Below are 144,179 nucleotides of genomic sequence, written 5' to 3'. Positions count from 1 at the left end.
CTGCTGCGGCTTCTTTTTCTCCGGCAGGTGAGTCTATTTTCCGATTGCACAACAACAAGCAGGGGAGGGAAGGAGAGAGGGAGGCTGCACGGAGAGGCACAGGCCGCGGCCTCTGCTCTGGGCGCTAAGCTGGGCCCGAGCCTCGTAGTAGTGGGCGGATAGCGAGCAAGTGCTAATCCCACTGTGCCACTGGTCGGAGCGGTGCTGTCATCTGGCCAGTACCAGCCCGGGACATGCCAAGCGGATCACCTCCTCCTCCTTTGCTGCCGCTTGCCTTCATTTCTGCGCCCCCTCCTGTCACATTCCCTCTGTACTAGGGAATTGCATAGCTAGCAATCCCTGACATGAGCGACTCCATTGTGACACCTGACAACAAGTACCGACCTCTTTAGTGACCTGTGCAGAGTATAGGCCTCCAGGGGTCACAGGGTACAGGCTGCCACCATTCAAAGGTGAAGATGTCCTCATTCCTCACATTCCTATGATTCCAACTAATATGCTATTTCAATTTAAGAGATTGCAATTCCCAATTCGATTGGCGTTTGCAATCACCATCAACAAAGCTCAGGGCCGATCTTTAGAATTGTGCAGTTTAAATCTAGACATGGATTGCTTCTCACATGGACAATTATATGCTGCGTGTTCTAGAGTCGGCAAACCAGACAATCTCTATATCTACACAGATAATGGAACAACAAAAAATATTGTATACCCACAAGCATTGTGAAATTAAATATTTTAGAAATGTGCGCTTTCTCTTTTCTTTCTAGTTAATTTAATATTTTGATAGATCAGACTTTTACGGATGCAGAGATACCAAATATATTTATTTTTTTTCCCTTTATTTTCAAAGAGGGAGAATGGGTGTGATTTGAACTTTTATACTTGTTTTAGATATTTTTTAAAAACCTTTTTATATTTTTATTTAGAATTTCTTTAAAAAAAATGTACATAATTTTTTAGTCCCGTTGTGATTGTTTGATTGGTTGTACTATATACAGCAATAACACGGTATTGCAGCGTCTAGTAAAAATCATAGTCTAAGGCCACGGCCCCACTCCCACTGACCAAATACTGATAGTGGGGCCGTGGTCTAAGGCTAAGTTCTCACGAGGAGTTTTTAGTGAGTTTTTGATGTTGCAGATTCTCTTTATCATTTCTGCACCCATTAAGTAAAATAGGTTACTTGCATCTTTTTGAAAATACGCAGCATAAAAAACTCACCAAAAACTCATTGTGGGAAGATAGCCTAATCGTGGTTGGCTTCACAGGTGTACCAAGATGGCAACTATGGGCTTCATGGGAGTTCCATCATGACAGCCATAGAGGCCGTCAGTAGGCCCCCGACTGCCATGGTAATCCATCTGGCTCTCTGTGATAGGTTCGCAAGGGGTTGATGGGGGTTGATGGGAGCCAATGCGTGCAAGCAACGGCCAATGCTCCATTTAAATGCTGCTGTCAGAGATTGGTTAACATCTGTAAGACACAAATGTAACATAGCCGGAATCTACTACATGTGGAGGAAGCTTAGCTCCTGAGCCCCCTCCTCAGTTGCAGACCCCTTCCCAGGACTTTTAAATAATCACCTAGGCAGGTTAACGATATAACAATATTTTATTCCTTATATCAAGGTTTTACAACAACTCCAGGTAAATGGTCAAAATACAATTGTCTCAGTCCTCAAGATCCCCTCCCCGGGACAGTAGTTCCTCTCTCTTTGTGCCACTGTCTCCCAACTTTTGGTTGACCCACATGTTTCGTATCTCCAGCCAGTATAGTCTGTATTTCCACGATCCTCCAGATGACAGATAAAACGATAGAAGCACAGGCAACTGATCTCCAAAACTCCATAGGCCATACATCAATCTATGGCTCCAGGACCTTAGCCTAGATCCTTTACCTTCGATGTCATTCCACCAACCAACTGACTAAACATGTGGCTTGTCTTTCTCCCTCCCTGGGATCAGCCCCTTGAATGGTCAGAAGTGTTTAAGGAGCTCTTCACCTGTGACAGCATGTGAGACGCTCTGCTGGGTCTACTATCCCCATCCACAGAAATGGGACTGAAGGCTGATAGAACAATGGCTTGAGGCTCCTGAGATACTAACGAGATTAATGTAATTTACATTTACCTTTAGCAACCTCTTGTCAGGCCTTATGTATACATAAATTCCAAACAGCATGTCTTCCTCTGCTTACTGTTACTGAATGGAAACATTAATTCCTGAAGCTGAACACTTTATAAGTAAAATTAGTGAACATAAACTGACGAACAAGAAGAACATTAATAAAACACATCAAGCAAATCTCTAAAAAAACACAATGATAAGATCGACAAAACTGGTGCTCCGTACTGAAAAACGTTTGTATCCTTTAGAGCCGTGGGCTCCGCTCTAAGTGCATTAGTTCAATAGTCTTAGAACCATGCCAGCTCTTCACACTATAAATCAAAAATAATCCTCCAAGTTTCAGATTGGTCTCTCAGCCTAATTCTAGTCTCTTAGTTCCCGTTGGGGACATGGATATTGTGGAATCTCATCCATAATTCTATTATTGTAGTACGCAGAAGCATAGCCTCCCTGTTAGGCTAGGTCACACTATCAGTATTTGTTTAGTATTTTACATCAGTATTTGTAAGCCAAATCCAGGTGAGGAATAATCAGTAGTGTTGAGCGAGCACTAAAATGCTCGGGTGCTCGAAGCTCGGGCCGAGCTCGCCGTGATACTCGGGTGCTCGACCCGAGCAACGAGCCCAATGTTAGTCTATGGGAGACTCGAGCATTTTTGCGGTGGCACCCCCGGCAGTCTTTTAAAAGCCTAACAAGTGCCCAAAACGATAGTTACAGTGCTCAAATGACATGGGGACAGCATGGGGATCGCCCCAGGAAGCATTTCTGACCCCCAGGTCACTGCTGTCAACAACGTGGTCAGAGGTATTAAGCCACTTTTACAGGCTCACAATAAAACGTTCAAAAACGAAAGTGAAACTTTTTTCCTGTGAAATATGTTAAGGAACATCCTTTCCAGGGTAAAGACTTGTGTATAAGTTAAAATAAATGACCAAAAACAAAAATACTCCTCCACACCTTCGGCTATGTTCACAAGTAGCATTTTTTATGCGTTTTTGCACTTTTGTATTGCTTTCAACTATGACAAATGCATTCACCGTGAAATGTCATTTTAACATTTTACAACCTTATCTGGCCATGTGCTGTGTGACACATGCATAAAGTGCTGAAAAGACAAGGGAACAGCATGGGGAAGACCCCTGGAAGCATCTCTGACTCCCAGGTCACTGTCTAAAAGTGTGCCCATCATAAGTGATCCTTACCGCATCAGAAGATGCAGACTTGCAACTATCCCCATGCAAGTTCTAGTCCCAGGGCAGTGTTCAATTGTACCTCCCCGATTCCTTGCAATACAAGCTCAAGTATGCAGCCTGCCACCCACCCACCCCCAGGCTGCAATACCATACTGCTTGCTTGCTTGAACTTGAAATTGGGCCTTTTAGGCATGTGGAGGCGGAATCTGGCCACCACATCATGGCTGTGTTGGTGTTAGAACCTTGCTCTTAGGTTTTTTTTCCTTTGCTGGTCACATGACCTTGTTGGCCTATTTAATCCTGCTCCGCCCTTCTGGCTTTGCTGGACTTCATTGTATATCTACTTTCTAGCTAGCCTGTGCTCTGTGTCTTGCTCTGTTAGTTTGCTTGGTCTACTGACCTCTATGTTCTATATATTTTGTTTGTTCGTCTGTCTGCTACTATTTCTGTTAGGAGGTGTCCCATATTCCTCCCAGTCCTTAGTACTTGTAGGGATTCCTTCCCCACATCTATAGGTCTCCGTACAGACTAGCTTAGGACTTTAGCAGGTCTGATCGCAGGATCAGGTCCCCTGTTACATCGTAGGGATTAAGCTGAGTTCTATCGTAGGGACAGATCTCCTCTCTTTCCTTAGCTCTGGTAGCAGAACATAACAGTAAGTCCAGCCAGCAAATTTTCTAAGGAAAGATTTTTCTGTTCCATCATGGTGTCGGTTCAGGATTTGGTTCATCGCCTGCAGGGACTCTCTCTGGAGGTGGCCGAGCTCCGTCAGCACGTGAGTAACTGTCCTGGAGCACATTTCTTGGAGCCTAAGGTATGTTTGCCGGATTTATTTTTTGGTGAACACTGAGAATTTTTTTCATTCAAAAATGCTTGCTTATTGTATTTTCGTTTGAGACCTAAGTCCTCTGGGGATGAATCCCAGCGCGTAGGGTTCATAATGTCACTTTTGCGCAAAGAGCCTCAGGAGTGGGCCTTTTCTTTGCAACCTAGTGATACATGCTTCAGATCAGTGGATAGTTTTTTTTCTGCTTTGGGACTATTATATGATGATCCTGACCATGTCGCATCAGCTGAGACTGAGTTGAGACGTTTAAAACAGGGATCAGGTAATGTTGAAAAATATTGTACTCATTTCCGTCGTTGGTCTACTCAAACAGGGTGGAACGATTCTGCTCTGAAAAGTCTATTTCTTGCTGGGCTCAGTGAAAGGGTTAAAGACCTGTTAATTGCTTATCCTACACCTGAAGATTTGCAACAGGCTATGCAATTAGCTATACGGGTGGATAGGAGACTGCGTGCTAGGGTTAATGAGAGCAAATCCTCTGCTATGTCAGTTTCTGGTTACGAGAATGTGTGTACTAACAGTGGTGAACCGATGGAGATTGGATCGGTGGCACCTCGCTCTCAAGAAAAAGACCGTCGATTTTCTGAAGGCTTGTGTTTCTATTGCGGAAAATCTGGTCATTTGATTAAAGGCTGTGAGCTTCGTATGAAGAAAGAAAAAAAAAATGGTCAGTCACGCCCGTATTGCCTGTTTAAATTCCAAGGGTATATTTTTAGCTGCTTCCACGATTGCTCAGAAAAAATTAATGGAATTTCGGGTGTTTGTTGATTGCGGGTCTACTCTGAATGTAATTGATGGGGGATTCGTGGAAAGACTCAATTTAGAACCTGAACCTTTATCATCCCCCATTGCTGTGGTTTCTGTGGATGGTTCCCCTTTGAAGAATATTACTCTCAAGGTCTGTGAATTTCCTCTCACTATTAATGGTGTTCACCATGAGAAATTGGATTTGGTAGTGTTGAATAACTTGCCTTCTCCAGTAATATTGGGATTGCCCTGGTTAAAATTTCACAATCCTGTACTGGATTGGTCTACCAGTGAAATTAAATCCTGGAGCCATAAATGTTATGACAAGTGTTGTAACGGGCGTATTGCAGCTTTGGATAGGGGAGAATTGCCTGTTCCTATTCAGGATTTTTGGAGAGTTTTTTCTGAGAAGGAATTGCAGGTTTTGCCTCCCCATAGAGACTATGATTGTTCTATTGAATTTGTCCCTGGAGCGACTCTTCCTAAAAGTCGTTTATTTAACCTTACTATTCCTGAGAGGAAGGCTTTGGAGGAATACATACAGACAAGTTTGGCCGCCGGTCACATTAGGCCCTCTAAGTCTCCTGTGGCGGTTGGATTTTTTTTTGTAAAAAAAAAGGACGGCGGTTTACGTCCTTGTCTGGATTTTCGTGAGATTAACAAAATTACTGTACGCAATCCTTACCCACTGCCATTGATTCCTGATCTGTTTAACCAGTTAATGGGGGCCAAGTGGTTCTCTAAAATTGACCTTAAGGGGGCATACAATCTGTTGCGCATGAAGGAGGGTGACGAATGGAAGACTGCTTTTAACACTCCTGTGGGTCATTTTGAGAATCTGGTTATGCCTTTTGGTCTTACTAATGCTCCTGCATTTTTTCAGAATCTGATTAATGACATCCTTAGACCTTTGATCGGCAAAAATGTGGTTGTGTATTTGGATGACATTTTGATTTATTCGCCGGATCTGGAGTCTCATTGGCGGAGCGTGCGTGAGGTATTACAGTTATTAATGGACAATTCGCTTTTTGCTAAGCTGGAGAAATGTGAGTTCGCTGTACAGAGAATTAGTTTTTTGGGCTACATTATCTCCAGCAAAGGTTTTGAGATGGATCCGGTTAAGGTTCAGGCTGTGCAGGAATGGCCTAGGCCTATTGGTTTGAAATCGATACAGAGGTTTTTGGGTTTCGCCAATTACTACAGAAAATTCATAAAAAAAATTTCTAGTATTGTCAAACCTCTGACTGATCTCACCAGGAAAGGTGCTGATGCGGTTCAGTGGTCTTCTGAGGCCATTGAAGCTTTTGTGTATCTCAAGGAGAGGTTCACCTCTGCTCCCATCCTTATGCAGCCTGATGTGACTAGGCCATTTTTGGTTGAGGTTGATGCTTCCTCTGTGGGGGTTGGCGCAGTATTGTCTCAGGATAACGGGGATGGATTACATCCCTGTGCCTTTTTTTCAAAAAATTTTTCGGAGACTGAACTGAATTACGATATTGGTAATCGGGAATTATTGGCTATTAAACTCGCATTTGAACACTGGCGCCACTTCTTGGAAGGTGCGGAATTTCCCGTTCAGGTTCTTACGGATCATAAAAATCTGATATATCTTGATGCTGCCAAGCGCCTGAATGCCCGTCAGGCTAGGTGGGCACTGTTTTTCTCGCGGTTTAATTTCTCCGTTACTTACATCCCCGGTACTAAGAATGTTAAGGCGGATGCCTTGTCTCGCAGTTTTTCTCCCATAGTCGGTGCTGAGAAAGAGGAGAACATTTTACAAGAAGGTGTTGTGATAGCTGCTTTGGACTCCGTTTTGGAAAATGAGATTCTTAAAGCACAGGAGAATGCCCCTTCTAACACTCCTCATGGGAGGTTGTTTGTGCCTGGGACCTTTAGGAGAGATTTGTTTGCTGAGTGTCACGAATCTCGGTTGGCAGGTCATCCCGGAATCTCTGAGACCAAGAGACTGGTGGGTCGCAGTTTTTGGTGGCCTGGATGGCAGAAGGAAGTCATTAAGTGGGTGCGTCAATGTACTATATGTGCTAGATCTAAGTCCTCACATACTCCTGCTGCGGGGTTGCTTTGTCCTTTGGAGGTTCCCAGTGCTCCTTGGACACATTTGGTTATGGACTTTATAACTGACCTTCCCCCCTCTGAGGGTTTTACTGTCATCTGGGTGGTCGTGGACCGTTTTAGCAAGATGTGTCACTTGGTTCCTTTCGTCAAACTGCCCTGCGCTAAAACTCTCGCTAAGGCCTTTGTCAAGGAAATTGTCAGACTTCATGGCGTTCCTACTGACATTGTTTCTGATAGGGGTCCTCAGTTCGTGGCTCGTTTTTGGCGTGCCTTTTGTGATAGGTTGGGAGTTCATTTGTCGTTCTCGTCCGGATATCATCCTGAATCTAATGGCCAGACAGAAAGGAAAAACCAGGATGTTGAGCAGTTCTTGCGTTGTTTTGTGGCAGACAATCAAGAGGGGTGGTCTGAGTTTCTGCCACTTGCTGAATTTGCTCTGAACAATCATACATCTTCTTCTGCTGGTTGTTCGCCTTTTTTTTGTTGTTCTGGGAGACATCCGTCGTTTGGGTCGTTCTCCAAGTTGGGATCTGCCGTGCCTGAGGAGGAGAATTTTTCCGGTGATTTGGAGAGAGTTTGGACGGATGTGCGTGGTAATCTTCAGGAGGCCAACAGAAAATCTAAAGACTACTTTGATAGGAAACGACAGGAGGTTATGTTCGCTGTTGGTGACATGGTTTGGTTGTCCTCTAGGAATCTGCGGTTGAGGATTCCTTCTAAGAAATTGGGTCCCAAGTTTGTAGGGCCCTTTAAGGTGCTTCAGGTTGTCAACCAATCGGCTGTTAGGTTGGAAGTTCCTACCTCCTGGAAAATTAATCCGGTATTTCATGTCTCTCTGTTGAAAAAAGCTGTTGTATCGGATTGTGACGCCTCTGCCTCTGTTCCTCCGGTGGTGGAGGACGGGGAATATGAAATTTCTCGCATCCTTAACTCTAGACGGTATAGAGGTAGTTTGCAGTATCTTGTGGCCTGGAAAGGTTTCGGTCCCGAGGATAACTCTTGGGTGAGGTCGGATGATGTTTCCGCGTCCAGACTTATCAGAGCGTTTCACAGGAGATTTCCTGATAAGCCTGGTCCTAGGGGATCCGGAGGATCCTCTTAGAAGGGGGGGTACTGTTAGAACCTTGCTCTTAGTTTTTTTTTCCTTTGCTGGTCACATGACCTTGTTGGCCTATTTAATCCTGCTCCGCCCTTCTGGCTTTGCTGGACTTCATTGTATATCTACTTTCTAGCTAGCCTGTGCTCTGTGTCTTGCTCTGTTAGTTTGCTTGGTCTACTGACCTCTATGTTCTATATATTTTGTTTGTTCGTCTGTCTGCTACAATTTCTGTTAGGAGGTGTCCCATATTCCTCCCAGTCCTTAGTACTTGTAGGGATTCCTTCCCCACATCTATAGGTCTCCGTACAGACTAGCTTAGGACTTTAGCAGGTCTGATCGCAGGATCAGGTCCCCTGTTACATCGTAGGGATTAAGCTGAGTTCTATCGTAGGGACAGATCTCCTCTCTTTCCTTAGCTCTGGTAGCAGAACATAACAGTTGGAGGCCTGGAATCCATACTCAGTCCCCAGCCGCCCAACGGCCGGGTGTCCATACTCGGTCCCCAGCCGCCCCGCGGCCGGGTGTCCACACACGGTCCCCAGCCGCCTGGGGGCAGCCGGGTGTCCATAAACGGTCCCCAGCCGCCCCTATTTCTCCTTGGAACATCCCCCCACACACTTTTCTTAGCCCGGCCTGCTTTAGGCAGCATTGGACGAGCCCACCAGAGAACCAGACTCCTCCGGTGGGCCCTGACTTCTCCATCGGTGGAGTTGAGAGTGCCAAGGTGAGGAGCATGATGATGATGACAGAAGTTAGCATCTGCTATGTTTTCTTTTAATGCAAGTGTAAGTGTGCAGCCTGCCACCCACCCACCCCCAGACTGCAATTCCATACTGCTAGCTTGCACTTGAAATGGGGCCTTTTAGTTTGGAGGAGGCCGAAGCTGGCCACTACCTCATGGCTGCTTCAGCAACGAGGTATCCATACTCAGTCCCCAGCCGCTCAAATTTGTCCTGGTGTGCCTTATACATAAGATTAAGCGCGTATACCAAAACATTACCTGTGCCCTCCCCAGTGCATTTAGTGGGAAGGAGAGCCTATTCCGCTGTAGTGTGTGCATGCCAAACCCCTGTTCATGGTACATGCGAAGATGCCTCCCACCTTGCACCTGTCGTTGCAGACTTGCAACTATCTCCATTCAAGTCCTTGTCCCAGGGCAGTGTTCAATTGTACCTCTCCCATTCCTTGCAATGCAAGCGCAAGTATGCAGCCTGCCACCCACCCACCCCCAGGCTGCAATACCATACTGCTTGCTTGCTTGCACTTTAAATTGGGCCTTTTAGGCATGTGGAGGCGGAATCTGGCCACCACGCCATGGCTGTGTCGGCGGCCTGGTATCCATACTCAGTCCCCAGCCGCCTGGTGGCCGGGTGTCCCCGCTTGCTCCCCAGCCTCCAGGGGGTGGCCGGGTGTCCATACTCGGTCCCCGGCCACCCCTATTTGTCCCGGTAACCTTTCCCACACTTTTCTTAGCTTGGCCTGCTTTAGGGCAGCATTGGCCGAGCCCACCGGACTATCAGACTCCTCCGGTTGGCCCTGGCTTCTCCATCAGGGGAGTTGAGAGTGCCAAGGTGAGGAGCATGATGAGGATGATAGAAGTTAGCATCTGTTTTGTTGTAATGCAAGCGCATGTATGTAGTAGCGGCTAGGCCTGAGGTGGTCAGCGTTTTGGCGCATATCCTACCTCCTCCGAGGATTGCTGGATGTTTTCCTGCTACTATCCAAGTTCTATGACTCCCGTTAAAACAAAGCTTCAGGTGATAAATGATGGATGAGGTAGTGGCAAAGGAGAAAGAGCAGGAGGAACAGGGACCATTCACATCAATATCAGGCCAGTCAACCAGATATGTCTTGTAGGATATGTTTCTGTAACAAAAGGAGCGGTTTGGCTACACAGTTATAGGGCATACAGTGAGTTCAATGCCTACCAAAAATTTCGAGCCACTCCAATGCCCCTTGGAAATGACATGGAGGTCAGAGGGCGTTAACTAAACCTTTTTTTCCATTTATAGCAACTGGGTCGTCTGTGCACTGTTGGCCTAAGCAGTGAATGGAATGCTTTCCAAAAATTATGAGGAACTGCAATGCCCCTTACAAGAGCCATGTGTGGCACCCCAGGGGTCTGGTCACCACAGTAATAGAGATATTACGTCGGAGAGCAAGTGGGAGGTTTCCTGGTCAGGATCCCTTAAACATGCAACATCCTCCTGCCCCAATCCTGGGAGGGGAGAATTCTGCCCTTATAAACTGGATCTGGGGCGGGGTTGAGTGAGTCAGAGAACAGTCAGAGTCAGAGTGAGAGCAAGGGAAAGTAACAGCAAGGAGCTCTGTAGGAGCTAGGAGCTAAAGACCAGGGGCTGGAAGCTGAGCAGAGCTCGCCCTGGCAGAAGACAATAGGAACCGGACACAGGAGTCCGAAGCTGTGAGGACTTATATATCCAGCAGCAGAAACCAGCCGGCAGGGGATTTCAGGTCCTCTGGCCATAGAAGCCCGGAGGCTCAGTCACAAGCAAGGGACCAGCACCGCCGTCGTGGAGCGGAGGCTAACAGAAGGCCCCAAGTCACCAGCCATACGGGTGAGCACTACACGGTACACTCAGGGACGTGGGCTACTTCTACCCGCTTACAGCAAGGTAGCCAGGAAGAGTGCAGACAGACGGGGAGGCCTACAACTCCACCTGGCCAGGGGAACTCCTGCTTGCTCACAGACTGACAAGGCCTCTTATACTAGCCAGTACTCCCGGGAGGGTCTACCTTATAATCATCAGTAAAGACCCTGAACTGCACTGCAAAGACTCTGAGTCATTCCTGCTGCGCTCGTGTACCATCACCCCCATCATCCACACTCACTGCCCTGAGGCTATACTCCTCCCGAGGGGAGTTATCCCATTCTATGCTGCGCACACAACACCAGCCTCAGCGGTCTGCCTCGCAGCGGTGGTACTCCCTGACCGCAATCCACGGGTGGCGCAGTCGGACAATTAACCTCAAAACCTAATAAAGACTGCCACTGGTTTGACCAGCCTGAGGGACCGGGTCACCGCCACGGAGACTACAGACCCCAGAGACCCGGCACCGGGTATCCCACACACGTGTACACACGGCCCAGGGGGCGCGTCACATGCAGTACAGCATATTACAAACATAAGTCCCATTATTGGGGAGTGGGTGTCTCATGGTATTTGCTTATGCTTTCCAAGCAAAAGCTGCCAAAAATTAGGACGGAGCAACTTGCAATGCCCCTTACAAGAGCCATACAGTACAGCATATTACAAACATAAGTCCCATTATTGGGGAGTGGGTGTCCCATAGTATTTGCTTATGCTTTCCCAGCAAAAGCTGCCAAAAATTAGGACGGAGCAACTTGCAATGCCCCTTACAAGAGCCATGCAGTACAGCATATTACAAACATAAGTCCCATTATTGGGGAGTGGGTGTCCTATAGTATTTGCTTATGCTTTCCCAGCAAAAGCTGCCAAAAATTAGGACGGAGCAACTTGCAATGCCCCTTACAAGAGCCATGCAGTACAGCAAATTACAAACATAAGTCCCATTATTGGGGAGTGGGTGTCCCATAGTATTTGCTTATGCTTACCCAGCAAAAGCTGCCAAAAATTAGGACGGAGCAACTTGCAATGCCCCTTACAAGAGCCATGCAGTACAGCATATTACAAACATAAATCCCATTATTGGGGAGTGGGTGTCTCATAGTATTTGCTTATGCTTTCCCAGCAAAAGCTGCCAAAAATTAGGACGGAGCAACTTGCAATGCCCCTTACAAGAGCCATGCAGTACAGCATATTACAAACATAAGTCCCATTATTGGGGAGTGGGTGTCCCATAGTATTTGCTTATGCTTTCCCAGCAAAAGCTGCCAAAAATTAGGACGGAGCAACTTGCAATGCCCCTTACAAGAGCCATGCAGTACAGCATATTACAAACATAAGTCCCATTATTGGGGAGTGGGTGTCCCATAGTATTTGCTTATGCCTTGCAAGCAAAAGCTGCCAAAAATAAGGACGGAGGAACTTGCAATGCTGGCACCCTGGTGGTATAGTGGTGGTGGAGGCTGAGGATAAGGAGAACAAGATTAAACAGCCGAAACGAGGAAGCGTATACCCATGTGTGGGTGTGAAGCGGTGCATGTGAATACACCTCCCGAAATAACACAGTGGATTTGACTTTATGTTACTCTGCTGTCATTTGGTGGTGATGAGAAGTCTGGCCCAATCCAGCCCTTGTTCATTTTGATAAGGGTCAGCTTGTCAGCATTGTCAGTTGACAGGCGAGTGCGCTTATCAGTTATAATTCCCCCAGCGGCACTAAAAACACGCTCCGATAACACGCTAGCGGCAGGGCAGGCCAGGACCTCCAAGGCGTACAGAGCGAGTTCATTCCAAGTGTCCAGCTTGGATACCCAATAATTAAAAGGCACAGAGGAATCACGGAGGACGCTGGTACGATCGGCAAGGTACTCCCTCACCATCTTTTGAAACTTTCCACTCCTTGTGAGAGTACCCCGCGCCTCAGGGCCTGTAAGCTGGGCGGGTGTCAGAAAACTGTCCCAGAACGTTGACAGTGTTCCCCTGCCTCTGCTGGATTGGAGTTGCATCTCTCTCGCCTGTACGCCTTGGTTGGGCAACGAACTGTGACCTCTGCCGCTAGCGTGTTCAGATGGGAATTTTTTTAAGAGTTCTGCAGCAAGGGCCTTCTGGTATTGCCCCAATTTTGTAGACCAGTCCACCTCAGGAATAAGAGAGTGAAAGTTCTCCTTGTAGCGGGGGTCTACAAGTGTCACCAACCAGTAATGACTGTCACCCAACATTTTGACAACGCGAGGGTCACGGTTAAGGCAGCGTAACATAAAGTCAGCCATGCGTGCCAGACTGGTAACGGGCAAGATTTCCGTGTCCTCACCAAGATGACGACTGACCATGCTCTCTTCCTCCTCCTCCTCTTCCTCCTCCCCCCTGTCCTCAGGCCACCCACGCTGAACCGACGGTATGACACTTGTACAGGTACTACCGTCTACAACGCATGATAGCAGCTCCTGTTCTTCCTCCTCCTCCTCCTCTCCCTCATTGTCCCCCAATGCACGTTGGGATGAGATGAGGCTGGGCTGTGTGTAATCGCCCGCTACGGCTTCTTGATCCATCTCATCATACTCTGGCTGCAATGCCTCCTCTTTAATTCTCTGCAGAGAGCGTTGCAAAAGACAGACAAGTGGGATGCTGACACTAATGATGGCGTCATCGCCACTCACCATCTTGGTGGCCTCCTCAAAGTTTGTCAGGATGGTACACATGTCAGACATCCAGGTCCACTCCTGAGGTCTTATGTGTGGAGTCTGACCTGAATATCGACGGCCTTGTTGCAGCTGGTACTCCACAACTGCTCTCTTCTGCTCTCAAATCCTTTGCAACGTGTGGAGGGTAGAGTTCCAACGTGTGGGGACATCACACACCAGTCGGTGTGCCGGAAGCTGCAAATGCTGCTGCAACACAGCAAGGGCGGCGGAAGCTGTAGCCGACTTGCGAAAATGAGCTGACAGGCGGCGTACTTTCACGAGCAGATCTGGCAACTCGGGGTACGATTTAAGAAACCGCTGAACCACGAGGTTAAGCACATGAGCCAGGCATGGTACGTGTGTGATCTCACCTCGCCTCAGAGCCGCCACCAGGTTACGGCCATTGTCACACACGACCATGCCGGGATGTAGGTTCAGCGGTCTCAGCCACAGATCTGCCTGCTCTTTCACAGCTGTCCACAACTCACAAGCAGTGTGAGGTTTATCACCTAAGCTTATGAGTTTCAGCACAGCCTGTTGCCGCTTGGCGGAGGCAGTACTGCAATGCTTCCAGCTTGTAACTGATGTGGTGATATCTGAGATGGAGGCTGAACATGAGGAGGAGGAGGAGGAGGAGGATGCGCAGGAGCTGTACACTGTGGGGGCAACTCTGACTGACATAGGGCCCGCAATCCTCGGTGTGGGGAGGATGTGTTCCGTCCCAAGGTCCGACTGGGTCCCGGCTTCCACTATGTTTACCCAGTGTGCTGTCAGATAGATGTACCGTCCCTGGCCACAAGCACTAGTCCACGTGTCTGTTGTCAGGTGGACTCTCCCAGTAACTGCGTTGTTGAGGGCACGGCAGATGCCTTGGGACACGTGCTTGTGTAGTGCGGGGATGGCACACCGGGCAAAATAGTGTCGGCTGGGGACCGAGTACCGAGGGACGGCCACCGCCATAAGATTGCGGAAGGATTCCGTCTCCACCAGCCTAAAAGGAAGCATTTCCAATGCAAGCAGTCGTGAAATGTGCGAATTTAGGACTGTGGCCTGTGGGGCGTTAGCTGCGAATTTCCACTTTCGTTCAAAGGTCTGGGATATGGACAATTGAACGCTGCGGTGGGACGTGGACGTTGATGCTGTTTCTTGAGAAACTGCCATAACAAGTGAAGACTGAGAGGAGGGGGCATCTTTACATGCAGTATGGACAGGGGATTACCTTGCACACACAACAGGGGGTTCTATTGCACGCACAACAGTGGAAGAAGCAGTGGTGACACCCGCTGACACTGGTCGTGGACCCTGGGTTTAGCCCCACAAAGTCGGGTGCTTTGCTGCCATGTGCCTGATCATGCTGGTGGTGGTCAGGCTGGTAGTTTTGTCACCCCTGCTGATGCTGGCATGGCAGGTGGAACATATGGCCTTTTTGGGGTTATCAGCAGAGTCTTTAAAAAAATTCCAGACTCTGGAAGACCTACCGCTTGTACTGGCAACGTCCCTCGTGTTGGTGTTACGGGGAACGGTTGCCTGCCTTCTGTCTGCGGCCACCACACTGCTTCTTCCTGCCTGTTGGGGTACTCTGCCTCCCTCCCCCTGTGTGCTGCTGGCCTCACTCTGCATGTCCTCCTTCCACGTTGGGTCAGTTACTAGATTATCCACCACCTCCTCCTCTTCCACTTGCACACCACGATCCTCCTCCTCACTTCCTGGCAATTGTGTCTCGTTATCGTCCACCTCTTGTGACAGATTGCCAACGTCGACTTCCTGTGGCCGTGGCTGTTCAAATATTTGGGCATCGCAACATGGGATCTCCTCTTCCACCACTTCAAGCGTATCAGGCGAGGGGCCCAAATATGGAAATGGACCAGTGAACAGCTCTTCAGAGTGTCCAAGTATGGGATCACTTGCTGTCTGACGACAATCGGCATGGTGGGAGGAAGGAGCATCAGGGTGAGGAGGAGTATGCGGTCGAGACTCACGGCTACTAAGAGTTGACCGTGTGGAAGACAGACCGGAGGTGGTGGTGCCCAGGTAACTGGAAGTATTATCTGCTATCCAATTAATAACCTGTTCACACTGATCAGTTCTCAATACTGGTGTTGTTCTGTGCTTCCCTAGTAATTCGGTCAAGAAGTGGGAGCGAGAAGATGTGGCTGTTGGTTGTGGCACACTTTCACCTTGGCCACAGCCCCGTCCTCTGCACGAACCATCACCAGAACGTCCACTTCCACGTCCCTTGCCACGCGCCTTGCCCATTGTAAATGAAGTAAAATAGCTTACACTTGCACTATCAATGGAAAAAGGGTAGTAAAGAGTAGATTAGAACCGTGGAAGAGGAAAACCACAGTTATTGTTTACTGGGGTATACCACACTTTTTTAAATAGAGATATTTGCGGCTGAACAGTGAGCGACACACTCAAACTGCTTTTTTTTTAGATACCAAAGGCCCAAAACTGGATAGTACAGCGATTTGACCCGTGGAACTGCGAAACCACACTGGGATGTCGGGCCTACACAAGACTATTTTCAACAGATATATTTTTGTGTCACAACAGTCAGGAGACACTACTGTTTTTCTTTACGGAAAAAACTACCAAAACCTGAATAATAGAGATTTTTTACCGTGGGATGGCAAAACCACAGTTATTGTTTACTGGGGTATACCACACTTTTTTAAATAGAGATATTTGCGGCTGAACAGTGAGCGACACACTCAAACTGCTTTTTTTTTAGATACCAAAGGCCCAAAACTGGATAGTACAGCGATTTGACCCGTGGAACTGCGAAACCACACTGGGATGTCGGGCCTACACAAGACTATTTTCAACAGATATATTTTTGTGTCACAACAGTCAGGAGACACTACTGTTTTTCTTTACGGAAAAAACTACCAAAACCTGAATAATAGAGATTTTTTACCGTGGGATGGCAAAACCACAGTTATTGTTTGCTGGGGTATACCACACTTTTTTAAATAGAGATATTTGCGGCTGAAAAGTGAGCGACACACTCAAACTGTTTTTTTTTAGATACCAAAGGCCCAAAACTGGATAGTACAGCGATTTGAACCGTGGAACTGCGAAACCACACTGGGATGTCGGGCCTACACAAGACTATTTTCGACAGATATATTTTTGTGTCACAACAGTCAGGAGACACTACTGTTTTTCTTTACGGAAAAAACTACCAAAACCTGAATAATAGAGATTTTTTACCGTGGGATGGCAAAACCACAGTTATTGTTTACTGGGGTATACCACACTTTTTTAAATAGAGATATTTGTGGCTGAACAGTGAGCGACACACTCAAACTGCTTTTTTTTTAGATACCAAAGGCCCAAAACTGGATAGTACAGCGATTTGACCCGTGGAACTGCAAAACCACACTGGGATGTCGGGCCTACACAAGACTATTTTCAACAGATATATTTTTGTGTCACAACAGTCAGGAGACACTACTGTTTTTCTTTACGGAAAAAACTACCAAAACCTGAATAATAGAGATTTTTTACCGTGGGATGGCAAAACCACAGTTATTGCTTACTGGGGTATACCACACTTTTTTAAATAGAGATATTTGCGGCTGAACAGTGAGCGACACACTCAAACTGCTTTTTTTTTAGATACCAAAGGCCCAAAACTGGATAGTACAGCGATTTGACCCGTGGAACTGCGAAACCACACTGGGATGTCGGGCCTACACAAGACTATTTTCAACAGATATATTTTTGTGTCACAACAGTCAGGAGACACTACTGTTTTTCTTTACGGAAAAAACTACCAAAACCTGAATAATAGAGATTTTTTACCGTGGGATGGCAAAACCACAGTTATTGCTTACTGGGGTATACCACACTTTTTTAAATAGAGATATTTGCGGCTGAACAGTGAGCGACACACTCAAACTGCTTTTTTTTTAGATACCAAAGGCCCAAAACTGGATAGTACAACGATTTGACCCGTGGAACTGCGAAACCACACTGGGATGTCGGGCCTACACAAGACTATTTTCAACAGATATATTTTTGTGTCACAACAGTCAGGAGACACTACTGTTTTTCTTTACGAAAAAACTACCAAAACCTGAATAATAGAGATTTTTTACCGTGGGATGGCAAAACCACAGTTATTGTTTACTGGGGTATACCACACTTTTTTAAATAGAGATATTTGTGGCTGAACAGTGAGCGACACACTCAAACTGCTTTTTTTTTAGATACCAAAGGCCCAAAACTGGATAGTACAGCGATTTGACCCGTGGAACTGCGAAACCACACTGGGATGTCGGGCCTACACAAGACTATTTTCAACAGATATATTTTTGTGTCACAACAGTCAGGAGACACTACTGTTTTTCTTTACGGAAAAAACTACCAAAAGCTGAATAATAGAGATTTTTTACCGTGGGATGGCAAAACCACAGTTATTGTTTACTGGGGTATACCACACTTTTTTAAATAGAGATATTTGCGGCTGAACAGTGAGCGACACACTCAAACTGCTTTTTTTTTAGATACCAAAGGCCCAAAACTGGATAGTACAGCGATTTGACCCGTGGAATTGCGAAACCACACTGGGATGTCGGGCCTACACAAGACTATTTTCAACAGATATATTTTTGTGTCACAACAGTCAGGAGACACTACTGTTTTTCTTTACGGAAAAAACTACCAAAACCTGAATAATAGAGATTTTTTACCGTGGGATGGCAAAACCACAGTTATTGTTTACTGGGGTATACCACACTTTTTTAAATAGAGATATTTGCGGCTGAACAGTGAGCAACACACTCAAACTGCTTTTTTTTTAGATACCAAAGGCCCAAAACTGGATAGTACAGCGATTTGACCCGTGGAACTGCGAAACCACATTGGGATGTCGGGCCTACACAAGACTATTTTCAACAGATATATTTTTGTGTCACAACCGTCAGGAGACACTACTGTTTTTCTTTACGGAGAAAACTACCATAAGCTGAATAATAGAGATTTTTTACCGTGGGATGGCAAAACCACAGTTATTGTTTACTGGGGTATACCACACTTTTTTAAATAGAGATATTTGCGGCTGAACAGTGAGCGACACACTCAAACTGCTTTTTTTTTAGATACCAAAGGCCCAAAACTGGATAGTACAGCAATTTGACCCGTGGAACTGCAAAACCACACTGGGATGTCGGGCCTACACAAGACTATTTTCAACAGATATATTTTTGTGTCACAACAGTCAGGAGACACTACTGTTTTTCTTTACGGAAAAAACTACCAAAACCTGAATAATAGAGATTTTTTACCGTGGGATGGCAAAACCACAGTTATTGTTTACTGGGGTATACCACACTTTTTTAAATAGAGATATTTGTGGCTGAACAGTGAGCGACACACTCAAACTGCTTTTTTTTTAGATACCAAAGGCCCAAAACTGGATAGTACAGCGATTTGACCCGTGGAACTGCAAAACCACACTGGGATGTCGGGCCTACACAAGACTATTTTCAACAGATATATTTTTGTGTCACAACAGTCAGGAGACACTACTGTTTTTCTTTACGGAAAAAACTACCAAAACCTGAATAATAGAGATTTTTTACCGTGGGATGGCAAAACCACAGTTATTGCTTACTGGGGTATACCACACTTTTTTAAATAGAGATATTTGCGGCTGAACAGTGAGCGACACACTCAAACTGCTTTTTTTTTAGATACCAAAGGCCCAAAACTGGATAGTACAGCGATTTGACCCGTGGAACTGCGAAACCACACTGGGATGTCGGGCCTACACAAGACTATTTTCAACAGATATATTTTTGTGTCACAACAGTCAGGAGACACTACTGTTTTTCTTTACGGAAAAAACTACCAAAACCTGAATAATAGAGATTTTTTACCGTGGGATGGCAAAACCACAGTTATTGTTTACTGGGGTATACCACACTTTTTTAAATAGAGATATTTGTGGCTGAACAGTGAGCGACACACTCAAACTGCTTTTTTTTTAGATACCAAAGGCCCAAAACTGGATAGTACAGCGATTTGACCCGTGGAACTGCGAAACCACACTGGGATGTCGGGCCTACACAAGACTATTTTCAACAGATATATTTTTGTGTCACAACAGTCAGGAGACACTACTGTTTTTCTTTACGGAAAAAACTACCAAAACCTGAATAATAGAGATTTTTTACCGTGGGATGGCAAAACCACAGTTATTGTTTACTGGGGTATACCACACTTTTTTAAATAGAGATATTTGCGGCTGAACAGTGAGCGACACACTCAAACTGCTTTTTTTTTAGATACCAAAGGCCCAAAACTGGATAGTACAGCGATTTGACCCGTGGAATTGCGAAACCACACTGGGATGTCGGGCCTACACAAGACTATTTTCAACAGATATATTTTTGTGTCACAACAGTCAGGAGACACTACTGTTTTTCTTTACGGAAAAAACTACCAAAACCTGAATAATAGAGATTTTTTACCGTGGGATGGCAAAACCACAGTTATTGTTTACTAGGGTATACCACACTTTTTTAAATAGAGATATTTGCGGCTGAACAGTGAGCAACACACTCAAACTGCTTTTTTTTTAGATACCAAAGGCCCAAAACTGGATAGTACAGCGATTTGACCCGTGGAACTGCGAAACCACATTGGGATGTCGGGCCTACACAAGACTATTTTCAACAGATATATTTTTGTGTCACAACCGTCAGGAGACACTACTGTTTTTCTTTACGGAGAAAACTACCATAAGCTGAATAATAGAGATTTTTTACCGTGGGATGGCAAAACCACAGTTATTGTTTACTGGGGTATACCACACTTTTTTAAATAGAGATATTTGCGGCTGAACAGTGAGCGACACACTCAAACTGCTTTTTTTTTAGATACCAAAGGCCCAAAACTGGATAGTACAGCAATTTGACCCGTGGAACTGCAAAACCACACTGGGATGTCGGGCCTACACAAGACTATTTTCAACAGATATATTTTTGTGTCACAACAGTCAGGAGACACTACTGTTTTTCTTTACGGAAAAAACTACCAAAACCTGAATAATAGAGATTTTTTACCGTGGGATGGCAAAACCACAGTTATTGTTTACTGGGGTATACCACACTTTTTTAAATAGAGATATTTGTGGCTGAACAGTGAGCGACACACTCAAACTGTTTTTTTTTTTAGATACAAATGGCCCAAAATGGATAATACAGAGGTTTGAACCGTGGAAGTGCAAAACAACACTTCTGTTTCTCTAGCCTACACCAGACTATTTTCAACAGTTATATTTGTGTCTGAAAAATCAGAGACACGCTTTTTTGGGGGGGGAGGGGGGACACACCAAAAGGTTAATAAGATGGGTATTTGTACGGTGTGAAGGAGGAAAAAAAAAGGAGGATTTAGATGAAAAAAAAGGATTTTTCCTGGCCCCCAACACCTGGTGCTAAGTCCAGCAATTTCAGCAACAGGAGCACACAGGACTGTAATGCAGCGTTTGCTGGTATAACCACTGTGTCTCCTATACAGCCTGCCTGCCTGATATCTGGGATGGATATTAGTCCTGAAAAGGACTGTTTGTTTGATCTGGCAGCCTTTACAGACCCTACACTAACTATTTCGCAGTTTATATCTCTCCCTAAATCAGCAGCGCTGTCCCTACACTGTCTAATCCGGAGCGACTGTGTCCAAGATGGCGGTGCCCCGTTTTAAATACTCGAGGTGACGCTGTGCGGCCAGCCAATCACTGTAATGCCCACAACCAACATGGCTGCAGCATTACAGTGACTGGCTGGCAATCCCTGCATGTTCAGTGGCTCTGTAAAGAGCGCCAAACATGCAGGGCGGAGACTCGAGCTCCCGCCCGAGTAACCCGGAAATGCTTGGTGCTCGCCGAACATCCCGAGTAGCGTGATGCTCGGGCGAGTACCGAGCAGTGTCGAGCATGTTCGCTCAACACTAATAATCAGAGAAAAAGTATAGTATAATAGAAAAACATGCACCACTTCTGTATTTTTTTACCCACTCCTGGTTTTGGCTTACAAGTACTGGTGAAAATTCTGACCAAATTCTGATAGTGTGATCTTAGCCTTAGGGCGCAGTCAGACAACTGTATAAATTGGACTGAGATCAGACTGCTATGCACGGACTGGCCGGCGGCTATCCCGACCCGAGCGTGATAGCTTCATGTATTTCAATGCAGCTGTCACGCTCAGGTCAGTAGAGCCGCTGGCCAGTCCGTGCACTGATTTTTGTTTTCTTCCAGATACAGTGTCACTCTTATCCGTGTTGTGTTTGGTTTTGCACCACCGTTCTATTCACATGAATGGGAATAAGCTGCAATGCCGTATACATTGGCTATAGAAGATAGTGGCGCTGTTTCTGGAAGGTTGTCAAGAACAGAAGCTTTGTTACTGAAAGATCTCAGGATATACATCTGGTAGAGAGAAAATCTTTAGATACTTCTGTGCGAGCCAAAAATATTTTTATGCTTCATACTTTATAGGGGAGAAAAATCCTTATCTCTGAGTACAACTGTTTCAATCTGGAGGAAATCAAGAACATATCACTGAATCCATTTTTTTTTTTGAAAGTTCAACAGTGAAATAAATCATTTACACTATATGAGGCTCGACTTTCTGTAAAAAAAAAATGAAAAAAACATCTGCAATGTTCTAAAGCACTGATTCATTTTCATCTGTTTTTTTGGGGCGTTTCGGTAAAAACAATGGATATATGCACAAACGTATGTCAAACAGATGTCAAGTAATTTTCCCATTATATTCTATGTGCATAAAGAACGTATACATTGCAATACATTCTTTTTTTATATAGTACAAACGATACGAAAATGTGGTGTGAAACAAGGCTCCGAAAGATTTGTAAGTGGATGCAATCTGAATGAACATTAAATGTATGTGAGATGCACATGGACTGTTGTGTGCGGACTCTCCGCAGCCTGTGACTGCAGGGTGGTGACTGGGTCTCATGTCTCTTCTTGATTAATAAGGACAAGTTTTAGTGTTTCATTTCCCTCTCGCGAGAGCTTTACTGTATAGGAGAGGAATGTAGGAGTTCACGCGAGACCACTAAAGTTCCCACGCCTGTTGTGTCTGAGACTGTGAGAATCCTGCGGCCCTTCCCCCACCTTTCCTCCTAGTTTGCTTGCTGCAGGCTAGCAGAGCACTTATGGAGTGACATGCTGTCTGTCGTCTGGATCAACAGAGCATGAAATGAATAGGTTGAACTTGATGGACTTAGTCTTTCTTCTTCCTTATGAGACATACCCGTGTTCTGCAGGCACAGCCACTCTGACTTCTCCAGTGCCACAGTTCTCATGCACTTCTGATCATTGGCATCTGGTGCATTGGACCTGTGCATACAAGAGACTTTAGCTTGGTGGAGGTTATAAAATGCTTTACAAGGAAAGAATACATTTTTAGCTAGTTTTTTTTTTTTTTGGGGGGGGGGGGGGTTAGAAAGAAAACTTCAATGCTGGCTGGTGATAAATACATCGAAGCAGGGATGTCAAACTCAAACACACGGCGGGCCAAAATTAAAACTTGGACAAAGTTGCAGGCCAACCAATGTACAGTATAATGGGCCCCACATAGTAATCTATACAGAATAATGGGCCGCACATAGTCCTCCATACAGAATAATGGCCCCACATAGTCCTCCAAACAGTATAATGGGCCCCACATAGTCCTCTATACAGAATAATGGGCCGCACATAGTCCTCCATATAGAATAATGGGCCCCACATAGTCCTCCATACAGTATAATGGGCCCCACATAGTTCTCCATACAGAATAATGGGTCCCCCATAGTCCTCCATACAGTATAATGGCCCCACAGTCCTCCATATAGAATAATAGGTCCCACATAGTCCTTCATGCAGAATAATAGGCACCACATAGTCCTCCATACAGAATAATGGGCCCCACAAATTCCTCCATACAGAATAATGGCCCCGCATAGTCCTCCATACAGTACAAAGGGCCCCACATAGTCCTCCATACAGTATAATGAGCCCCACATCGTTCTCCATACAGAATAATGGGCCCCACATTGTCCTCCATACAGAATAATGCCCCCACATAGTCCTCCATACAGTATAATGGCCCCACATAGTCCTCCATTCAGAATAATGAACCCCACATAGTCCTCCATACAGAATAATGGCCCCACATAGTCCTCCATACAGAATAATGGCCCCACATAGTCCTCCATACAGAATAATGGCCCCACATAGTCCTCCATACAGTATAATGGGCCCCACATAGTCCTCCATACAAAATAATGGCCCCACTTAGTCCTTCATACAGAATAATGGGCCCACATAGTCCTCCATACATAATAATGGGCCCCACATAGTCCTTCATACAGTATAATGGGCCCCACATAGTCCTCCATATAGTATAATGGCCCCACATAGTCCTCCATGCAGAATAATGGGCCCACATAGTCCTCCATACGGAATAATGCCCCCACATAGTCCTCCATACAGTATAATGGCCCCACATAGTCCTCCATTCAGAATAATGAGCCCCACATAGTCCTCCATACAGAATAATGGCCCCACATAGTCCTCCATACAGAATAATGGCCCCACATAGTCCTCCATACAGAATAATGGGCCCCCACATAGTCTTCCATACAAAATAATGGCCCCACATAGTCCTCCATACAGAATAATGGTCCCACATAGTCCTCCATACAGAAAATGGAACAACATAGTCCTCCATACAGAATAATGGCCCCACATAGTCCTCCATACAGTATAATGGGCCCCACATAGTCCTCCATAAAAAATAATGGCCCCACTTAGTCCTTCATACAGAATAATGGGCCCACATAGTCCTCCATACATAATAATGGGCCCCACATAGTCCTTCATACAGTATAATGGGCCCCACATAGTCCTCCATATAGTATAATGGCCCCACATAGTCCTCCATGCAGAATAATGGGCCCACATAGTCCTCCATATGGAATAATAGGCCCCACATAGTCCTCTATAAAGAATAATGGGCCCCACATAGTCCTCTATAAAGAATAATGGGCCCCACATAGTCCTCCATACAGAATAATGGGCTCATATAGTCCTCCATACAGAATAATGAGCCCCACATAGTCCTCCATACAGAATAATGGGCCCACATAGTCCTCCATACTGAATAATGGGCCCCACATAGTCCTCCATACAGAATAATGGGCCCCACATAGTCCTCCATATGGAATAATAGACCCCACATAGTCCTCCATGCAGAAAATGGAACCACATAGTCCTCCATACAGTATAATGGCCCCACATAGTCCTCCATACAGAAAATGGAACCACATAGTCCTCCATACAGTATAATGGCCCCACATAATCCTCCATACAGAAAATGGAACCACATAGTCCTCCATACAGAATAATGGCCCCACATAGTCCTCCATGCAGAATAATGGGCCCACATAGTCCTCCATACAGAATAATGGGCCCCACATAATCCTCCATACGGAATAATAGGCCCCACATAGTCCTCTATACAGAATAATGGGCCCCACATAGTCCTCCATACAGAATAATGGGCTCACATAGTCCTCCATACAGAAAATGGAACCACATAGTCCTCCATACAGAATAATGGCCCCACATAGTCCTCCATACAGTATAATGGGCCCCACATAGTCCTCCATACAGAATAATGGCCCCACATAGTCCTCCATACAGAATAATGGTCCCACATAGTCCTCCATACAGAATAATGGGCCCCCACATAGTCTTCCATACAGAATAATGGCCCCACATAGTCCTCCATACAGAATAATGGCCCCACATAGTCCTCCATACAGAATAATGGCCCCACATAGTCCTCCATACAGAATAATGGGCCCCCACATAGTCTTCCATACAGAATAATGGCCCCACATAGTCCTCCATACAGAATAATGGTCCCACATAGTCCTCCATACAGAAAATGGAACAACATAGTCCTCCATACAGAATAATGGCCCCACATAGTCCTCCATACAGTATAATGGGCCCCACATAGTCCTCCATAAAAAATAATGGCCCCACTTAGTCCTTCATACAGAATAATGGGCCCACATAGTCCTCCATACATAATAATGGGCCCCACATAGTCCTTCATACAGTATAATGGGCCCCACATAGTCCTCCATATAGTATAATGGCCCCACATAGTCCTCCATGCAGAATAATGGGCCCACATAGTCCTCCATATGGAATAATAGGCCCCACATAGTCCTCTATAAAGAATAATGGGCCCCACATAGTCCTCTATAAAGAATAATGGGCCCCACATAGTCCTCCATACAGAATAATGGGCTCACATAGTCCTCCATACAGAATAATGGGCCCCACATAGTCCTCCATACAGAATAATGGGCCCACATAGTCCTCCATACTGAATAATGGGCCCCACATAGTCCTCCATACAGAATAATGGGCCCCACATAGTCCTCCATATGGAATAATAGACCCCACATAGTCCTCCATGCAGAAAATGGAACCACATAGTCCTCCATACAGTATAATGGCCCCACATAGTCCTCCATACAGAAAATGGAACCACATAGTCCTCCATACAGTATAATGGCCCCACATAATCCTCCATACAGAAAATGGAACCACATAGTCCTCCATACAGAATAATGGCCCCACATAGTCCTCCATGCAGAATAATGGGCCCACATAGTCCTCCATACAGAATAATGGGCCCCACATAATCCTCCATACGGAATAATAGGCCCCACATAGTCCTCTATACAGAATAATGGGCCCCACATAGTCCTCCATACAGAATAATGGGCTCACATAGTCCTCCATACAGAAAATGGAACCACATAGTCCTCCATACAGAATAATGGCCCCACATAGTCCTCCATACAGTATAATGGGCCCCACATAGTCCTCCATACAGAATAATGGCCCCACATAGTCCTCCATACAGAATAATGGTCCCACATAGTCCTCCATACAGAAAATGGAACCACATAGTCCTCCATACAGAATAATGGCCCCACATAGTCCTCCATACAGTATAATGGGCCCCACATAGTCCTCCATAAAAAATAATGGCCCCACTTAGTCCTTCATACAGAATAATGGGCCCACATAGTCCTCCATACATAATAATGGGCCCCACATAGTCCTTCATACAGTATAATGGGCCCCACATAGTCCTCCATATAGTATAATGGCCCCACATAGTCCTCCATGCAAAATAATGGGCCCACATAGTCCTCCATACAGAATAATGGGCCCCACATAGTCCTCCATATGGAATAATAGGCCCCACATAGTCCTCTATAAAGAATAATGGGCCCCACATAGTCCTCTATAAAGAATAATGGGCCCCACATAGTCCTCCATACAGAATAATGGGCTCACATAGTCCTCCATACAGAATAATGGGCCCCACATAGTCCTCCATACAGAATAATGGGCCCCACATAGTCCTCCATACAGAATAATGGGCCCCACATAGTCCTCCATATGGAATAATAGACCCCACATAGTCCTCCATACAGAAAATGGAACCGCATAGTCCTCCATACAGTATAATGGCCCCACATAGTCCTCCATACAGAAAATGGAACCACATAGTCCTCCATACAGTATAATGGCCCCACATAATCCTCCATACAGAAAATGGAACCACATAGTCCTCCATACAGAATAATGGCCCCACATAGTCCTCCATGCAGAATAATGGGCCCCACATAGTCCTCCATACAGAATAATGGGCCCCACATAATCCTCCATACGGAATAATAGGCCCCACATAGTCCTCTATACAGAATAATGGGCCCCACATAGTCCTCCATACAGAATAATGGGCTCACATAGTCCTCCATACAGAATATAATGGGCCCCACATAGTCCTCCATACAGAATAATGGCCCCATATAGTCCTACATACAGTATAATGGCCCCACGTAGTCCTCCATAGAGACTAATGGCTCCACATAGGGGTAGTGGTTCTGGTGTCGTGGGCCAAATAAAACCTCCTTGCGGACCACAGTTTGACATGTATGCATTACAGGGATTAATCGGACAAAACACAGCTTTGCAGAGGGGACTGGATATGTAAAACATAATTTTGGCCATACTCACCTACCAACATTCACCTGGACTCTGTGCAGGCCGCTCCGAGACAGGAAGCAGTGATATCACCATTCCACCACCCTGTGATTGGCTATCACGGTCAGATGACTTGCACAAAGCGTCATCGGATGTTTTATGATGGTGTGCTGCTCAAAGTCACCTGACCGCTGCAACCAATCACAGGCCACATAGGTCTAGCGGGTGGTGGACCGGTAAAATCACAGCGTTTTGTCTCTGCGCAGACCATGGAGCAGCCTGCACTTGATCCAGGTGGGTGCTAGTAATTATGCCCCAGCTTTGTTACATATCCAGTCCCCTCTGCAGTTTTGTTTTGCCGGGACAATCCCTTTAATGCAGTTATCACCAGCCAGTGTTCTATTTTCCTCTCGGATAGGTGACTTTGAGCAGCGCGTCATCATAAAACATCCGATAACACAAGTCATCTGACCATGGCAGCCAATCACGGGGCGGTGAAATAGTGTATTTCTTATGTTCCTCATTGTGGTCATGGTTTTTCCATTAATTTGCTGCCGATTCACTAATTGTGACTTTTTAAAAAGTCGCAACGTTTTTGCACAAATGTGCTCCAGTCCCACCTTGAAGTGATATTTTTGAATACCCCAGAATTTTTTTGCCAAATGTTAGAGTCGCGTGCTACGAGTTAACAGAACGTGCAACTTTTTTTCTCTAAAAAGAGGCAAAAAAAAGTCTTAAAATAAAAATAAAGAACATTTTTGATTTAGAGCAAAATTCATGAACCATGTGCGATAGTATGAAGAATCTGGAGCAAAAAAACATCATGAAATGATGATTAAAGACCTACATGTTGAATAATGAAATAGTAAGAGAAAAAGATAAAAAAATGTGAATCTCATACATTGATGTCTATGGAAGCGGCTCAAATGCAACTTGTCCTGTGCTAAACTGTAGCACGGTAAAAAGGCGGCGACAGCCCTGGGACCATTTACAGGTTTCAACCTAAATCCGAGCTACACATCCTACACTGCTCTTCTTAAATTTAAAGGGGTTGACCACTCTATGTAGCTGCAGACTTCTCAGTCCTGACAGGGTGCGATGTGCACACAGTCAGGGTTCTCCAGACTACACAAGGACCAATGTTATTCAATGGGGCATGGACTAAATCTGCGAGTGAAAAAAATCGCAGAGTGCACTAATTTCTTGCTATTTTGGGTGAGATTTGCCCATTTAACACTATGGGTGTGCAAAAGAAAACAAACAGATCCCATAGAGATCAACTATTTAGCTTTGGATTTTTACAGATACATTGCAATTCTTAACAGAGGAAACTGTATTTGTTCTTGTAATGTTGAAGAAGTTGTCCACTACTTGGACAACCCCTTCTCATACCCCACTCTTGGCCCCAATAAAATAAAAAAGCTTATTTTCACCTCCTGTGCTGACTCTGTTCCAGCGGTGTCAGCACTCGCGGTTCCGGGGCTCTCGTGTGGTTGTTGTGACATGTGACCCCGACGCCCAATCAGCGCTGGCGTCACTGTCCCCGCCTTTGGACAAATTGAAAACGAAGAGGAAGTTAGAGATCAGCCACAGCCCGGAGTTCCTCTTCATGTTCAATTTGACACAAGGCGGGGACAGTGACGCCAGCGCTGATTGGGTGCCGGAGTCATGTGTCACAACAACCACATGGAAGCCCCGGGACCATGAGTGCCAACACTGCTTGAAGGGCACCGGCATGGCAGGTGAGTATAGTCTCTTTTATTTTATCGGGGCCAAGAGTGGGGTATGAGAAGAAGTTGTCCAAGTAGTGGACAAGAACTTTAATAACTGCTGATGTAAAAAGCGAATTGCATACTGACCACCATACGGATTTAAATTGGCCGTTTTTTCTGGATGAAACTCTGATTTTTTTTATATGCAAGTGTGAACGTAGTCAAAGTTGTTACGGGTCAGGGTGGTGGAACCTCAGTGCCGTGGTGCAAGGAGGGACCCAGAGGGGCGTAACTAAGTATCAACTCAGACCGACCCTGGTCGTACGGCGGCTAACGACTCCGTGACCAGGGAGGGACCGAGCAGAGGGACCAGGTGCTACTCTGGGGACGACCTTGTAAGAGAGCAGGTGGCTCCCAGGGGTCAGATGACTGGGACTGACCGGTATAGCGGATGGGCACAGCAAACAGGCAGAAGTCTCTGGGTTAGCTGACAGGTGGTCACGGCACGTGACGGCAGAGCAGGCTGAAGTCTCTAGGTTAGCAGACAGGTGGTCATGGAAAGTGACGGCAGGAGCCTCCGGGTAGGCTATCAGGTGGTCACGGCAAGTGACGGCCAAGCAAGCTGAAGTCTCTAGGTTAGCAGACAGGTGGTCACGGCAAGTGATGGCGGGAGCCTCCAGGTAGGCTATCAGGTGGTCACGGCAAGTGACGGCCAGGCAGGCTGAAGTCTCTTGGTTAGCAGGCAGGTGGTCACGGCAAGTGACGGCAGAGCCTCCAGGTAGGCTAGCAGGTAACAGGCGAGTGCTCCCAGGTGAGCAGGCTAGCAGGTAGGTAACTGGCAGGTGCTTCCTGGTAAGCAGGCGAGCTTGCCCATAGACAGACTGGCGGGTTGAACGGAAGACAGACTGTCGGGCTGGAGAGTAGTCAGGCTGGCAGACTGGAACAGTAGTCAGGCAGGCAACTGGACCTGAGGGCTGAAGCAGAGGTAAGAATACTTGTGCAACAACTATTGCTCGGGCACCTCCATTTTGGAGGAGGTGCCTTATATATGGGAGGTCCTCTGGCAATTGGCCGGGGACTCCTTAGGACGGCGCGCGCGGCCCCTGTAAGAGAGAGAGAGCGCGCGCGCCCTAAGCACAGTGCCCGGGAAGCTGTTACGGGTCGGCCGCAGCAGGAAGAGGAGCGCAGGAGGATGCCGCGCGGGGAGCGGGGAGGTGAGAGGGATGGCATCTCTGCCTGGCAGGGGGCAGAGACGCCGATGCTACAAAAGTGTTAGAACAATGGTTCCAGTCACAGCCATAGATGAGTAATCGTGGCATCATTGACAGTGAAGTCAATGAGAGAACTTTCCATTTAGTGACCTCCAGAACAGGGAACAATGTCCTTCCCTTCACTTATAGAAAAGTTTCCTGTTTCTCTCAACAAGATTTTCCAACAGTTCAAAGAGATTTTCCAGCACGTTACAGAATCTTGACGTGCTCAATATCTGCCTTGAAAATGACTTTACTCGAGGTTCCATCTTATCACTCAGACTGGTGAACATCGGCTCTGTTGTACTGATCTGCCACTATAATGGACAGAGAAAACCTTATTGCATGTATTGTAGCTAAAACTTTAATTACAGGTTATTCACAATATTCCTTATTTCTTGCGGTTTTTCACTGATAGCATCTAAAAATATAATGTAGGACGTCCCTCACAAGTACATTTTTCTTGCCCTTTTCTTGGATTACATAATTTTTCGGTAGAGCTTTTTTCTTAATACTGACATTTTTTTATGTGCGTTTTAGCAGACAATTTTAAAGTCTTATGAGATATTGAACACCTACGACACGCTGCTTTTTTATAGAAAGACGACATTGACACAAAAACAATACACCAACAGCTGTTTTGTTATTGCATTTTGGCCTTTTTGGTCTACTTTTTGGTGTTTTTCATTTGCGCTTTATTCTTCTTTTAATTTGCACCTTCGTTCAAGTCTATTTTACATGTGTTCGCCTGTTTTTATTTTGTGTTCTATTTTATGTTGATCAGAGCTCGTGGGGTTTGTGGTTTCCGGTTGTTTTTGGCTGACTCATCAATTGCGGCTTTTTAGAAAAGTTGCAAAATTTTGGCACAAATGTACTCCAAGCCCCCTCACCCCCGGAGTGATTTTATATACTCCTGAAATTTTTGCACAAATGTACTCCATGGAACCACGGGGTTACAACAAGATAGTATAACTTATTTTTTTCAGCAATGCCTGCCTTCTGAATCATGTTTTGGACAGTCCTCTATTGTGGAGCTTGTGGTTGGTTTTGGTGGCATACCCATTACTGCCTACGTTTTATTACAGTCACCTCATATTTGTAAGAGTCGACCAATGCAGATTGAGCAGAATCACTCCTGTACAACCAGAAAAAGAAGTGGATTATGCTGCACTTCTTACCACTTCTAAACAAGTAACTGGTTACTAAAACCTTATCAGCTAGTTGTTGTTTTTGGATCCCAGGCTAAACAATAGCAAGTTAGATAACTTGGCAATGTCCATATGACATCTCAGTGCTTGTGGTCGGGTTGTACATTCGTGCTCCGGGCATGGACAGGAGATCTGTACCAGACACCATGTGATTGTACACATGGACACAATCATTATGAAGTCCCACGAAAACTTTCTGGCTTTGAATCATTGGCCAAGTTTGTTTTACAGTAGTCATTCTCTTGAAAGGGATTGTCTTGTTCAGGGTCGTACATAGGATTCATGGGGCCCCATAGCAGAAGTTCTAATTGGGCCCCACCGCCCAAAAAAATTTTAATAATTGTCGGGGTCACAGAAGAGCAGATCTCACAAGTTTCCATCCTTTGCATAGTAATTTTCCTCCTGCTGACGTCCTAGATTCCTCTTTCATTGCCCCATAAAGTGTGATGCCAACAAAAGTGTCCCCCAAACACAGTATGATACCCCCATGGTGAATTCCTCCACATGCGCAGTATAATGACCCTACTGTACCCCACCTCAACTCCCAGGGCAAAGTATGGTGACCTCAACACAGTATGATCCCCCAACTGTGACCCCCTAAAACTAGAGGCTATGTGCCCACAATGCAGAAATGCTCCGGATTTTTTCCTGAGCGTTTCTGCATCTCCCTGGCAGAAAAAACGCATGCGGATTGTACATGCGGATTGTACATGCGGATTGTACAAATGCGTTTTCCTGCCAGGGATAAGCGGATGTGAAGCGTTCTTCACTTGCATTTCCGCATGCGGGTTGACAAGCGCTTTCCAAGCGATTTTAGCATCACTTGGAAAGTGCTTGACAACTTGGTCACACTATATAAATCCATGCAAACGGCATGGATTTATATAGTATGACCATAAAGAATGGTAAAAAATAAAAAAATAAATCTATACTTACCTTCTGATGGCCCCCGGAACTTTGATTCGATGTGTCTCGGTTTGCCGGCAGCTCGCGGTACACTGAAGGACCTGCCATCACATGACTAAATGACGTTCATGGCAGGTCCTTGAGTCCACCGCGATCTGCCGGCAAGCCAAGACAAGCGCACCGCGGGCCATCAGAAGGTAAGTATCATATTTATTTTTTATTTTATTCTTCTTTTTACAGGTTATATGGTACCCGGGTCGGGAGGAGAGTCTCCTCTCCTCCACACCTGGGTACCATCTGCAATTTGAAACGCATGGATTCCGCATGTACAGATGCAGTGATGCGGATTCCATGCGTTCCAATGCAAGTCAATGGCGGCGAAAATGCAGCACTTCCGCAAAATAATTGGTAGTGCTGCGTTTTTTTCCGCAATAATAACCCGCAGCAGAAATTTCCACAGCATGTGCATAGCACATGCGGATTATCATTGGGGAACATGGCAGGCCTACTACCAAGCATTTTTTAAAGCGTTTCTGCAGCGGAATTGCTGCTGCAAAAACGCTTAAAAAACGCATCGTGGGCACACAGCCAGAGAGGATGGTAGGTAATAAGGAAGGGTGTTATACATAATAAAAGATGAAACTATATAACTAAGGACGGCGTTATACATAAGTGAGTACAATATATACTAAATGAGTATGCTATACATAATACGGCTACATTCCTGCATCTGTGTGCAGTGTCAGTGTGCTGCCCGCTTTTACAGCCGCATTGAGCATGTCCTATTCTAATCCTCAAAATCAGATCAGATCAGGACATTCTCTGACCCTCTTAGATCTCATTCTCAGATACGTGATTTTCATTGATGTGTGAATGGATCTATAAAACTGTACGAGTCCGTGGACCGTCCGATAAAAAAGTCTGGCAGCACACGGACATTTCACACAAATGTGAGAATACAGCCTCAGGGATTTTACAGATAACATTATCACTCCAAGTCACACAGTGCAGATACAGAATAATATTTACATCCAGGCACGTACCGATGACGTCTCATCTGATCAGAGACGGTTTCTGCTGTTTCTTCTCCGTCTGGTCAGACCTTCATGTCGACATCTGCCAACCACAACTCGTCTTGTAACGATGATCTCCAGCCTAGAAAATAACAAGGTCACATATATTGTGTATAGTGATCAGCAGCACTGTGCCCTCCATTAACTATAATCTCCACCGGCCAATAATATAAATTATTCAGTCTCTGTGACTCTCCCCAATTAACTGTAAGACTATGTGCACACGGAAAATATACAAGCACCCCCATCATTGCTCTGTTCCAGCACCTCCATCATTGCTCTCTCCCAGCACCCTCAACATTGCTCTCTCCCAGCACCCCCATCATTGCTCTCCCCGTCCCCAACATTGCTCTCTCCCAGCACCCCCATCATTGCTCTGTCCCAGCACCTCCATCATTGCTCTCTCCCAGCAACCCCATCATTGCTCTCTCCCAGCACCCCCATCATTGCTCTGTCCCAGCAGCCCGTCATTGCTCTCTCCCAGCACCCCTGTCATTGCTCTCTCCCACCACCCTCATAATTGCTCTCTCCCAGCACCTCCATCATTGCTCTCCCAGCACCCCCATCATTGCTCTGTCCCAGCACCTCCATCATTGCTCTCTCCCAGCACCCCGTCATTGCTCTCTCCCAGCACCCGCCATTGCTCTCTCCCAGAACCTCCATCATTGCGCTCTCCCAGCACCCCCATCATTGCTCTCCCCATCCTCATCATTCCTCTCCCCTTCCCCATCATTGCCCTCCCCAACCTCATCATTGCTCTCCCCAACCTCATCATTACCCTCCCCAACCCCATCATTGCTCTCCCCAGCCCCACCATTTCTCTTCCCATCGCCACCATCCCCATCATCGCTGTTCCCATCGCAACCATTCCCATCATTGCTCTCCCCCACCTCCCCTCATACTCCTGTTCTTCTCCCCAGCGTTTCAGTAAAAAAAAAAATACATCTTACCTCTCAGCTTGCTCCCCTGCAGCATCCTCGTTCCCGGCAACTTTCTCCCTGGCCCAGGTGCGCGCGCATGATGACATCATCAAGCTGCGTGCGTCTGTGTCAGGGAGGAAGCGCCGGGCAGAAAGCAGAGGATAGATCCCTCCAGCTCCGCTGCCATTTTCTGCTGTCAGCAACAGCATCTCTCCCTGCCCGCCGCGTGTGATGAGGGCAATCTGGTCATGGGCCCCTGGAGCTTCGGGTTCCAAGAAGCAGGCCAGATTGCCCTCAATATTAGCCGCACAGCAAGGGCCCCCCTGACCCTTCAGAACCTGGTGCAGCTGCACCGGCGGTATATCTGCCCCTGGACTGCTATGGGACCCCCCTTGGCTCACGGGCCCCATAGCAGTCGCATGGCCTGCTGCCATTAGCGGTACGCCACTGGCCTTGTTCTACGAAAGTAATCTTCATATGATGTCTTTGTCAGAAGGATTCTACTTGGAATCTGCCTGAAAAAGCCAAGCAAAAGGACCTTGCTGTGCATGAGTTCAGCCGTTTGTTACCTCTTCTCACCGTTTCAGGGTTCAGAAACCATGAAGCAGCTAAAAGAAGTAGGTTGTTCAATCTTCAGGCAGTTTCCGTTAGGAAGCTGATCTCTATGGTTTTAATTATAGAATCCAAAGCTGCTTCAGGGAAAAGACCGATGCCTTTTTACTGAAGCTGTTTCATTTAGGAAAACCTCAGCAGGTCCACCGGAGTCTTAATAATAATAATAATAATCTTTTTATTTAAAGATGTTGTGTGCACATACCTTGTGGCCACTACTTGGGCAACCCCTTCTCAATCCCTATGTTGACCCCAGTAAAAAAATAACTTATACTCGCCTCCATTGCCAGTGCTGTTCCAGCAGTGTCAGCACTAGCTCTCCAGTGGATTGTGTAAAATTGTTATGTCACGTAATCCCTGTGTCCAATCGGCGCTGGCCTCACTCTTGCCACCTTCGGACTTATCATATAAATCTAGAGGAAGTGAGAGAGCAGCAGCAGATCTCACTTCTTCTGGATGTCTTAATTTGTCTGAAGGCGGGGAGAGTGGCACCATCGCCGATTTGACACAGGGATAGCATGACATAAAAACGTCACACAATCCCCGGGAGAACCAATGCTGACACCGCTGGAACATCACCGACACCTGAGGTTAGTATAAGTGTTATTATTTTGCAAGGGGAAAACATTAGGATTCAGAAGGGGTTGTCCGAGTAGTGGAAACCCCCTTTTATGACTCATCCGGTTTACTCCAATGGAGCTGAGCTGTAGCAACTGAAAATGGCCACTGCACAGTACGCAGAGCTGGTGGGTTACACATTTATCAAGCGGATTACTCCAGGTTTTGGAATAAACCAAGCTCTCAAATGTTGTACAATTTATGCAAATATTTTGATTTTGGCACCATGCTCACCAAAAGTTAAAAAAATTGTCCAAAGATTGGCGTATAAACTGCTAGTCTTGATAAACTTGGCCTGTTGGGTATGTTGGGCAGCTGTGGGACCTGGTAACAGCTAATTGTGGGTTCTGGGTATGGAACCTCTACTAAGGATAGCTAATCAATATCGTAGTGTTGGACATCCCCTTTATCGCATTGTAACATTCACTCCAATCTCTCTACAATAGCTGTCCAATGTGGCTAACCCACAGAAGAGTAAAGGCCCCATACACCTTTGACGACTCCAAAACCCGCAAATATCGGGGGGCTCGGCCGACAGTCTAATATGTATGGGGGTCTCTCACCTGTCCCCCAACAGATGATGTGTTGGGAGATAAATATCAGGCATGTCCAGTTTCAAGATAAGCCGCCACCAGAGGAGTCTGGTAATGGCCCTTTGTACTGCCTTGTATACAGTATATACTGTGTACTCCCTCTGTATATAGTATATACTCCGTGTACTCCCCAGTATACACTGTGTACTCCCCTGTGTACAGTATATACAGTATTGTGTACTCCCCAGTATACTGTATATACTACGTGCACTCCCCAGTGTACACTCTGTGTGTACTCCCTCAGTATATACTCCATAGTATACACTCTGTGTACTCCCCTGTGTACAGTATATACTGTATACTCCCTCTGTATATAGTATATACTATGTGTATTCCCCAGTATACACTCTGTGTGCTTCCCTGTGTACAATATATACTGTATACTCCCTCTGTATATAGTATATACTTCGTGTACTCCCCAGTATACTGAATATACTACGTGTACTCTCCAGTATATACTGTGTACTCCCCTATATACAGTATATACAGTGGGTACGGAAAATATTCAGACCCCTTTAAATTTTTCACTCTTTGTTTCATTGCAGCCATTTGGTAAATTCTAAAAAGTTCATTTTTTTTCTCATTAAAGTCCACTCTGCACCCCATCTTGACTGAAAAAAAACAGAAATGTATACATTTTTGCAAATTTATTAAAAAAGAAAAACTGAAATATCACATGGTCATAAGTATTCAGCCCCTTAGCTCAGTATTGAGTAGAAGCACCCTTTTGAGCTAGTACAGCCATGAGTCTTCTTGGGAATGATACAACAAGTTTTTCACACCTGGATTTGGGGATCCTCTGCCATTCTTCCTTGCAGATCCTCTCCAGTTCCGCCTGGTTGGATGGTGAACGTTGGTGGACAGCCATTTTCAGGTCTCTCCAGAGATGCAAAATTGGGTTTAGGTCAGGGCTCTGGCTGGGCCAGTCAAGAATGGTCACAGAGTTGTTCTGAAGCCACTCCTTTGTTATTTTAGCTGTGCTCTTAGGGTCATTGTCTGGTAGGAAGGTGAACCTTTGGCCAAGTCTGAGGTCCAGAGCACTCTGGAAGAGGTTTTCATCCAAGATATCTCTGTACTTGGCTGCATTCATGTTTCCTTCAAGTGCAACCAGTCGTCCTGTCCCTACAGCTGAAAAACACCCCCATAACATGATGCTGCCACCACCATGTTTCACTGTTGGAAGTGTATTGGGCAGGTGATGAGCAGTGCCTGGTTTTCACCACACATACCACTTAGAACTTTTTGGTGACAATTCTATCTTCATCTCATCAGACCAGAGAATCTTATTTCTCATAGTTTTTGAGCAAACTTTATGCGGGCTTTTATATGTTTTGCACTGAGGAGAGGCTTCCGTCAGGCAACTCTGCCATAAAGGCCCGACTGGTGGAGGGCTACAGTGATAGTTGACTTTGTGGAACTTTCTCCCATCTCCCTACTGCATCTCTGGAGCTCAGCCACAGTGATATTGGGGTTCTTCTTTACCTCTTCCACCAAGGCTCTTCTCTCACGATTGCTCAGTTTGGCTGGATGGCCAGGTCTAGGAAGACTTCTGGTGGTCCCAAACTTCTTCCATTTAAGGATTATGGAGGCCACTGTGCTCTTAGGAACCTTGAGTACTGCAGAAACTATTTTATAACTTTGGCCAGATCTGTGCCTTGCCACAATTCTGTCTCTGATCTCCTTGGGCAGTTCCTTTGAGCTCATGATTCTCATTTGGTCTGACATGCACTGTGAGCTGTGAGGTCTTATATAGACAGATGTGTGCCTTTCCAAATCAAGTCCTATCAGCTTAATTAAACACAGCTGGACTCCAATGAAGGAGTAGAACCATCTCAAGGAGGATCACAAGGAAATGTACAGAATGTGACTTAAATATGAGTGTCTGAGCAAAGGGTGTGAATACTTATGACCATGTGATATTTCAGTTTTTCTTTTTTAATAAATGTGCAAAAATTTTCTACAGTTCTGTTTTTTTTCCGTCAAGATGGGGTGCAGAGTGTACTTTAATGAGAAAAAAATGAACTTTTTAGAATTTACCAAATGGCTGCAATGAAACAAAGAGTGAAAAATTTAAAGGGGTCTGAATACTTTCCGTACCCACTGTACTCTGTGCACTCCCTCTGTATACAGTATATACTTTGTGTACTCCCCAGTATACCGTATATACTCAGTGTACTCCCTTGTATACAGTATATACTCTGTGTACTTTCCCTATATACAGCATATACTCTGTGTACTCCCCCTGTATACACCTCATGTACTCGCTGTCTGTCTCTGCATACACCCTGTATACAGTATATACTCCGTATACTCCCCCTGTATATAGTATACACCTCGTGTACTCGCTATCTGTCTCTGCATACACCCTGTGTGAACAGTATATACTCTGTGTACTCCCCCTGTATACAGTATACATCCCGTCTACTCGCTGTCTGTCTCTGTATACAGCCTGTATACAATATATACTCTGTATACTCCCCCTGTATACAGTATACACTCGTGTACTTGCTGTCTGTTTCTGTATACCCACTGTGTACAGTATATACTGTGTACTCCCTCTCTATACAGTATGTACAGTGTCCTTGCTGTCTACCCCTGTACCCCTGTATTCGGTATATACACTCCGTGTAATCTAAGTCTGTCCCTGTATACAGAATACACCCAATGTCCTCCCCTGTATACACCCCATGTTCTCCTCTGTATACAGTATACACTCTGTGTCCTCCCCTATATACAGCATACACCCCATGTTCTCCCCGGTATACAGTATACACCCCGTGTCCTCCCCTATATAGTGTACACCCCGTGTCCTCCCCTATATACAATGTACACCCCGTGTCCTTCCTATATACAGTATACACCCCATGTCCTCCCCTGTATACAGAATACACCCCGTGTCCTCCCTTATATAAAGTATACACCCCGTGTCCTCCCTATATACAGTATAGACCCATGTCTTCCCCTGTATACAGTATACACCCTGTGTCCTCCCCTATATACAGTGTACACCTCGTGTCCTCCCCTATATACAGTATACACCCCGTGTCCTCCCCTGGACATAGTATACACGTGTCCTCCCCTATATACAGTGTACACCCCGTGTCCTCCCTTTATACAGTGAACACCCTGTGTCCTCCTTATATACAGTATACACCCCTTGTCCTCCCCTATATACAGTATACATCCTGTGTCCTCCCTATATACAGTATACACCCCATATACCCCTTGTCCTCCCTATATACAGTGTACACCCCGTGTCCTCCCCTGTATACAGTATACACCCCGTGACCTCCCTATATACAATGTACACTCCGTGTCCTCCCCTGTATACACCACGTAGCCTCCCCTGTATACAGTATATACCCCGTGTCCTCCCTATATACAGTGTACACCCCATGTCCTCCCCTGTATATAGTATACACCCCGTGTCCTCCCCTGTATATAGTATACACCCGATGTCCTCCCTATATAGTGCACACCCCGTGTCCTCCCCTGTATATAGTATACACCCGTGTCCTCCCTATATACAGTTTACACCCCGTGTCCTCACTATATGCAGTATACACCCCGTGTCCTCCCCTATATACAGTATACACCCCGTGTCCTCCCCTATATACAGTATACACCCCATGTCCTCTCCTATATACAGTGTACACCCAGTGTCCTCCCCTGTATATATACACCCCGTGTCCTCCCTATATACAGTGTACACCCCGTGTCCTCCCCTGTATATAGTATACACCTGGTGTCCTCCCTATATACAGTGTAAACCCTGTGTCCTCCCCTGTATACACCCCGTGTCCTCCCCTGTATATAGTATACACCACGTGTCCTCCTTATATAGAGTGTACACCCCGTGTCCTCCCCTGTATATAGTATACACCCTGTGTCCTCCCTATATACAGGGTACACCCCGTGTCCTCCTCTGTATATAGTTTACACCCGTGTCCTCCCTATATACAATGTACACCCCGTGTCCTCCCCTATATACAATGTACACCCCGTGTCCTTCCTATATACAGTATACACCCCATGTCCTCCCCTGTATACAGAATACACCCCGTGTCCTCCCTTATATAAAGTATACACCCCGTGTCCTCCCTATATACAGTATAGACCCATGTCTTCCCCTGTATACAGTATACACCCTGTGTCCTCCCCTATATACAGTGTACACCTCGTGTCCTCCCCTATATACAGTATACACCCCGTGTCCTCCCCTGGACATAGTATACACGTGTCCTCCCCTATATACAGTGTACACCCCGTGTCCTCCCTTTATACAGTGAACACCCTGTGTCCTCCTTATATACAGTATACACCCCTTGTCCTCCCCTATATACAGTATACATCCTGTGTCCTCCCTATATACAGTATACACCCCATATACCCCTTGTCCTCCCTATATACAGTGTACACCCCGTGTCCTCCCCTGTATACAGTATACACCCCGTGACCTCCCTATATACAATGTACACTCCGTGTCCTCCCCTGTATACACCACGTAGCCTCCCCTGTATACAGTATATACCCCGTGTCCTCCCTATATACAGTGTACACCCCATGTCCTCCCCTGTATATAGTATACACCCCGTGTCCTCCCCTGTATATAGTATACACCCGATGTCCTCCCTATATAGTGCACACCCCGTGTCCTCCCCTGTATATAGTATACACCCGTGTCCTCCCTATATACAGTTTACACCCCGTGTCCTCACTATATGCAGTATACACCCCATGTCCTCCCCTATATACAGTATACACCCCGTGTCCTCCCCTATATACAGTATACACCCCATGTCCTCTCCTATATACAGTGTACACCCAGTGTCCTCCCCTGTATATATACACCCCGTGTCCTCCCTATATACAGTGTACACCCCGTGTCCTCCCCTGTATATAGTATACACCTGGTGTCCTCCCTATATACAGTGTAAACCCTGTGTCCTCCCCTGTATACACCCCGTGTCCTCCCCTGTATATAGTATACACCACGTGTCCTCCTTATATAGAGTGTACACCCCGTGTCCTCCCCTGTATATAGTATACACCCTGTGTCCTCCCTATATACAGGGTACACCCCGTGTCCTCCTCTGTATATAGTTTACACCCGTGTCCTCCCTATATACAATGTACACCCCGTGTCCTCCCCAGTATATAGTATACACCCCGTGTCCTCCCCTGTATACACCCCGTGTCCTCCCCTGCATATAGTATACACCCCGTGTCCTCCCTATATACAGTGTACACCCTGTGTTCTCCCCTGTATATAATATACACCCGGTGTCCTCCCTATATACAGTGTACACCCCGTGTCCTCCCCTGTATATAGTATACACCCCGTGTCCTCCCTATATACAGTATACACCCCGTGTCCTCCCTATATACAGTATACACCCCGTGTCCTCCCTATATACAGTGTACACCCCGTGTCCTCCCTATATAGTGTACACCCCGTGTCCTCCCCTGTATATAGTATACACCCCGTGTCCTCCCTATATACAGTGTACACCCCGTGTCCTCCCCTGTATATAGTAAACACCCCGTGTCCTCCCTAAATACAGTGTACACCCCGTGTTCTCCCCTGTATATAATATACACCCGGTGTCCTCCCTATATACAGTGTACACCCAGTGTCCTCTCCTGTATATAGTATACACCCCGTGTCCTCCCTATATACAGTTGTAGCACCCTGAGGATTCGGCTGCTACAGGGGTATTGCACCTCAACCCAGAGGTGTGATATTCCACTCCCGGGTAAGGATGGAGTGTGGAACTGAGCTCAGTTAGCTGCATGCACTACACACATCCCATTTCCGGGGAACAGACCGACGGTACTCCCACCAGTTTATGTGCAGGTACGACAGTGTCTGTTCCTGGCTGGAGTGGGAGGGGGGTGGAACATCCCAGTAGTGTAGGGGCAGATAGGGGGAGCAGCCTGGGTAAAGCTAGGAGCTCATTGGGTGCTGGTCACCTGAGCTCACACATAGAGGGAGTATATAAGGTGGGAACCATCTTAGATCAGGGTCAGTCTGTGAGACGTCAGTCTTTTGTAGAGGTTTGGTCAGTCTGAGAGAGCCTGAGAAGCAGAGAGAGAGGAGAAAGAAGGACCCAGAAGGGGGAGAAGAGGGAACTCCAAGAACCCAAAATTAGATCAGAGGGTGAAGAGTTGGCAACAGGGTACCGGATCCCAAGCTGGTGGAGGCTACAGCACACCTTAGCCAGAGACCGGAGGTCGTGGGCAGGATCTGCCACGACCACCCACTAAATCCACCCGGAAGGCAAACCAAGAATAGGGTCAGGGAACCCAGAGACAAGGGTTTACCAACAAGAGGCCCGAGGGAGCCGGACTTAGGTGGATCCCTGGTGGGGAAGGCCAGAGAGAAGGACAAGTCAGAAAGGGAGCTCAGGACCACGCTCCAGAATCACCTGGGGGTTGGCCGAGTCCAAGACCTGGTGGACGCAGCACGGCTCGGGCGGTCACTTAAGGCCAGAGTGACCACAAGAACAGCAGTAAGTAAAAACCCTGAACTGCACAGCCCGGCTCGGAGTCTTCTTAACATCCACACTGCACCACCACTACCACCATCCTCTACACCTGACCCCCTGAGGCTATACCCCTCCCGTTGGGGGTTATACTACCAGAGCTGCACAAGCACCACCAGCCTCAGCGGACCCTGCTGCAGCGGCGGCCGTATTGACCGCAAATCAACGGGTGGCGTAGTTGACACAAAGAACACTAATAACATCTGTAAGGTCTGCCACACACTGAGCTTGACACCCTGGGCACGGACCGGGTCACCGCCACTCGGAGACTACAACCCCCATCTGATCCGGCTCCGGGTATTCCCCCAAACAACACTGGCCCAGGGGGCGCGTCAACTTTGGCGTAGTCGGCAGGATAACGTGCCCGCAACAACCGGGTACTGCGTGCCTGAAGAAAAGTTCACCGTTACCTTAAAAAGAAGTCTCCCGCCAGTTCCGGAGGGTCCCCGCCAACGGACCCCATCACAGGTCGTTTCCCGCCGGTTGTCCGCCATTTGCAGCTTTTTCCCGCCATCCGTGGAGTTTCCCGCCACTGGGAGACGATTCCCGCCATTTCCAAGGATTTCCCGCCTTGGGGGAGCAGACGCCATTATGGGCGTGCCAGAGGGTGGCAAAAGGCCACCTCCCATCGTGGGCCAGGTCGAAGAATGGCGCCAAAAGCGGAAACCGCGCCCACCAACAGAGACTGTGATGCTGGAAGTGTCCATCAGCGTGAGAGAACTGCCCCTGGAACTGACAATCACTAAGTTGCCCCGGGACCATCCTCAATGTGGGCGGAGACAGAACAAGAGAGCAAAGATGGGTGTCGCCTGGAGCAGTCTGGAGAGAGCGCACCCGGAGACAAGACGTCTGGAGGAGAGTCCAGAGAGAACACACCCGGAGATGGAGGGAGAGTCAGGCAGCACCGACCCAGTGGTCAGGAGCCTGTTGCAGGTCGCCACTCCAGAAGGCCTGCTGGAGATCCTAGCACAGCTCCCCCGAGACCGGGAGTGTGCACAGACCGCGCTGGAGGGCCTCGCACGGAGGATGGCCCGGGTGCAGCGAGAGACGTTGGCGGAGTGGAGCCGAGAGATGGCCCAGCAGACCGGAACCCGTCAGCGGAGCACGCCACCCGAGAAGAGGAGACAGACCGCCTCTGAGGATGGCGCAGGAGGAATGAAGGCAGGAGACGGCGCCGAGAAGGGAGCTGAACGGACAGAGGCAGGTAAAGGGGACGTCTCTACCCCGAGCCGAGAAACCGTGTACCTGCCCCAGCTCCCCGTCGCAGAGCCCGAAGTTCCCCCTGCCGTGCCCGTCGCTGCATCGTCACCGCCGCAGACTAGGCCTCAAGCAGTAACCGTGGCCGCGACCCCTGTGACGTCACGCGTTTCGACCCTGAGCGCGGCAAAGCAGGAAATACCATCGGCCTGGTCGCAAGGCCTAGTACCTCCGGGCGCCGCAATACCAACAGCGCCCCCTACCTCCGCGGAGCCACCGGCCTGGTCGCAGGGCCGAGTAAACCAGGGCGCCGCCGTTCTTACGGTGCCCTTTGCCTTTAGGGTGCCCCAAGCCTGGTCGCAAGGCCTGGTCGACCCGGGCGCAGCTACCATCAACGCGCCCTCAACATCTAGAGTGCCGCACCTGGGTGAAGACCTGTTCGCCCAGCACACGTGCCCGGATGGGCAGCCCTTTGTATGGCCTCAGGAGTATATTCAGCTGGAACTCCAGAGAGCAAGGCCCATGTGCGAGCCCCTGATTCCGGCTCCGAAGCCCGCAAGGAGGACCTCGCCCCCACTGGAGGAGATCCAGTTCGAGTGGGACCCCACCGGAGAAGACCTCATAGAGTTCACTCAGGAGACTCGGGCGGCCGCAGCGGAGCGTGCAGAGTGCTGCCGACAGCAGCTCGAGGTCTTCGAGAGGGAGCGGAGAGAGAGGCGGGTCCGGGAACAGCAAATGCAGATAAGGAGCGCGGAGCAGAAGAGCCGGACCAGGAGGAAACCCCGTGCAGCTCATGGTCCCCGTGCCACCGGGACTGTGATAAAATTCAATATGCAGCACGGATGGGGCTTTATCAGAGACCATCAGACCCCCGGCGACGTCTTTGTAACCCGCAGAGACGTAGAAAGCCATCTGCCGGAGGGACACAGAGGTCGTGACCTGTATGTAGGGGACGAGGTCACCTTCACCCGGCACAAGTGTGCCAAAGGACCCTACGCCCTCCATGTGCATCGCCTGACGGAGGAGGAGCTGCGGTGTGAGGAGGAGCAAGAGGACCCGGACGGGTCTGAAGAATCTAAAGAAAGAGCAGGAGAACGCCGTCGTTGAAGTACGGTAGAGAGAGACTGTACATAGTTACCCGTCAGGGTATAAGAACTGTTCTAGTTAAAATATAGTCCCCGTTGGGACCAGCCAATTGAACTGAATCCCGTGTGTCCCTATTCCCACTGACCGAGGACTGAGAGCGGTCATTCCTCCCTAATACCTGGCCGAGGACTGAGAGCGGCCATATTTCCCTTGTATATAGTTGCGCTTCCTAAAGCGCCCCCTACCGGTTTTATAGGAAACTGTTTTCTTCCAAAAGAGACTGTGGCACTTACCCGGTCACAATTTGCACCGTGGCCGGAGGAACAAGAATGTTTAATATGAAAAGTTTTATGATATATATAATGTTCTATATGTTTATGAAAAAAAAAAAAATTGTATGTTTTTGGATGTTTTGTTATCTTACAGCCCGAGGACGTGCTGTGGTTTACCAGGGGGGAATGTAGCACCCTGAGGATTCGGCTGCTACAGGGGTATTGCACCTCAACCCAGAGGTGTGATATTCCACTCCCGGGTAAGGATGGAGTGTGGAACTGAGCTCAGTTAGCTGCATGCACTACACACATCCCATTTCCGGGGAACAGACCGACGGTACTCCCACCAGTTTATGTGCAGGTACGACAGTGTCTGTTCCTGGCTGGAGTGGGAGGGGGGTGGAACATCCCAGTAGTGTAGGGGCAGATAGGGGGAGCAGCCTGGGTAAAGCTAGGAGCTCATTGGGTGCTGGTCACCTGAGCTCACACATAGAGGGAGTATATAAGGTGGGAACCATCTTAGATCAGGGTCAGTCTGTGAGACGTCAGTCTTTTGTAGAGGTTTGGTCAGTCTGAGAGAGCCTGAGAAGCAGAGAGGAGAAAGAAGGACCCAGAAGGGGGAGAAGAGGGAACTCCAAGAACCCAAAATTAGATCAGAGGGTGAAGAGTTGGCAACAGGGTACCGGATCCCAAGCTGGTGGAGGCTACAGCACACCTTAGCCAGAGACCGGAGGTCGTGGGCAGGATCTGCCACGACCACCCACTAAATCCACCCGGAAGGCAAACCAAGAATAGGGTCAGGGAACCCAGAGACAAGGGTTTACCAACAAGAGGCCCGAGGGAGCCGGACTTAGGTGGATCCCTGGTGGGGAAGGCCAGAGAGAAGGACAAGTCAGAAAGGGAGCTCAGGACCACGCTCCAGAATCACCTGGGGGTTGGCCGAGTCCAAGACCTGGTGGACGCAGCACGGCTCGGGCGGTCACTTAAGGCCAGAGTGACCACAAGAACAGCAGTAAGTAAAAACCCTGAACTGCACAGCCCGGCTCGGAGTCTTCTTAACATCCACACTGCACCACCACTACCACCATCCTCTACACCTGACCCCCTGAGGCTATACCCCTCCCGTTGGGGGTTATACTACCAGAGCTGCACAAGCACCACCAGCCTCAGCGGACCCTGCTGCAGCGGCGGCCGTATTGACCGCAAATCAACGGGTGGCGTAGTCGACACAAAGAACACTAATAACATCTGTAAGGTCTGCCACACACTGAGCTTGACACCCTGGGCACGGACCGGGTCACCGCCACTCGGAGACTACAACCCCCATCTGATCCGGCTCCGGGTATTCCCCCAAACAACACTGGCCCAGGGGGCGCGTCACAGTATACACCCCGTGTCCTCCCTATATACAGTATACACCCCGTGTCCTCCCTATATACAGTGTACACCCCGTGTCCTCCACTGTATATAGTATACACCCCGTGTCCTCCCCTGAATATAGTATACACCCGATGTCCTCCCTATATAGTGTACACCCCGTGTCCTCCCCTGTATATAGTATACACCCGTGTCCTCACTTTATACAGTGTACACCCCATGTGCTCACTATATGCAGTATACACCCCGTGTCCTCCCCTATATACAGTATACACCCCATGTCCTCCCCTGTATACACCCCGTGTCTTCCCCTGTATACACCCCGTGTCCTCCCCTGTATACAGTATACACCCCGTGTCCTCCCTATATACAGTGTACACCCCGTGTCCTCCTCTGTATATAGTATACACCCCGTGTCTTCCTCTGTATATAGTATACACCCCGTGTCCTCCCTATATACAGTGTACACCCCGTGTCCTCCCCTGTATATAGTATACACCCCGTGTCCTCCCTATATACAGTGTACACCCCGTGTCCTCCCCTGTATATAATATACACCCAGTGTCCTCCCTATATACAGTGTACACCCCGTGTCCTCCCTATATACAGTGTACACCCCGTGTCCTCCCTATATACAGTATACACCCTGGGTCCTCCCTATATACAGTGTACACCCCGTGTCCTCCCCTGTATATAGTATACACCCCGTGTCCTCCCCTGTATATAGTATACACCCCGTGTCCTCCCCTGTATATAGTATACACCCCGTGTCCTCCCCTGTATATAGTATACACCCCGTGTCCTCCCCTGTATATAGTATACACCCCGTGTCCTCCTCTGTATATAGTATACACCCCGTGTCCTCCCCTGTATACACCCCGTGTCCTCCCCTGTATATAGTATACACCCCGTGTCCTCCCCTGTATACACACTGTGTCCTTCCCTGTATACAGTACACACCCCTGTCCTCCCTATATACAGTATACACCCCGTGTCCTCCCTATACACAGTGTATCCCCGTGCACCCGCTCTCTGCACACAGCCCTGCTCACTTGCTCTGTCTCTCACACTCAGTCACACATTTGCGCCGTGGGAACAGGGGCGGGGCGCAAGTCCTCCACTGTCCTGGTAGCGGCGTCTAGTGGGCGTGGCTAGGCCTCGTGGGGGCGGTGCTTCGGGGGCGTTCTACCAAACAACAGCTAGGTTCTCGCGAGGTTTGGAGTTTTGGCGAGAGTTTGTGGAAGATGGCGCCTGTTGTGACAGGGTAAGTCTGGGGAGTCGGGGCGGCTGGCAGGGGGAGTTCGGGGGCTGGAGGGAGCTGGGCTGGGGGGAAGCCTGTACGGGCTCGGCTCGGTGGGCAGGGGGAGGCTCCGGGCCCGGGTTGCACGGCGGCGCTAGTTAGCTGCTGCTGGGGTCGGGACCCGGGCTCGCCGGGAGCTGAGCGCTCCGTCTCCTGTGTCTGCTGGAGGAACGAGGCTTTGTCTGGCCGGCTGTGTGCGGAGAGGCCGGTGCTGCGGAGATCCCGGGTCCGGAGACATGTGCCCGGCCCTCCTGCTGGGATCTCTGCCCGGTATGCAGTGCCCGGCTCACCGGGTGCCCACCATAGACTGTGCCGGGCTCACCGGGTGCCCACCATAGACTGTGCCGGGCTCACCGGGTGCCCACCATAGACTGTGCCGGGCTCACCGGGTGCCCACCATAGACTGTGCCGGGCTCACCGGGTGCCCGCCATAGACTGTGCCGGGCTCACCGGGTGCCCGCCATAGACTGTGCCGGGCTCACCGGGTGCCCATCCCACAGACTGTGCCGGGCTCACCGGGTGCCCATCCCACAGACTGTGCCGGGCTCACCGGGTGCCCATCCCACAGACTGTGCCGGGCTCACCGGGTGCCCATCCCACAGACTGTGCCGGGCTCACCGGGTGCCCATCCCACCAGTAGTCACGCGGTACTGGGAGGGCAGCAGGTATTGCAGCGGGGGCTGTGACCGGAGACCTGACCCAGGGCGACTCTGGAGGTTCTTTCTAGATCTGTGTGTGGACATAGAGGATGGGGGTCTGTTATCCGCACGGTGACTTCAGTTTGCTGATGTTTTTCCTGCAGATTTTACCCCTTCAATGTGTACGGTAACAACTGCTGGAGGTGATGGAGGCAGGACTTGTGCTGATTTGCTTCTAGAAACTTGTATGAATGGAGCTTAAAGGGGTTCTCCACTGAACGGAAGAGCTCACATGTCCACAAGATGGGTAATAAGTGATGCAGGTGTCTGACCGCTGCAGCTTTTATCACTGTTATGCCCTTTGCAGGATGGCATCATGTTGGATGTCCATAGCAAACGATCAAATTCTTGCTCTTCTGTCAGATGCTCTATGGAGAATGAATGGCTAAACTTTACCCAGTGGTCTGGGATGCACGTCTGCAGGTGTCGGATGGGTCCCCCCAGTATTAGTGATGAGACTCGCAGTCGGGCTGTGATTTGCGGCCATAAGGGCACAGTTCCCGTCTTTACACACTTGGGTTGTGTTCACATTGTCATTGGTGGATAGGTTCAGAGCGATTGTCACAATTGTATCAGCTTTGAGGTTCAGATTCCTGTTTGCCTGGATAGACCCCGTAATAAATCCGTGAGGGGCACAGATTACCGATGGAATCTATTGATCAACAAATCCCACACTTCAGTTGTGAGCAGAACCTGCTTTTAGGGAATGTGCAGTGGTGTTGTGTGTTCTTTTTTTTTTTTTTTTGTAAATCTGCACCAAAAATGCTGAAAAATCTCTTGTAAGACTCGTCCTATTCTTTTTAATGTTAATCATCAGTTTTTAAGTGTCTTTTATTTATTTTTTGATGAAAAACGCCTGGTAGAAAATAAAGTAAATTCTAAGGGGTAACGTTTCTCAGTTATAAATTTCAGCTCCTCAGCAAATGTAAGATTGTTTAAGGCTCTGTGGTATGGAAAATGTTAAACCCATCCTCACCCCATACGTCTCACATCTGAGGGTTTGTTACAGTGTCCAGTCTAGACATTCATCTGTCAGCCAAACCTATCGGCTTCACATGTCCGTCCCTGCAGTGTATAAAGACCGGGGATGTAACTGCCTGGAGTCTGCGCTCTATAGGTCCAGTGCTGGGGTCCACATCGTGGCTTCCAAAACTTTTTGGGTGTGTGTGACATGCACCGCAATGAGTGACAATCCTCAGCGTAAAGTGACACTGTGTGAACGAGAAATCCACAGCCTGGGTCAGGTTCTGGCTATGCTTAACGTTCAGTGTAAGTGTTGTGTGAACAGAGCCAACCTCAAGGCTCATCTACACACGCCCATTTCAGGCCAGTATCAAGTGCCGATTGACTGTTTAACCCTTTAGTGACCAGACCAAATTTTTCAAATGACACGTGGCAATAACTCTGGAATATCCCACTGCGTTTGTCGTTTTTTTTTTTTGCGTGACGATGGTAAATTTGTCAGCATGTTTTCCGTTTCTTGATTAAAAATATCAAACTTGACAAATGTGTAAAAAAAAAAAAAAAAAAAAAAAAAAAAAAAAAAAAAAAAAAAAAAAAAAACAGACAAACAAAAACAACAAACAAAATGTAACAATTTTCAAACTTTGTCTATAACATCAATACACATAGTCGTATCACACAAAATAGTTACTAAATAATATTCCCCTTACGTCTGCCTCACAGCAGCACCATTGCCAAATGTCCTGTTACTTCAAGAGTTTAGATTTAAAAATGATTTTTTTTTAATGGAAATTCCCAAAGCGTTTTTTTTTTAAGTGACTTTGGGGGACCAATATAATGGAAAACCCCCTGACTGATACCATTTTAAAACCAGTGCCCCTAAACGTACTCAAACCTGCTGTCAGGTAGTTTATTGACCCTTCAGGTACTTTTCAGGAATCAATGCAAAGTGGCATGGCAGTAAAGAAAAATTGCATTTTTCCAATAAAATGTTTAACATCTGTCAGAATCTAAGACCATCGCTGGACCTTGGATTGCCATGGCAGCCGTCGGGACCACACAGCTGTGATCTGATCTCGGTTCAGATGGGTTTAAAGAGGAAGACCCCTCGCTCTGTAAACCATCTAGATGCCGCTGTCATGATCTGTGGGGTTAAACGACCATGGTCTTTGCCGATTTTGACTGATGCAGTGGGGTGTCTGCTGTAGTGTACAGCCGACAGCTGCGGTATTTTCACCCATGGAAGGATGCTTTGCACTTGTATCTCAGGTTAGTAAAAAGGGGCATTGGTGGTTAAGAGGTTAGGATGTCATGTCTTGTTTACTGGCCTTCTGAGAAATAATGGGGACAGTGAACGGTAATGCAAACCTTCTGCCCCCAGACAGCACTATTACTCGGCAGCATATTCCCTATTTACATGGGACAATGCGCTGCCGATATGGACAGTGGTTCTGGATAAATAAAAAATCCAATCGTGCAACTGCCTGGATGTTTACACCACCCGATAATCTGCCATCAAGCAATCTTGATTATCTGTTCATGTGAAAGGGCCTTAGTCTAATGGAGATACTGGTTTATACTTGGATTTAGTGTAAAAAAAACAAGGTTAATACGTGAAGCTAAATTGCTGCAAGATGAACTGAAGAATTCTTAGTGCTGTCACCCACCCACTGCCCTCGCAACTTCTATGGGAGGGATTAGGCCGAATAGCAAGACAGCAGCTTGCTTCCACTGAGAATAGAATGATGGGGCATGCTAAAATCAACATGCCCAATCCTTCTTTCCCCCTTACATCTGCAGTGGAGGAGAAGTTGGCACAGCACCATGCACTTTAGATGGTCCGCCAATATTCAGTAAATTATTTATTTCTTGATATCAGTGTAACTAGTTTGTTTTCTTCTCCCCATCATCCGTCACCTGAGGGGTGTGATGAAGAACACAATGGTCCTTTTATTCTTCTGATAATGCGGCCATCTGATGAGTGCACCTGCTTTGTGTAGTCAAAATAGCAGAAATGACAAGCGCTTTGTGTGGCGATGTGACGAGCAGGTTCTGCCGCCCGCCGTACTCTTCTTCAGATCCCAACCAGCAAAAGAAAGAAAAAGCCGCCTGACGTCCCCGTGTAATTATAGTGCCGGCTGTACAGGAGCTCATAAACCGGCGTGTACTGCGGCAAATGGTTATCAGTAAGCCTGTGTGTAAGTCTGGAGACGTGATGTGCTGCTGTGTATATGGATATTGCGTGTCGTGGTTACTGCAGCTACTTATTGTCCTGATTTTACGCTTCTGTGGTGGCTTGCTAGGGCTTAATTTGACTTCTGTATCCAGCCATAATGTGAGGGTGCGTTCACACTCGTAAGAATCATCTACGGCTAATTGGACATTGGATTTCTTCTTTTAAACCTAAGTGGGTACTCCAATCTCCACACGCAGATTAGTGGCCGTTTAAGGCCATGTTCCCACAGTGAGTATTTGGGGAACCTTTGATGTCGCAGATTAGGTTACATGTGTTTGCCTTTTTTTTTAGGTATGTTATGCTTTAAAGCACCACTCCAGTGTGGTTTTTTTTTTGTTTTTTTTATTGCGCTGGAGGTCACTTATCAATACAAGTCTATGAGAGCCCCGTTCTGGCCTTCATGGACTTGCATTGAGAGCTTGTGACCTAGCTTCTGACTTCTGGCCAATCAGAAGATGGCGCCGCGGGACCGGAGCGGCACTGAAAAAACTATGAAGATGCTGGAGGGTAAATATGTGACCGGGGGGCTTAGATTTAAAGCGCCACTCCAGCGCTGAAAAAAAAAAACCACACGCTGGAGTGGTGCTTTAAATAAAGTTGCTTTGTCTTTTATGTTTGATATTTGACATTTGCCAAAACTAACGATATAATCATGTGTGGATTACATGGTTTGTGTTTTGTTTTTTTTTGTTTTGCTTTACCTGTGGATTTTCCGCATCTAAAATAATTCTATAGGGAGAATCCAAACGCAAAACTCTGCGTACCCGCAAGCGATATTGCCATGTTGTGGGGGTTAGGAAACACACCACAGGTCAGTTTATGCAGCGTAAAGCACAGTAGGCATTAGATTGCTATAAATCCCATACAGTTTTATGCTCAGTGAAAATATCATCAAATACAGATGTCAGGAATTTATAGGGTGGTTCACTACTCGGACAGCCCCTTCTCTATTGCTATATTTCCTTTATATAAAATAAAAATTGGCTATACTCTCTGCCGGTGCTGTTCCAGGGATGATGGTACTGGCTTTTTTGGGCTCGCATGGTATGTCATGTGAGCCCTGCAGCTAATCGACTGCTTTGTGCAAAACTGACAGCTAGAGGAAGTCAGAGATCAGCAGCAGAGATCTTCTAGGTGTCCGACGGAAGTAATAGGCAAGCGGACACTAATTGGCTGCAGGGCTCCTGTAGCATAATAGCGTCATGTGAGCCCAGGGGCAAGCAGATGCTGACATCTCTGGAACAGCACTAGAGGCGAGTACAGGCTGTTATTTTATACAGAGGGATATAGCGAATGAGATGGTGTTGTCTGCAGGGCTGTGGAGTCAGAGTCTGTATAAAATGGACCAACTCTGACTCCTAAAATATATAATAGATTGGGTACAGTAGTTTAATGTAGTTTGTGGGGAATGTTTTTTTCATAAGAATTTGGGAAAGTTATGAAATGTCCTATAAATGTCTCCTATTCCTGATCTAAGGGTTTAGACTTTTAGCTGAGATGAATCTGTGCTACAGTAAATTTATCACTTAAACATGAGCCGTGTATGAGGGAGTCGTGGAAATTGAGGAGTCTGAGTCGGCACATTCTAGTATCTACCAACTCCCGCCCTTTCTCCTCCATTCTATATTCCCTTGCTTTTGATGTGGATTTGGGGAGAATTGGGAGTCCTATCCGAGATGTGTGAATGAGCTCTGCATGTTCTCCGTGCTGCCGCTTTAGGAGGGCGCCCCCGTGTGGCGACCGCACGGCGCACCATTTTTGGCAAGTTACGAAGTAAATGACTTGAGCAATGTGTGATCAGCCCCCTCTGCATTCAAAGTGACGTGAGACCCGGCCCTATTCTTATGGTTCTGTCCATGTCCTTTAAGGATCTCTCCCTGTAGGACTGGAAGTTTGCTGACTGTACAGGACAGTATGGGAGTCCTGTTGGTGCCATCAGACGTGTGGTGGAAAGGAGTAAGATGTGATCCCCTCTAATAATTTCGACACTTTTCTGGGTGAATTGGCGGCAGAAAATCAGCTCTACAGCCGGCATTCACACCACGTTCTGGTGAAATGGTAGTAAACTTGTTGGGCTGTCATTTCCACAGAAAACTTGTATAAAGCCATGTTCACACGTTCAGTATTTGGTCAGTATTTTCCATTAGTATTTGTAAGACAAAACCAGGAGTGGGTGATAAGTGCAGAAGTGATGATGTGTTTCTATTGTACTTTTCCTCTGCTGATTTTTGGCTCACAAATACTGACTAAATACTGAATGTGTGACTGGTTTTAGGGGATTGGATATTCCCCCCGCATATGGTTGCCAGTCTGCTTCTCTCCAGCACGTCCCGACCAGCCGGTGGTGACCTGCCGGCATGTAGGGTGCAAGCTGTATTATACAATAGTAATGGCTTCTATTTAATTCCATGGCCACAACTGTGGGAGAAACGGTAAGACCATAAGGCCTGATGTACATAAGTAAACCAGTAATGGTGCAGTAATCCGCCACCCCACTCCCAGCGCCTTGTGTGGGGGTTGTGTGACCTGTGGGAGTGCCGGCATGCTGCCCTTATCAGGGTGAGATAGGGCGTCTGATCAATAGTGTTGTTGTGCGGCCCACCTGCTGGATTCCCACAGTGGTAAAGCAAGCCGTGACCACGAGCTCGTCATTACCCCGCATTATCACAGAGCCTTGTGGTTTCCTGAGTATTCCAGTCATTCCCAGCAATATGGTAGCTGCATTAGGTATGAGTGGCCTTGCAGGGTAGCTGACTATAGGCAGGTCATGGTTGGGGGGGGGGGGGGGGGCTCGTGCTCATGTGATCTCCGGTGTACGGACCCTATAGTCCGGCCAGTGCTGCCTTTCCGCAGGCTGAGAACCTCAGGGTTGTCTTCTACCCATAGATGTCCCTGTATTCTGCAGGATTGAGCCCACCCCTAAAATAATCAGGTCATATTACTGTCAGGTCAGTAAAAAAAAAAAAAAAAAAAAAAAAAACCCGCTGCATTGAAAATTCCCATTTTGTAGTGTTTTTCACCGTCTTGTTTTTTGAGATGCAGATTACCTGTGTCCTTTGTCTCTGTACATGTTTAATAAAGTTAGTCTTTTTTGCAGCGTTTTTTGTTCAGTAAAACAATTTTTTTCACTTTCTCATTGCTTTCTATGGGTGAAAAAATGCTGAAAGAGTTCACATGCTGCAGAACTAGAAATAAAGCGTGTGCCTGAGATTTCTGATATAGCATTTCATTTTCATAAAACGGCTGCATGTGAACATAGCCGTAGAGCTTGTTCATGGTACTTTTTTTTTTCTATGCATTTTTGCAGCAGAAGTGTTGGTGATGGCAAAGTGAGTGAGGCTTCTGATATCTGATGCACATGCTGTTTATTTATTTTTTTCTTTTCTTTTCCTTGCAAATTTTAACCTTTAAACAGTGTTTTGTTTTTCTCCTCTTTCAAATGAATGAGAAAAAAAACACACAAAACAAACCCGTGTTTTTCCTGCCATCATTCTATTTGCAGCAGAGTTTTGTTTTCTGCTGCAGATACCATGTGCACACACTCTTCCAGGTGAGATCCTGCATCCCCGCTCTTCTGATGTAGACCTGGACACATCTGAGCTGTAGGTCCGTGTCCGCACCACTCATTAATAAGCAATGGCTGCAGATTTCAGCCGTGCCTAGATATTCTCTTACACACGTCACACCTCCAGGAGCTTTTATCACCTCCTGTTCCATGGATATTAATATGAAGTTATTCCCTTTGCAGATATTTCGGCTTCTGGTTTTCTGCGATGGATTCCTATAAGATGTTGGAGGTGTCTGTGGGAATTTTTTCCCCATTCATTCAGCAGAGCATTTGTGAGGTCAGACACTGATGATGGAGGAGAGGTCGGGCCCACCATCTTTTCTAGATCATCATCATAATGATGTAAGACAGGGTTGAGGTCCGGGCCCTGTGTATTGACTCATGGTGTTCCTCACCAAACTCGCCCTACCATGCCATTATAGACCTTTTGTCGTGCACTGGGGCACAGTTATGGGGAGCAGAAAAGGGCCTACCCCTAAACTGCCTGCACAAAGTTGGAAACTACAATTGTCCAAAATGTCCTGTATGCTGAAGCACTAAGGGTTTTCTAAAAACCCCTAAAAAAAAAAAAAATCCCCCCAAAACTCATAGCATTATTAAGCCTCTAAACTTCACAGCGGGCACGATGCGGTCAGGCAGGTAATGTTCTCCTGGCATTCACCAAACCCAGACACGTCCACCAGATGCCAGATAGAGACCTGTGATCTGTTACTGCACAGAACCTTTCCACTGCTCCAGAGCTCGGCTGTGGCGGCTTTACACCACTCCATCTGATACTTTGCATTATGCTTGGTGATGTGAGGATGCATGCAACTTCTCGGCCATGAAGCTCCTGTCGGGGACGCAGTGTTTGTGCTGATGTTACCATAGGAGGTCTGGCCTCTGCAGTTATGGAGTCAGCTGACCGGTGGTGACTTTTCTGCCCTCTGCTCCTCAGGGGAAGCGAGGGGTCGGCAGCGGTTAGACACAGGGGGGAAAGGAAGCGAGGGGTCGGCGGCGGTTAGACACGGGGGAAAGGAAGCGAGGGGTCGGCGGCGGTTAGACACCGGGGAGAAAGGAAGCGAGGGGTCAGCGGCGGTTAGACACGGGGGAAAGGAAGCGAGGGGTCGGCGGCGGTTAGACACCGGGGGGAAAGGAAGCGAGGGGTCGGCGGCGGTTAGACACCGGGGGGAAAGGAAGCGAGGGGTCGGCGGCGGTTAGACACCGGGGGGAAAGGAAGCGAGGGGTCGGCGGCGGTTAGACACCGGGGGGAAAGGAAGCGAGGGGTCGGCGGCGGTTAGACACCGGGGGGAAAGGAAGCGAGGGGTCGGCGGCGGTTAGACACCGGGGGGAAAGGAAGCGAGGGGTCGGCGGCGGTTAGACACCGGGGGGAAAGGAAGCGAGGGGTTGGCGGCGGTTAGACACCGGGGGGAAAGGAAGCGAGGGGTCGGCGGCGGTTAGACACCGGGGGGAAAGGAAGCGAGGGGTCGGCGGCGGTTAGACACCGGGGGGAAAGGAAGCGAGGGGTCGGCGGCGGTTAGACACTGGGGGAGTGGGGGGTGTGGAAGCGAGGAGCTGGAGGGTATACACCTGTGCAAGTGGGATTGAATCAGAAGCACAAAATCATTGATCAGGGTGTGTATCCTAATACTTTTATCTATATTGTGTGTGTATACTGTACAAAATATAATTTCTCATTTTTGCTAAAGATTCTCACCTTATTTGTAGAAAACTAAAGTACCGTGTGCATCCCTGGTAGATCGGTATTGATTATATACCTTTCTATTTGGATTAATTTTACAGACTTAACATTCAAGTTTTTAGTTTTTTTTTTTTAGTTTATTTTACAATAGGTTTTTGTTTGTTTTTCTCCTTTGGGGTATAATAGCTGCAGGTATGTTTGGTGCTGTAGCCACAAGGTGGCGCACCATGACAGAACAGCATTGCCGTGCTACTGCATGTGATTTAGGTTGTGCAATTGGGATAGGAATGTGTAAGAGATTAGGACATTCATAAGTTAATACCCGGCAACCTTCATCAGGACCACTAGCCAAGAGGCCAGTGATTGCTCAGTGTCCGGCATGTTGGTGCATTACTTGCTTCCCTCTGGTTTCATTGACTATATGCTTCTATAGGGACACTACACAATAGTTTAATTGCTGCTAGTTGCCCCCCCAGATCGCATCCCATTGGTGGTAGCGCCTTCAGTAGGATAAATCGTTACATTACATGGTTTATCCAAAGCCGAGAACACTTGAAAAGCCATATAAGACAGTGCGAGCATAAATGTATATAAAGGTCTATAGACATATGGAAGGCTCCACAGCTCGTTAGTGGGACTTGTGCCACTGGTTGGTAAGGAGCCCGGCTTCTCGATTGCCCATGAATCATGGTGCCTATTAGTCGGTGAACTCTATTGCTGGACACACCTTTTAATGACCCTGTTGGGTCTGCCACCCACTGAAACCTCCTGTTGTACAGGAGGTGGCGCTCTGACCCCCAAGTGGCATGGAGGTGGCGCTCTGACCCCCAAGTGGCATGGAGGTGGCGCTCTGACCCCCAAGTGGCATGGAGGTGGCGCTCTGACCCCCAAGTGGCATGGATGTGGCGCTCTGACCCCCAAGTGGCATGGATGTGGCGCTCTGACCCCCAAGTGGCATGGATGTGGCGCTCTGACCCCTAAGTCACATGGTGATTTGCAGCGATTTATTGGGGTTTATTTCAAACCCTGCAGCGAAATAATTTTTTTTAAGTATGCATTACAGGGTTTTTGTTTTTTTTCCTTTTATTGTTGCATTTGCAGCATATGTTTTTTAAAGCCTTATCGAGAAGCCTTTCAGATTGTTAAATACAGCCTACTACAATCATGGTGTATTTATTAAAAAAAAAAATCACTGTCCAACATTGGACTGTCCCCGATTCTTCACTGTGGTTTTCTGGAGTAATTTGCCTTTTGGCTTTTTTTTTTTGTGGTTTTACTACATTCGCTTTATCCTTTTAAGTTTTGCTCCATTAAAGTTTTCTTTCATTAAGGAAAAAAAAGGCCACTTTTGAGTTGGTGACACCTTTTCTTTTAATGTTGTTTTTTTTTTGCATTTGAAAAGTAGCCTGTGACCCACCCCCAAAAAAAACAAAACAAAAACACACAAATATAGATTATTCTTGGGTTTTGTGCAAAAACCTGAACCACTTGCATCTTTTTTTTTTTTTTTTTTTTTTTTTTAAATAAAGAACTTGCCACAAAAATAAGTCAGTGAATGCCACAAGACTGAAAGAAAGTGACTTGCTAATTTTTTTTTTTTAAGTCAATGATGAATGGAGGCCATTGTATGTAGTGAATCCATTCACAGCACCCTGGTAAGGAGCCCTGTAAGCTGCTTCTGTCTGCCAGCGTCCCCGGAGCCTCTTCTAATTAGTAGGTGTGCACAACGTCATGCGCACAAGTGACGCCACGCTGAGCCTACAGATTGGAAGAGGCTCTACGTATGGCAGCAGGTAGGAGGCGTGCCACAGGGATCCCAGCCAGCCGCCGTGAAATACAGAGGTGGCCGCTGGACCAGGATCCTGCAAAATTCTTCATACATCTATTGTATGTATCTTTAAACATATTGTGTCCATTTATGCACAATCCGTAGAAAAGCACGATCTGGATGCTCACCACCACAACAGAAACCTGCTCTATTGCACAGATCAGTCTCCTGTTTAGGAACTGTCTGGATTCTCTTGCTCTGCAACTTGCTGTCCAGTGTGTTTCAGTGGGCAGTTCCCTTTTATCTGCTTTCTGCCAGCACTATAGGTATAGGAACTTGCTTTTCTTTCACTTACCAGCATGCATTGCACCACTCACTGTCTCTTTGCTCCAGCAGTCATTGGATACTGCTGGTAACAGATTACACTTGATAATGGGAATGAACTGACAGAGGATCACCTAGAGGCCGGCACAATAAACCTTATGTGTCATCAGCCGGAGCGCCATGTTTAATGTGTGCACGAGGGAAAGCTGTTCAGATACAAAGCCTTAGGAATAAAGGGTCGTTGATCTGTGGATGTTACCTGCGCAGAGGAGACCCCTGCGGTTACAGGAGCAGGTAAATGGCCGGAGCTTGTGAATGGGTAAGGTGGCAGAACTTTCTTCTGCCCCCAATTTTTTTTTTTTACCGTCACCCGAATGTTCGTTTCTGATGGATTTCTTAAATCCATGGTTGCAGGGGTGAAATTCTCTTATTGAACATTTTTCTGTGGATTCATCAGACAATGCTGCCCTTAATGTGGACCTACACTTATGGTTTATAGCAGGTTCACATCTTTGTGATTGGGAACCACATGGTGAATAAGATTTGCAGAACCGCAGAGAATCGCACTGTTTTCAGATGTGGTTCTCAACTATGATGTGTGAATGTACTTTAACAAATACTGTGGACCAATGGCACTCTCTAAAATATAAATCTACCTCCTTCCTCATAGACTGGTAAAGCACTACACACGGAAAAGCTGTTTTTCATGTGGATGAGACAAGTGGACAGGTCCCCCATAAACATGCTCTGCCATCAGTTGCCGTTGAGAGATGTGTACTCTGCCAGGAAGGTGGAAAACCTGTAATACATGTGTATCAGTGCCACAAAATCATGTCCCTAACTTTTTGTTAAAATGAAGAAAAAGTGGACAATCCCTTTAAATCATCAGTTAGTTTGAGGGCATCTACACAGGTTAAAGGGGTTGTACACTACTTGGACAATCCCGTCTCCATCATTCTGTTTCCCCTTTATAAAATAACTTATTCCAGCGTTGTCAGCACTGGCTCTCCCGGGGCTCGAGTGACATTGTCATGTGATCCCTGCAGCCAATCAACCCCCACTCCTTTGGTCAAATCAGACATCCAGAGGAGGTGAAAGAGCAGCGGGCAGGGCTAACCTTCACTGGATGTTAATTACGTCCTAAGGAGAGGTCAGTGAAGCAGCCGCTGATTGGACCCAGGGATTGCGTGACATAATGTCATGTAATCTCCGGGAGAGCCAGTGCCGATACTGCTGGAACGGCGCCAGCATGGGCGGTGCATAAAGGTGTTCTAATGGGGTAACATAATGTTTGAGAAGGTGTTGTATAAGTAGTACTGGATGTGAAACATCTTAAAATCTGCAAGGCAAAAATAAGCCGCATGTAGCTTCAGGAATCGCATTCACGTTGTGTATCTGCCGGCACATAACATGGTAACAGAATGTATTTGGAAGGATTTACTGCTTCGCTTAGAAGGATTTAATTTAGTGCATTATTACCCCTGGTCTTCTGCATATTTGGGCCTCGCACCAGGCTATTGCTGCTCACAAATTTCTGCCTGTGGACGTGGTGTTTGAGCTGATATTCGCAGACAATAGCTGACTTTATTATTTTTGTTCCAGTTCTGAATATGCCTGGGTGGCATGATTACAAAAACTACAGCAGGTATCCTAGAAGGGTTAAACACTCCACCGCCTGCCCCGGGTCTTCCTGTTATCAGTCAGAGCGGTGTGGTTGTAGTGATGTGTGTGTGTTCGGTCTGGTTTTGTTATGTGTGTGTTTTTTATTAGCTTCCTCTGCTTTCTCAGTTTCATATCTCGTATCAGAAACCGGGACTCATTTGATAAGAATGCAAAAAGTCCATTTTCCATATTGTTGATACTATAAAGCCCGCAAAACTCCTGAGTATTTATTTTTTTTGCACGTGTTTGCAGCACCTTTCACACTTTGTAACGCGCATTCAGTACATAAAGGAAGACGTCTCAGATTTAATAGCTAAATCACAGGGCCATTTTTTTTTTCTTCCCCAGTTGGTAGATGAAATTTAATACATAAAGTATCCACTGAGCATTTTCTGTTCAGCCAAATCTGCATAATCTTCTGCAGATTCCACTCCATAGATGCTGTGGATTTATCACCAGTGTATTGTAGTCTCAGATCCACAGAACCTGTCAATTTTATACTTCAGATTTTCTCTGCCACGTGTGGATGACTCCACAAAGTCACTAATGTAATGTGGTCACTGTAAAATCTGGAGAGAAGTCCTCATTGTGTCTGTGCCGTGTACATAGCCTTGTAGCCGCAGTCCTCAGAATAAGGACTCGTTCAGACGTGTAAATCGGACGTGATATCGGATTGTAAACCATTTGGCACATGGACAGCGCGCTGACCCTTGGTCAATAGGACTGATCAGATAACAGATTTTTCACTTGGAGAGTGTCATTGGGAGCAAAATCTTAGCATGCACTACTCTTGGTCCGATGTACATCCATTATTTAGGACTGTAAATGGCTAGCACCTCTTGCACTTGCCCGTTAATGCAATTTTCGGACTTGACTGGCCCAAATTTTGTATGGCCAACTGAACCCAGCCCACAAAAATATTGGGACACTACTCTCCCAGAAGGTTTTATGATGCTCTTCTGGGAAAAATTTATGCTAGATTTTGAGGGTGTCTTTGGGAAGTTTTGTCCCACCGTCCAGAAGAGCATTTGTGAGGTCAGACACTGATGCTGGGGACAGGCTGGGCTCACGATCTCCGTTCTAGTTCATCCTAAAAATAATGGATGAGGTTGAGAACCCGGCTTTGTACAGCCGGTCATGTTCTTCACCAAACTCCCCCCAACCATGTCTATATGGACCGTGTGCACTGGGCACAGTCATGGGGACCAGAAAAGGGCCTTCCCCCAAGAATGTCTCATTACCGGAGAATCTTTGACACTTGATGCGTTCAGGAAAGCTTTATAACAAGACTCAATATCTGGATTTCTTACTGCTACTGATAATTGCCTTTTATAATGTGAGTCACAGTTTTATATCGGTTTATACAGAGATCACTATGGTGTGAAATGTTCAAATTCCTTTTTATCAAATCATTTTCCACTCCTAAAACGCAAAAAGGTGTTTTGAAGCTTGAACTGTCGAAATTGCAGAATGGACGCGAGCGTATGGATAGTCTGTGAGATTTATAGACTTGTCGGAGCTCCCACATCACAAACAGAAGTTGGGCCTCTCCTCTCCTGCTATTTTGGCCTCCAGGACCACGTAGCTGGGAACAGCTTCAATCTTCTGTTCCTCCAGAGGCTTATATATACTGTTAATAGACTAGCTCATCCATGCGTCCCGAAATCTGTGTTTTACCTCTGTATAAAACAAGCCATATGTGTTGGGGCGGGCTTTGGAGCTGTTGGAGTTAAGTCAAATTTCTCATTTTCCTAATTATCTTGTGATTTTTGTGAGTAGTGTTGGGAATCCGAAAATAGACATCATCTCCAAAAAATGTGCTTGCTTCATACCGCCATGCCCGGCTAAGTGACCGCTCTAATAACTTTACTCCGAGGATGAGGTTATCCTTCTGGTTTGCAGTAATTATCACATTGTACGTAAGCCGTATGTATATAGCGTATAGTCACTGATGTTGAGGGTTCTAGTATGAAATGAGATGTCTGGGGCTTTCATGGACCTTTAGTATTGATGACCTATTTTCAGGGTTCTGGGTTAGTGGGGGTCCATCTTCTGGCATCTCCACTGATCTTCAGAACTTGAAGGAATCCTAGGAAAGAGCTGCAGTACCAGGCTCAGACACTACCATACGTACGGAGCTGATTCTGGGGCAAGACCCGGGCTGTGATCACATTGTGGGTGATCCAGGATTCCCATTTCAGATCTGGTAATAAACACGAATAGTCGCTGAATGATTTCACTTCCTCTCATGACCGTAATTTTCCAACATCGGACGCACACCAAAGCCAATTTTATAGGAAACAAATTGTCTATGGGCATTTTCTGACAAGCGTTTATTTGGTCAGCGTGCTTTTCTTGGTACCTGATGGTCAGCGGGGGGGGGGGGGGGGGGGTAGTTTAGGACTCTTGCATGCACCAGTGTGGTCTTTAGGTCCAGGCTAGTGCAAGCCAATAGCAAGCAGCTCCTGTACCCGTCTGCCATGAAAGGGAGCAGAAGATCCAGTTACTTTCACAACTTGTGGACATGACTGGCCTGGGTTTTAGTACAGCTGTGTGAACCCCGCCTTTGGGCTATGGGAGGAACCTAGAGTGCCCGAGGGAAGCCAACACAAAATATTCATGATTGGAAGGGATCACACAACCAAAAGGGTTGTCCAGCCCCGGGAAATTCTCGGCAAGCCCTACAGTTTGGCTAATACTAACGATACATAATACACATGAACTGTTCGGATTTGTCTCTGCTTGTTGGTTTGAGTGGTCCTCACATGACTACAACCTTGCAATTTTTGCTGCCTTGCGGTAATGTGCCGACTAGATTCTGATCCACTTCTCTGTGGTCCATTGGGAGAATGTTCTGTTGGAAGATACGGATGAGAATCCAGTCGGTATGGAAATTTGTATAGTTGGGTTTGTGTGAGTTCTCCAACCGGCAAGCACAGCCGACTACATACAATTTGTGTATTTTAGACAGCGTTAACATTCGGCATGCTCCAGTGTTTGCCTAAAATGTCCCCAAAGCTGGACAAGACCTTTACAAGGGTGAAGCCTCCTCAACTGTAGCATGTAGTATCTTCCACCAAATGCTCTATTCAACTCTAGTGGGGGCCCAGGAGGTCATCCCCACCATTACCATTGAGTAAAAAGGGTATTCCCTGCTTTTTAAATTTCACTATAATTTATATATATATATATATATATATAACCTATGGTTTAAAATTCGCGCTAATGGTAGTAAAAGAAGGATTCGGGAGAAGGAATGACTAAAAAGTATTTTTATTGATACAGCTAAAAATTCGCTGCCTTTGATAGTAAGTAGCCAAATAGCGCCTCCAATACTAACAATATATATATATATATATATATATATATATATATATATATATATATATATATATATATATATATATATATATATATATATATATATATATATATATATATATATATATATATATATATACACACAAACACGTGTGTGTATATAGACTGGAGAAATAACAGTAACTGCTTCCCTTGTGGCCGGGAGAGGACACTAATCGTGATTCAGAAACCTCATTTTCTTCTTGTTAATTCATTGTCGTTAATTTTAGCGTTCCTGAAAAACAATTGCGGCTGTTTTTGGGGATCTTGGGTCCCCACTAAGTTCCTGAAAGGCTTTGTACCTTGCATTGTTCAGGAAGTAAAAGTAAGGGCGACTCTGGCTCCATGGCCAGCTGCAGGTTGTAGCTAAAATCCTACCATTCAATAGGCAAATTCCCTCTTCAGTTTTAAAAGTGAATCTCCGGGCAGATATTCATAGTCGCTAGCATTGAGCTATTGGGCCGCTAGGGTCATATAACCTACTCCTGATAGATATGTATGTGTATATATATTATATTTACAGTATATTGTGAATTTTTTTTTTTTCATTTTGGGGACTTAATTTTCTGCTGGTACTCGACCCAATGGAAGCTGCCTAGTGGTCGCCGTATCAATTGATTGCCTGGTATTTATTATTATCATGGTGTTGGGTGACTCTGTGTACATCGTTCCTATGACAGCAGTTGCAGCACCTGGCGGCATAAATTGGTTTAATGCGTCATATATGAGCGGGACTATAACAGGTGTTCATATGACCAGTTCTCTGTAACTTACAGAAATCTATCTACGCAGTGAACACTTCTTTGGGTTGATTGATTTCAGAATCTATTTAAAAAGAAAAAAAAAAAGTGTTTTCACAAGAAGCAAGGACACAGGTTCCTACGTTTTAATTCAGAAGTTTGCCTCTTGCACGCCCGGATTTCTTGACAAATCACTTGTTGTATGTGAAGGTGGTCTGTAGAAGTTCCTGACTGTGGCCTTCACACAATCCTGTTTTGCAGCCACATATGTAAAAGTTACACACAAAGTAAGTGGTGTATTTCTTTAGCTATAGTTAACCCTTTCTGCTGCAGAGCAGTGGCAGTGCTTACTCTGGTAGCCTTTCTGGTGGGTTAGGAAGCCGTGCTGTGGCCAGGACTTACGGCTGTAGTAACCTCTGCTGAAAGTCCTTCTTTGCACATCCACACTCTATTAATCAGGCCGTATAGGAGGGAGGGTATAGTGTATACAGCCGGGCATACACTGACTCCTGTACTGCACGCATGGCAGAATAATCCCCGCACTGTCTGGGTTAGGACAGCGAGCCGGCCTTTTTCCCGGTGGGTTACATCTTCTCTCTGCACCAGAGATGTTATGTCTTTTTTCTTCAACTGGCTTTCATCCAAAAAGGAATTCCTTTTTCCCTTTTCACTTTTTAAAATAACTTTTTCCTAATAAAAAAAAAAATATATATATATACAAAATTCTTGTCTGTGGTTAGGATGAGTGTTGTAATAGATATGATCATACTTGGATCACTTGGCGTCATATTAACCTGTACTATACTCGTGTGTAGTTAGGTGGTTGACCAAGTTGAAGATCTTAGTTGTAAACATGTTACAGTGGTTATAGCTATATAAATCTGCTGCTAAATGTGTACAGGACCCAAACATCTGACAACGCAAGTATCCTACTTTTTCAGGATGTGCCATCCTGGGCTTGCAATGCAGACTCATATATGGTCTGTAATGTATGTCTTTATAGTTGAGCAGTGTTCAGCTCTCCTGCAGCTCCTCCACAGGACAAAAGAAGTATTACACCGATCCCCTTAAAAGCAGTGGGCTGTAAGAGTCCTCCAGAACAAGAGATTCTCTTCTGTAGCTGAAAGATGAGATCCTACATGTTCTAAATTTCTAATTGTGTACTGAACACTCCTCTGACCCAAATGTTGATCTGTGCTGCAATATTTGACCTTTATTTAAGAGAATACAAATCTATTATTTGGTATCTTCAACTACAGAACCTGAGAAAAGCCAAAAAATCAGTCGCAGCAGATCAGCTTCAAAAGATGGCTGCCATCGATCGGCATCTGTCATGATTGTTTGCATCTTGGAAAGGTGTAGGAAGAGCTTGAAAAGAGTTCGGGCATTGAAAGAAGAGTCCACTGGGTGTCTCCCTCTTGCCCCTCTTTGCAGCTCTGCTTGATTGACAGGTCTTTGATTCTCTTTTTCCCAATAGTTATTCAAGCTGAGCTTGGTGATGAGAGGGAGCCGCCTACTGTCCTGGCCAAAAGTTTTGAGACTGACACAAATTTTGCTTGTCACCTTTTGCTGCTTCAGTGTTAGAGCTTTTGGTCAGATGTTTCTATGATACGGAAGTACAATTATAAACTTTTCATAAGTTTTTAAACTTTTATTGAGAAATACATCAATTTTATTTAAAGACTCAACATTTATAGTGCTGATAATTTTGCAAGACTTTGCAATTTTCCCTGCCATGTTGGATATCCATTTCTGGGCCAAATCCTGACTGATGTGAACCTGAGCCCATTTTTGTCTCATCAGTGCTTGGAGTGTATTACAATTTATTAATTTGTTTGTCCACCCACTATTTGAGGTTTGACTGCTGGTTCTCATGGGTTTGAGATCTGGGGTGTTTCCTGGCCATGGTCCCAAAATGTAAAAGTTTTGCTCACTGAGCCACTTTTTCCTTGTGACTTGGTCTCCATGATGCTGGAAAAAGTATTGTTCATCACAAAGTTACTCCTGAATCAGTGAAAGAAGTTGCTCTTGAGAATGTTTAGATCCCATCCATTGTGTATTTATGGCAATGTACTTAGGCACAATTGTGAGTGGGCCCCCACACATGAATTGTCTCGGGATGCTTTACTGCTTTACTGCTGGATTGACACAGTATGTACGCCAGCACTCACCTTTTCGCTGGTAAATCACTCTTTTACATGTCAAAAACAGTCTGAAAGTTGACACAAGGCAACCTGCAAAAAGCCTGCTGCCATTCCTGAGCAAGCTCTGCATTTAATCTGAACCGATCCCATAGCTTCATCCTTATGGTTATATAATAATTTTATTACGCCATTTATTCCATGGCGTTTTACATGTGAAAGTGGGTATACATACAAAAACAATTACAATGATCTTTAACAAAACGTGACGGCGACTAGTACAGGAGGAGTGAGGACCCTGCCTACGAGGGGTCACAGACTACAAGGGATGGGTGAGGATACAGTAGGTGAGGGTAGAGCTGATCGTGGAGCGGTAGTTACTGCAGGTTGTAGGCTTGTCGGAAGAGGTGGGTCTTCAGGTTCCTTTTGAAGGTTTCCACTGTAGGCGAGAGTCTGATGTGTTGGGGTAGAGTTCCAGAGTAGAGGGGACACACAGGAGAAATCTTGTATGCGATTGTGGGAAGAGGGGAGTAGAGAAGGAGATCTTTTGAGAATCGGAGGTTGCGTGCAGGTATGTACTGGGAGACTAGGTCACCGAGGTATGGAGCAGACAGGTTGTGGACAGCTTTGTATGCCAGGGTTAGGGTTTTGAAGTGGAGTCTCTGGGCTCTTTAGGAGCTGTCCTGGCACTTGCTGGACTCTTTTGGTGCAGTGAAGCCTTCTTCAGAGCTGTTGAACTTTTTTTGAAGTTCTTCATGATTTGATAAATGGTTGATTCAGGGGCAATCTTAGTACCAATGTCCTTGCCCTTTTGATGAATATCAATGATGACTGCACATTTCCTTGGAGGTAACCATGGTAGACAATTTCAAGCACCAGCCTTCTTGGTAAGCAGTCTGCTCTTCCAATGCAATCAGCATGATATCAGCTGCCTTGTCCTTGATGACACTCTATTCTGAGCGAACAAGAAGATTTCTGAAATGATGTAAGCAGGCCATGTTGTGGCAGGACTGGAATTGGGAGTTTTTTGTGATTTAAGTTAATTTGCATGGCAAGGAATGACTTTGTAATTCATCTGATCACTCTACATAACAATCTAGAGTTTTGCCACTATAAAAACTCAAGCAGCAAACTTTGCAGAAACTGAAATTTGTCAGTCTGAAAACTTTTGGCCACGGCTATGCTTTGCCAATTAGTGTTTCATTGTTGTAAAGAGGGGACCTGTCTGGATTACTTGCTGCCCGAGGTTCAGGCGGACTGCTTCCCTTTGATCTGAGGTCTATCTTGATACATGATGAAAGCGATATTGATTATGGAAAACCTACATCTAAACTTGTACCTCAGAGTGCTGATAAAATAAAACCTGTGAAGATAATTGGACTGACGTTGCTGTATGAAGCCATCTGTGATAAATTGCCGTCCGTGGATCTGTGTTTGGTGTTGATTTTAGAATATCTTTACCGTCAGTAATCTGTCACTTGTTTGTTCGCTCTCGCAGCAGGACCGGTCCTGACCGACAACTCTGGCTCGTCACTATTGTACATTATAATGGTCAAGACCCCTTGTTTGCCTCTGGGAAACATGGATTTACGTCACTGGGTTACTTGTGCATAGAAACTGAGACCTAAGCAAATATTGTGATTTACTGCCGAAACGTCAGCCTGCAATGTGGTTAAATGCCGAACTTGATTCCCTTCGTGTGAGGAGGTAGAGCATGGATTTCAAGTCTGTCCGTTCTTGATGGACTAAAATCACATTGTATTGACCGGCTAATAGAGGTTATATCCGATGTCCTTTTATATTTAGGTTCCACTCAGACTAGCATTTGTCATTTTATCAAGAGCGCCTGTGCTTGTGACGGCCAGAATAGTTATCAAATATAAAAATAAATGTTTACTAATTTTTTTTAAGATAAACCACGCCCCCACCACTGATTGGCAGCTTTTTGTGTACACTGTACATGGGCCAATCAGTGGTGGGGGCGGAGTTATACAGAGCTCAGCATTCTGAGAGCTGCTAGATCTACAGCAGATATAACTGAGTTTTATCAAAATGACAACAAGCAGCCCAGTAAGTGATAATCACTGGAATCAGTGTCTCCGTCTCTACAGTATGCTGCTCTCAGATGAGTAGCAAAAACCTACAGCCGGTTTCCCTTTTAAGAATATAGCAGGGTCCAGTTACGAATATTGCATTGTATTTGTACCAATGTAGCAGAGGTGAACGTAAAGAGTAACCGTTGTCTTAATTTTTTTTTTCCCCCTATTAATCAATAGTATATGTAAAAAAAATGATTAAGCTTTATATTTCTCTCATTGGTGGAATCTGCTTCTTTCTTCTCCTGGACTGGTTCAGTGTGTACAGATGTTCCCTTCACTGAGATGGCAGTTGGTGCTTATAAAGTTCTATAGAGAACTGTAACTGTCGCTTCATAGAACTTGCAGCAGAATGTCTGTGGCCAACACCAACTGCCATCTATCTCCGTAATGGGGAAATCCGTCTTCATTCAGTACAGATTTTATTAATGAATTGAGAATGAGACTTCAGTCCAGGAGGAAAAAGTAGATTTCTCTGATAAGATAAATTACACATTTTTCTTATTTTCAGACGTACTAATGATTTGTGAACTAAAAATTAAAATGCCGGGTACGCTTTTACCTCTTCACGACATATGACGTATATTCACGTCATATGTAGTGTCCATGACTTTGATGCAGGCTCCAGCACTGAGCCCGCATCTTTCCCCGCATATGATGGCTTAATCAGCTGTCATATACCTTTTAACAGTCATGGCTGGTTTGGAGCTCCACCCGCGACTGTTAACCAGATAAATCCCTCTGTCAATTTCTGATTAGCGAATTTAACACGCATTATGTATATCACAGGCGATCAGACGATCACTACTTCAAGTCTCCTAATAGGTCTGTTAAAGTAAAAAAACAAATAATTAAAATATGGAAAAAAAAAACACAAGTTCAAATCACCCCCCTTCTGCCCCATTTAAAAATTAAACAAAAAATACACATTTGGTATTGCTGCGTTCAGAAACGCCCGATGTATCATTATGTAAAGTAAATTGATCTGATCAGTAAATGGCGTAGTGAGAGAGAAAAATCAAAACTCCAGAATTACGTTTGTTTTTTTTTTTGTGTTTGTTTTTTTTGGCAACTGCAACATTGCAATAACGGGCAATCAAAACATCATATCTACCCCAAAATGGTGTCAGTAAAAACGTCAGCTCAGGGACCCAAAAATAAGCCATCACCCAGCCCCAGACCTCGCAAAATGGCAACAAATGAAAAATTGTGTATATTGCAATTTCGCCGCACTTGAAATTTTTCCAAGTACCCTATCTGGTAAAATAAATGGTGTCATTCAAAAGTACAACTCGTCTCGTAAAAAAAGTTATGGCTCTTGGAAGAAAAGGAGAAAAAAATGTAAATGGCCATAGCGTGAAGGGGTTGATATTTCTGTGACTGCATTGTGATAAAACCCATGCAATCCTGTAGAGAACTGCTGAAAATACTAGATATGGTCTTTTTATTGTGATAATTCAGCTCTGCTACATCTCCGTACATTACATAGAAATGCTTTGCATGGGACTGCATGAAATCCCCACTGCCTTATCCTAACTTAACGCATAGAAAACTGTTTCCAAACTCACCTGCACTACACCTGTGCACACGGTGATTTTACCTTGTGTTGTTTCACCTAGGACTGCACCACATACCCGACTCTACTACATCTGCTCGCCCTATTATTATACTATGTAGGATTAAAGTTGTTTCATGTCTTATGATAAACCACAGACAATTCTGTAAAGTCAGAGTGCACAGATGTAGCAGAATTGTGAGTGCTTCAGTCCTAGGTCAAGCCGAATCAGTGTGCGTAGATGTTGCTGGAATGAAGCACCCTCAGCTCTGCTACATCTGTGAACACTATAATCTTACATTATTTGTGGTTTCTCATAATTATATGCTGATCCCAGTGTAGCAGAGCTCAGTTTAATAGGTTTATCCCTGTAAAGCTACAGATTGTGATGTATTGGTGCTATGAAGTTTTCAGATCTGTGGCTTTACATAGGACTGCAGAAACCTACTCTATTCCGATTCATCAAATAAACCATTGCCCTGCCCACGGCTCGGCTCTGCCGTTCTCTCGTGAATGTCTTTTTTAACTTATACCTGAGGCCGGAGAAGCTGCGGTGGACCAGGCAGCAGAAGAAAGTCTTCACTTGTGGATGAGTTTTTTTTCAGGACATCGGCCTCGTTTTATTTAAATACCAACATGTGCCTAAATGCAGGAGAAGACTTGGGGCCTGTTCACATGTTGAGTTTTTACCGCGACAAGAAAAAGTAAAGTGAATGAGACTTCTAAAATCTCCTGCACACGCTGCTTCTTTTGTTCCTTGCAGTTTTGAAACAGTTCTTCAACTTTTGCAGCGCTTTTCACCCATTCAAATGAAAGGGGTAAAAAAAAGCACATATTTTGCCCAACTTTTTGATGAAAAATCTGCTGCAAATACCCAGTGTGCACGTAGACATAGAAGTAGTAATTGGCATGATTTTTTTTTCCCATTACAACAGCCTGCACAGCCATTTGACACTTGTACAGATGTTATTGTGACCTTGCGATCGCTGTGTGTGTGTGTGTGTGTGAACACATCCTCAGAGTATGGCGTACCACATAGGATGTGCTCCTATTTAGACCAGGTGTCTACATCCGTGTTTCGCAGTCAGTTTACGGATGGTGATGCACACGCCGAGCCGTCAGTCAGAGCCACGGTTGGTCTGTGCCTCACCGTCCGTACGCTGATTGCAAAATACAGATGTGTGGATCCGGCCTAGGCTGGGACATGGATAATATGTCCACAAAAGCCGCAGTGTAGCCTCGTATTCCAATAGTCTCCCCCCGCAGCAGCGTTATGACTGTTATCGGTGACACACACAGTACGTTTAGGTAGTTTTTACTTGTGGCTAACATTTTTTAGTTGTGACTCTTTTCCGGCTCCATTACATGAGCCACCACCAGCTGATTAGCTAATATTATAGCTAATATTGTTGTGTGCGTTAGTGAGCGGACGCTGTTGTGGACACTCGCTCCTGCCGCACCAAGATCCTTTCATCCACTTAAAAACTAGTCGATCTTGACCTTTTTACTTTCATCTCTCCGTTGTGTCTGGGTAGTTGCCTTGATTCTTAGTAAAGAGGAAACGCTTCCACCTACAATATGTGGTTACATCTCAAAGCTCTGGTGAAGCTGAAGAGCAGAAGAAGTCGTCTCTGACCTCCACAAATGAACTGGCTGGATAGCCGGCTGGTGACCATGGACTGGAGGCTGCACTGCCTGGTGAGGAATGGCTTCAGGTAGGAGCCGGCCCCTGGCTATTCCCCAAAGTTTCTCTGCTCCTCCTTTATATGGCCAGGGATTTTTATTTTTATTTTTTTTTAATCTTCACATTTACTGGGATTGTTCTATTTATTTTTCCACTTTTGCTTCTTATCAATATTGTTTCTCAGCCACATTTAGTTTGTTTTTTTTACGTAGTAATTTATAATGTCTCTTGGATGTGGGTTAACGTTTACTGTATTCAATGTATTTATATTTTTTTGTGGCAAGCTTGTATCTGATTAAGAGTAGACTTTTTGTGGTGGATAGGTCTTGATGATTGAAAAAAAAATACGGCTGTATCGCTGGTGTTCGATTTTTCTTGTGTTTTTTTTTTGGCCTTTTATCGATAACTTTAAAAAAAGGAAAAAAAAAAATTTGAAAAATCCAAAAGTTCTTATAAGGGGGAAAAAAGTGTAATATTTTTTATTTTTTTTTAATAAAAAAAAAAACTCCACCTGAATAGCAATGCTGATATTGCTTTTCTTATAATACTTTTCTATTGCTAGGTATCATCGAGCCACTTTTTTTTTCTACTGAAAAGTGGCAACAAAAGGATAAAGGCACATTGTAAAAGCTCGTCCCACGTTTCTTGTTACGAGAAGTAAACGCTGTATCTTTAATAATAATCATAATCCTAATAATCATAATATTAATAATAATTAATTCTTAATTTCTTATGTAGCCAACCTTTCTGTCTATCCTGGACCTTTTTCAGGCTATATCTGGTAGATTGACTGTAAAGGCCTCATAAACATTAGACATAAGTTGGCTTAAGGCTATGTCCACATGTTAAGTATTTGGTGCAGAAATTTCTGCACCATTTCTACATCTCTTGGCAGGAAAAACACAGGAAAAATGCAAGTTTTTGTTGCGTTTTTTCCTTGCATTCTTTGTGCAGATTTTTCCGCATGCAATCTGCAGCAAAAACCGCTGAAAGAATTGACAATGCTGCAGACTTAAATCTGCAAGGAAAGAATAAGCAACGTGTTCACGAGACTTCAAGGTTCTCATTCACTTTGCTTCAGGCTTTGTGACAATTCTGCAGTGGAAAAACGCAGCAATGTGTGCACACAGCCTAACACGCTGATCTAGTCGGGATCTGTTGGCAATCTAATATGTATGGGATCTCCTGATGCTCCTTGGACAGATCAGGATGCGGCATGTTGAGTTTCCCAAGGCTGATCCTATTGCTTTCTAGTAGATAATTCCCCGCTCGGGGAGATCGTTCGTCCGATGGGGGCATAAGATGCTGACAGCGCTATGAGGCTGATTAAATATACAAGCATAGCGATCTCCACTAATTCTTGGTGACTGCCATGATTTACAATACTGGACTTTTGTATTAATGCTGTATTTGTATATTTTATTTTATTTTTTAAAGATTGTTTCTAGACTTTCTTTGTTTTTGTTCCTTGAACGCCTCCTTGAGCATGGCCTCAGGTGTTTCCTCCTCAGCCCCCTGACCACATGCAGCAGATGTGTGGAAATGGTGACTGTGCGATTACAATATGATTTCGGTGATTTTAATGAGTTCAGCTCTGTGTTGCGGTCTTATGGTTGGCACAAGTCTTGGGTTTTTTTCTGCCGGAATATGGTTGTATGATTCTTGGACTGTGGGGAGGCGAATGTGTGGTGTCCTTAGATATTATCTACCTAGAACTTATATCTATCTTAGAAAAACTTTTCTACACATTTTTAAGGCAGAAGGTCCTGGAAAGGAACGTGACTTCTAGGCAGCGAGGGAGAAAGGAAATGACTAAAAATCATGAACAAAAATAACATGGTGACGGCTTCCTTTTTTATTGTAAAAGATCTGCATTTTCTCTTGACTTGGCATTTTAGTTGTATATTGGACACAAGATGAAATGGTGATAAACGTTAAGAAAACGCTGCAGATGGTCTGTGCGAGATGGTTAAAAGCCTTTCCTGAATAATGTCTTGTGGAGGGTCCGGCGTCATGGCTGTGTATTCTGCCTGCCGGGCACTTGCTCTATAGAGATTATTCTCCATATAGTATCGGAGATGTATAGAGGAACCATAGTACTGTGGACCCCCTTTATGTCTCGCCACCAATACTAATGTGTGCAGACACATCTTATATTTAAAAACTTTTGCGAAAACTCATTAAACTGGAAACCTACACTAAGAATTTACTTATTTTAGCCCTTCTGACACTCATTTTGACATGGTTGATGGGTCTCCCGGCTAAAACTTTTTTTTTTTTGCTAAAGCCGTTCTCTTTGTATTGTATGAATGTAATTCACACTTAAAGGGAATTTAAAAACAAAACACATGTTCCAAATATGCAATGGAAATTGGTGACGCTGGCTCCAACACAGACATTTACCGGCTTATTCACAATGCCAGACATCCTACTACCCAATTTAATGGAGCAGTGGTTTATAGTAATGTGGGTAGACCCCAGGAGTCTCCGAGTACAGGCGATGGCTGCAGCTGCTTGCCTGTTGGGCCAGAGATGTGTGATGGTGATGGTGATATTGCATAAGCCTGGTTGCTGAGGGTTGGTGGTTACCTCCACATAACCAGTCCCCCGCCTGTACAGACCATTAGTTTAGCTGACAGGTAATTTAAAGGGAATTTTCATCTGATTTCTGCTGTCCAAGCCACGGGCGGGATAAACTACAGAATGGCTGCAGGGTTTCACAGAAAACCTAGCTTGTTTTAGTGCAATATGGTCGTCTGGTCCCGCTCTGCTTCCCAAGGACTTACCGTCTCTACAGGGAGACCTGTCACTCAACTAGGACAGGGAGAAGCCTGCCAGGAACGGTGCCGGACTAGTCGGAACTCTAGCCACGTTCCTGAGACAGCTTTTCTAAGTGTATTCACCATGAGGCGCTGCAGCGTATAATATACCTGGTTGCGATCGCACAACCAAACTGTAATTTTGCCCTTGGTTGAGCAACATTAAGGGATTTTGGGAGAAAAATCTTTTGCAGAGTTAAGTTATCTTTCTACAAATATTCCAGAATTTAAAATGTTAACTGGTCCTGGGGGTATGCGGCCGGCCCTGCGCCTGGCGATGGGGGGGGGGGGTTGCGGCCGGCCCTGCGCCTGGCGGGGGGTTGCGGCCGGCCCTGCGCCTGGCGGGGGGTTGCAGCCGGCCTGGGTGGGGGGGTGGGAGGGGGTTTGCGGCCGGCCCTGCGCCTGGCGGGGGGGGGGGGTGGTTGCTGCACCTATCGGGGCCCCTTCTCTCCTGGGTGATGAAGAGTGCCTCGGTCTGCGGAAAAGCAGAAGTCCCTTCATTTTCATGGTCTTTGGGAGTCTTGGAGATCAGACCTTGTAGTGGGATATCCTAGCTGTCACTTCTTACACTTTTCGTATCACATAAGGCTGAACCAGTTCATTTTGTAGTGCATCAAGTTTTTTTTTTTTTTTTTTTTCTGTCCCTTCATGCGCTCTGAAAAGCTTTACCAAAAAAGAACCAAAAATCTGATGGCTTTGTGGTCTGTTTTTTCATAGCCTGATTCTACAATGCGTGATTGAGTATTTGGGGCAGTTCGGGTTAACCAGAAGCCGACCATAAATCATTGTCTAGTGATAAGTGCTGCTAGTTTGCCCGTATCCCTGACTGTGACATGTGCACAGCCCCATAGACTTACATTAGTCCCATGCTTTGTCTGATCGCACTGAGACAGCAGATACGCTGGTCTGCACTTGCTGTAATTCATGTCCTCTGCATGGCGGATTCCACACATTGACATATCACTGCTCGGCCAGTGACCATCCTTTCTTAATTGCAATGGTGAGCATTAAACAGGAAGAAATTGTCGATAGTCACGCTGTAATTAAATTGTCGATAGTCACCCCCACTCTAAAAATTACTCCAAAGCGCAGTTTTACTAGACATCTCCCATATGTGTAACCTCTCCTCTGCCTGTTGTCAAGTGTAATCTGTCTCCAGCAGCACATACACCAAGGTGGATTACATGGAGTGGGGGCAGGGCATTGTCTGCTCTTGCTTTAATGCCTGTCAAACTGCATGTGGCCATGACAGCAAGAGATGGGCCTTTAGTTAAGTACAAGCAAGCCCTTCGACGATGGCAGGTGCAGTGCATGCTGGGAAGTTTAGGGAAATGATGTTCCGGTATCTATAGTGCTGGCAATGCTAATAAACTGAAACTACCCACTGAAAGACTGGATGGCACTTTAAATTAGATCCACATGGGCCTGAGAAATCCATTGTACAGCTAAAGGTGTCAGATGCGGTCTGCTTTGCTGCCTCGTTATCTCGTCCTGTAGGAGGAGGGGGAGATTGGTTGGTTGTCCCTGCTGTACATTGCTGTGCTGTGTAGCCCCCGGGTGACGTGCTGTAGCTGCTGGTTGGGGGACACTTCTTGTTGGTAGCACTGACACGTCTATGGGCACCTTCTGATGTTCCTCACAGCTTTATCAGAAGAAGTCGGACACTGTGCTTCCTTGGCTGTTGCTTGTGTTGTATCATGTATTTCTGCCATTAATTGATCTTTCTTATTGTTTACAGGAAGTTTGGGGAGCGGCCTCAACCCAAACGCCTCACAAGGTAAACCTCACTGCAGCTTCCTATGTCTGATCAAGCATCTAAAATAAAGAGCCTTCTCCACCATGATAAGATGTATGGCGATGCGTGTGACATAAGAGCCCTGTACTTTACACGTTGCTGTATTGCCGCCCATGTTTTCAGCTCCATAGTCTGTGCTTTGTAGTCCACCCGCTGGCTGGTCGTACTGTAAAGCCCAGGAATACCAGGGTGGTGGCTACTGAGTGTCGTGCCGTAACTACAGCTGAGGGGTCTTCTTCATGGACGTCTGGTCATTTCCCTTCCATAGCTTTAGCTCTCCAAGATCTTCCTCTTGGAGCAATGTTGCACTTCATGCTCTCACTCGGCATAAGCTGGGCTTACATTGCACATTTCTGCCCACAATGAGCAGCGATTGGGGTCTTCACACAAAGATACACACTGTATGGGGATGGAAGGATCCCTATTACGATTGTCAGCAGCACATTCATACATGGCGACGATACTTTTAGGCCCATCATAAAAGATGTAATCGGCTGAAGACCTATTGTATTGCTCCTACACTGTCTGATCATTTGGGATTTTTCCCACGGCCAGTGTTCGGTAGCGATTGATCAGCCGATCAGAGAAGGGACCTATCAGCCATGTTAATTTTGTTCTGCTCTCAGAATAACCAAACTCAACAGGGGGAGCCGTACAGCGTCATGGTGCCCGGTGTATCGCCAGACAGAATACATGTCATTTATATTGTGTGCGCAGTGTTTTAGGCAGAAACTGCAGAGCTGCAAACAAAAAAAGTGGATCAGCGTACTGCTCGTAGGATTTATCCAGCGTAGGAGGACATTGTAATCTTTGGTGCACGGAGCAAAATAACAGGGCCGGCTTCTCAGCAACAGGGCATGCAGATAAAAAGGAGAAACCGACGCGTTTCGAGACAGAAAATCACTTACTCATGATGAAAGACCATTCGCCATGAGCTCTTTTTGTTTTTTTTTTCATTTGAAACTTGTTGGTTTCTTTAGTTTTTATTTTTCTCCATCATGTGTATTGTGATGGGTTAAAAGGTAAATTCTTTATTATGAGTGCCCACTTTATCTGCAGAACCTGCAGAGACGCTGAACACTGATATGAAGTGACTTGCTCCACAAGATTAAAAAATTGAAAGGGTCTTACTAATCAGAGAATTAAATGGAACAGTCATCAGATGCTGCCCGAACTAATGGCGGTAGGAGGGCGACACTGGCTGCAGGTATTGCAATGTTGTGTTCTGTAACACTGTGGTGTTTCGGAGAAAATCTATAATTTCTTTTTTTTTTTTTTTTTTTTTAAAAAAGCCATCTGGAAAGTATGGATCTGATTCATCATTGCTGTCTTTAACTTTTCTGGAGTACTTTGCTCCTTTTTAGTGGCTTTTGCATTTGCACTTTATTCTCTCTAAGTTTTGCTCCACTTTAAGTTGTTTTTTTTTTGTTTGTTTTTTAACCTTGACAACTGTTGCTTATCCAGATGTGTTAGATAAATTCATGAAATGTGACTTCTACCAAATTTTATTTTGTGCATATCACTCCAGTCCCTACCTGGAATAAGTTTTCTGGTGGAGTTTAAATTGTGTGACTTTTTAGGCAAATATGTGACCTTTTTTAAATGTCTTGTCAACTTTTGGTGCTTGTAAGTGAACAAGAAAGAAAGAAGTATGCGATACAATGGGATCACCATATAATATAACCTTTATTACTAAAAAATGCTCAAATCAAGACCTATTAAAAAACTGATGGGCTATGTGAATGTATAATGGGTGTGCCTAAATGGGGCAATCGCCCAACCTTGCATGCCTGCTGATGACCACCACAGAGTACCTACAATATAAATGTCATTAATAGGTAAACAATCTAGGACACTAAAACAATATCTGCTATCAATACATAAATAAATAAAGCTAAATAAGTGATTAATAAAACACCACCTCTAGCACCAATATAATGCAGATCTGAGCTAACATACAAGGCCGTAGATAAAAGTGATCAATCATACTTACTGCTGCAATAAATAAGCCCAAATAAGAACTAGATGTGTAAGAAAGGACCTATGGAAGAAGCATAAAAAATATATATGATGAGGAAGAATCCCACGTGTTTCGCCACCTGCTCAGTGGCTTCCTCAGGGGTGAACTGGTGCTTATAATTTGCAAAATACCTGTTAGGGTTTTTTTTGTTTTCATTTTGCATTAAATTCATGAAATACGTTCCCCAATTTTGAGAATTTGGTGCAAAAAAACATCAACAAATGGTACGAGACCCAAGAAAAGTGACTTCACGAAATGGCAAATGATGAATTTGGCCCTGTGTGTGTTGTGCATAATTAGTCTGAGGCCGGTCCCTGGTGGCTACTCCCCGCACCCCTCCCCATGACTGACAGGTTAAGGCTCCTGGGAGCTGGCCTCGGACTAGTCAGCCAAGATTCATAGTCGCCGGCCAGCTTTTCCTAGTAGATTTTCTCACCTGCCGCGGCTTTGCAGAGTGAAAGAAACCTGCCTGCAAGAAGGCAGCGAATGTCTGGTTCATGCCGCCTGCGTTTCTGACTGTGAGTCTGAACCGTCTCTAGGAACATGAAATGACTGCGTCACCACATTATTCTATATATCCTGCACCAGGGGCCGCGATATTTGTGTTTTCAGAGTAGGTAGTTTCTGCCATGCAGTGTGAGAGCTCGCCTCCTGCCAGATGTTCCTCTCATATACCCTTGTGATGACTTGGACAATAATATCGAAAGTTTGTGTATCGGCTCGATCACATGCTTGTCAGACTTTCTGTAGGATTCACCATTCATAAGAGATTCTAACACTCCTACCTGCCCAAGAAATGAATGCTGACTTATCACCTTTTTCTTTTATGATAATAGACCAGCCATTTGCATCGGTAGTTGCATCATGATCTTTAAAGCAAGAGCACCAACTTCCCGAAAATGGATATAAAAATATATTGTTTGGTTGCTATGTGTATGTGGTTGCCATTTCCTATTCATTTTTGTTTCGCAAGTTGTGCCCGGGTCATAAGTGCAGCGGGCATCCTGGTACAGAAGGGGAACTAGATCTTTAGCTGATATTTTTTGTTATTTTTCGTGCACCATGGAGCCACATCCTTTATACAGGGCACATAGGTCAGAGGGCCACCATTATTGGCAAGGCTTCTGCTTCATCTTGGCATTGAATGGGTCACTAGTGTCCATAATGCTTAATCTGCTGTAAGAAGAGTGAATAATTCAATTATTTTCATTAATCTGGGCACCCCCTCGCTGGGGTATTACCGATAATGGAGCCAGCTCCAGAAACTCAAAAGCCACCAGTGATGGAATCCAAAACGTATCTTTTTTCATCCCTTGAATACCTTAAAGCAGGGTTCCCCAACTCCAGTCCTCAAGGCCCACCAACAGGTCATGTTTTCAGGATTTCCTTAGCATTGCACAGGTGATGGAATTATCACCTGTGTAATACTAAGGAAATCCTGAAAACCTGACCTGTTGGTGGGCTTTGAGGACTGGAGTGGGGGAACCCTGCCTTAAAGGAGTATTCCCATCTCCAAGATCCTATCTCAATATGTAGTAGGTATAATAATAATATTAGCAAATACCTCCAATTAGAAATGTAGTATAGTTCTTCAGATTCGCTATGTATCTTACCCCATGTGCAGGGCATTGCAGTAGCTTAGGTGTCCATGGTTACGACCACTAAGAGCTGTCCAACTAACTGTCACTAAATAAGTGGTCATAACCATGGACACCTAAGCTACTGCAATGTCCTGCACATGGGGTAAGAGATATAGCCGAAACTGAAGAACTATACTACATTTCTAATTGGAGGTGTTTGCTAATATTATTATTATTATTATTACACCTACTACATATTGGGATAGGATCTTGGAGATGGGAATGCCCTTTTAAATCTTAGATTCTAGAAGCACCATATCAGTACATAGCGGTTTCCTGCAAAACTGACCCAAGATTGTTGAGTCTGACTGCTGGGACCCCCACATGTTACCCAGAATAAAGGGGACACATTTGAATGGAGCTGGAGGTCATGTATTGCTTGTCTATGGGCAGACCTACCTGAGAAGAAGTAGGCTGACATGTCTTTGACCCTCTAATTTTTGTGATGATTGAGGGTTAGGAGGGTCATCCAGGAATTTCTGACAGCAGGAAATATACTAAAAATAATGAACAAATTTTATATTGATCTCCCCTGCCTCTCCAGTGCTATCACTTTGGTGGTCCTCACTGGTCTTTGTATTGGTCACTTGTGCTGCGGTGATGCCTTCACATATACCCATGTGATGGCCGCAGCCAGTCGGTGGTCTTGTGCCGTACATGCAGGTGAGGTGGTTTTCTGCAGTGATGTGCACCAGCAGAGCAATAGCACCGGGGATGTAGGGACTCTAATGGGTGAAGTTTGTATTTATTTTTTTTTTTGGGGGGGGGGGGGGGGGCTTTTTTTTGTTTTAATTCCTGCTATCCCCTTTCATTGTAATAAAGGGCATTAGGCGGCTAGTGCTGTACTGATGTACTGTAGCATTGAGGTAACATGTGGGCACTATCCCTGTGCCCACCTGATATTCAATGGGGGGCCGGCTGTAAAACCCAGCTGCTCTTCCTTCCTTCATAACCGAGAGAAACATCCAACCCTGGCAGATAAATCACAATCGCATCTAATCTCAGGACTGTAAAAGGGGGCTTAGGACCCCCAGCAGCCTTAATTGTAATCCCGTATCACTGGGAAACGGAAAGAGAAATGTGTGCATGTACAAGCAGGATATAAAATATATTGGCATGCATCAGTATGGTTAAATTAAAATGTATTTTGAGAATTAAAAAAAAAAAAGAAAGAAAAAATACCCAAAATACTATACTAAAAATAACACCCATAAATTTGGTATCCTATCACCGACCGTCACGACATGTGCTAGAACTGAATACATTTATTGTCGGTCCATGATAAAAAGCGTGAGAAAAAAAGAAATTAAATATAAAAAAAAAAGTAAGGAAAAAAAAAATACCACCAGCGTATATGCCTCCAATGTTCACATGTCAAACTCCCAACAATAAGCTGTTTTGTGGCCAAGCAAATTGTGAGCAGAAATGTTGGCGAAAACTGTGTAACCCAGAGCTGGCAGCCAGGAATCACCGGGGGCTTTGTGGTGATTTTATGTGAGAAGATCTGTAACTAGGTGAGAACTTTCTGAGCCACACATCCGAGTATAAGCACATGAGCGCGTGGCATGCACGGCTTGTAGAAACCACAGGAAAGACTACAGATTGCATCTACAGAGCTGGGGTATGTGTGAGCAGCTCGCATGGTAGAATAATCACTCTGGGCCCCCAAAGCCAATCCTCTGCAGACTGGACCTTCTCCGGCATCCTGGTGTAACGTTGACCGCTTTCTTCTTATGTTTCAGGGAAGCGATGCGAAACTATTTAAAAGAGCGAGGCGATCAGACCGTACTCATCCTCCACGCTAAAGTTGCACAGAAGTCCTACGGCAATGAGAAAAGGTTCGTGTTCTGCTTCTCCCTGTTTTATTCTGATCAACCATTTCCAAGGAAAAAAAAGATTTAGGACCCAAAAGTGACACGGGCAACCATCGAGGAGATCCAATAATCTCTTTGCAACTCTCATAGGTTACAGCAGAGTGATCGGTGACTGCCCTGGTTCACATATTCCCTTAAAGGGAGCATCTCAGGTCCCCTGACTTTCCCCAGCTCCTACAGCGCTGTAGGTGCATATATCATTATTCTCATAAAGAAATACTGTGGTGTAACTCATCAGGGCTGCAATCTTTGAAGAATGTAGTTTTTTTTTTCCCCTGGAGCTTTGCATATGTTAATGAGACTGGACTAGTTCGCTAAGGGTCCTTTCCTCCGGACTAGTCCTGCCATGGATTTTCTAATCCCGCCTCCCTGGGTGGGATTGACGGACGGCTTTCACTGCCCTTTATGGCAGGACCATTATGCAGGCGGTGAGTTGATCGCTGGTGGGTTCTCAATTAGGTACGCCAAAATGTTACACGTCTAGGACCCCCATTATGCTCAGTGCTACTTACTAGCTTCTTTTCTGAAAGTAATAAGGGTATGGACCTCATCTGAAACACTAGGGGTTTGATTTGTTGCTGCAATTGTTTCTGCTTTTTTTTTTGGTCTAGTTTTGGCCTTGCACAATTTATTAATTTCTCCATTAGTCCTTTTTTTAAGTCACTTTTTTTATTTTAAGTTCACGAGGTTTGTGATTCCAGATGTTCTTAACTGATTAACAGTTTGCAACTTTTTAGAAAAGTCACCAATTTCCTCCAACACCCCCCTACCTCTCCCGCTCCTCGAGGGATTTTATGTACATGTTAGTTTTGACCTTTTTTTCTTGGGACATATGACCTCTTACGATAAAAAAAAATTCAAAACAGGTTATAGGGGTATTCCCATCTCCAAAATCCTATCCCAATATGTAGTAGTAATAGCAAATACCTCTAATTAGAAATGTATAGTTAGTTCTTCTGATAAGCTATGTCACTTATCCAATGTGCAGGGCATAGCAGTAGCTTGGGTATCCATAGTTACGACCTCTCATAACTCATATAGTGACAGTTGTTAGTAGTGGTTACCATGGATACCTAAGCTCCTGCAATGCCCTGCACATGGGGTAAGAGACATAGCGAATCAGAAGAACTATACTACATTTCTAATTGGACGTGTTTGCTAATATTATTATTATTACACTTACTACATATTAGGATAGGATCTTGGAGATGAAAATACCCGTTTAATGACAAAAATAAAAAGCCATTTTTTTTTTTTTATATTTCACAAAATGAACCGCCAGCGCCATTTAGATCTGGCACAAAACGTCACCAAATACCACAATGCAAAAGAGACTTAAAAAAAATCACAAATGATGAGTCGGGCCCTAGATATCCAAATATTTATACTGTTTTTTTTTTTTTTACTTCCAACAAAAGGTATTCTGATATCCATTATGGTGATTTACAAAATGATGACAATAAGGGGATAGGACATGTGAGATATGATCATCTTCTCCTTTGTATTGGGAAACTGCTTGTAATGTTACGTCACTGCTGGAAAAAGTCTCAGTATTGTAAATGGAGCTGGGGCTGCGACTGCTGGATATAGGGGTGTGCTTACTCCCACAGTCCCATGGGTAGTGAATAGTGGCCGTGTACATGTTCATAATCCTCTCCTGTCTCTTCTTCAGCAGCTCCACTGTCCCACTTAGTTTGATTTGGAGAAGGCCTTCTTATGTGTAACCCTTTAAGGACTCTTCCATTTTCCTTTTTTGAGTTTTTTTTTTTTTCCAAGATTCATAATTTTCTGTAATTTTTCCATAAACATGGCGGTATGAGGACATGAATTTAAAGGGTTGAGTTGTAGTTTTGGCTGAAGCAGTTCATTTTACCGAATCATGTACTGAAAATTGGAAAGAAATTCAAGGGCTGTGACGCTGCAGGAAAAAAACCTGGTTGCTAACAAAAGCAACCACCTGTCTGTTGTACCCGGCGCCGGTCATTAACAGCCCCTGCCGGAGATTCAGCTGCTCCCTGTCAGCAGCGCAACGTTTTTGTTTTTTTTCTTCTTTCCTCTTCCTATTGACAGGGCGGGACTACTAGAGTGATTGACAGCCGGCTTCCCCCAATTAAGCAACAGGCAGTGCCTGTCAGCATGACAACAGGAAAAGAAACCGGCGCTCTGTTAACGGTGATATCAGCAGAAGTAGCCGTGTGGTCTGGGCCGCTGGAGAATGGCCTACCTGCCATTAGTTTTTTTTTTTGTTTTTTTTAAAGTCCCGGATATTCCCTTTAAGTGCGTCAGTGGCACTTACAGTGCGTGGCTCAGATTGGGGGAGCCAGTTCTATGGTATTGTGGCTATAGTACAAGCAATCAGCTGATCATAGGTTCAAGTCCCCTAAGAGGACAAAAGATTACAGTAAAAAAAAAAAATAAAAGTTTGAATTGCTCACCTTTTCCCCACGTAAAAAAATAAACTTGTTCCATTTCTTTATTTTTAATGTCCACATCCCAAAATATCCACTGTATCAAAATTAATAACCAAAAAGAAAAACAAAAAAACCTCAAGTGGTGTTTTTTTTTTTTTTTTTTTGTGTGCCCTGAAAAAATGCAAAACAGAGGCAATCAAAGCAATCGTATATTCCCCAAAAAGGTATTACACAAATTTTTGTTTAGGCATCTCTGTAATCATACTGTCTGGAGAATCGTACTGCCAGGTTATTTTTTTACTGCATGATGAACACTGTAAAACTAAAATCCAAAATAGAATTGCGTATTTATTTATTTTTTTTAAATTGCAATTTCTCAGTTCTTGTATTTTTTTTTCCTGTACATTGCATGATAAAAAGGAATGGCGTTATTCAAAAGTGCAACTCGTCCTGCCAAATACGAGCCCTCCTATGACTGTCGACTGACAAAATAAAATAGAAGATCGCCATTTCAGGATGGGGCTAATCATACACCGCAGTGTTTTGTTTTTTCCTGATGGGGGTAGAGTTCCGTTTCCGTGGCTTACAGAACTCTGAACATTCTCTTCCATCGCCTTCTTCCTAGTCTCATAACTTTTTCATCTCCTTGTGGATGGAGCGGTGTGAGGACTTATTTCAGAGAATGCCTCGTACCTGACAGTCAGATACCGACTCATGTCTAAGTTTCATTTCTTGAAATTACTTGTGTGAGCAAAGCAGGCTTATTTCTCCATCCATTGTGTGCATCCGTAGATACTTGCAACCCTCCCAGCATTGGAGCCTTCTAGAACTCTGCAGACCACTATGTGATCCCTGCTGCCCAGCTTTATCGTTACTGGCTGCTTGCTTGCTTCGTGCATCTGATCCATCGCTTTTTTTTTCCCAAATGATCTCTCTAGAGGTAGATTGCAAATACAAAAAAAAAAAAAACCCCACTCCATAGCAAGTGCTCCACCCAGACAAGCCATTGTCATGTATCAGAATGACTGTACTGGAAAGGGGAACCCCTAAAAAGACTTCCTATTAAGTCTGGTTTTAATCAGATTGTGCTCCCTCTTCCAAAGATGGCAAAGAACAAAAAGTATAACATCCTACGCACATTTTTTTTCTTTCTGCACTTTTAAGCTGTTTGTTTGTTTATGCATTTTTTCAGTCTTTTTGTTGAGATTTTAAGGTGGGGGGAGGGGGGGGGGTTTGTTACAAATCACAATGTGTTAAAGAAGCACTCTTCCCATCAAAGTTTTTCCTACATCAGTCGTCATATTATACAGCACTGCGTACAATTGCTCATTTTGCCTTTCTACCCAACAGTCTCTTTTCGCTGCATAAATCACCCCTCTCTTCACCTCCTGACCCCGCTTCTCCTTCCTCCCCCCTGACAGGGACAGTTACACTGATGACTCATGCAGGGAATATTGATCTCCTGTTTCTACATAGAGCTTAGTAGGATTAATCCAGTCAGTTTATAATCACGTGATCTCATAGACCTAATGGGGAAAACCAATTAACTGGGTAGAAAGGCAAAATGAGCAATTGTGAATGCAGACAGTGCTATAAAATATGATGCATTATATTAAAAGTATAACATTTTGATGGGAGGAGTGCTCCTTTAAGGGCCCATACCCATAAGTGTGAAAAAAATGTTCCGATATTTGGACCGAAAAATCTGACGAGTGTCATGCGATTTTCATGCGAGTACAATGTGATTTTTCACACCTAGGATCCGTATGCGATGCGTTTTTTTTTTTCTCTGCAACTATTATTCTGCCATCATTTACATTACCATTTACAGTGTTCTATGCTACACAATGGTAAAGTATCCGTAAAAATCGGATGGCATATGGATGGGCCGTTTTTTTTCTCGCACCCATTGACTTGCATTGGTGATTCTCGTTCGATATACGCAGCAATACGCAGCATGCTGTGATTTATTTATTTTTTATTTATTTTTTTTCTCATCCAGATTCCAGCTGAGAAAAAAATCGTTGATGAGCAGGGACTAATAGATTTACCATTGGTGAGAGTGCAATCCAATTTTTTATCAGATTGCACTCGTCCATTTTTCTCTCATACGAGTATGAGCCCTTTGGATGAAAACCTCCCCCCAGAAGTCTTGTATTTTTCACATTGGCCACTGAGGCTTTTTTTTTTTTTAGACTCAAACTTCTTGTTTCAGGAAACGACATGTACATTAGCTACAATGAACAGACACCCTATGTTTTGTATTGAAGTGTCTAATGCGCGTGTGCATTATAATAGGAGGAGGGGTGACTGCCTATTGTGATTGCTGGATCCTGTTATCAGATGTTACCAGTCATTGTATCCTACCTCTGCTGGTAAGGAAAACTGATGTGAGCTCTATAAAAGCCATTGTGAAAATTGCTAGATTACGAATTTATTTATATATTTTTAAAATAACGTTTGTGCTATAAAAATACGTTAAACACATAAATCTGATTTAATCCATAGATTATTTTCTAACCACTCCCCTTTAAACACACAATCCTCTAAGTAAATATGGGCCATCCTGGTGACCAACTTGGTCTAATGATTAAACTCCATGGAAGGATATCCTGGTTCTGAAGCGGTTAACGTGTCTGCAGGCTATTTGTTAATAGGGCCAAGAGGGACGTCTGCCATTACCGGCTGTAAATTCCTAAGCCTGCTTTATGATTGTCTCCTTGAATTCTAGTTTTGTGAGCGCAGAGAATCTGAGAGCCCTCGTCTCATTTTATTTATTTATTTTTTTACTTTTCTTATTATTTTTCTGTATTGTAAAACCAGACTGGTGCGTTCCTGCCACAATGTATTAACTGTTTCATGTGCCGCCTCCCCTGGGGAGAATAGATGTCCCCCCTGAGAGAGCTGCATTGTTAGTCCAGCACTCGTATGTTATATGTGAGCTGATGTAAACTTGTGGGGTATATTACATCATGGTAACTTGTAGCTTTTGCATCCATGATCTCATAATATCCACATGGTCTTCGTCATCTTTTTGGTTTCCAGCCACCCTTCTGCTGCCAGGAGGTTTTAGACATTTTGCACTTCTGGTAGCAAGGATAATTTTCGCACTATTTTGATGCATACTAATAAAACCTAAATTACAAAGGGAAATATTAACCCCCGATACATGTATATTTTCTTAAAGGAGACACTGGACTTATTTTAAAAGGCCACTCCACACTTTATACACTGGGGTACCTACATGCAATTTTGTTCCAAAGTTCTCTGCAAACCATGTCTTTTTCAGGTGGGTTCTGCCTGAAAAAGCGCTGCGAAACAGACGCAAAAAAGCGAACATAAGGCACAGCAATGTAAAAACGGCATTTAGCTGCACATGTTCAGTCTTTTATCATTTCTTCTGAAACTGTTAAAAGTAGCTCTATATTCATTCATCAGGTGGAATACACTAGATATAGTTTAAACTATAGAAAAAAGACCGGCATAAATGCCAGCGAAGCTGCTTCAGGTAAGCCTGCCTGCTTTTTACTGAAGTGACTTTGCATAGGAAAACCAATATAAAGTATGTATTAAATGCATTGTGTGAACACATACTAAGTGAGGTTTTTTTTTTCTTCTTTTCAATGCATAAAACTTAATTGGTAAATGTGTGACCCAAACCGAAAACAGATCCCCCACTCCTGACACAGCCAGTTTCCATCTTATTCATTTTTTCCTCTTTTTCAAAAGCCATAACTTTTTTCGTTTTCTGTCCGCATTAGACGTATGACTGGTTGGTTGTTTTTTTTTTTTATTTCAGGACAAGTTGTACTTTTGAATAACCTCATTCATTTTGCCACAAAACAGGGAAAAAATTCCAAGTGTGGTGAAATTGCGAACAAAAATCCCCCCCCCCCCCCCGCAATTCCTAATTTTTATTTTATTTTTATTTTTTGCATTTTCCAAGACCCATAATGCTTTCATTTTTTGGCCGATGGATGTGTGAGGGAATGTGTTGGTTTTTTTTTTGTTTGTTTGTTTTTTTTAATGTTTTTGATATCATTTTGGAATAGATATGAAATTCTGGACACTGCGGTTTTTTTAGGTATTGCTGCGACCAAAATAAAACGCAACTTTGGCATTTTTAAATATTTGTTTCCTGATGTGGTCAATTCTATATTTTTATCGGAGTTTTCTAAATGCGGTGACACCCGATGTGTGTTTTTTATTTTTAATGGTGGGTGACTTAACTTTTGTATTTTTTTTTTTTTTTTCAGATATTTTAAAACTTTTTCACTAGTCCCTTTTGGGGAATTTGAAGCTACGACCGTCTGATCACTTGTACAATGTTTTTTTTTTTGTTTTTTTTTTTTTTTTTTTATTGCTCTTTTTTTAATCTTTTGCTCTTATTGCTCTTTATTTAATCTTTTGTGAGACTTAAAAAAAAAAATCCCAATTAAATCCCTAAAATCCCATTAAAAAAAAATAAATAAAATTGTCTGTTTTCAGCAATAGGTTGTATATGAGGGATTATTTTTTTGAAGGTGGACCTACAATTTTAAGTGGTATAATGTCAAATGTGTAGTGTTCTGCCTCCTTCTACAACCCATAATAGAGACTTAATTATCACGTGTATGTACGGTATGTATACTGGTTGAAATCGGGTTTTGAAGGCATTGTATTTGGGTAATTCAGGGCTCGTTTTAAGGCTAGGCTCACACAAGCGCATTTAAAAAAAAAAATAAAATAAATTTTTATCCAGAAAAAATGATCAATTGTCATCCGTGTGCAATCTGCTTTTATACATCAGCAGTTATTAAATAATTTCAATGAGTCTGTAAAAGTCTGAAGCTATATGGTTGATCTGTATAAAATCCTTTTTTTTTTCCTGACGCACCCATAGAATTGAATAGAGAAGTCTCAGCTAACATAAGAACTGGGGAATGCTGCATTTTTTTTTCTTCACTGTCCATGAAAGGATAGAAGACGTCATCTGGACAGCCCAATTGAATAGCATTGTTGTCTTTTTTTTTTTTCCCCCACGTATAGCACTTGGGCCAAAAAATATGGCTGTGTGAACTTGTCCTAAAGCCGAGCGCCTCCAAGCTGTGATAGTGCGAGTCGGGAGTGCGAGCTGCCGCACACCCGCGGCCGTCATTCTCTGGCTGTGAATCCCTGCGCTCGCTGCCATCCAGCAGACATGTGGCCACAAGGACTTGTCTCGTACATCCTTGCCTATGGCGTTGCCTCCTTGCCAGGACGTCTGACTTGTGCTTCTGGCAGGGAAGGTCTGCTCCTTCCATCATACTTGTGTGCCTGTATATTGGGAGTTATAGTACCATCTTGGCGTTTACGTTTCTCATACAATGGAAGCTTTATGCTTAATGTACAGCGTCCTACACCAACAAGAATCCATTCTGCGGTGTGGAGGAAATGTTCTGTTCCTTACCATAGATATGTTATTACAGAATGTCGGCGTTTTCCTTTGCAGATGGTTAAATCGCAGCATTCATGATCTAGAGAAATTAAGGCTGCAACATTATTTAGTCTGTGGGGTGTCACTGCCTGTTAATGGTTTACCATTGGCGTAAAGATGACCTGTCGGCTCGCTGTCTTCAGCACATTTTCTTAGACTTCTGCATTGCAATTCCTCTGTTATTCCTCCTGGAAATAAATGGCTGACCTGTGTCCTTGCTCACTAATGGTACAGATGGGAGAATCTCGCTTTCACAACTGACTAATCTAGTAACTTATTACTAGTAAAATGATGAATTGAACGTCTGTTTGGATCCAGGCAGTACCAGCTTGACACTTTAGGACTAGTCAGAAAGACAGTACAAGATGAAGCCTTTACCTCGTTGTCCCTGCTGGTAATGTAACCTGCTCGTCTTGTTTCCAGTATTTATAGAGCAATGTTTCTCATCAGAATAAAGTTTCCTGATGGTCAATGAAGCAAGTGTGCCACCTAGTGGTCATCTGCTCACCTGATTAGCTGTTTCTGAGGCTATGTGCCCACATTGCGGAAATGCTGCATATATTTTTACGCTTCTCCCTGGCAGGAAAAACGCATGCTTTTTTTTACATGCGGGTTTCCCACCAGGTAGAAGCGTTTGTGAAGCGTTCCTCACATGCATTTCTGCATGCGGGTTATCAAGCGCTTTTCCAAGCGATTTTAGCATCACTTGGAAAAGTGCTTGACAACTTGTTCACACTATATAAATCCATGCAACTGACATTGATTTATAGTAGTGTGACCAAGTTAGTTAAAAAAAAGAATAAGAATGGTGAAAAATAAAAAAAAGTTTATACTCGCCTTCCGATGTCTTCCCGGTGTTTTGTCTGCTCCGTCCAGTGTCTTGCACTGCTCGCGGTGGTGTGAAGGACCTGCGGTGACGTCATTGAGCCATGTGATGGGTCACATGACTCAGTGACATCATGGCAGGTCCTTCACAACAGCACGAACATTGCAAGACACTGGACGGAGCAGACAAAACACCGGGAAGACATCGGAAGGTGAGTATAAACTTTTTTTTATTTTAAATTCGTTTTTTTACGGTTTCTATGGTACCCGGGTCTGGATGAGAGTCTCCCCTCCTCCAGACTTGGGTACCATCCGCACATTGAAACGCATATAATCCGTGAGTACAAATGTACAGACACGGATTATATGCGTCTCAATGCAAGTCAACGGCGGCGATTACGCCGCGCTTCCGCAAAATTAATGGACATGCTGCGGATTTTTGAGCGCAGCATAAACGCTACGGAAAAATCCGCAACATGGGCATTGAAAGTGCGGCTTGTCATTGGGGACCATGGGGGGCGGATTACCAAGCGTTTCCCAAGCGTTTATGCTGCTTAAATTCCGCAGCATAAGCACTTGTAAAACACTACGTGGGCACACAGCCTGAGTCTAACCAAGCTTTGTGGGGCCACCACTTGCATCATTTCCTGCTCCGCAAAAATGAGTGGGATCCTGAATTTTTTTTTTTTTTCCCTCTAGTGGAGAAAACCTAGGAGACATTATACGTGAAATCGACACCATTTTATTTTCAGGAACACACAGACCAAAGATGAGCTGAATGTGTTAAGAGGCCGGCTTTTTACTCCGGGGGGGGGGGGGGGGACTTTTGGTGTAGATTTGGGGTGCTTTCCAAAACAATACTTTGTCCAGCTGTTTCTTTATATTATTTGGGAGAGTCGGGGTTGGTGCCCCTGTAAACCCCCTGCAGAGGTTTACACACTGAGCTTTTCTACAATATTGAATGTAAAATCCATCTCCTTACTAGGATTGGATATGGCGGAAAGATCTTTAACACTGGTCTACTTTTAACCCCTTGCAGATTTTTTTGCCCTCCCCCTTGTGTCTATCTCATGGGTAGTGGATGGAAGAAAAAGAAGGAACAGATGGAACGAGACGGCTGCTCGGAACAGGAGTCGCAACCTTGTGCCTTCATCGGCATCGGGAACAGTGAGCAAGAAATGCAGCAGCTGAACCTGGAAGGAAAGGTGAGCGTTGTAATAGTCGACCACCCGAAACTTACCAGTCAGCCTTGGCAAGTCGTGTGTGTGTATGTGGAATATACACTGCTCAAAAAAATAAAGGGAACACTTAAACAACAGAATATAACTCCAAGTAAATCAAACTTCTGTGAAATCAAACTGTCCACTTAGGAAGCAACACTGATTGACAATCAATTTCACATGCTGTTGTGCAAATGGAATAGACAATAGATGGAAATTATTGGCAATTATCAAGACACCCTCAATAAAAGAGTGGTTCTGCAGTTGGGGACCACAGACCACATCTCAGTACCAATGCTTTCTGGCTGATGTTTTGGTCACTTTTGAATGCTGGTTGTGCTTTCACACTCGTGGTAGCATGAGACGGACTCTACAACCCACAGAAGTTGCTTAGGTAGTGCCGCTCATCCAGGATAGCACATCAATGCGAGCTGTGGCAAGAAGGTTCGCTGTGTCTGTCAGTGTAGTGGCTGGAGGCGCTACCAGGAGACAGGCCAGTACACCAGGAGACGTGCAGGGGGCTGTAGGAGGGCAACAACCCAGCAGCAGGACCGATACCCTCCCATTGTACAAGGAGGAACAGGAGGAGCACTGCCAGAGCCCTGCAAAATGACCTCCAGCAGGCCACAAATGTGCATGTGTCTGCACAAACAGTTAGAAACCGACTCCATGAAGGTAGTATGAGTGCCCGACGTCCACAGATGGGGGTTGTGCTCACAGCCCAACTCCATGCAGGACGCTTGGCATTTGCCACAGAACACCAGGATTGGCAAAGTCGCCACTGGCGCCCTGTGCTCTTCACAGATGAAAGCAGGTTCACACTGAGCACATGTGACAGACGTGACAGAGTCTGGAGACGCCGTGGAGAGCGATCTGCTGCCTGCTACATCCTTCAGCATGACCGGTTTGGCAGTGGGTCAGTAATGGTGTAGGGTGGCATTTCCTTTGAGGGCCGCACAGCCCTCCATGTGCTCGCCAGAGGTAGCCTGACTGCCATTAAGTACCGAGGTGAGATCCTCAGACCCCTTGTGAGACCATATGCTGGTGCGGTTGGCCCTGGGTTCCTCCTAATGCAGGACAATGCCAGACCTCATGTGGCTGGAGTGTGTCAGCAGTTCCTGCAAGATGAAGGAATTGAAGCTATGGACTGGCCCGCCCGTTCCCCAGACCTGACTCTGATTGAGCACATCTGAGACATCATGTCTCGCTCCATCCACCAATGTCACGTTGCACCACAGACTGTCCAGGAGTTGGCGGATGCTTTAGTCCAGGTCTGGGAGGAGATCCCACAGGAGACCATCCGCAACCTCATCAGGAGCATGCCCAAGCGTTGTAGGGAGGTCATACAGGCACGTGGAGGCCACACACAATACTGAGCCTTATTTTGACTTGTTTTAAGGACATTACATCAAAGTTGGATCAGCCTGTAGTGTGTTTTTCCACTTTAATTTTAGGGGTGACTCCAAATCCAGGCCTCCATTGGTTAATAAATTTGATTTCCATTGATGATTTTTGTGTGATTTTGTTGTCAGCACATTCAACTTTGTACAGAACAAAGTATTCAATGAGAATATTTCATTCATTCAGATCTAGGATGTGTTATTTGAGTGTTCCCTTTATTTTTTTGAGCTGTGTATATTACACACACACACACACACACAGTACACGCGTGTGCGCGCACTCAGGTGTTCTGACCCTCTAGTTCTCATAACCTTTGTGTTGTGGTGTTCCTCCGGTTGTTACTCCTTGTAATGTATTAATAAATTTAGTACTAGATGCTTCCATTCAATATTCCAGAAACCCTGTCTCTTGACTGTAGTTAAAGCTTTTTTAAAAATAAATAAATTATTTATCCTCCCCAGGTCCGGCGCAAAGTCTCAACCGCTGCTCCCAGTGTGTTAATGTCCATGGCGCTGATGTCACATCTACGACGCTGTTGGCAATCAGTGAGCTCAGCGACTTTGCCCAAGGTGACTGCACAAGCTGCTGAGCTCAGTAATTGTCCGCAGTGCTGCAGACAGTAGCCGGCACTGGGCGCAGCGGTGGAGACTCTGCACCGGACTCAGAGTGGGGGAATGGTAGCAGTTTTCAATTTATTAATCTATTTCCAGGAGGAATGACAATGATGACACAATGTAGAATAGTAAGCAAAAAACTGCTCCAATATTTCACAAGTTCTTACTAAGGTGGAGAAGTCTGGAGCAGGGACCTGTCGTCTTATTGTCAGCGCCACCTTCCTTTATGTAAAATCTTATTCCCTAATCAATAGGCGAAGCTGATCTATTCACCAGCGCTTTCTAGTGCAGGATGACCCTCTGCAGAATTCTCTTGTGGTATAGCATTGTTTCCCAACCTGCGGCTTTCCAGCTTTTCCAAAACTACAATTTCAGTCATTCCCCGACATGATGGGAGCTGTGGAGCCATAGGTTGGGGACGCTGTGCTTTTGAGTCATGGGGGAGACAACCATCCAAGCCTCTCACATTGCAGTAGCATCCAGCCCTGCGGGGGGGGTGAATATTGGTGATAGGTGCTGGCATCTAAAATCCTTTTCTGTTGGACCAAATACACAGATATGGAGGAGGACTTTAAAAGAAATTTGCGGGATCAACTTCCTAAAATACAAAGGGCAAAGCTGTCGGGAATAATCTGAGAGCGCTCACTTAAAGGATGCTTGTTGGGTTGGAGTCTGCTTTATGTGCAGAGCTACTTTATTTTATTTATTTATTTTTTAAATACTAAATTTGCTCATTTCTCCCCCCAGAACTATTGCACTGCCAAAACCCTGTACATATCTGACTCGGACAAGAGAAAGCACTTCATGTTATCAGTGAAAATGTTCTATGGAAATAGTGACGACATTGGTGTGTTCCTAAGCAAACGTATCAAGGTCATCTCGAAGCCATCGAAGAAGAAGCAGTCACTAAAAAATGCCGACTGTAAGTGCGACCTTCTTAGCCTTCTGCCTCCACCATCAGCCTCACACACAAATAATCTTGACCGTGCTTCGCTAATATTGCCTTGTTAGCTTCTGAGGGGACAGATGGTATATGAGGGAGTGGGGTATGCTAGAGCAGGTTAGCCCTAATGGAGGTTTTTGTATTGCATCATCTTCTGGTCTTTGGGTATACCCTTCTTATAAAGTGATGATCTAACACTTGGATATGTCATCACTTTATTGTTAGGATAAGATGGTCCCAGGGGACTAACCCCACTGATTATTTTCCCCTACACAATTGGTGCTCTTGACCACCGAGCCATGCAGAAAACTGCAGCTTCTGTCCCATTCAAGAAAAAAAAAAAATTATATAATTTTATATATATATATATATTTTATATTCCCGATCTGTCCAGCCTCGTGGTGTGGTCACCTGAGAGAGGCCTGGTGCCCGATCGGCTTTTAATTGCATGTCATGGAGTAAAGCATACCTGTCTGATTGTGCTGCCGATGGTGTGGGCAGCATGAATCCTCTGTCGGGTTCCCTCTAATAAAGCCCTAGTTTATTATAGGGCAGTGATTATTTATTTTTAATTCAGTTGATACCCCTTTCTTTCCATTTTTCTTGGATGGCACGCAAACCAGGGCTGTAGAGTCTGTAAGCCAAACCTCCACCTCCAACTCCTCAATTTCCATGTCACCGACTCAGACTCCACGACTCCGACTCCCTCATACACGGCTCATGTTTAAGTGATAAATTTACTGTAGCACAGATTCATCTCAGCTAAAAGTCTAGACCCTTAGATCAGGAATAGGAGACATTTATAGGACATTTCATAACTTTCCCAAATTCTTATGAAAAAATATTCCCCACAAACTGCATTGAACTACTGTATCCAATTTATTATATATTTTCGGAGTTGGAGTCGGTCCATTATATACCGACTCCACCAAAATGGACACCGACTCCGACTCTACAACCCTGATGCAAACATCGCCTCTGAGGGACGGAACGGGTATATAGTAATTTATTCTGTAAAGCAGATGCTCTACAGTCTCCTCATGATGAAGACAGGCAGTCAATCTTGTATTATGGGTAATATTTCATGCTCGATGTTGTATTTTCTAAGACCCGTTCTCCATTGCAGTGTGTATTGCGTCAGGGACAAAAGTGGCACTATTCAACCGGCTGCGATCACAGACGGTCAGTACAAGATATTTGCACGTCGAAGGTGGAAATTTCCATGCGAGTTCACAACAGTGGGGAGCGTTTTACATCCATCTTTGTAAGTAGCAATATTATATTTAGGCTTTTATATAGAAGTTATGACCACTACAGGACTGTGCTACAGCTGCAGAGTCTGTGCTGGCATGTACAGGTCACCCACCATGTCTATAACGTGGGGGTCCGGAGCTTTGCCAGCACAGTCTGGATCATGGTGATATGTCCAATGTGGGCACATGGAGGGGCACAGGTTCTGGGGCTTGGGATGTAATACAATTCTTCAATGGGAAGAATATCCAGAGCTACAGGTACAGGGGGTGGATGTAGATAATGCATGTCACCATGGTCAGGCCTGTAATACTTCTGTCTGAATTCTTCAGTGGACGATGAAGAGTCTGAAGGAGAGGAATTCACCGTGCGGGACGGCTACATCCATTATGGGCAGACAGTAAAGCTTGTGTGTTCGGTTACTGGCATGGCACTCCCTAGGCTGGTAAGTAGTCCTCCATTACCGCGGAGATTAACACATTTCACATGGAAGTGTCATTTTTATTCCATTGAGCCATAATGCAACAGTCTGTCGACGCACCGGTTGCCGGTGTTCAGTGCCGGCTGCACAGCATTGTAGGCATTGATGGAGACGGTTGAGTTTGGGTCACAAGACCCGTAGTCTATATATGTCGGATGTGTGAAGTCCGCCTCACCCTGAAACCAGTATGTATACACACATAACTGGGCTCTCGTGACAAAACTGAGACATCTCTTCCTTTAGCGCCTTCCTTACTACGTGCGTCTTGTGTTCTGCGCAGATTATCCGGAAGGTGGACAAGCAGACGGCTTTGTTAGACGCAGATGATCCTGTTTCTCAGCTCCACAAATGTGCGTTCTACCTGAAGGACACGGAGAGAATGTACTTGTGCCTTTCTCAGGAACGAATCATTCAGTTTCAGGTGAGTGTTTGCATTATAATTCCTCCCAGCACTTTACTTCTATATCTGCACTATACTTCTAGTAACAGGACCGCACAGCCGAAGCTGAAGACTTACAGTGACCGGAGAAATTCATCATGGAGTTTTTATTTTTTTTGTTTCCTATTTTCCTATGAGGCTCTCCAGTGTTAGGCTTGTGTGCCCACTATGCATTTTTCAAGTGTTTTTGCTGCGGAATTTCCGCAGCGAAAACTCTTGGTAATATGTGCCCTATGGTCCCCAATGATAATCCGCATGTGCTGTGCACATGCTGCAGAAATTTCCGCTGCGGATTATCATTGCGGAAAAATCCGCAGCACTACCAATTATTTTGCGGACACGCAGCGTAATTGCCGCCATTGACTTGCATTGAATCGCTTAATATCCGCATCACTACATGTACACATGCGGATATTAAGCGATTCAATGTGCGGATGGTACCTGGGTCTGGAGAAGAGGAGACTGTACTCCAGACCCGGGTACTATGGTACCTGTTAAAAGAATTTAAAATAAAAAATAAAGATTATACTTGCCTTCCGATGGCCCCCGGCCTCCATAGCTATGCGTCCGATGTGTTGGGCAGCTCGCGATGGTCTAAAAGGACCTTCCATGACGTCATTTAGTTATGTGACAGGTCACGCGACCGCTGACGGCAGCGGTCACGTGACCTGTCACATGACTAAATGACATCATGAAAGGTCCTTTCACACCACCGCGACCGATACAACAGACCGAACGTAGCGGAGAAAAGACTGGGGGCCATCAGAAGGTGAGTATAATCTTTATTTTTTACCATTCTTATTTATTTTTATTTTTTTTAACTATTTACTTGGTCACACTATATATGCCGGTTGCATGGATTTATATAGTGTGACCAAGTTGTCAAGCACTTTCCAAGTGATGCTAAAATCGCTTGGAAAGTGCTTGTCAACCCACATGCAGAAATGCATGTGAAGAACGCTTGACAAACGCTTCTACCTGGCAGGAAAAACGCATGTAAAATCCACATGCGTTTTTCCTGCCAGGGAGAAGCGGAAAAAATATGCAGCATTTCTGCATCGTGGGCACTTAGCCTTAGCACTATTCGTTGTCTGTGCCATGGGATTTGTCATTTTTACAATCTGCCTAGTAAGCTAATATTCAAGTTTCCCTGCTAAGTTTTATTTTTTTTTGTTCCATTGTGGCTTTGTTTCTTGTCCTTCTAAAATACAAAAAAAAAATTAACTTTTTCAGGGTGTTAAAAGTAAATTGGGATGAAATGATCCACTGATCTCATCAGGTTTAGCAAAAGCTAAAAATGTTTAAAGGGAATGTCGGGGGAAATAAAAATGTATTTTAACTTTTATCAAAATACTTACTGGTTCCCCAGCCGCTGCATTGACAGCGTCCATCCATAGCCTATAACTGACACTGGTGCAGAGGGGCACAACCTTTTCTGGTCCGGGGGCCCCATTGTCATGTTGAATCACACACAAGGGCCACAATAAGACTTGGATGGGTATCACCATCTGAGATATTTCCAGCATATTGAAACTATATGCCAAAAATGTCAGATAGTAGTAGATAATGTGGGACCTGCACTTCTGCAATGATAGGGCCCCTTTACCCCCAGTGAGCAGTTAAAGAAGGGGAAAGGGAAGGCCATGTGTGAATGTGGCTCTCCCGATTGTAAACTTGGATGCCATAAACCACCATGTAAAGCGCCACAAGCAGAGCTGGCCACTTGTAACACTCAGTCACGGGACCCCATTCTTCTACAAATGTATGGGGGGTGGGGACACAGAGGACTATGTGCCACCCATCTTATTCTTTGCATGTAGTTTCCATAACAAACAGCTACAAAAGCAAGCATTTCTATGACCTGGTGGGCCGCACAGAATGGCATAGCGGCCACGTGTGGCCCCCAGGCTGTAGGTGGTGTATCCTTTTGTGGCAGATCAATGTCATCACCTCTGCAGCATCTGGGAGTCTTCGAAGTGAGCGTTGAGGGGTTTTTTTTTTTTTAGCTTTTGCATACCTCTTTTTTAACAGTGCAACAATTATGCTTTTTCACAAGATAATCCCATGGCCCGTCTCTGCCGATCTGATACGCATACGCGCAGTCTGTAATATATTGGCGAAAAATTCACCCCTGTCTGTTGCAGCGATCTTACCAATTTCTCATCAGCGCGGGACGCATGTCAGGTCCCTGACCATGGACCCAGGATCTAGCTGATGCCATGTCTTGTTTTCACCTTCTGACTGGTCACCATTTTTAGCATTTTGTTTCTTTCCCCCTAAACAAAAGGCCACTCCATGCCCCAAAGAGCCAAACAAAGAGATGATTAATGACGGCGCCTCATGGACAATCATTAGCACAGACAAGGCAGAATACACGTTCTATGAAGGCATGGGACCCGTACACGCGCCTGTGACCCCTGTGCCTGTCGTGGAAAGTCTTCAGGTAAGGCCTTGGCTGGATGTCACGCTGTACTTGTAGGAAACTGTTTGGGCTGTACATTAAGACCTCCAAATGTTTATAGGGTGTGCGACTACAGCGACGCCATCAGCAATGATCGGACAGTCACTTGTTGTGGTTCAAAGTAACCCATCCGCACCCAGGAATCGCATTGCAGGAGAGTGTCGTCTGTAGAACACAGCCGGCACCTGCTTTTTATCATACAGCTGCTTATGGTGATGGCGGAGAAGTGTTAGGCTGTGTGCCCACTATGCTTCCGCTGCAGAAACGCTTCAAAAACGTTTGGTAGAAGGTCTGCCATGGTCCCCAATGATAATCCGCATGTGCTGTGCAAACGCTGCGGAAATTTCCGCTGCGGATTATCATTGCGGAAAAATCCGCAGCACTACCATTAATTTTGCGTAATCGCAGTGTTTTTGCCGCCATTGACTTGCATTGAAACACTTAATATCCGCATGGCTACATGTGCACATGTGGATATTAAACTATTCAATGTGCAGATGGTACTCGGGTCTGGAGAAGAGGAGACTCTCATCCAGACTCGCGTACCATGGTACCTGTAAAAAAAAAAAAAAAAAAAATACATTATACTCACCTTCTGATGGCCCCTGGTCTCCATAGCGATGCTTCCTGGCGGCTCGCGGTGGTCTAAAAGGTCCTTCCATGACATCATTTAGTCATGTGACCGGTCATGCGACTAAATGACGTCATGGAAGGTCCTTTTAGACCACTGCGAGCCGCCCAACACATTGGAAGGTGACTATAAATTTTTATTTTTTACCATTCTTTTACTATAACTTGGTCACACTATATAAATCCATGCCCATTGCATGGCTTTATATAGTGTGACCAAGTTGTCAAGCACTTTCCCAGTGATGTTAAAATCGCTTGGAAAGCGCTTGACAACCCGCATGTGGAAATGCAAGTGAAGAACGCTTCACATCCGCTTGTCCCTGGCAGGAAAAACGCATGTACAATCCGCATGTACAATCCGCATGTACAATCCGCATGCGTTTTTTCTGCCAGGGACATGCAGAAACGCTCAGGAAAAATCCAGAGCATTTCTGCATGGTGGGCACATAGCCTTACAATTAAATCCACAATAGGCTTTTTATTTTTGAGATGTAAATTGGTAAGAAATTGTTTGAGAGATGGATATCCATCTTCTATACTTTTATATGTAACTTTTTTTTTCTTTTTACTACAGATGCCACATTGAAGGCACAAACTTTAATCCAATAGTTTTGGGCGCACAGCACATCCTTGTTGTTGTCAGCACATCTCCTGTTTACAAGGACTATGTGCTGATGAGTGATTATTTTAATGTCTTAATGGATGATTCACCCTATGAACAAGTATTTTGTCTTTGTCGGGTGACTGCCTATAATCGGTAAAGCAGTGCACTATCAGTTGCCAACTGTCATTGGCTCAGAGTAGCCACCTTGTTCAATTTATGAGATAAAAATTATAGGTCACATGGAAATATGACATTTTGTAATCTATCTTCTCATAGAAATCTGCTTCTTTCTTCTCCTGGAATAATCTTTCATTCTCAATGTGTTCAGTGAAGACAAATTTTCCCATTGCTGAGATAGGAGATGGCAATTGGTACAATTAAAAAACATTGCTGCTAAGAATTACATGACTCTACCTTCAGTATTTCATTATTAACCGTAATTACTATTTTGTGAGATATAGTGGTTTTAACAGTTAACATAGAATTGTACTAGTGATTATATCTATAAAAATATCATACATTTATACAAACCACACATTTTTATAGATTATACATGATGGTCACAGCCGATTTTATAAAGTGGAAAGTGCAATCAATCGTAGCCATCGGTATAAAGGGTAATCACACCTTGTAATGCATGGCCAATCTTTATCCTTGTGTGTAGCAGGTATATGTAATATATAGGACTCTGGTGCCATAAATCTGACTTCATAGTAGTAGTAAATCATAGAAAATAGACTTGATTATCATTAGTGTGTAATATACCATGATGGATGGTACAAAACAAATTTAGAATTCAAAATAAATCACCCAAAAAAATATTTATAGCCCAAAAATTTCAAAAAGCACTTCCATATAATATTAACCTACAAACAACCGGAAGATTTGCGCCAGTTGAATAAAATAGATTATTTTATTAACATAGAATTAAAAATCCAATAAAATACATAAAAGTGGGAAAGAAACTAGAACAGACGAAAAAAAAACCTACAAAAGCCAGTCATGTCATATGTCCACCAGATGGAGCTAGTGCTCAAAATCACAATAATCACTGAACCAGTTTTAATAAATCAGATACACCATATTCTAGAAAAGAAAAATTACTGTGTAGCTTATCAAAGTAAATATACTGCAAATATAAATCACACAAAGTGCATGTAAGCTAATGTGCAAATCAGCTACAATTTATATAAGGTGCAATTAATAGTGCCAAAAAAATGCTGGCACCTCCTTAAAGCCACAGATACAGAAGATCATTAAATAAAAAACACTGAGTGATCAGAGAATGGTAGATAGAAATAAATAATTAATAAATATATGACCTGGCAGATGAGGAGACCCCGATGCGCACGTTTTGCGGCTTGCTTCTTCTTGGGGGGGGCTGGTGACAGATATAGTTCTCCTAACATGGATTTTACCCAGGAATTGAGAGGAAGAGATCAGTTCAGGAGGAGAAAGAAGCTGATCTCTCTGATAAGATACATTACAAAAGTGCTTATTTTCATGTGTACTTTTGGTCTGTGACACTGTACCCCTTGTTTTAATTTTTAGGTATTTTCCCTTCTCTGCTTTGAGCAGAACCATTATTATGTGCGTTCTGCTAAAGGCTCATTCAGATGCCTGTGCAGATCTGTTGGATCTAGGGCCACAATGCACGGACTTGCCGCAGGTCTCCCAACCCGAGTGTGACGGCCTCATACAAATACATGAAGCTGTCCCGCTCTGGTCGGGAAACTCACAGCCAGTCCGTGCGTTGTGGTCCAGATTAGACTGTGCACAGACATCTGAACGAGCCCTTACTCTGTCCCAACCTACACGGCAAAGCTGACACATGAGAAATGTAATATTTATTTATGCTGTCAGTCTGCAGTGTATGAAGAATTACATCTCATTCTGTCCCTGTTTTCCAGCTGAATGGAGGTGGGGATGTAGCGATGTTGGAGCTAACAGGTCAGAACTTTACACCAAATTTGAGAGTTTGGTTTGGGGATGTAGAGGCAGAGACTATGTATAGGTAAGTGGTACTTTTATTTCATGCATCACAATGCTGTTTTTGTATCTTTTCATCCAAATGTTGCAGTCTTTTCCAATCCACTAAGCGGGGTCATAGGATGCACCTGCAACTTTCTTTTCAGTCCCCCCTATTTTGCACTTGAGGTGCAGGCTTTTTAGTGGGTGAAAATAGACCCACTTCTATAACTGCACTGGCATCTCACTTGGGTGCCTTTATTGACTTGTCTGCCTTGGCAAAACAGGTTAATATTTAATACTGTTGAGAATATTGTGGAATATTTTTGAGCAAAATATAATACCCTGAACCTCATGACCTTGAGCCACCTTGTGTTTCATTTCTTTGCACTTGATGAGATTGGAACAATTTGTAAACCAATTAGATTTTGGCAGCAGGAGATGACAGCGCTGATCTCGTCGGAGGCAGGGCGGAAGGAACGTATCTACATTGTTTTATGTTCCAGCCGCACGCTTGTGTTCCTGACATTGCTTCTTTGATCACCTTCCTGAGCCACTAGGGTCTGAATTTTATTTTTTTCCCCTTTTTTATATTTTTTTTGTTCTGTCTTGAATGTGAAAAATTTTCTTCCTTTTTTTATATATATTTTTCTGTTAGAGCCAGGTTTGCAAACAAAAGAGGGAATTTTGGTACTTATCGTAAAATCTTTCTTGGAGCCTTCATTGGGGGACACAGGTAACCGTGGGTATATGCTGTTATTGCTTGGAGGCTGACACTAGGCTAGAAAAGAGTTAGCTCCTCCTCAGCGGTGTACACCCACCGACCGGCACTAAGCTCCTCAGTTAGTGAAAAAAGCAGTAGGAGAAGCATAATAATAAAAACAGGTATAACATGGCAACAAGCCAAACATAGGCCTATTAGTCAAAAAGTAGGCACACTGCCAAACCCAAGGCACTTATATGAAACATGGGCACAAACTAGGGAGGGTGCTGTGTCCCCCAACGAAGGCTCCAAGAAAGATTATAGGGTGAGTACCAAAAATCCCTCTTTATCGCCTCATTGGGGGACACAGTTAACAATGGGACGTCCAAAAGCCGTTCCAAGGGAGGAAACAAGACAATCAGCTCAAATCAGGTCGGGCGACCGCTGCCTGCAGCACCTTCCTACCTAGACCGGCATCAGCCAAGGAGTAGGTATCAACCTTATAGAATGTTGTAAAGGTATGCAGAGATGACCAGGTAGCCGCCTTGCAAACTTGAGATGCTGAGGCCTGGTGGCTAACGGCCCAGGATTCCTGGCTAACGGCCCAGGATTCCTCCACTGCCCAGGTGGAGTGAGCCCTTACACCTGGAGGAGGCAGTCTGTCCTTTACTCAATAAGCTTCCAAGATCGTCGAGCGAATACAGCGAGTGATGGTAGATTTAGAAGCAGGGAGACCCTTACGACGTCCCTCAGAGACGACGAACAGGGAGTCAGAGCGCCTGAAAGAAGCAAACCTTGAGAGGCAGACGTGCTAAGCTCTAACCAAATCCAGGTTATGTAGGACCTTCTCAAGTGGGTGCAAAGGAGACGGGCAAAAGGAAGGCAACACGATGTCTGCGTTTAGGTGGAAGGCAGAGACCACCTTAGGCAAAAAGGAAAGTACTGGCCCAAGAACTACCATGTCCTGATAAAGGACGAGGAACGGCAGGAAAGAGCTGCCAGTTCGGAAACTCTTCTGATGGACGTCATGGCCATCAAAAATGCAACCTTCCAAGAAAGGAAAGACAATGAAATTTCTTTAATCGGTTCGAAAGGAGGGAGCTGAAGAACACCCAACATAAGGTTAAGATCCCACGGATCTACTGGCTGACGATACGGTGCTGCTAAATGAGCAGCTCCTTGAAGGAAGGTCTTCACCTGAGGGCGAGAGGCCTGATTACGCTGAAGGAGGATTCAAAACTTAGAAACCTGACCCTTAAGTGTACTGAGGGATAAACCAGAATCAAGGCCAGACCGAAGAAAGGCCAAGATGGAAGGCATGGAAAAGGACATGGGAGCCTAATGGTTCTCATCACACCAATGAAAAAAGGCCTTCCAGGTACGGTGATATATGCGAGAAGCGGGTTTTCTTGCGCTGATCATGGTCTGTATGACCTGGGAAGAGAAACCTGCCTCATTCAGCACCGCAGCTTCAGTGGTCATACCATTAAACTGAGATACCAAGAATTCAGGTGGGAAAGTGGACCTTGAGAGAGGAGGTCTGCGCGATCTGGGAGTCTCCAGGGTACGTCTGCAAGAAGCTTGACCAGTTCTGGATACCAGGCCCTCCTGGGCCAGTTCGGAGCCACCAGGAGGACCGGAACTCCCTCCAGCTTGATCTATTTGATGACTGTGGGGCTCAACAGGAGGGGCGGAAAGAGATAAGGCGGAATTGAGACCATGGGATGACTAGGGCGTCGTAAGCGATCGCCAGAGGATCGCGTGACTTGGCTACGAAGTGAGGGACCTTGTGATTCATCCACGACGCCATTAGATCGACATCGGGAGTGCCCCGTTTATGACAGATGTGAGCGAACAGTTCTGGTTAAAGAGACCACTCGCCCGAGGACAGCCCGTGGCGATTTAGGAAGTCGGCAGCCCAATTCTCCACACCTGGAATGTGAACCGCTGATATTACTGGGACGTGACTTTCTGCCCAAGTTAGGATCCGTGAGCCCTCTGACAGGACGGACTTGCTTTGAGTGCCGCCCTGATTTATGTAAGTCACGGCCGTGGCGTTGTCGGACTGGATCCGGATTGGCTGGCCCACAAGAAGGTCCTGCCAATGAAGAAGAGAGGTAAATGACCCTGATTTCCAGCAGGTTGATGAAAAGGGAGGACTCTAGGGCATTCCAGTGACCCTGAACAATGTTGTGAAGGAAAAATGCTCCCCAACCTAGAAGACTGGCGTCCGTCGTAATAACTAGCCAGAACAGGGGGAGAAACAATCTCCCTTGGCGGATGGAGGAGGAGATGGTCCACCAAGTCAGAGATTGTCTGTCTGACTCAAGGAGGCAAGAGAATGGGACGATCCAATGAAAAAGTACTCTTGTTCCAATCCGACAGGAGAGCCAATTGGAGAGGGCGAGTATGGAACTAAGCAAAGGGAATGGCCTCCAAGGCGGTGACCAACTTCCCCAGGACTTGCATGCAAAGTCGCAGAGGGCAAGGGGATGGGCTCCTTAGAATACGGATGCCCAGGCTGAGGGCCGTGATCCTGTCTTCTGGAAGTAGAGCCCTGGCCAGGGAGGTGTCTAACAACATGCCCAGAAAGATTAGATGACTGGACCATGGTCGAGTTGGGTCTGTTAACTATCCAACCGAGATGGGCGAGAGTGTTCAAGGTGATCTGGAGGCTCTGGTAGCAGTCCTGGTAGGGCGGCCCCTTGATCAGCATATCGTCCAAATAGGGAATGATGACTATCCCCCTGGCGCAAAGGATGGCCGTGACAGTTGCCTCACCTTGGTGAATACTCTGGGGGCAGAGGCTAGGCCGATCGGGAGAGCCATGAATTGGTAATGATGCACAGGATAAATGTGATCCCAAATGTTATGTAAAATGTTCCCAATAAAAGCTTCAACTCAGTCCACAAGAAAAGCTAGTGTCCACCCAGGTCCGTCATCTGTCAACAGAAATATAGGGGCTCCCACGTTACTGGTAGCATAAAGGCTTTTGGAAAAGCAAAATGGCTCCTCGCCCCCCCCCCAAAAGAAATTCAGCAAATTCTGCGCTCCCAAATCCAAATGCCCCCTCCCTTCGGAGCCCCAGTGTGCTTAAACCACATTTAGCGTCCACATGTTTGGCAGGGGTATAATTTCTAAAATGGGGTCACTTGAGGGGGGTCTTCTAGCACTTGGGGGCTCTGTATTTGGAGTTCGCGAACTATTCTAGGAAAATCTGCACACCAGGAGGTACACCCGAGTCTTGCCGTGTGGTTAAGCAGGACTGTACAGTCACATATGGGGTATTGTCACGTTCAGCAGAAATTTTGGTGCCATTTTTACACATTTCCCCGTGTGAAAATGTAAAATCTGGGGCTAAAACAAAATTTTGGTGGTAAAAATGTAATTATTTTTTCTTCACTGCCCAATGGTATAAAATTCTGTGACCACCTGTGGTGTCAATATGATCACTGCATCCCTAGATGAATTCATTGAGGGGTGTAGCTTGTAAAATGGTGTTACTTATGGGGGTTTCTGCTGTTAATGCACCTCAGGGGCACTGCCAATGTGACATGGCACCCTCAAACCAGTCCAGGAAAATCTGAACTACAATATGGCGCTTCTTCCCTTCTGAGCTTTGCACTGTGCCTCAAAAGTAGTTTTCCCACACACATTGGGTATTGGCGTACTCAGGAGAAATTGCACAGCAAATTTTGGGGTCCATTTTCTCCTGTTACACTTATGAAAATAAAAAAAAATAGGGGCTAAAAGAATTTTGTGAGAAATGTTTTTTTTGTTTGTTTTTAATTTTCGCGTCTGTTATAAACTCCTGTGAAACACCTGGGGGTTCAAGGTGCTCCCCACACATCTAGATACATTCCTTGAGGGATTTACTTTTCCGAAATGGAAACTTTTGTGGAGGGTTTCTACTGTTTAGGCACATCAGGGGCTCTCCAAACGCGACATGGCGTCTGCGCTCGATTCCAGACAATTTTGCGTTCAAAAAGTCAAATGATGCTCCTTCCTTTCTGAGCCCTGCAGTACTCCCTCCCAAACAGTGGTTTTCCTCCACACATGGGGTATCAGCGAACTTGGGGAAAAATTGCAGAACAAATATTGGGGTCCATTTTCTTCTGTTACTCTTGTGAAAATAAAAAAAAATGGGTCTTAAGTAAAATTTTGGTGAAAAAAATACAGATGTTGTTTTTTTTCCTTCCACATTTTCAGTTCCTGTGAAGGATTAATAAACTTAAGGTTATGTGCACACAGTGTTCTTGATGCGTTTTCGTGGCGGTTTTTCTGCTGCGAAAACGCTTGTTAATAGGTCTGCCAGCTATAGCAATGGTAATCCTGATGGGCGGTGCACATGATGCGGAAATTTTCGATCAGCTTGACCATTGTGCGGGCGTTTCTGCCGCAAATTCGCACCCATTGACTTGAATTGAATCGCAGCAAAACCACAGGTATAATATTTATAACTGCGGATTTGTTGCGTTTCAATTAATGCCAATAGCCTTGGAAACGCTGTGCGGGTGGTATTTTGGTTGGGAGAGGAGGACTACTACTTCTCTCATCCGACCGCCGTTCCCGCTGATAACAGCCAGCGTGCCTGTGCTAAAATAAAATAAAAAATAAAGTAAAAATTAAAATAGAACCTTATACTCTCCTGTCTGGCGCCCCCCATTGTCCTCCTGGTTCCCAGGCAATGCTCTCCGGCCGGCGGTACCCTGTGCTCGCTCCCCGCAGTGTACTGTGCTTCCATGACCTGCGGGGAGCTCACGTGACCTCACCATGGGAACATTCTGAAGAATGTTCCAATGGTGGTAGCTCACCTGGGCTGATCAGCTGATCCTCAGCTGATGAACCCCGGTGACCTCCTGCAGCATGTATACTGATAGGAGTGATTTTACACCCTGTCAGTATACAGTGCTGTCTTCAGCAATCACTGATGTCACTGCTGTAGAAGTGACCCGAGGGACAATCGTTGGCGTAATTGTGGTCTGCGTCGTTGACGGCGGACAAGTGAGGAATATGGTTGGTTGTTCTTTTACTTTTTTTTTTTTTTTTTTTCAGAAGATCGAGGGCTTCGCGGACAGCGTACAATAATTTATTTTTTTAAAACAGTGGTTTTTTTTTATTTAATTAAAATACTTTATTCTGGCCGTGTATTTATTGAAAAGGCGGCGATAATTTTACTACGCAGTTAGTAATGGGAAAGACTACCTCCATTACTAACCTGGACTTCACGTCAGCCGCCAATACAAGACTGACGTGAACCCCATTACCCCACTCGCCACCGCTACAGGGCAGTGGGAAGAGCGGAGTATAAGCGCCAGATTTGGCGCATCTTATGGATGCGCCATTTCTGGGACTGCTGAGGGGTGATATTAATAGCCGCATAGGGGTCTAGTATTCATGGACCCTTTCCTGGCTATTAATATCAACTCACAGCTGTCTGTTTAGCCTTTTCTGGTTAAATTTTGTAGGGGGACCCCACATCAATTTTTTTTCTGGAGTCCCCCTGTAATCTAGCCAGCAAAGGCTAAACAAACAGCTGCGGGCTGATATTAATAGCCAGGGGACATTGTTGGCTACTGGCCCTTTCCCCGGCTACTAATATCAGCCCTCGTCGGTCGGCTTTACCTCTGCTGGTTATAAAAATGCCGCGGGAGCCCACACAATTTTTTTTTTTTTTTTTTTAATTTTAGGCTCTGTGCCCACGATCTGGACGCATATTTTTTTGCTGCGTCCAAAACATTGCATTCTATTGCACGCAGGTAAATCCACATGTGTGCACTGAACCATGCGGATTTACCGCATTCTATACTTTTTAGTGGTCAAATTTCTGTTGCAGAGATTAGCGACTCCGCAAGAGAATTTGACATGCTGCGGTCCTGAAAGACGTGCGGCATGTCGGTGTCCATGGGTGATTCGCAGCCACTGATGCACGCATAGTGGACATGGGATTTTTAGAGATCCCATCCACTATTCTGTAACATCTGGACGCTGCTAGTTTGACGCTGTATTAACACGCAGCGTCAAATCAGCAGCTCCTGATCATGGCGACGTACCCAAACTCACCCGCAGCATGTAAATTTCTGTAGTGGATACGCCAGTCTTCGCTGCAGATCTTGACTGATTGAAGTGTCTTTAAATGTGGTGGATTCGCATGTACTGACAACAGTGCGGCATTAGAACACTGCTTTTTGGACGCAGCAAAAGTGCGCTACATCCAAAGCAGTGATGAGTGCTGATCAGAGGGACGTAGAGGCTAACCAAACAGCTGTGAGCTGTTAATTATGGCCAGGGACCATGTTTGCAAATGACACCTTCCTAGGCTAAAAATAGCAGCTCACAGCAGCCACATAAATTACATGAATGTAAATGCTAATGAGATTGGGCGAATGGGATCAGCTGACAACTAGCTCTTTTGTTTGGTGATGACAAGGTGTCAATCAGACCCTTTCATGACCAAACCTAATTAAAGTAAAGAGTTAAATAAACAGACAGTGCAATTTGAAAAACATATACATTCTTTAATCATTTAAATTAACCAATATACTCACCCCAGTTGTAACGGTAATCCAAGCGTTTAAGCAGTGTCCCACCAAATAACTTTATTCAGCTCCGAAAAGCATTAATTGATGTACAAAAACATCAAAACCCCGCGTTTTTTCCTTCCAAGGAGATGCAGAGATGCTCAGGAAATTTCTGCTTCAAATCCTGATCGTGTGCACGTAGCCTAAATGTGGGTTTGAGCGCCTTGACAGCTGCAGTTTTTAGAATGGTGTCACTTTTTGGATATTTTCTGCCATATAGGCCCCTCGAAGTCGCTTCAAATGTGATGCGGTCCCTAAAAAAAATGGTTTTGTAAATTTTGTTAGAAAAGTGAGAAATTGCTGATTTAACTTTTAACCTTTTATGACGTACTAACAACAAAAAAAAAAAATTGTTTAAAAAATTGTGCCGATGTAAATTAGACTTGGGAAATGTTATTTATTAACTATTTTGTGTGACATATCTCTGATTTAAGGGTATGGAAATTAAAAATTTGAAAATTGTGACATTTTTTAAAATTGCAGATTTTTTTTCACAAAGTCATATCAAAAATTTTTTACCACTATCATGAAGCACAACACGTCACGAAAAATCAATCTAAGAATCGGGGGCATCCGTTGAAGTGTTGCAGAGTTATTACCTCATAAAGTGACACTGGTCAGATTTAAAAAAATGAGGCATGGTCATTAACCTACAAAGTGACTTGGTCCTTACGCGGTTAAAAGGGTTGTCCGACTTTATGCTACATGTCTTCAGTCACTCTGTAATTGCAGACTTGTGAACGCGGACATTGAGCGCACTTCGTGAATTCTCCGGTGCTGGTGGCGAGCAAGAGACCGCAAGTATTTGATTTGCATACATGCGGTCACATGCCAACTAGATGGGCCCAGTCTCACTCAATGCAAGGCAGTACAAGTCTAGTCTGAATGTGACCAAGAGAATGCATAATTGCAGTAACATAGATGTCTGCTCCCAGCACCAGAGAATCATCACAGGTCGCATTGCGTGCAATGTAAGGGCCCACAAGTCTGCAGTCATAGGCTGTGTGCCCACTATGTGTTTTTCAAGCGTTTTGGCCGTGGAATTTCCGCAGCGAAAACGCTTGGTAATACGTGCCCCATGGTCCCCAATGATAATCCGCATGTGCTGAGCACATGCTGCGGAAATTTCCACTGCGGATTATCATTGCGGAAAAATACGCAGCATGTCCATTAATTTTGTGGACACGCAGCGTAATTGCCTCCATTGACTTGCATTGAAACGCTTGATATCCGCATCACTACATGTGCACACACGGATAAGAAGCGATTCAATGTGCGGATGGTACCCGGGTCTGGAGAAGAGGAGACTCTCCTCCAGACCCGGGTACCATAGAACCTGTGAAATAAAAAATAAAGATTATACTTACCTTCCGATGGCCCCCGGTCTCCGAAGCGATGTGTTGGGCGGCTTGTGGTGGTGTGAGGACCTGACATGACTCAATGACGTCATCGCAGGTCCTTCACACGACCGGACGCATCGGAGAAGGAGAGCGGGGGCCATCGGAAGGTAAGTATAATCTTTATTTTTCACCATTCTTATTCTTTTTTTTTTTTTTTTTTTTTTTTTTTTTTTTTAACTATTACTTGGTCACACTATATAAATCCATGCGGGTTGCATGGATTTATATAGTGTGACCAAGTTGTCAAGCACTTTTGATGCTAAAATCGCTTGGAAAAGTTCTTGATAACCCGCAGGCAGAAATGCATGCAAAAACGCATGACAAACGCTTCTACCTGGCGGGAAAAACGCATGTAAAATCTGCATGTGTTTTTCCTGCCAGGGAGAAGCGGAAAAAATATGCAGCATTTCTGTATCGTGGGCACTTAGCCATATGGTGACCTCAGACTTGTAACCTAAGGCTGGACAATCGCTTTAATTGCTATTAAGTATTTAGAATAGTTTAGTAGTAGGGGAAAATGCAACACTTGTAATTCCCAGTGCAAAATTGCTCATACTTTGTTGTAATCAAAATAATTTTTGTTTGCCCCAATAGGTGCGCAGAAAGTATGTTATGTGTCGTCCCTGACATTTCCGCTTTCCGAGAGGGCTGGAGATGGGTCCGCCAGCCAGTGCAGGTGCCAGTAACATTGGTCCGGAATGATGGCATAATTTATTCGACCAGCCTTACTTTCACGTACACCCCAGAGCCTGGACCTCGGCCTCATTGTAGCGCGGCCGGAGCCATCCTGCGAGCCAACTCAAGCCTCCTGGCCTCTAACGATTCAAGCACGAACAGCGAGGGAAGTTACACAAGCGTCAGCACAAATTCCACCAACGTCACATCGTCCGCAGCAGCGGTAGTGTCGTAACCACAAACTTTTCTACCAGGACTTCGGCTGACTTAAAAGTTTTACATGGAAGGACATGTATAATAATTTTTTATTTTCTCCTTTTTTGTTTTTTTTGTTTTTACATCAATTTTGAGCTTTCATGGGAAATGTTTCTCCATAATTGTTCATATCGCCTAAACCTTTTGAACTGCAAGTGCCGAGCAAACATTTTTAAGCCACGATAACAAATAGGTAAAAATTATGTAGATACAAGTCACCACTGAAAAAAAAAATCTATTTTTTAGCCATATTGTCGTTTTGGAAGAAAAAAAAAATGGCCAGAAATAGTGAATGTGGCTTGGAGGTCGAACCTCCACCTAGAATGCATGAATCTAATTATTATGGACCAAGAAACTTGTATAAGCTTTAGTAAAAGGTACAATTTCACATGCCCTTTTTTTTTTTTTAATGGAAGTATGACACACAGTACACTTTTTTTTTGTTACCAAATAGTTTTTTTATTTTCTCAAAAGTATAGTCCGGTTCCAAGCTTGAACATAATCATGTATTCTATTATCATAATCTTCCAGTTGCAAAAAGGAAAAAAATAATTATATATTTTTGGTCAATGGCTGGAACTTTATTTTTTTTTTATTTTTTTTTTTTGGCATGTCAAACTTTTTAAAAAAAAAAATGCTTTTTTTATTTTTTGTATTTTATTTTTTTATTTTAATTATATGAAGTTTGTGCAAAAGCTTTAAAAAAAACAAACAAAACAAAAAAAAATGCCTCTACCTTGCCTGCAATACAAACTTGTGTATATGGGATAGTATTTTCTGTTCAGTCATTGTCTGATACACCCATTTATAAATGTAGTTCAGGAGTGGGAAACCTGTGGTTTTTCCAGTCGCCGCTGAACAGGATCTCCTTGTATTGCTAATGCCTAATGTTCGTAGAGCAGCGACTGAAGACCCCCACCTATGGTAGTCACCCCCTAATGTATGTAAATGTATATATGATTTTCTTTCTTGTAGCCTTTTTATTGATGAGTTAATATCAACTCTGATCAATGAAGAAGCTGGTGTATTTATAGAGACTATTTATGGTCCAGAATACCCTCACCCCTCGCCCCCAAAAAATACATGCAAAAATACACATGGCATTTAAACAATCACTTTCATATCTTTCAACTCCATTCAGCAGATATGAATATTTTTTATTTAATACTTAAAAGAAATCATTTTTTTTTGTTTTTGAAGGTTTTTTTGTACATTACTTGTATTAAGTGTAAAGTGTCTTTTTTACTTTTTTTTTCTCTCCCTATTTTCTTTCTTTGTTCCCCTATTGCTTTTTTGTTTTTGCCTTTTTGGCAATAGGCTCTGGGACTTAAAATCCTGTACAGTAAATGGAGCTGAAAAATGAGCAGGTTACCAAATATCTTTCTGCACTGGTTAGAAAGTAGCTGTTGTCTGTTAGACATGGGGGTCATGTTGTGGCGTACTCTTAGTGATTGACCATCAAATGATTGTGACCTCCCCTCACGTGTTTTGTCCCTTGTTTCAGGTGAGCTGATAAGATGCCGTGGTGCAGCCTCATATTCTCCCTGGCACATATTGGATGCATTCAGACAACTGTGCAATGTATGGACCGGCCGCGGGTCTCCCGACCTGAGCGTGATGGCTTCATAGAAATGTATGTGGCTGTCACACTTGGGTCGGGAGACCTGCCGTCGGGCCATACATTGCTGTCCAATCTTGGACCAATTTGCTCTGACGTCGGAATGAATGCGTCTGAAGGCTGTATGTGGTTGGCCAAATGGAGCCTTTTCTGACACATACTTTAACATTGCCGTAGGCCTCCACTTACCAGGTGGAGGCCAAAAGAGCATACTTCTGCATACAGTTAAACTAACTGTATAGGACTAAACGTGGTCACTGAAAAAAAAAATATCCATTTATTTCTTTTTGCAATGTACACATATATGTTAAGGCATCCACTCAGACTATGGCCGCTATTGGGCACATACTTTTGGTGGTGGCCTTAAGTGCAGTGTGCACCTAGCCTTTATTCCCTACTGCTGGGTAGCAAAGCTTCAGTAGGTCTAACATCTATGCCGCAGTCTGGTATAGCCGCCAAGGTACATGTGGTCGCAAAATAGCCAGATCTGTGACTCCATAAGCTCAGCTGGAAGCTTAAAGGAAAGCTCTACCTTTTTACCACCCTTTTTTTTTTATTGTTCCATTGCTTCTAAAATAATAAAGCTAACTTTACAAATAGCCCTAACTAAATATCTGGTGTTATGTAATTTAGAATTATCCCCTCTTCACAGAATTCAGGATCTTTGCAAGTTACACCAATGAATTGTTATATGGTACCAATGTGCTTTGGGTTAGGGTTTTTACATTTACATCCCAAAGCGGTCATCCATCTCTGCCTCCAAGAGGGGATGCCACTGGCCCGTATAATCTTGCCTACTGTTAAATTCTATATTTTCAGTGTTTATTTTTTTTATTTCCCTTTTTTTTTTTTTAAATTTGAACACTTGCTCATACATACATACATACATACATACAGTTAGGTCCATATATATTTGGACAGACAACATTTTTCTAATTTTGGTTCTAGACATTACCACAATAAATTTTAAACAAAACAATTCAGATGCAGTTGAAGTTCAGACTTTCGGCTTTCATTTGAGGGTATCCACATTAAAATTGGATGAAGGGTTTAGGAGTTTCAGCTCCTTAACATGTGCCACCCTGTTTTTAAAGGGACCAAAAGTAATTGGACAGAATAAATAATTGTAAATAAAATATTCATTTCTAGTACTTGGTTGAAAACCCTTTGTTGGCAATGACTGCCTGAAGTCTTGAACTCATGGACATCACCAGACGCTGTGTTTCCTCCGTTTTGATGCTCTGCCAGGCCTTCACTGCGGTGGTTTTCAGTTGCTGTTTGTTTGTGGGCCTTTCTGTCTGAAGTTTAATCTTTAACAAGTGAAATGCATGCTCAATTGGGTTGAGATCAGGTGACTGACATGGCCATTCAAGAATATTCCACTTCTTTGCTTTAATAAACTCCTGGGTTGCTTTGGCTTTGTTTTGGGTCATTGTCCATCTGTAGTATGAAACCACGACCAATCAGTTTGGCTGCATTTGGCTGGATCTGAGCACACAGTATGGCTCTGAATACATCAGAATTCATTCGGCTGCTTCTGTTCTGTGTCACATCATCAATAAACACTAGTGACCCAGTGCCACTGGCAGCCATGCATGCCCAAGCCATCACACTGCCTCCGCCGTGTTTTACAGATGATGTGCTATGCTTTTGGATCATGAGCTGTACCACGCCTTCGCCATACTTTTCTCTTTCCATCATTCTGGTAGAGGTTGATCTTGGTTTCATCTGTCCAAAGAATGTTCTTCCAGAACTGTGCTGGCTTTTTTAGATGTTTTTTAGCAAAGTCCAGTCTAGCCTTTTTATTCTTGATGCTTATGAGTGGCTTGCACCGTGCAGTGAACCCTCTGTATTTACTTTCATGCAGTCTTCTCTTTATGGTAGATTTGGATATTGATACGCCTACCTCCTGGAGAGTGTTGTTCACTTGGTTGGCTGTTGTGAAGGGGTTTCTCTTCACCATGGAGATTATTCTGTGATCATCCACCACTGTTGTCTTCCGTGGGCGCCCAGGTCTTTTGCATTGATGAGTTCACCAGTGCTTGCTTTCTTTCTCAGGATGTACCAAACTGTAGATTTTGCCACTCCTAATATTGTAGCAATTTCTCGGATGGGTTTTTTCTGTTTTTGCAGCTTAAGGATGGCTTGTTTCACCTGCATGGAGAGCTCCTTTGACCGCAAGTTTACCTCACAGCAAAACCTTCCAAATGCAAGCACCACACCTCAAATCAACTCCAGGCCTTTTATCTGCTTAATTGAGAATGACATAACAAAGGGATTGCCCACACCTGTCCATGAAATAGCCTTGGGGTCAATTGTCCAATTACTTTTGGTCCCTTTAAAAACAGGGTGACACATGTTAAGGAGCTGAAACTCCTAAACCCTTCATCCAATTTTAATGTGGATACCCTCAAATGAAAGCTGAAAGTCTGAACTTCAACTGCATCTGAATTGTTTTGTTTAAAATTGATTGTGGTAATGTCTAGAACCAAAATTAGAAAAATGTTGTCTCTGTCCAAATATATATGGACCTAACTGTGTGTGTGTATATATGTATGTATATATATATGTGTGTATGTATATATATATATATATATATATATATATATATATATATATACACATTGAAACAATAAGAAAAAAGTAAAAAAAATGGCCATCGGCAAAGCTTGACGTGGCCTTTAACAAAACGAGGCAGTGGAGTTTGGATCTTGCTATAATTTGACTGATGCACATTTTAACAATCGTTGTGCCAATCATTCTCTAAGCATGTGCTGCGTATTGAGGGGTTGCAACTTTTACAAGGACCCCCACGTTTTTATAAAAGCTAAATTGTAAGTGTGGAGGCCTCTTCTAAATCCGTATTATTGCCATCATGTGGGTTCACATTGGTACAACTAGTTTTTCCGCTAACCTTTGCTATTATTGTTTCTTTCTGTGGATGAGATCAGTTATTTTACAGAAGTGACAATTATCAGGAACAAGTAGTTGGTGTGTCCTGTTTCCATTCCAAGGCCTCGTTTTTGCCGGTCTTTATCAACCATGTTTAAAGCACTTAAATATAGTTAGTAAAGCACTTTCCTCCCCTCCCCTGGTCCAGTCGTGAGTACAGACTGTAAATGACAAAGACTGTGATGACTGGATTAGTCTAAGTGTCCAGGACCATATCTTGTCTCTGAATCACCTCTAATCCAGGGTTTCTCTGTTTCTGTGCCCCCAAAACTCCCCCAACTGGTCATGTATAAGGTGAGCATCTGTGGCCAGTACTGATAGTTATTGTGCAAGGTTGGGTTCCTTTCCTTGGAAGCCCCTATATGAGCTGTCTGCAACCATTTAAATAACTGCTTGGTAATGTACATATGTGCTATAGCCGCAGCTGCAGTGAAATGTAGATCCAATGTCCTCCCTCTACCGGCACGTTTCCTTCCTTCAGTATGAATGACCTATTGGTGTGTGCTGGGGACCAGATTTGAGAAACCTTACCCTGGACCATGAGTGATCAGGTGGTGGTGGAGTGAAGTATTTTACAAATTATCATAACTATTGGAACATGGTTACCTTTTCAATGATGATGCAAATTTTTCTTACTGGTCTACATGTATGTCAAGTCCCATTTTTGTGATGATTTGTCGGATAAAAGAAAGATAAGGTACCACCAGATATTCATGGCAGTGGCTTATTTCCTCTACCAATCGAAAATGCATGCGCTCGGCCAAAATGAGCATTCATGTGAATGAGGTTGGACTTGGGGAAATTGCTGTCAGTCGGAAGAGTTCTTGGCTGACGGCTAATAAGGTTTAAGGGCTACTTTAAGTGGAAAAAGGCTAAATTAACACTGTTACGAAATTAAGGTGTACCGCTCTCTATGGGCTACATCTGATGGTCAGTCATGCAGTCATGTCCTTCTAATCCTATAGATCCCTAAATGAATAGTATGCGGGAGAGTCTTAGTGATGGTACATAAAGCGCACCCATCGCTGTACCCTGTAGATAATGACACCAATATTTGCAACCATGCGGATTATTGATTCACAGGAAAGGGCAACGGCACTAATTTTGTGTTACACCATAAGATCCTTTGAAATTTGTCTCTCTTCAGGATGGCTTGCTCTGAGGTTGCCGAGGCTATTTTAGCTACATTTAGTGTTAGAAATTACCCTTTTTCTGATTTTTTTTTTTTTCCCCTTTACATCAACAACCATATAAAGAGGGTTGTCCAATGAAAATAAAATGTCACTTAATATAGGTGCTAACTTGTTGCTTGGTGGCACCATTAGGAACTTGCACTGATTAGCAAATGGGGTAATTTTCATTCCTGTTCCAAAATGGAGCAGCAGCTGAGACGCCAGATTTATTTAATTTATTCTTTGTGGGGCTGGTGGAAAAAGCCAAGTACAGCACTCTGCAGCCCCATAGGGAAAGACTGAAGCGCCTGTCATTAGTGCCCAGGTATGTGGGTCCCAGCTGTGGGTTTCCCTCATCAATCCTGTGGATTGATAATTTTTCACCGGACAACCCCTTTTTAAGATTTTTAATACCTTTTTTGTGTCTCATTTGATTATGTTCAATAGGTCAAACCATTTACTGACTTCTTGATTGTGCAGAATAGTCCTAGTACACTGAGCCTCTTTTTTTTTTTTTTCTTTTTTTTTTTTTTTACATATCTATTTGTTCTCAAGGCAGTGGAAGAGCGAACATTTGTGATGGACCATGTGTAGAACGTTGGCGGTCTCTGTGTCCGTGGGCCTTCTAGTTCTTTACCCCTTTTTTACATTAATGCGACACTTTAGATTGCATTACTTATCACTGTGCCTGTCACAAAGAAAAAAAAATCCCATTATAAGAAGCATTTTTATAAGGTCACTAATTTGACCAAGCCTAATTTAATTTTTTTTTTACATATTTTTTTTTTGCTATTTTCCGTAGCATCACGTGCCTTCTCTGTGTGCTTATCGACATTAACCAGCAAAACAAAAAAAAAAATCCAGTGTTTTTAGCAGCATTATAATCCGTTGCGTCGTCTTGCGTGCGTCCCCTATATTTGGTGCAAATGAAGTAAAAATACATTCACAGCTGAGAAAATTCTGCGGGAATAGATCTTGGCATTTGCCTTTCTTGTATTTTTATATGCTCTTTTTTTTTTTTTTTCCTTTTCTTTATGGCTGTTTCTTTAGTCCTAGTTGCTTCTAGAAACTGCCTTGCCCTCATCTCTGTCAGTGACCAAGAACTGAATCCATTGTGGCCTTATCTCTTGGCTTTTCCTTTCCTCGGAGATAGTTTTACTGGAATTCATGTTGTGTGGTGTCTTCGTTTTCCTTTACGCTAGTGTCGTGATCGAGTCCAGTGGGTCTGGCAGTGGGGGGGGATTGTCTGCGTCTTTGCTCTTCGTCTGTGAACTCGGTGCAGCGTTGCAATTTTAATGTTCTTTGATTAACAGATGTATCATAATTACCAAAGGATTGTTTTTAATGATTTTGTGAGCGTTTGTGTGGCTAAGCGGAAGCTAGACGATTAGACCAGCAGTGATGTTACTTTCTGTCTTGTTAAGTCTCTTGTATAGATCACCAGCAGATATGACCCAAACACTACAAGACATTGGCGTGTAATGTTCCTGCCTTGATTATGATGACGCTGTATCTCTAGTGTTGTCTTCCGTAGTTTGTGTCCTCCTAGCTCAGATGTCTGACCCGTGCCCCATAATGGTAAATGTTCCCAGCAACTGTCCTCTCGATGCTCTGCTGCGCTGTAATTGTGTCCGATCCCATCGATGTAGAATCTGTGAATGCGTGAGTCCGTCAGCAAATGAAAACCTCTCTTTAAGGAACATTATTTGTTTGTTTTTTTACGCCATGTTGTACTCCGGTACTGGACGACTTGTGTTTAATGTACTTCAATATCTCCCTTTTTTAACGCCTTTAATAGATAACCCTTTGATGTTCAGCAGTTGTCTGTGTACGTTTTGCCAATCACTCCAGCGCCAAGGGTAATAATATTTTTTTGCGTTTTCATTTTTACTATAAGGCTGCAGGTCCCCAGTAAGAAACTTGAGCGGTTGTATTATGGAAGCTTGATATATACCAAATAATTCATGTTTTTTTATGAGTACATTTTGTATTGTTTTTTTTATTTCTTTGTGTGCCTTTATGTATTGAAGAAATGTATGATTATTTTTTTCTTCTGATATTTCTTTTGTTGAGAAACGTATAACCTTATAGTGAGCTTAGCCATCGAGTCACATGTACATGAGAGTATAACCGGACAGTTTACTAGAAGCATCTCCATGTAATAAATCGCTTATCGTCTTCGTACCTCGGGGATGCCCTTAGCTCATATAATCCCTGGCCAAAGTAAGCTGTGACTTGTACCGGTCTGTAGAATGGCTGTATCTGTTACATGAGAGCAGTAGGGGTTATTTACATGGCCGAATCACTGAGTCTTTTCTCCTTTTACATACAGTCATGTAAATAAAGCTTTAAAGGGATCTGTGACATGCAGTGGAGCCTTAAGAGTACAAATAGTTCTATTATAGAAAAACAAATTTAGGGGGTTTACCGGCTCTTCTCATTTTCCCAGGTTCTCGGTGACGTTTCATCATCTGATATCTGCGAAGCCGCAAGCGGTAGATATCGTTCATCTGTCTTATCAAAACCGGTGCTTGATGCTTGTCGCTCGCGCATGCGCCACGGCAAATATCGGTAGAGGTTACTTCACTACTAGTGATGAGCGAGCATGCTCCGATATCGAGTGTTCCGAGCGTGCCCGCGTTCAGATAGCGGGCGTGCTCAAATCAAATGCTCGTCTACCCGTGGCCGCATGTTTCTTGGCTGATACACAGCCGCTAAACATGGAGCCGCAAGTACACGAGCATTTGACTAGAGCACGCCCGCTAACTATATCCAAGCATGTTCGCTCATCACTATTCACTACCTATGCGGAAGTGAGTGAAGCCAGGATACCCCTTCAGCCACCAGAGCTGTGTGGAGGTGCTGGGATGCCATTTGGTGCACAATTTGAGCATTTTTGTTTAAAAAAAAAAAATAATCTGTTTTATGGCATGATTTTTTTTTTCTCTGATATATATGGATTCAGATGGAAAATCAAACCTCCTACACCTTTTGAGACCTATAGAGATGCAGCATGGTCCATAGAAGTGAATGGTTGCCCTATTGGTACTCAATAAAACCCAAGTTAATATTTCTGAAATTCACAAGTTGCTAGTTCCTGGAGAATTATGACATTCTTGTGAATATTGTGTGAAATTGCCTCCACTGTACAGGAGTCAGGTCTACTTTAAATCCCGAATCTGCAAAGGGAGAAAAAAAAGTCCTCCAAATTTCTAGCTTATTTAACACGCTAATTGGTTATATTCAGATGGGGTTGCTGGGTGACCCATTTTGTTTTTAAAGTAAATTTGTGTCTTGTCCCTTTCCGTTTAGCCCTGTGCGTTATTTAGATGGCTAGCTAATGTGCTACAAGGTTTGTAGTTGTTTTCTAAGGAAGCCAACTTTTATTTCCAGTCTGAGGAGTTACGTTGTACAACCGTGCGCCTGTTTTTTGTTTTTTTAGCAATAAAATAGTTCAGCAATGATTTTTTTTTTTTTTTAAAATAATGAAAAAAAAATCTTTCCCTGCTATATGGGTAGCCTCAATAAATGTTAAATGCGAACACAATGTGTTATTACTTCCTATGTTTTCCTCGTGATGTCTCGCTATTACATAAAGCACAGCCACATAATACAGAGTAACTAACAGCTTGCCATCATTCGTTTTGCTTAATGTGAGCCAGACCTTTAGTCTGGATTCAAGGTGCACTCTTCTTCTTCTCCTCCTAGACCTTGGCAGCAAGGTTACATTTTTATACCATTGTGTCTAATCCTTGTAACTGTTTTATTTGTGTATATATTTTTGACAATTTTACACATTAAATTTTGTTAATGCTCTATTTCCACAGACACGTGTCTCATATTCCTTTTTATGAAGTTTGTTCGGATTTGCTGTACATTCTTGGTGAATTAATGGTCTTCACATGTCAACTTTAATGTTCACACCAGCCTACAGGAACATGCTCCTTTATCCTCAAAACTTTGCCAGTTCCCAGCTTAGTGCAAGGATGTCAAACTCACACACTGAGGGACAAAAGGAAAAAATTGGACGTCTTGGGCCAACCAGTATACAGTATAATGGGCCCCGCATAGTCCTCCATATAGAATAATGGGCCCCGCATAGTCCTCCATATAGAATAATGGGCCCCGCATAGTCCTCCATATAGAATAATGGGCCCCGCATAGTCCTCCATATAGAATAATAGGCCCCGCATGGTCCTCCATATAGAATAATGGGCCCCGCATGGTCCTCCATACAGAATAATGGGCCCCGCATGGTCCTCCATACAGAATAATGGGCCCCGCATGGTCCTCCATACAGAATAATGGGCCCCGCATGGTCCTCCATACAGAATAATGGGCCCCGCATGGTCCTCCATACAGTGTAATGGGCACCACATGGTCCTCCATACAGAATAATGGGCACCACATGGTCCTCCATACAGAATAATGGGCACCACATGGTCCTCCATACAGAATAATGGGCACCACATGGTCCTCCATACAGAATAATGGGCACCACATGGCAATTGTCTCATCATCATCCACCTCTTGCAACAGTAATTGCACTTTCCCACCTTGCCTTGTGTGACCATGGCTGCTCAGATATCCTCTTGACTAGCTTGAAGCTGGCTGGGCGTGAGGCCCGAATCCACAAATGGAAAAGTGAACAGCTCTTCTGAGTGTCCAAGTGTGGGATCTGTGGTCTCCAGGCACTCATCATGGTGGGAAGAAGGAGGATCACGGTGAGGAATATGCGGTCCAGACTCACGGCTACTGAGACTTGACCGTGTGGAAGACAGGGTGGTGGTGGTGGCTAAGTGACTGGAAACATTATCTGCTATCCAATCAACAACCTTTTGACACTGCTCTGTGTTCAATAGTGGTGTTCTGCGGTCCCCTATTAATTGGGACAAGAAGGTCGAGAGCCAAAATGTGGGTTTGTTGTGGCACGATTTCAGCTTGTCCACGGCCTTGGCCTTTGCATGCACCATCACCATCTCGTCTAATTCCCCGTCCCTTGCCACACACCTTTCCCATTTTAAATGGAGGACAATATTTTCCACGTTCAGTACAAATGACTGGATTTGAAAGCAGTTATATGTGATAAGTCTGACGAAAAACCATGGTTTTAATAGCGGGCCTGTAGGTTTCTATTCTTCACAGCGACCTCATGTAAATAGCTTCGCTGACACACTGCAACAAAATGGAAATGAAGGCCAGAAATGGCTGAATTTGGATCGCAGTTATGTGATACGTCTGACGGAGAACCACGGTTTTAAATTGCAGGCCTGTAGTTTACTAGTACTATTCTTTACAGCGACCTCATGTGAATAGCTTCGCCGACACACTGTAACAAATTGGAAATGGAGGCCAATATTTTCCACGTTCACTACAAATTTCTGGATTTTTATGGCTGTAATATGGAAAAGATCTGGCTGTATTCTGCAGTGCTAACAAGCCAATGGAGTAGAAAAATTGTGTACTCTCTTGTGCTGTATCATGCACTGCAGTTTGTCACATACCCTTACTGCCTTGCTTTTTAAGAAATTAACCAGGATTAAGATAAAAAAAAAATTAGCCCTGGCCCCTGATATCTGGGGCTATGTCTACAACTATCTGTCACAGCAGGATCAGTGAGAACGTGCTATGGACCCTCTTGTGCTTCATGCACTGCAGTCTGCCACAGACCCTGCCTCCCTATCTTATGCTATCACCCCTGAATATGTGCAGCTGGATTACTCCTCAGAAGGACTGTTGGTATAGGTATGCCACAATGTGTGTGTGTATCTTTACGCTGCTCAAAAAAATAAAGGGAACACTCAAATAACACATCCTAGATCTGAATGAATGAATGAAATATTCTCATTGAATACACTGTGTGCAGAATTATTAGGCAAATGAGTATTTTGATCACATGATACTTTTTATACATGTTGTCCTACTCCAAGCTGCATAGGCTTGAGAGCCAACTACCAATTAAGTAAATCTGGTGATGTGCATCTCTGTAATGAGGAGGGGTGTTGACTAATGACATCAACACTCTATATAAGGTGTGCTTAATTATTAGGCAACTTCCTTTCCTTTGGAAAAATGGATCAGAAGAGAGATTTGACGGGCTCTGAAAAGTCCAAAATTGTGAGATGTCTTGCAGAGGGATGCAGCAGTCTTGAAATTTCCAAACTTTTGAAGCGTGATCACCGAACAATCAAGCATTTCATGGCAAATAGCCAACAGGGTCGCAAGAAGCGTGTTGGCCAAAAAAAGGTGCAAAATAACTGCCCATGAATTAAGGAAAATCAAGCGTGAAGCTGCCAAGATGGCATTCGCCACCAGTTTTGCCATATATCAGTGCTGCAACGTTACCGGAGTATCAAAAAGCACAAGGTGTGCGATACTCAGGGACATGGCCAAAGTAAGGAAGGCTGAAAAACGACCACCTTTAAACAAGAAACATAAGATAAAACGTCAAGAATGGGCCAAGAAATATCTTAAGACTGATTTTTTCAAAGGTTTTATGGACTGATGAAATGAGAGTGACTCTTGATGGGCCAGATGGATGGGCCAGAGGCTGGATCAGTAAAGGGCAGAGAGCTCCACTCCGACTCAGACGCCAGCAAGGTGGAGGTAGGGTACTGGTATGGGCTGGTATCATCAAAGATGAACTTGTGGGACCTTTTCGGGTTGAGGATGGAGTGAAGCTCAACTCCCAGACCTACTGCCAGTTTCTGGAAGACAACTTCTTCAAGCAGTGGTACAGGAAGAAGTCAGTATCGTTCAATAAAAACATGATTTTCATGCAGGACAATGCTCCATCACATGCATCCAACTACTCCACAGCGTGGCTTGGCAGTAAAGGTCTAAAAGAAGAAAAAATAATGAGATGGGCCCCCTTGTTCACCTGATCTGAACCCCATAGAGAACCTGTGGTCCATCATAAAATGTGAGATCTACAGGGAGGGAAAACAGTACACCTCTCGGAACAGTGTCTGGGAGGCTGTGGTGGCTGCTGTACGCAATGTTGATCGAAAACAGATCAAGCAACTGACAGAATCTATGGATGGAAGGCTGTTGAGTGTCATAAAGAAAGGTGGCTATATTGATCACTAATTTTTTTGGTTTTTGCATGTCAGAAATGTTTATTTCTAAATTTTCTGCACTGATATTGGTTTACCTGGTGAAAATAAACAAGTGAGATGGGATTATATTTGTTTTTTTATTAAGTTGCCTAATAATTCTGCACAGTAATAGTTACCTGCACAAACATATATCCTCATAAGATAGCCAAATCGAAAAAAAAAGCCCACTCCAACTTCCAAAAATATTAAGCTTGGATATTAATGAGTCTTTTGGGTTGATTAAGAACATAGTTGTTGATCAATAATAAAAATAATCCTCTAAAATACAACTTGCCTAATAATTCTGCACACAGTGTACTTTGTTCTGTACAAAGTTGAATGTGCTGACAACAAAATCACACAAAAATCATCAATGGAAATCACATTTATTAACCAATGGAGGCCTGGATTTGGAGTCACCCCCAAAATTAAAGAGGAAAAACTCACTACAGGCTGATCCAACTTTGATGTAATGTCCTTAAAACAAGTCAAAATGAGGCTCAGTATTGTGTGTGGCCTCCACGTCCCTGTAGGACCTCCCTACAACGCCTGGGCATGCTCTTGATGAGGTTGCGGATGGTTTCCTGTGGGATCTCCTCCCAGACCTGGACTAAAGCATCCGCCAACTCCTGGACAGTCTGTGGTACAACGTGACGTTGGTGGATGGAGCGAGACATGATGTCCCAGATGTGCTCAATTGGATTCAGGTCTTGGGAACGGGAAGGCCAGTCCATAGCTTCAATGCCTTCATCTTGCAGGAACTGCTGACACACTCCAGCCACATGAGGTCTGGCATTGTCCTGCACTTGGAGGAACCCAGGGCCAACCGCACCAACATGGTCTCACAAGGAGTCTGAGGATCTCACCTCAGTACCTAATGGCAGTCAGGCTACCTCTGGCGAGCACATGGAGGGCTGTGCGGCCCTCCAATGAAATGCCACCCCACACCATTACTGACCCACTGCCAAACCGGTCATGCTGAAGGATGTTGCAGGCAGAGATCGCTCTCCACGGCATCTCCAGACTCTGTCACGTCTGTAACATTTGCTCAGTGTGAACCTGCTTTCATCTGTGAAGAGCACAGGGCGCCAGTTGCGACTTTTCCAATCCTGGTGTTCTGTGACAAATGCCAAGCGTCCTGCACGGTGTTGGGCTGTGAGCACAACCCCCATCTGTGGACGTCGGGCCCTCATACCACCCTCATGAAGTTGGTTTCTAACCCTTTGTGCAGACACATGCAAATTTGTGGCCTGCTGGAGGTCATTTTGCAGGGCTCTGGCAGTTCTCCTCCTGTTCCTCCTTGCACAAAGGCGGAGGTAGCGGTCCTGCTACTGGGTTGTTGCCCTCCTACAGCCCCCTCCACATCTCCTGGTGTACTGGCCTGTCTCCTGGTAGTGCCTCCAGCTTCTGGACACTACGCTTACAGACACAGCAAACTTTCTTGCCACAGCTCGCATTGATGTGCCATCCTGGATGAGCTGTACTACCTGAGCAACTTCTGTGGGTTGTAGAGTCCGTCTCATGCTACCACGAGTGTGAAAGCACAACCAACATTCAAAAGTGACCAAAACATCAGCCAGAAAGCATTGGTACTGAGATGTGGTCTGTGGTCTCCACCTGCAGAACCACTCCTTTATTGAGGGTGTCTTGATAATTGCCTATAATTTCCATCTATTGTCTATTCCATTTGCACAACAGCATGTAAAATTGATTGTCAATCAGTGTTGCTTCCTAAGTGGACAGTTTGATTTCACAGAAGTTTGATTTACTTGGAGTTATATTATGTTGTTTGTGTTCCCTTTATTTTTTGAGCAGTGTGTGTGTGTATATGTATCTATCTCCATCTGAACTAACTGTAAAAAAAGCAAATCTCTCCCTGACTCAGCAGCATCTCTCCCTACTCTGCCTGTTTCTGGGGTAGACTTTGAGGAGCATAGCAGCACCAGGTCTTATATAGACCTGATGAAGCTGTGCGGCCAGCCAATCACTGTAATGCCCACAACCAACATGGCTACGGCATTACATTGCGTGGCAAGCAATCACTGCGTGTTCATAGGCTCTCTAAAGAGCGCCAAGCATGCTCCCACCTGAGCAACCCGGAAATACTTGCCGAGATTGTCGAGCACCTAGATACTCCGGTGAGTACCAAGTAGTAGCGAGCACGTTCGCTCATCACTAGCACTCTACTGTTGCTGACATCGGACATGCCGAGCAATTCATCATCAGATGCGTGCAACAAGAAGAATCTCGTCATGAAATTGACAGTATCACAAAGGGTACCGGACTGTTCAAGATCAGCACACTGCTTGAATTGAACCCAGTGGTCGATTATCACAGACTGTTAAAGGTGGGTGGTCTATAGAGAAGTCTGATCTATGTGATAAGGAGTAGAATCCTATCATCATTCTGGGTCGGCACTACATTGCTACACACTTGTTCCGTCACTATCCTGAACGAGTGCAGCACCAAGGGAGACAGTCTACCAAATGCGCCATAAGGTCTGCTGGCCTCTGGATCGAGGGGATGAAGAGATGTGTTTCCTCAGTGAACGATAGATGCGTTAAGTGTCAAAGATTGAGAGGAAAACACCAACATCAAAAAATAGCGGAGTCTCCCAGCAGAACGGCTGAGCACAGACAAGCCATTCACATATGTCGGCATAGATGTTTTTGGCCCATGGTCGGTTGTTACGAGAAGGACCCGTGGTGGAACCGCAAACAGTAAGCGGTGGGCTGTGCTGTTCACCGGTCCTGGCATCCAAGCAGTTCACATTGAGGTAATTGAATCCATGAATTCCTCTTTCTTCATCAATGCCCTCAGAAGATTATTTTCTATCCGGGGACCTGCCAAACAGCTCAGATCTGACTGTGGCACTAACTTTGTGGGAGCATGCAAGGAAATGCAGTTAGACAATGTCTTGTCTGACAATGGGTGTGTCTGGGTGTTTAACCCTCCACATTCATCACTTATGGGAGGATCCTGGGAACGTATGATTGGCATTGCACGAACGATCCTTGATTTGATATTACTGGATCATAAACTGCCTCTCACCCATGAAGTCCTGGTTACCTTCCTTGCTGAAGTGTCTGCTGTAATATATGCAAGACCATTGGTACCAGTATCATTGGAGCCTGATGTTCCAATGATTCTTACTCTGGCCACACTTCTTACGCAGAAGGTTGGAGCTGCTGCAATCCCTCCAGGGAAATTTGTGCACGGAGACATTTACAGACGTCATTGGAAGCAGGTACAACACTTGTCTAATGTCTTTTGGCACCGCTGGAAGACTGAATACTTGTACTTGCTTCAAAGCCGTCACAAATGGCAGACTACAAAACATTACCTCCAAGAGGAAGACCTTGCCCTCCTTAAAGATAAAGCTCATCGCAATGACTTGTCAATGGGCCTTATCAACAAGGTTACACCTAGCAACGATGGAAAGACTCATAAGGTGGAAGTCAAGATGACAAAAAGTGGATCAACTCATGTTTTCCTTTCTTCAGTCAATGAACTTGTACTGCTTTTACCAAAAGAGGATATCACTTGAAACAGAACATTGCTACTGGACACAGCTTACGGCGGGGAGCTTACCGCCATATGCCTCCAGCTGTGTTAGGACATTGGAACTTTCACCAGTGGATTGTTGGGTTGGTGGAAGTATTTGCATTTTGCGGCTTCCCAAATCCGAAGATGGGTTTCCAACTGGACATGGATTATTCCACTGTTGTGGACTTAAGGCCACCAACCGGAAAGCTGGACTTATAACTGTTATTGTTTTACGCTTGTGTATTTCTTTTTTATCTTTCAGGTTGACGGTGGACATTATCAGAAGACATCACGTTAAAATGAATCATCGTGAAACCTAAAGATTTCAGACGGGGAGTGTCATGTCCCATGATTTTGGAATTTTACAGACTGTATTGCACTTTCAGTTATTATTGCTGTTTTGTTGCTATTCGGTAATGTTTGCTTTCATTAGAAGTTTGTCCTTTCTCTCTCCCGGTCTCCCTCTGATGTGGCTGTGATGTAAGTAACCCCTCCCTTCTTCCCCCTGTTTCTTTCTCATTCACCATCTTCAGTTATGATAGAAGCTCATGTGCTTCCAGCCTGTTTCTAAAAGTCTTTTTACCTGCTGTATGTTTGCACTTCAACAAGATTTCTGCTTGAAACTAAATCTTCTTCTGAATCTTCAACAACGTGCTTCCTGCAGTCGAGTTAAACTATCTGAGGACATTACTTCGTGTAAGTAAAGCTAAGAGATGGCCTGGAAATGGTGTCTCACAGAGCCTTATGCTTGCAGCTTAGTCATGGAGTCAGAATAGAACCCAATCCTTTTGTTCTCCCATGAGATGCAATGGCTTGAGATCCATTTACACTGCACGATTATCGGGAACTAGAGATCCTATCGTAGAAACATTCATTTCACGATAATTGATTTGTGCAAACAGGCTTACGATCACCCAACAAATGAGCAGAACGCTTGTTCGTCGGGTGAAATTATCTTTTGGGCTACACAAAACACCATTGCTCTTTGAGGCACATCAACCTGTGTAAAAAGGAACTGCATTTTAGAAAACAATGGCAACCTACCTGTAGTGCGGCCTGCCTGCCTGCCTAAATAGACTATTAAAGGGAATCTGTCAGCAGGTTTTTGCTACCTCATCTGAGAGCAGCCTGATGTTGGCAAAGAGAAGCTGAATCCAACAACGTGTCAGTTAGATTACTGGGTGCAGTCGTTCTCACAAAATCCGCACTCTCAGATTTAAAATAAAGCAGAGCTGAGAGAGCTAATCCCGCCCACACCACAGCTAACCCCGCCCACACCAGGCTATGTATATACAATGTCCATATTCTGCTGCTCATCACAGGCGTTGCTGGACTGGGCAGGGAGAAGCTGACGTGGGGAAAAATAAAAGATACAGCTCTAGGAAAGCTGTGATAACTGGCTGCTGTGTTCTGCTCCCATACGAGATGAAAGAGCTGGTTTTGGGTGTCCTGAGCTTCAAAAGGCTTGTCGAATTTTAAATTGGTATATTTGTCAAGGACTTTTAAAGACCAGAAACTTTGCAATTTACTTCTTATAAAAAAAATCCTCCCCATTCTCAAGAAAAGAGAGATTTTAAAATTTGTTTTGGCACTTTGTGTTTGGTTTCCGGTCACCCTTGCAGTCTATTAGTTGGCCGGTCTGTTAAGAGAGGAGCAGCACTTGCAAGCTCAGCTCTGAAGTTGGCTGTGTCATTGGATCTGTCCAGCTGCAGAGCAAAGCTTCATCCGTGCCATTGATCCATACTGTCGATCAGGAGCACAAGCAGGAGGCTGGGGAGCGGTGTGTTTCTGAGGATGGAACTTACCACGTTGTTGTATGAGATATACACTGCTCAAAAAAATAAAGGGAACACTCAAATAACACATCCTAGATCTGAATGAATGAAATATTCTCATTGAATACTTTGTTCTGTACAAAGTTGAATGTGCTGACAACAAAATCACACAAAAATCATCAATGGAAATCAAATTTATTAACCAATGGAGGCCTGGATTTGGAGTCACCCCCAAAATTAAAGAGGAAAAGCACACTACAGGCTGATCAAACTTTGATGTAATGACCTTAAAACAAGTCAAAATGAGGCTCAGTATTGTGTGTGGCCTCCACGTGCCTGTATGACCTCCCTACAACGCCTGTGCATGCTCCTGATGAGGTTGCGGATGGTCTCCTGTGGGATCTCCTCCCAGACCTGGACTAAAGCATCCGCCAACTCCTGGACAGTCTGTGGTGCAATGTGACGTTGGTGGATGGAGCGAAACATGATGTCCCAGATGTGCTCAATCGGATTCAGGTCTGGGGAAAAGGGCTGGCCAGTCCATAGCTTCAATGCCTTCATCTTGCAGGAACTGCTGACACACTCCAGCCACATGAGGTCTGGCATTGTCCTGAATTAGGAGGAACCCAGGGCCAACCGCACCAGCATATAGTCTCACAAGGGGTTTGAGGATCTCATCTCGGTGCCTAATGGCAGTCAGGCTACCTCTGGCGAGCACATGGAGGGCTGTGCAGCCCTCCAAAGAAATGCCACCCCACACCATTACTGACCCACTGCCAAACCAGTCATGCTGAAGGATGTTGCCGGCAGCAGATTGCTCTCCACGGCGTCTCTAGACTCTGTCACGTCTGTCACATATGCTCAGTGTGAACCTGCTTTGATCTGCGAAGAGCACAGGGCGCCAGTGGCGACTTTGCCAATCCTGGTGTTCTGTGGCAAATGCCAAGCGTCCTGCACGGTGTTGGGCTGTGAGCACAACCCCCATCTGTGGATGTCGGACCCTCATGGAGTCTGTTTCTAACCGTTTGTACAGACACATGCACATTTGTGGCCTGCTGGTGGTCATTTTGCAGGGCTCTGGCAGTGCTCCTCCTGTTCCTCCTTGCACAAAGGTGGAGGTAGCGGTCCTGCTGCTGGGTTGTTGCCCTCCTACGGCCCCCTCCACATATCCTGGTGTACTGGCCTGTCTCCTGGTAGCGCCCCCAGCCTCTGGACACTACGCTGACAGACACAGCAAACCTTCTTGCCACAGCTCGCATTGATGTGCCATCCTGGATGAGCTGCACTACCTGAGCAACTTCTGTGGGTTGTAGAGCCCGTCTCATGCTACCACGAGTGTGAAAGCACAACCAACATTCAAAAGTGACCAAAACATCAGCCAGAAAGCATTGGTACTGAGATGTGGTCTGTGGTCCCCACCTGCAGAACCACTCCTTTATGGAGGGTGTCTTGATAATTGCCACTAATTTCCATCTATTGTCTATTCCATTTGCACAACAGCATGTGAAATTGATTGTCAATCAGTGTTGCTTCCTAAGTGGACAGTTTGATTTCACAGAAGTTTGATTCACTTGGAGTTATATTCTGTTGCTTAAGTGTTCCCTTTATTGTTTTGAGCAGTGTATAAGGTTCTTCAGAATTAGAAACACTGCTGCTTATCTGGCAGAAACAACCCTGCACCTGTCCACAGCCTGTGTATATTGCTGGTCAGCCCAATTTACCCAAATAGGGATAAGCTGCATTACCAGGCTTGACCTGTTTACATGCTTGGCGCTGTTTCCTGAAGAATTCTGTCCCCCCCTCTAATCCAGTACAACAGGCACATGGATCACAAGGCAGCATGATGAAACACAAAGGAAGGAAATATCCAGCATCAATGATTCCATAACATACTTGCTTGGCTTTATTAATAAATCCACATATTATATGAAGCCAAAAATACAAGCAACAAAAGACTGCCCAGTTTTGGATCAAATATTCTCAATCATAGTAAGTTCCTTTTTTTGTGTGTTGCCAAATTTTCTTTTTATTTTGTCAGAAATTTTAACAAAGTAAAAAGCAATGAAAATCTCACATACTCCCCCAAATGGTAGCAATAAAAACTACAGCTCGTCCCGGAAGCCATATGCCTTCATGCAGCGCCATCAACAAAAGAATAAAATAGTTCTGACTCCCAGAATATGATGCGACCAAAAAGTATTTTTATTCTGCAAATACAACAAAACAAATTTGTATACATTTGATCTTACCATAATCGTAATAAGTTAATGTCACTTATAACACCGTCCATACTATTTAAAAATAAAGCTTTAGTGGGACAGATAACATTTTCTCTTTTTGTCATCTGCTGTGCATTTATTTTCTTTAAGTACGCCATAAATGGTCAGTACACCTCTTGAGTTTCCAAAATGGGGTCACTTCTGGGGTGTTTTAACTGTTCTAATACCATAGTAACTTTGCAAATGCGATATGGTGAGACGAAACAATTCCAGAAAAAATTGTGTTTATTAAAATTTATACAGAAGGGAAAGGGAAGAAGCAAGAAATACAGTAAGAGGCAAAAATACACAGAACTGTGCTGCTGTCCAGTGTTAATCTCACCCAGTGCTGGATGCACAGCTACACTACTTAGTACTGGTGTATAATGTACTCTGTGCTGCTTCAGAGGGTGTGCTACAAAAAGATAAGGCAGCAGGAATCCCTAATGTCTCTGTGTGCTGTCCAAGGGAGATATCATAACAGTCTCTTTTGCAGTTATCCTGTAATATACTTCAGTATTCAGTGAAGACAGACTCTCCCGTTACTGAGATAGGAGATGGCAGCTGCTACTGATCAGATTCTATGTAGATGGGAGGAGGAGGAGGGAGGAGCTCTGCTTCCAGCTCCTCTTCTCTACATAGAATTGCAAAGCTAGTCTAGTACAGCATGTGCACAATGAAAGCGTAGTAGTATTCAAAAAAGGCCACAAGATGGTGATAAAGAGTGTCATAATAGTTGTAAATGATAAGAAAGCAACATTGTGCAATATAGAAGCAATGTTATTGAATAGCCATGAATAAAAATATAAATCTATGGCAGTAGCTGAAAGACAATACAATGTAATGTAAGAGTTAACGGGTGAATAAATGTGATAGCTGATAGATGCTAGATATGAGAAGGAATACATATACAGGTGCTTCTCACAAAATTAGAATATCATCAAAAATATATATATATTTCAGTTCTTCAATACAAAAACAAACTCATATATTATATAGAGTCATTACAAACAGAGTGATCTATTTCAAGTGTTTATTTCTGTTAATGATGATGATTATGGCTTACAGCCAATGAAAACACAAAAGTCATTATCTCAGTAAATTAGAATACTTTATAACAACAGCTTGAAAAATGTTTTTAAAATCCGCAATGTTGGCCTACTGAAATGTATGTTCAGTAAATGCACTCAATACTGGGTCGGGGCTCCTTTTGCATCAATTACTGCATCAATGTGGCGTGGCATGGAGGCGATCAGCCTGTGGCACTGCTGTGGTGTTATGGAAGCCCAGGTGGCTTTGATAGCAGCCTTCAGCTCGTCTGCATTGTTGGATCTGGTGTCTCTCATCTTCCTCTTGACAATACCCCATAGATTCTCTATAATAGATTCTCTATGGGGTTCAGGTCAGGCGAGTTTGCTGCCAATCAAGCACAGTGATACTGTTGTGTGTAAACCAGGTATCGGTACTTTTGGCAGGGTGGACAGGTGCCAAGTCCTGCTGGAGAATGAAATTTCCATCTCCAAAAAGCTTGTCAGCAGAGGGAAGCATGAAGTGCTCTAAAATTTCCTGGTAGACGGCTGCGCTGACTTTGGTCTTGATAAAACACAGTGGACCTACACCAGCAGATGACATGGTCCCCCAAACCATCACTGATTGTGGAAACTTCACACTAGACCTCAAGCAGCTTGGATTGTGGCCTCTCCACTCTTCCTCTGGACTCTGGGACCTTGATTTCCAAATGAAATGCAAAATTTACTTTCATCTGAAAACAACACTTTGGACCACTGAGCAATAGAGATGAGCAAATGTTTCATTTCAATTCGGATTACGATCGCCAAATTTGCGATATTCGACGATTTATTCGTCGAATGTTCAACGGATGTTACCGAACTCCATAGGATTCAATAGAGGGACAAAAAAAACGCATATGCAACACCTTAAAACCGGCCCCAAAGCTTCCAAAACACATCAAATTAGGGGTAGACACCTGGAAAGTGCCATCAATTGACCCAGAGTACAAGTACTATAATTATTATTACTATTACAGTGACATTTATTTTGTGGCGCGTTACATGTCAAAAGGGGTCACTGACTGGTACAAGAAGAGAGAGGACCCTGCCCGCCAGGGCTCACAAACAATCTACAAGCGATGGGTGAGGATACAGTAGGTCCGGGTACAGCAAATCGTGCAACGGTATGCTGGAGTGAGGGTTGCCACAGATTGTACTCTTGTCACAAGAAGTGGGTTTTCAGCTTCCTTTTCAAGGTTTCAACGGTGGGCGACAGTCTGATGTGTTGGGGTACAACGTTATCACAGTAGGGGAGATGCACGGGACAAATCTGTCGAGAGCCTAAATCATGTTAAGCTTCCAGGAGCTCACAACTGAGCAGATTAACCCCTGCACCTATTAATATGAAGGCGTAAGGCTTCTTTTTAATGACTGCGGGAGGAATCAGATACTGCGGTCTTCTGGCTCCTCTCTGTCACGGTAAACCCGTGACACCTTGCAAGCTTCAACACAATGTTCACAAGGTAGGCAGCAGCGGTGGTCGGTCTCCTAGACAACAAGCTAACTCCTTTATGATGATAGAGGACAACATCTGCAAGTAGTTTGTATGTTCCCCCCATGTTTGTGGGGGTTTCCTTCAGGTTCTCCAGTTACCTCCTCAGTAAAAAAGCAGCCATACAGGAGTGTTCACAAATCAAAAAATTAGGGTCTGACACCACCATTTCCGTGGCCAGCAGATTGGAGATGGTGGATTTCCACCTCTTAGCTTTGTCATGTGTGGGATGAAACAATTTTTTATGTGACCACAAATTCGGGACCGAGGGCTGGCTGCAGTGCTGAGAGAGGGCGGAGTAGGGTGACGGACAAACTGGAGTGTGAGTGAGGTGCAGGCGCAGATGTTACGGTGGATTGAGAAATGTGTGGTATGCTTGGTGAAACAAACACAGCAGGCATGTCTGCTTCCATTACGGCTGATGGGCTCTCACTCAGCCTGACTGGAGTGGGTAGAGAACCAGAAGTTTGTGGTGGGAGACCTGCATGCCAATACTTGGCACGGTAACAGAGGAGGATGAACAAGCAGCAGATGCGGTTGATGGGGCAGCTAATGGTTGTTGAAGTCCGCTGGTCTGCATTTTAACGCAGTGAGATTCCCAGCGTAACGCATATTGTATGCGCATGTGAAGGTTCATGCATGTAGTAGTCAGAATATTGCACTTTTTCTCTCTACTGAGTTTTTCTTGCAAAGTGTGCAGATAATGTGAGTTGGCTCATCCTTTGCGGTCTCAAAAAAGGCCCAGTCTAGGCAACCCTTGCCACCCTGCGAGCTACAGACCCACGACCGCTGCTGGCCACAGCCACATTTTTGGCTAAGGATGCAGTGCTCCTCGTGCTTGCATCACTCCGTGTCTGCGCAAAAGGGCGGAAGGTAACCTCCTCTTCTTCCTCCTTCACCTCCTCAGATGACCTACTCAGATGCGTGACAGCTCAGTACAGTCCGCATAAGCCTCAGGTATCTGAGTCTCATCAGGATCAAATCCCTCCCTGGTGGTTAATGTCTGGTGACAAGGGTCAGGAACCTGCTCGGATCCTACTCCATCCTGCCCCGAATCCAGCATAGAAATATTTTGGGCATCGGTGCAGATGCTTTCCTCCTCTTCTTGACTCTGTTAATGTTTGGAGTACACTTCTGATGCCCATGGTATAGAATGGGTGAACAGTTCTACAGACTCGTCCATCTGTGGTTCGCTACAGTCAGTTGGGCGCTTGAACAGTTGTGACACAGGGGGAAGCAAGTGTAATTGGGGTGACACCTCTGTGGACTGTACTGCATTTGATGTTGAGGTGGAAGAAGAAGAGGAGAGGCCACTTGAAGCAGCGTTTGCCATCCACTGGAGCAACTGCTCTTTCTGGCCCTTATCAACGAGGCATTTCACTGTGCAGCTGCCAAAGAAAGGGAGAGGAGTAGCCCGCCCAGTAACAGAAGTTGTCAGTTGTCTTTGGATAGGACATGACAGTGTTGGTTCACTAGTGCTTTCACTAACATTACCACCTACCCCACGTATACCTTGAACACCAAGCATATTCCCCCTTCCACCACGACCTCTCTTTTTCCCACTCATGTTGCTCAGATACTGTAGTAGGAGTGCGCTATTAGCAAAACAAAAATAGATTTTTTTCCTCTGCAACAGCTCTGCACCCACCTGAATTTCAGCGGCACTAAACGACAAGGTAAGATATGGCCTGCCGTGTAACGTTACTAACCGAACAAAGTATTTTTTTTACTGTGGATGATGCCTATATAACATAGGAGATTTTCTCCAAATGATTTCAAACTGAGATGTTCCTGCTGTATAGTGTTAAAAACTGAACAAAGTTTTTTTTTTTTACTGGGGATGACGCCTGTATAACATAGGAGATATTCTTCAAACTATTTCAAACTGAGATGTCCCTGCTGTATAACACTAGGACCCAATGTATTTTTTTTACTGTGGATGAGGCCTGTATAACATAGGAGATAATCTCCAAACTACTTCAAACTCAGATCTAGGCTGCTATATAACGATAGCAACAGCAAAAAATATATTTTTTTGACTCTGCACAAGCTCTGAATACAGCTGAATTTCACCGCCACTAAAAGCACTGGGTGGCTTATAGCAGAGTGTAACACGTCTGCGACACAAAAAAAATCTTTGGTGGACTGTGGCTAGCAACAGCAAAAATATATTTATTTTACTGTGTCTAAAGCTGAAGTTTATCCACCAAAAAAATGACAAACTGGGCTAACACAGCTTGCACTATGATAATCGCAAATGAAAAAAAAAAGGTTTTTGTGCTCTACACTCAGAAGCTCTGCACTGACAAGCTCTGCACTGACAAGCTCTGCAGATAGCTGAATTTCAACCCCACAAAAACAAAAAGTGGCCTACAAGGGCTTGCTCGCTTGCTTTATCACATTAGCAAGTGCAAAAATAGATTGACTGTCTGCATGGAGCACAGACAGTACAACTGGTGCACAACACTTTTCTTTCTGTGAGAATCTCAGTAATTGCACAAAAGCAAAAAAAAAAAGGCTGCAAGATCGATTGAACAGATACACAGCACAGGACTTATCTACACTATCTGACGTTCACAGAAGCGCCCATCTATCTAGATAATATCTCTCATTACACAGGACAGAGCATACTGAGCAGCGTCTATCTGTTATGATCTGCAACATGAACTAAGGAAAGATAGGGGAAAGCTGTCCCTACAGTAAGACTAAGCTGAATCCCTACAATGTAGCGGGCTGCCTGTTCCTAGTGAACAGACCCGCCTTAGTCCTCGGCTAGTCTGAACGAAGACCTATAACATAAAGGGGGGGGGTCCCTAAAAGAACTAAGGACTGGGACAAAAAATGGGATACCTCCTAAACAGAGAAGTTGTTGCAGAACATAAAAAGACAAAATGACAAAAAGGTACTAGAGGTCCCAGAAGGACCAAGCGAACTGACAGAAAAAGGCACAGAAGCACTTGGCTAGAGAAACAGTCAAACACTGAAGTCCAGCACAGCCAAAACGGCGGAGCTGGAATATAAAGGCAGATGGTCACGTGACCGCAAAACACAAGATGGAAAAAACAAACAGGAGGGTTCTAACAGTACCCCCTCTTTTATGAGGATCCTCCGGATCCTCCAGGCCCAGGCCTATCCGGAAACCTCCTGTGGAAAGCTTTAACAAGCCTAGGAGCAGAGAAATCATCCGTCCTTACCCAGGAATTGTCTTCGGGACCGAAACCCTTCCAGGAGACGAGATACTGTAATCTCCCTCTATGCCATCTAGAATTCAAGATACGAGAAATTTTATATTCGCCGTCTTACACCACAGGAGGAACTGTGACAGCGGCGTCCCTATCAGATACATCAGCCTTTTTCAACAAGGAAACATGAAACACAGAATTAATCTTCCAGGAAGTAGGGACATCCAACCTAACAGCAGACGGTTTAACAACCTGAAGCACTTTAAATGGACCTACAAACTTAGGACCTAGTTTTTTAGAGGGAATCCTCAACAGGCAGGTCCTTCGAGGACAACCAAACCATGTCACCTACAGTAAACAAAACCTCCTTACGTTTCCTGTCAAAATACTTCATGGACTTCTTGTTAGCCTCTTGAAGGTTGCAACGTACATTAGTCCAAACTCTCTTCAAATCACCGGAAAAATTCTCCTCCTCCGGCACCGCCGACCCCAATTTGGAGAACGAACCAAAAGACGGATGTCTCCCAGTACAACAAAAAAAAGGAGAACACCCAGCAGAGGAGGATGTATGATTGTTAAGAGCAAATTCTGCGAGAGGCAGAAACTCAGACCACACCTCTTGATTGTCCGCCACAAAACAACGCAAAAACTGTTCAACATCCTGGTTCTTTCTTTCAGTCTGTCCATTTGACTCAAGATGATAACCAGACGAAAATGACAAATGGACTCCCAACCTGTCACAAAAAGCATGCCAAAAGTGAGCCACAAACTGAGGTCCTCTATCAGAAAAAATATCCGTGGGAACGCCATGGAGCTTGATAATCTCCTTAACAAACGCCTTAGTGAGTGTCTTAGCGCAGGGCAACTTAATGAATGGAATCAAATGACACATCTTACTAAAACGGTCCACGACCACCCAGATGACAGTAAAACCCTCGGACACAGGAAGATCAGTAATAAAATCCATTGTGAGATGCGTCCAAGGCGCACAAGGAACCTCCAGAGGGCAAAGCAACCCCGCAGCAGGAGTATGTGAAGCCTTTGACCTAGCACACACAGTACACTGACGCACCCACTTGATGACTTCCTTCTGCCATCCAGGCCACCAAAAACTGCGACTGATAAGTCTCTTAGTCTCCGAAATTCCTGGATGACCTGCCAACCGGGACTCATGACACTCCACAAACAAATCTTTCCTAAAGGCTTTAGGCATGAACAACCTCCCATGGGGAGTGTTAGATGGAGCATCATCTTGAGCTTTCAGAATCCCATTCTCCAAAACGGAGTCCAATGCCGCCACCACAACTCCTTTCTGTAAAATGCTCTCCTCCTCCTCGGCACCGACCGTAGGAGAGAAGCTGCGAGATAAAGCATTGGCTTTAACATTCTTATTACCAGGGATATAGGTAACAGAAAAATAGAACCGAAAAAAAAAAGTGCCCACCTAGCTTGACGGGCATTCAAGCGCTTGGCAGCATCCAGATAGATCAAATTCTTATGATCTGTGAAAACCTGAATAGGAAATCTAGCGCCTTCCAAAAAATGACGCCAATGTTCAAATGTTTAATAGCCAACAACTCCCGATTTCCAACATCATAATTCAGTTCGAATTTTTTCGAAAAGAAGGCACAAGGATGTACTCCACCCTTGTTCTCCTGAGACAAAACTGCTCCGACCCCCACCGATGAAGCATCGACCTCGACCAAAAGAGGCTTGGTCTCATCAGGCTGCATAAGGATAGGGGCAGAACTGAACCTCTCTTTGAGATACTCAAACGCTTCAATGGCCTCAGTAGTCCATTGGGCCGTATTCGCACCATTCCTGGTGAGATCAGTTAGAGGTTTAACAATTACAGAAAAATTCTTAATGAATTTCCTGTAATAATTGGCAAAACCCAAAAATCTCTGTATATATTTCAAACCAATAGGCCTAGGCCATTCCTGCACAGCCTGAACCTTCACAGGGTCCATCTCAAAGCCCTCGCTGGAGACAATGTAGCCCAAAAAACTAATTTTCTGCACAGCGAACTCACATTTCTCCAGCTTAGCAAAGAGTGAATTATCACTCAATAACTGCAAAACTTCACGTACACTCTGCCAATGGCACTCTAGATCTGGTGAATAAATCAAAATGTCATCCAAATATACAACCACATTCTTACCAATCAAAGGTCTCAGGATGTCATTAATAAGGTTCTGAAAAAATGCAGGTGCATTGGTAAGACCAAAAGGCATCACCAGATTCTCATAATGACCTACCGGAGTGTTAAAAGCAGTTTTCTATTCATCACCCTCCTTCACTCGTAACAAATTGTATGTCCCCCGGAGATCAATTTTAGAGAACCACTTGGCCCCCACTAACTGGTTAAACATGTCAGGAATTAACGGCAATGGGTAGGAATTGCGTACGGTAATCTTATTAATTTCACGAAAATCCAGACATGGATGTAAACCCCCGTCCTTTTTTTAACAAAGAAAAATCCAACTGCCACAGGCGACTTAGAAGGTCTAATGTGACCAGCAGCCAGGCTAGTCTGTATGTACTCCTCCAAGGCCTTTCTTTCAGGGATAGTCAGATTAAACAAGCTACTCTTGGGAAGAGTAGCTCCCGGAACAAACTCAATGGCGCAATCATAATCCCTATGAGGAGGTAAAACTTGCGACTCCTCCGAAAAAACCCTCCAAAAATCTTGAATAGGTACCGGTAATTCCCCTTTTTCCACTGCCGCAATGCGACCATTACAACATTTATCATAGCACTTCGGACTCCAAGACTTAATCACATTAGTTGACCAGTCCAGTAAAGGATTGTGCAGTTTTAACCAAGGCAATCCTAGAGAACAACTGGAGAGGGTAAATTATCTAAAACAACCAAGTCCAAAATTTCTTGGTGAACTCCATTGATAGTGAGGGGAAATGCAGTAACCTTGTGAGTAATACATTTCAAGGGAGTGTTATCAATTGCAATCACAGAAATAGGTGATGACAAAGGTTTGGATTTCAATTTAAGGTTTTCCAAAAACCCTTTATCAATCACATTAAGTGTTGAACCACAATCCACAAATACCTGAAATTCAATCAATTCTCCCTGCAAAGTAGTACTCCCAGAAAGAAATACTCCTGCAGAGCGTAAACAAGCTATACGGGCGTAACTGACCTTTTTTTTTTCTTTACTTAAGCGAAGCTCACAATACTTAATCAAATGGTCAGCTTTACCACAATAAAGACACAATCCCTCCGATCTCTTTCCTGACAGCAGAGTGACATCGCCCCAACCTCCATCAGTTCTCCGCCATCTGAGCAGATTTTCTGGGGACTAGGAACTGACATTACAGGAGTCTTTACCTCATTCAGCCTGAACCTCAGCCTCCTGTCCACACGAACAGCTAATTGCATGGCATCCTGCAGAATCTCAGGTGCGGGGAATGCAATTAGCAGATCCTTAACCCTTTCACTCAGACCAGCAAGAAATAAACATTTCAGCGCAGGATCATTCCATTTAACTTCTGAGGCCCATCTCCTGAAGTGTATGCAATAATTTTCAACATCACCTGACCCCTGATTCAAACGCCTGAGTTTTGCCTCAGCAGATGAGATTCGATCAGGATCGTCATATAATAGCCCCATAGCAGAAAAAAATTCTTCAACAAACCTTAAACACGGATCATTAGGTTGGAGAGAAAAGGCCCACCCCTGTGGTTCATTGGGCAAAAGTGACATAATAATTGTGATTCATTCCCAGAGGACCTTGGTCTTAAACGAAAATATAACAAACAAGCATTTTTAAAGGAAAAAAAATCTTGCTGTTTACCATAAAAAACATCAGGCAGTCCTACCTTGGGTTCGACAAAATGCACTTCAGAACAGCTACTCACGTGTTGCTGAAGATCGGACACCTCCAGAGACAATCCCTGCAGGCGTTGAGCCAAATCCTGGACGGAAACCATACTGATCCCCGAATTTCTTTCCTTTTAGTTTTTTGGGCTGGACTTAGTTCATGTTGCAGATCATAACACTAAGGAAAGATAGGGGAAAGCTGGCCCTACAGTAAGACTAAGCTGAATCCCTACGATGTAGCGGGCTGTCTGTTCCTAGCAAACAGACCCGCCCTAGTCCTCGGCTAGTCTGAACGAAGACCTATAGCATAAAGGGAGGGGTCCGTAAAAGAACTAAGGACTGGGACAAAAAATGGGACACCTCCTAAACAGAGAAGTTGTTGCAGAACACAAAAAGACAAACTGACAAAAAGGTACTAGAGGTCCCAGAAGGACCAAGCGAACTGACAGAAAAAGGCACAGAAGCACCTGGCTAGAGAAACAGTCAAACACTGAAGTCCAGCACAGCCAAAACGGCGGAGCTGGAATATAAAGGCAGATGGTCAGGTGACTGCAAAACACAAGATGGAAAAAACAAACAGGAGGGTTCTAAAACTATCTCCTTCAGTAACATGCATAAAATGGCGCTGAGGGAAGATGAACCTTTTTATATGGAGAGGACATGTAATTTCAGCAGCCAATTGCAGAAGCCCTTGTGTCTGGGACACTTTGGATGCTTCCTGCACTCTGACTGGCTAGCCGCGCTTTCCTGACTTTTCTGAGCTTTCACCAGCCCCCCCACTCATCTGCAAAATGGTAAAAAACGCAGTAGTTGCCCCGCAATCATGTAATCGTGTATATTCGCCGAACGTTACCGATTTTCCCGAATTTAACAAATCTTGCTCGCCTTTCCGATCACGAATCCGAATGTGCCACATTGGTTTCGAACTTAACATTTGAGATCGGATTTCAAACATATTCGCTCATCACTACTGATGTCACGGGTGTGTCAAAGATGACAGACAGTCCCCCTGCAGTGGTTTGCAGGAGATCTCCACGTTTGGCAATGCAACCAGCTGCCTAGATAGGAGGCTGTGTTTAGGACCCAGCGACTACC

The 144,179-nt window shown here is 44.6% G+C and overlaps 1 protein-coding gene across 4 annotated transcripts; it reads left to right on the top strand.

Moving 5' to 3' along the window:
* Positions 1-48,041: 48,041 nt before the first annotated feature.
* RBPJ (recombination signal binding protein for immunoglobulin kappa J region) lies at positions 48,042-115,586 on the top strand. Of its 4 annotated transcripts, XM_073646538.1 has the most exons (12): positions 48,059-48,109; positions 77,179-77,217; positions 78,295-78,442; positions 82,638-82,733; positions 92,500-92,665; positions 95,443-95,617; positions 96,765-96,902; positions 97,222-97,334; positions 97,651-97,791; positions 100,097-100,252; positions 103,415-103,518; positions 112,751-115,586. In XM_073646538.1, exons 4-12 carry the CDS (start codon positions 82,645-82,647, stop codon positions 113,064-113,066), a joined length of 1,398 nt encoding a protein of 465 aa, XP_073502639.1. In that variant the 5' UTR covers positions 48,059-48,109; positions 77,179-77,217; positions 78,295-78,442; positions 82,638-82,644; the 3' UTR covers positions 113,067-115,586. The 4 variants fall into 4 exon arrangements, with proteins under 4 accessions (XP_073502630.1, XP_073502648.1, XP_073502639.1 ...); XM_073646529.1 differs by lacking the exon at positions 78,295-78,442 and having other exon boundaries at positions 48,042-48,109; XM_073646520.1 differs by lacking the exons at positions 48,059-48,109; positions 78,295-78,442 and adding an exon at positions 72,477-72,652.
* Positions 115,587-144,179: the final 28,593 nt, after the last annotated feature.

This window comes from Phyllobates terribilis, unplaced genomic scaffold, assembly GCF_046119375.1.
Source record: "Phyllobates terribilis strain yellow unplaced genomic scaffold, ASM4611937v1 Scaffold_1__5_contigs__length_1240528914, whole genome shotgun sequence".
In the NCBI taxonomy this organism is placed as follows: domain Eukaryota; kingdom Metazoa; phylum Chordata; class Amphibia; order Anura; family Dendrobatidae; genus Phyllobates; species Phyllobates terribilis.
This window is presented reverse-complemented; position numbering and strand designations above follow the sequence as displayed.

Excerpts from the sequence above, each read along its gene's own strand:
- RBPJ (XM_073646520.1), top strand. The coding sequence starts at position 72,582 with ATGAACTGGCTGGATAGCCGGCTGGTGACCATGGACTGGAGGCTGCAC. Across the intron at positions 72,653-77,178 it reads CTGGTGAGGAATGGCTTCAG|GAAGTTTGGGGAGCGGCCTC; the intron begins GTAGGAGCCGGC and ends TATTGTTTACAG. Across the intron at positions 95,618-96,764 it reads GTCACTAAAAAATGCCGACT|TGTGTATTGCGTCAGGGACA; the intron begins GTAAGTGCGACC and ends TCTCCATTGCAG.